The sequence below is a fragment of the Mobula hypostoma genome, chromosome 18, assembly GCF_963921235.1.
Source record: "Mobula hypostoma chromosome 18, sMobHyp1.1, whole genome shotgun sequence".
NCBI classification, from domain to species: Eukaryota; Metazoa; Chordata; class Chondrichthyes; order Myliobatiformes; family Myliobatidae; genus Mobula; species Mobula hypostoma.
In genome coordinates this window covers 49,366,217-49,510,395 of record NC_086114.1, presented here as the reverse complement: position 1 = coordinate 49,510,395, position 144,179 = coordinate 49,366,217, and the positions used below count along the sequence as shown (strand labels likewise).

The 144,179-nt window shown below is 42.3% G+C and overlaps 1 protein-coding gene and 1 pseudogene across 1 annotated transcript; both read right to left on the bottom strand.

Moving 5' to 3' along the window:
• Nucleotides 1–46,639: 46,639 nt before the first annotated feature.
• On the bottom strand, nt 46,640–135,657 carry ppcdc (phosphopantothenoylcysteine decarboxylase). Its single transcript, XM_063070224.1, has 5 exons — nt 135,554–135,657; nt 115,804–115,899; nt 110,526–110,654; nt 65,987–66,155; nt 46,640–47,283 (listed from the first exon to the last, which is right to left on the bottom strand). The coding sequence occupies exons 1-5, from the start codon at nt 135,638–135,640 to the stop codon at nt 47,222–47,224; spliced, it is 543 nt and encodes a 180-aa protein (XP_062926294.1). The 5' UTR covers nt 135,641–135,657; the 3' UTR covers nt 46,640–47,221.
• On the bottom strand, nt 88,411–93,220 carry LOC134358396 (small ribosomal subunit protein eS25-like; annotated as a pseudogene).
• Nucleotides 135,658–144,179: the final 8,522 nt, after the last annotated feature.

Genomic DNA, 144,179 nt, shown 5'->3' with positions numbered 1-144,179 from the left:
CCAGTCGCTCCAACCTTTCAACATATGACAGTCCCGCCATCATGGGAATTAACCTTGTGAACCTACGCTGCACTCCCTCAACAGCAAGACTGTCCTTCCTCAAATTTGGAGACCAAAACTGCACACAATACTCCAGGTGTGGTCTCACCAGGGCCCTGTACAACTGCAGAAGGACCTCTTTGCTCCTATACTCAATTTCCCTTGTTATGAAGGCCAGCATGCCATTAGCTTTCTTCACTGCCTGTTGTACTTGCATGCTTGCTTTCAGTGACTGATGTACTAGAACACCTAGATAACGTTGTACTTCCCCTTTTCCTAACTTGACTCCATTTAGATAATAATCTGCCTTCCTGTTCTTACCACCAAAATGCATAACCTCACATTTATCCACATTAAACTGCATCTGCCATGCATCTGCCCACTCACCCAGCCTGTCCAACTCACCCTGCATTCTCATAACATCCTCCTCACATTTCACACTGCCACCCAACTTTGTGTCATCTGCAAATTTGCTAATGTTACTTTTAATCCCTTCATCTAAATCACTAATGTGTATTGTAAACAGCTACAGTCCCAGCACTGAACCCTGCTGTACCCCACAAGTCACCGCCTGCCATTCCAAAAGGGGCCCGTTAATCACTACTCTTTGTTTCCAGTCAGCCAGACAATTTTCAATCCATGTCAGTACTCTGCTCCAATACCATGTGCCCTATTTTACCCACTAATCTCCTATGTAGGACTTTATCAAAGGCTTTCTGAAACTCCAGATACACTACATCCACTGGCTCTCCCTTGTCCATTTTCATAGTTAAATCCTCAAAAAATTTCAGAAGATTAGTCAAGCATAATTTCCTCTTCGTAAATCCATGCTGACTCAGACCTATCCTGTTACTGCTATCCAAATGTGTCGTAATTTCATCTTTTATAATTGACTCCCCCATCTTTCCCACCACGGACAGCAGGCTAACCGGTCTATAATTCCCTGTTTTCTCTCTCCGTCCTTTCTTGAAAAGTGGGACAACATTAGCCACCCTCTAATCCACAGGAACTGATCCTGAATCTATAGAACATTGGAAAATGATTACCAATGCATCCACAATTTCTAAAGTACCCTGGGATGCAGACCATCAGGTCCCGGGGACTTATCAGCCTTCAGACCCAACAGTCTACCCAACACTATTTCCTGCCGAATATAAATTTCCTTCAGTTCATCCATTACCCTAGGTCCTTTGGCCACTATTATATCTGGGAGATTGTTTGTGTCTTCCCCAGTGAAGACAGATCCAAAGTACCTGTTCAACTCGTCTGCCATTTCCTTGTTCCCCATAATAAATTCACCCGCTTCTGTCTTCAAGGGCCCAATTTTGGTCTTATCTATTTTTTCCCTTTTCACATACCTAAAGAAGCTTTTACTATCCTCCTTTATATTCTTGGCTAGTTTACCTTCATACCTCATTTTTTCTCCACGTATTGCCTTTTAAGTTATCTTTTGTTGCTCTTTAAAAGTTTCCCAATCCTCTGGCTTCCCACGCAACTTTGCTATGTTATACTTCTTCTCTTTTATTTTTATACTGTCCTTTACTTCCCTTATCAGCCACTGCCTCCCCTTACTCCCCTTAGGATATTTCTTCCTCTTTGGAATGAACTGATCCTGCACCTTCCGCATTATTCCCAGAAATACCTGCCATTGTTGTTCCACTGTCATCCCTGCTAGGGTATTGTTCCATTGAACTTTGGCCAGCTCCTCCCTCATCGCACCATAGTTCCCTTTGTTCAACTGTAATACTGACACTTCCAATTTTCCCTTCTCCTACTCAATTTGTAGATTAAAACTTATCATATTATGATCACTACCTCCTAATGGCTCCTTTACCTAGAGGTCCCTGATCAAATCCGGTTCATTGCACAACATTAAATCTAGAATTGCGTTCTCTCTGGTAGGCTCCAGTACAAGCTGTTCTAAGAATCCATCTCGGAGGGACTCCACAAACTCCCTTTCTTGGGGTCTAGTACCAACCTGATTCCTCCAGTCTACCTGCATGTTGAAATCCCCCATAACAACTGTAGCATTTCCTTTGCGCCATGCTAATTTTAATTCTTGATTCATTTTACACCCTACGTTCAGACTACATCCAGATCATTGTAAAATCCATTGCTCTTTCTGAACTTTATCTATTTCTGGGCTCTCCGATATCAACTACCATTTACTACTACTAATTGCTTTACCAAATAACTGATCATGGCTTATATTTTTGTTTTGCAAGTACATGTTAACATTCCTTTGTATATTACTCAGTGTGCTGATTATTTTAAACGATTGAAATGGGAAATGTTAAAGAAATGTCACATGTTTATTAACTAATATTGAATGTATTAAAATAGTAAGTTACAGTTAAAAAAAATTCTAGTGGCAGATCCTTGTGCAGCAAGTTCCGGGAAATGATTCTGTGACTTGATCAGAATCAGCTTTATTTATCACATGAACATCGAAACAGACAGTGAAATGTGTCCTTCGTGTTAACAGCCAACATAACCTCAGAATGCGTTGCGGAAAGCCTGCAGGTGTCGCCACACTTTCCGGCGCCAACATAGAAAGCCCACAGTGTTTAGCAGAACAACGCAGAGCACGACAGAATGCAACAAACAAGCCCCTTTCCTCTCTGCCACCCAGACACAGACAGTCCTCCAATTCCAGGACAGGCCTTGGAGCCTCCAATCCACAGTCTTCGGCCCTTGGGCCACAGCTTCCAGAATTCCATTCGGCTGATCCTGCACCTGCCCCACACCCCCACTCCCCAGGCCTTGATCCTAGACACTGATCCCTGGACTAGCTGATGGTAGCAATCCAAATTCTAGGATCAAACTCCAACCATGCCAACCGACTAACCAGCCCTTATATCTGCTCAGGCCTTCTACTCACAGAGACAACCACCGACCTGGGACAACCCAACACAGTTGTATCATCCACATATGTCTCATCAAAGCAACATTGGGATACGCTATTTCAGGGAAGTACATCCATGGATCCCTGGATTGTGAGTTGTGTTGGACAGTGTGCGTGTACATGAGCATATACGGTGAAAGGCTTGTGACTGGAAGAATAACTGCAGCAATAAACTAATATCTCTGCCAAACTACAAACTTGCAGTATAACGAACGATTCCTTTGTTTCCTAACCTACTTAACGCGACATCAGCTGTCCTGAACTAGGCTTCACAAAATTTCCTTGAGAGAGCTGACATATTTCTTATTCTTTGCATTTATATATAAGATGTTTCACGTCTATTGCTACTGGCTGTGTACAGAAGTGTATATTACAGTGTGGAAATAAACCAGTGACAATGCATGCTCTGCTCATGTTTAAGACTGCAGCCCCTCCTAATGGCCCAGTATGTGAATTCAATGATAACCAATGCCAGTCAATAGAGACCTGAAAGGTTTGAATATTGAATCCTATTCAACTCTAATATCTGATTGCATAGGTAACTTAGAGGTACTCTGCAGTTTAATTCCTGTTATCTTTCCATAAGCTTCTTCAAGTCAAGATGAAGAGATCCAGTTCCAGAACCCTTTGGTCCACAATGGTGTGCCAACTTTGAATCTACTCCACAATCAATCTACATAGTCTTGTACATAATATACAAGTCTTAGATCCCACGCCACCAGATTCAGGAACAGTTATTACCCTGCAACCATCAGGTTCTGGAACAGGCATGGATAACTTCATTCACCACTATTCTGAACTAATACTATGACTTACTGACTTACTTTCAAAGACCCTTTGCAATTCATGTTCTCAATATTATTTTTATTATATATTTTGACAGACTTCTTTTGCACGTTGGTTGTTTGTCAGTTTTTTTTATGTATAGATTTTTAGAAATTCTATTTCTCTTTTATCCCCCCTGTAAATGCCTTCAACAAAAGAAATCTCAAGATAGTATACGGTAACATATACATACTTTGATAAAGTTCAAAGTAAATTTTATTATAGAAGTACATAAATGTCACCACATGCAACCCTGAGATTCATTTTCCTGTGGGCATACTCAGCAAATCTATAGAATAGTAACTATAACAGGATCAATGAAAGATCAACCAGAGGGCAGAAAACAACAAACTATGCAAATGCAAATAGCATTAAATAATGAGAACATGAAATATCAAGATAAAGAGTCCCTAGAGAGAGATAATTTGTTGTGGGAACATCTCAGTAGATGAGCAAGTGAGTGTAGTTATCCCCTTTTGTTCAAGAACCTGATAGTGGAGGGGTAGTAACTGTTCCTGAACCTGGTGGTGCAAGCCCAGAGGCTCTTGTACCTTCTACCTGATGGCAGCAATGAGAAAGAGCATGGCCTGGATGGTGAGGATCTCTGATGATGGATGCTGTTTTCCTGCAACACCATTTCATATTTCAATGTTTGGGAAGGGTTTACTCATGATGTACTGGGCCTTTTTGTAGGATTTTCCCATTCAAAGGCATTGGTGTTTCCATACCAGGCCATGATACAGCCAGACAATACACTCTCAATGTTCAAAGTAATAAATTTACTTTGAGCTTTGAACTTCTACATAGCCCCATAACCATCCATTTTTCTTTCACTTATGCACCTATCCAAGAGTCATTTAATTGTCCCTATTGTACCACCAGTCCTGGCAGTGTATCCCAGGCACTTACCTTTCTCTGTGTGAAAAATCTTTCTCTGACATCTCCCCTAAACACTCCTCCATGCACCTTAAAATGATGCCTTCTGGTATTAGCCATTTCTACCTTGGAAAAAAAGTGCTGGCTATCTACTCTTTTAATGCCTCTTATAAACTTAAACCTCTATCAAACTGTCTCTCATCCTCCTTCGAAGATGAAGGGTATCATTCCAAAATATCCACCGTCTATTTCCTTCCATGGGTGCTGCCTGACCTGCTGAGTTCCTCCAGTGTCTCGTGTGGCACCACTAGAGTCCAGTATCTGCATTCTCTAGAAACCATAGAAAACCATAGAAAAACTACAGCACAGAAACAGGCCTTTTGGCCCTTCTTGGCTGTGCCGAACCATTTTCTGCCTAGTCCCACTGACCTGCACACGGACCATATCCCTCCATACATCTCCCATCCATGTATCTGTCCAATTTATTCTTAAATGTTAAAAAAGAACCCGCATTTACCACCTCGTCTAGCAGCTCATTCCACACTCCCACCACTCTCTGTGTGAAGAAACCCCCCCCTAAATGTTCCCTTTAAACTTTTCCCCCCTCACCCTTAACCCATGCCCTCTGGTTTTTTTCTCCCCTTGCCTCAGTGGAAAAAGCCTGCTTGCATTCACTCTATCTATACCCATCATAATTTTATATACCTCTATCGAATCTCCCTTCATTCTTCTATGCTCCAGGGAATACAGTCCTAACTTATTTAACCTTTCTCTGTAACTGAGTTTCTCAAGTCCCGGCAACATCCTTGTAAACCTTCTTTGCACTCTTTCAACCTTATTTATATCCTTCCTGTAATTTGGTGACCAAAACTGAACACAATACTCCAGATTCGGCCTCACCAATGCCTTATACAACCTCATCATAACATTCCAGCTCTTATACTCAATACTTTGATTAATAAAGGCCAATGTACCAAAAGCTCTCTTTACGACCCTATCTACCTGTGACGCCACTTTTAGGGAATTTTGTATCTGTATTCCCAGATCCCTCCATTCTACTGCACTCCTCAGTGCCTTACCATTAACCCTGTATGCTCTACGTTGGTTTGTCCTTCCAACGTGCAATACCTCACACTTGTCTGTATCTAGTGAGAGAAAATCCACATGGTCACAAGTTTGGACTGGGAGGTGTGGGGCAGCAGTTCTACCTGCTGTAATGAAACTTTGTCCTTCACTTCCTCTGCGTTCCTCCCACATCAGCTCCTTGTTGTCTACCACACTTCCCTACCCTTCAAATCATCGAGAAATGGCTGAGGCTGCTCGGTGTTTCTCAGACACTGGCCTCTTTATGTTGCAACCACCACAGAGATCCATCATCCTGGGGTACAAGCAGGAGAAAACCCGACTGGTTGTTGAGCTGATGGAGTCCACCGACTCATTGGTGAGCAGTGCCAATGCCCCAATCCATATCGCCATAAATGGTGAGCTCAAGCTGAGGTGGACCAGGCCATCAGCAGGCTGTGGCACCAAGAGGTTGTCAGCAGAGTCCAGCATGGACCTGCAGGACTTGGCTGGGGGAAGCAAGCACATTTCTGGTCCAGGGCTTCAAAAAGGTGAGGAAAGCTGTGTAGTGGAGGAGGTGAGAAGGACATAGTAGGAGCGCTACAGGGTGAAGGTAGTGGCACAGGGCCACCACAGAAGGTGGACAACATGGAAGAGCACTATCAACAGGTCATTCAGCTGGTCTGACCTGTGGGAGGTCCCACAAGCCAGACTCAACTTCCTCAGGGCAACTTACGATACCTTTCCCTGCCTCGAAATCTTCACCAGTGGTTCAGCAGTGAGGGTAGCTGTGTGATGCCACCAATGCCAACCTTCAACACATCCTGGCAGGATGCAAGACCTCTCGCAAGGGCACTACAAATGGCAGCACGACCAGCTCCAAATGAAGCTGGCGGAGATCCTAGAGACCTACAGGCGGGATGCGAGAAGCAGCCTTTCCCCAGCAGGACGACAACTCATCCCATTTGTTAAGGCTGGTAAGAGCACTGAATGCACCTGCCCAAGAGCTCCTTCAGGGCTCCCATCGACAGACAAAGAGCAGAAAATGAGGGCTGATCTCAGCAGAAAGCTACATTTCCCCAAAGAAATCACCACCACACCTCTCCACCCAGACAAGGTACTGTGGCCCATGGCCACCAAGACAGTCCTCCTCATTGAGTTAGTCATCCTGTGGGAGGAAGAAGTGAAGCTGCACACGAGCAGAAGAGGCTGAAGTACTCAGACCTGGCAGCTGATTGTAAAGAAGCTAGTTGGAGGACCATCATCTACCCTGTGGAGATAGGATGCTGGGGCTTCATCGGCACATCAACGACAAGGTTACTCCGTGATATGGCAGTGAGTGGAATGAAGCTCAGGAGGGCCACCAGAGAGTCGGCTGAAGAGGCAGAGAAGGGCATCTTTTGGCTGTGGCCGAGGAGGAAGGACAGAAATTGAGGGATGGACTAATCCCATTGAAAGCTGCAGGGAATGGCAGGGAGACATCTCTGTCACTGCTCCTCCACCAGGAAATGCACCAGCTCTAAGGGAGCAAAACACCAATGAATTGTGGTCCCTGGTGGCTGACTTAAAAACACTGTTGGAGATGCAGCAGGGAGCAATGCCAAGCAGGAAAACACCTTCCTGTAAGTCTCATTGCCACTAAGCAGGTGACCACATCCCCTACCTTGGTTGTGTCCGAGGCTCAGCAGAACTGACCATAAGGTTGATATTCCTGATCTAAGCTTCCAAGCCCAATAGGCACCATCACCCATAAGATGCAAGACCAGAATTAGGTCATTTGGCACATTGAGTCTGCTCTGCCGTTTAATGATGGTTGATTAGAGCTTGAACATTAGCCAATCAGAGTTCAGAGGGGAAAATTAAAGGTGCCTTCACCCAGGTCAAGGAGGGAGCTTTAAAAATCAGTGCTTTTAAGCCATTTTTAGGAGCTTAAACAGCAGGCAATCAAAGTTTGGGATTCATTAGCAAGGTCAAATAAAAAATAAGTCAGGTGCAAGCGGAACAGCCACTGTTGGAGTGGGGCAGTGTTAAAGTGGGGAGACTTTTGGCTTTGACTCAACAGGCTTGGGTGCTAACAGGGGTGGGGATGCAATTATCTGGTAAGCTTTTTCTTGTTCGTTCTTCATCTGCAGTGTATACTTAGAGACGTAAGAATGGCTCCAGGGACTGTGTTTTGTTCTCTGTGCAGGATATGGGAATTCTCAGAGTCCTCCAGCCTCCCGGATAGCCACATCTGCATCAGGTGTACTGACCTGCAGCTCCTCAGAGAACGTGCTAAAGAACTGGAGTTGCAACTCGACTCATATAAGGAAACTGAGGAAATGATAGATACGAGCTACAGGGCGGTAGTCACCCCTAGGTTGCAAGAAGCAGGTAAAGGGGTGACTGTCAGGAGAAGGAAGGAAAATAAGCAGTCAGTACAGAGTGGCCATTTCCCTCAAAAATAACTATACCGGTTTGGATACAGTTCATGTGGACAACCTACCAGGGAAAGCTGTAGGGAGTCTGGTGCTACAGCTCTGAAGGGAAGGGGACCAGAGGAGGAATGCAGTGCTGATCGTAGATTCCATAGTTAGAGGAGTAAATAGAAGAGTCTGCGGATGCAGTAGAGAGACCCAGATGGTATGTTGCCTCCCAGGTGTCAGGGTCAGGGACATCTTGCATTGTGTCAACAACATTCTAAGGAGGTGGGGGAGGGTGGGCAGACAGATGTTTTAGGATATATTAATACTAATGACAGGGGAAGAAAATTAGAGCAGGTCCGAAAGAGAGGATTTAGAGAGCTAGGTAGAAAGCTGAGAAACAGGACCGTCAGGTTAACAATCTCTGATTGCTGCCTGTGCCATGCCCGAGTGAGGGCAAGTAGAGGATGATTTGGCAAATGAATACTTGGCTGAGAATCTGATGCAGCGGGCAGGGTTTCAGATTTATTGATCAAGGGGATCCTTTCTGGGGAATTTATGACCTCTACACCTTAACCTGAAGAGGCCTAATATTTATGTGGGCAGGTTTGCTAGAGTTGTCGGAGAGGGTTTAAACTGGACTGATAGGCCTGAGGATAGGGATGTTGGTTTACAAGCAGAGGTAGTGTATAGTGAGACTGTTAGGAAGGATGGGCAAAATTGCTGTCAGTGGAATGGATTGCAGCGTAAAAGGGGGACAAAATTGAAAAGGGTGATAAGTACAGGACTGAAGATGTTATATTTGAATACATGTAATTTATGAAATAAGGTAGTTGATCTTGTAGCGCAGTTAGAAATCGGCAGGTATGACATCGTGGGTATCATGGAGTCATGACTGAAGTACAATTGTAGTTGGGAGCTTAATATCCAAGGATACAAAATCTATCGAAAAGACAGGCAGGTAGAGAGAGGAGGAAGAGTGGCTCTGCTTGTAAAAAATGAAATCAAATTTTTAGTAAGAAGTGACACAGGATTGGAAGAGGTAGAATCCTTGTGGGTAGAGTTAGGAAACTGTGAGGGTAAGGAAACCCAGATGGGGGTTATTTACAGGACTCTGAACAGAAGCCAGGATGTGGTCAACAAATTGGAAGAACAAAAGCATGGAGGATAGGCTGAGTAAGCGAGGGCTTTTCTCTTTGGAGCGAAGGAGGATGAGAGTTGACTTGATAGAGGTGCTAAGAAGCATAGATAGAGTGGATAGCCAAAGACTTTTTCCCCAGGATAGAAATAGCTAATGGAAGGGGTTATAGTTTTGATGTGATTGGAGGAAAGAATAGAGAGGATGTCAGAGGTAGGGTTTTTTACACCGAGAGTGAGTGGTAGCCCTATGCCCTGTTATGGGTGGTGGTAGAGGCAGTTACAATATGGACTTCTAAGAATCTCTTAGGTAAGTACATGGGTGATTGTAAAATGCAGGGCTACGTAGGAGGGAAGGGTTAGATTGATCTTAAAACATTGGCACAACATTGTGGACCAAAGGGCCTGTACTGTGCTGTAGTTTTCTATATTCTACAAAAGATAATTTTATTGAAGAACTGCTGAAAGCTACAATGCAAGGAGATTTAAATACAAGAGATTCTGCGGGTGCTGTAAATTCTGAGCAACATGTACTGTAGATTTCAGCATCTCCAGTCTCTTGTTGTCTGTAATGGTCTCCTCCATGCATTTGCATTTTAACCGTGCTGCCCTGAAGGAAGGGGAATTATCTTTACTCAGCACATAGCCAATCCTATGCACTGTGTCGTGGAGCACAGAGACTTATACCAGTGGGTGAAATGAGTCAGACCTTTCAATAAGCATTCGCTCAGTTCCCTAGGGTTACTCACCATTAATGGAGTGTCATTAATTTATTTGGCTGTCATTAATCTTGCTCCTCTGCATTTCTTCAAGACTATGACTCAGTCATACACACAAAATGCAGGCCAGGCAGCATCTATGGAAAGGCGTAAACAGTTGACGCTTCAGGCCAAGACCCTTCATCAGGACTGGAAAAAAGAGATTAGAAGTCATGTCTATTTCTCTGACTTGCTGAGTTCCTCCAACATTTGGTGTTTATTACTTTGATTTCCAGCATCTGCAGATTTTCTCTTGTTTGTGAAGGATATGACTCACTTGGCCACTCTCATCCAGCTCCCTTGTGCATGATGTTCTCTGTCTGGGGTTGTTTGGGCCACATGCTTGCACTCCACATCAACTCCCCTGGAGTTCCATCATACTGACTAAGTATATCCTCAATATTTATGCCTGCTGCACTGTAAACTGGCTACACAAAGCCACAGCGTCATACAGCACAGAAATAGGTCCAATCAAGTCCAAGTATCTAATTACATCAGTTGTACACTAACCTCATATCATTCTCCCCACATTCACATCGGCACTCCCTAGGTTCTCACCTTCAGGGCTATTTATACAGGCCAATTAAATATAGAACATAAAACATAGAGATCTTCAGCCCACAATGTTGTGCCAACCACGTAACCCATTCTAGAAACTGCCTAGAATTACCGTACCACATAGCTCTCTATTTTTCTAAACTCCATGTACCTATCTAAGAGTCTTTTAAAAGACTCTATTGTATCTGATACCACCATTTCTACCACCATTGCTGGCAGTGTATTCCATGCATCCACTACTCTCTGTGTGAAAAACTTACCCCTGACATGCCCTCTGTACCTACTTCCAAGCACCTTAAACTATGCCCCCTCGTGTTAGCCATTTCAGCCCTGGGAAAAATCCTCTGGCTATCCACATGATCAATGCCTCTCATCACCTTATACACTTCTATCAGGTCACCTCTATCACTCCAAGGAGAAAAGGCCAAATTCACTCAACCTATTCTCATAGGCACACTCTCCAATCCAGGTAATATCTTTGTAAATCTCCTCTGCACTCTTTCTATAGTACCCACATCCTTCCTGTAGTGAGGTGACCAGAAATGAACACAGTACTCCAAGTGGGGTCTGACCATGGTTTTATACAGCTGTAGCATTACCTCAATGCTCTTGAACTCAATCCCATGGTTGCTGAATGCCAACACACCATTCGCCTTCTTAACAACACTGTCAACCTGCACAGCAGCTTTGAGTGTTCTATGGACACGGACCCCAAGATCTCTCTGATCCTCCACACCGCCAAGAGTCTTACCATTAATACTATATTCTGTCTTCAAATTTGACCCACCAAAATGAACCACTTCACACTTATCTGGCTTAAACTCCATCTGCCACTTTTCAGCCCAGTTCTGCATCCTAATGATGTTCTGCTGTAACCTCTGACAACCCTCCAGACTATCCACAACACCCCCAACTTTTGTGTCATCAGTAAACATACTAACCCACCCTTCTACTCCTTCATCAAGGTCATTTATAAAAATCACAAAGAGGAGGAGCCCCAGAACAAATCCCTGTGGAACACCACTGGTCATCCACCTCCATGCAGAATATGAACCATCTACAACCACCCTTTGCCTTCTGTGGGCAAGCCAGTACTGGATCCACAAAGCAAGGTCTCCTTGGATCCCATGCCTCCAATGAATGAACTTCGCATGAGGAACCATATCAAATGCCTTACTGAAATCCATGTACACTACATCCACTGCTCTACCTTCTTCTATGTGTCTTGTTATATCCTCAAATAATTCAATCAGGCTCATAAAGCACAACCTGCCCTTGGCAAAGGCATGCTGATTATCTCTAATCAGATTATGCCTCTCCAAATGCTCATAAATCCTGCCTCTCAGGATCTTCTCCAACAACTTGCCCACCGCTGAAGTTAGACTCGCTGGTCTATAATTTCCTGAGTTATCTCTACTCCCTTTCCTCAACAAGGGAACAACACTTCCAACTCTCCAATCCTCTGGTACTTCCCCCATCCCTATTGATGATGCAAAAATCATTGCCAGAGGCTCAGCAATCTCTTCCCTCATTTCCCACAGTAGCCTGGGGTTTATTTTGTCCGGTCCCAGTGACTTCTTAACTTAATAACTTTCAGCAGTTCTAGCACATCCTCTTCCTTAATTAATGTCTACATGCTCAAGTGTTTCAGTCCACTGTAAGTCATCCCCACAATTGCCAAGGTCCTTTTTGCTGGTGAATACTGAAGCAAAGTATTCATTAAATACCTCCGCTATCTCCTCCGACTCCATGTACACGTTTCCACTATCACACCTGATTGGTCATATTCTCACATAGCTCGTCCTCTTGTTCTTCACATACTTGTAGAATGCCTTGGGGTTTCCCTTAATCCTGCTCACCAAGACCTTCTCAAGTCCCCTTCTAGCTCACCTAATTTCATTCTTAAGCTCCTTGCTGGCAACCTTGTAATTTTCTTGAACTTTATCAGGACTTAGTTTCTTGAACCTTTCGTAAGCTTTTCTTTTCTTCTTAACTAGATTTTCCACATCCTTTGTCCAGAATGGTTCTTTAACCCTACCATCCTTTCCCTGCCTCAATGGAACACACCTATGCAGACTGCCATGCAAATGTTCCCTGAACATTTACTGCATTTCTGCCATGTATTTCCCTGAAAACATCTGCTCCCAAGTTCCTGCCTAATAGCATCTTTGAGGCATGACTGCGTAAGCGCATGGACATCAGCAAGTTAGACTGGCAGGAAGGATTCTTAAAAAAAACAGTTTTATAGAGCAGGTGACTAAGTAGAGGGAGTCAGAATAGAAGGGCTTTGGCACAACGGGGCTTTGGTGATAACAGATTGCGGTGAGGTAAATTACTTGTGAAGGATAGGAACCGGAAGTATGTCTGTGAGGCCGGTGTTCTGTACTGGGTGTCAGATGTGGGAAGTCCAGGAGACTCTTAGCCTCCTGGACGGCCACATCTGCTCCAGGTGCATCGAGCTGCAGCTCCTTAGGGACCGGGTTAGGGAACTGGAAATGCAGCTCGATGATCTTCATCTGGTCAAGGAAAGTGAGGAGGTGATAGAGAGGAGCTATAGGCAGGTAGTCACACCAGGGCCTCGGGAGACAGATAAGCGGGTAACAGTCAGGAGAGGGAAGAGCAGGAGTCAGATATTAGAGAGTAACCCTGCAGCCATCCCCCTTAACAACCTTAACAATAAGTACTCCTGTTCGAGTACTGTTGGGGGGAGGACCTACCTGGGGGAAGCACAGTGGCCGCACCTCTGGCACAGAGACTAGCCCTGTGGCTCAGAAGAGAAAGGAAGATGATGGCAGCAGTGCTAGGGGACTCTATAGTTAGTGGGGGTCAAACAGGCGATTCAGTGGACACAGGAAAGAAACATGGATGGTAGTTAGCCTCCCAGATGCCAAGGTCCAGGATGTTTCTGATCCCATCCACAATATCCTGAAATGGGAAGATGAACAGCCAGAGGTCGTGGTACATATTGGTACCAACGACAGAGGTAGGAAAAGGGAAAAGGTCCTGAAAACAGATTACAGGGAGTTAGGAAAGAAGCTGAGAAACAGGACCTTAAAGATAGTAATCTTGGGATTACTGCCTATGCCATGTGACAGTGGGTGTAGGAATAGAGTGAGCTGGAGGATAAATGTGAGGCTGAGGGATTGTAGCAGAGGTCAGGGATTCAGATTTCTGGATCAGTGGGACCTCTTCTGGGGCAGGTGTGACCTGTATAAAAAGGATGGGATGCACTTGAATCCGAAGGGGACCAATATCCTGGCAGGGAAGTTTGCTAAGGCCACTGGGATAGTGTAAACTAGAATTGCTAGGGGATGGCAATCAAACTGAAGAGACAGAGGAAGGGGCGGTTAGCTCACAAATAGAGAAAGCTTGTAGGCAGTGTGAGAGGGAGGAGAGGCAGGTGATAGAGAAGGGATGTACTCAGACTGATGGTTTGAGATGTATCTATTTTAAAGCAAGAAGCATCATGAATAAAGCAGATGAGCTTAGAGCATGGATCTGTACTTGGAGCTATGATGTTGTGGCTATTACAGAGACTTAGATGGCTCAGGTGCAGGAATGGCTACTTAGTGAACCAGGCTTTAGATGTTTCAGAACATCTAAACATCAGGTGGGGGAGTGGCATTGCTGATCAGTGATAGTGACACGGCTGCAGAAAAGGTGGACGTCATGGAGGTGTTGTCTACTGAGGCGTTGTGAGTGGAAGTTAGAAACAGGAAGGGGTCAATAACTCTACTGGGTATTTTTTATAGACCACTCAATAGTAACAGGTACATCGAGTGTCATGGTCCGGTTCGTTAACTACTCATTTCAGTTAATTTCCTTTTCTCCATGTTCCACTGGGCTCCTTGATTAGGGCACCTGATCTTCATCTGAACCAGCAGGATAAAAACCCCAGCTTACAGTTACTCAGGGCGGGTCCATCACCATAGCCAGGGTGGCAATGAATGTTCCAAGCCGCCAAGAATATGGGACCGTCTTCCAAGCCACCAAGGATAAGGGACCGTCTTCATGAGCTTCTCTGTGTCAAGATTTGTATTGTCTGTTGTTGTTTGTTTTTGTCATCTCTGTTAAAGTGAGTTCCTAAAAATGTTTGATTACCAGGTGCTTCTGACGCTGTAGTTTGACCAGATGTTGTAGTTTCAAAGACAGTATTATCTATACTTTATAATTATTAATTGTCTTCTATGTGACCACGTAAAATGCCAGATAAATGTATTGTGGGTTTAACTTGCATTCCTAAAGGCTGTGGGTACCAACCCAGACATGTTGGCGTCGGAAGGAAAGGATGAAATCAGAAGGTGTGATGTTTGTAGGTCGTTTCAAAAGGAAGCATTGTCTATAACTTTTTAAGTAGCGATTGCCTTTGTGTTTAGCATATAAATATCGAGCCCACATTGGGCTAGCAGGCTTTTCTACCGAAAGCGTCTCCGTCTGTATGATGCCTGCTGTACCTTGTTGTGTCAAATAAAGAAGCTGCTTTGTATCTACCAGTGACTGTCTCTCCAGTGATTTCAACCATGCTACAACAGTCTTGTGTCCAGCTGAGTGTTGCCAGCCATTTTGCTGCTGCTCTGAGCCGTGATGCGAGTGGTCTGTCCTTGTTTTGTTTTGAAGGCTCTAAGTCCCAGTCCAAGTCAAGGCTCTGGGTCCCAGTCCAAGTCAAGGTTCCGGGTCCCAGTCCAAGTCAAGGCTCCAGGTTCAGTCCAAGTCAAGGCTCCGAGTCCCAGTCCAAGTCAAGGCTCCGGGTCCCAGTCCAAGTCAAGGCTCCAATTCCCAGTCCAAGTCAAGGCTCCGAGTCCCAGTCCAAGTCAAGGCTCCAGGTCCCAGTCCAAGTCAAGGCTCCGAGTCCCAGTCCAAGTCAAGGCTTCGTGTCCAGTCAAGGCTTCATGTCCAGTCAAGTGATTGCCGGTCGTTTGCCGCTTCATGAGCTTCTCTGTGTCAAGATACGTATTGTCTGTTATTGTTTGGTTTAGTCATCTTGTTTCCAGCTGAGTAGGTCCGGCCATTTGCTGCTACTCCAAGTTGGGAATTCTGTCTCTCCGTGTCCCAGTCCAAGTCCAGGCTCTGTGTTCCAGTCAAGTCCAAGTCCTGGTCCTAGTCAAGTCCAAATCCTGGCTCCGAGTCCAAGTCAAGTCCAAGTCCATCTCCGTGTTAAGTCTCTGTGTCTGTATCCTACACTTGGGTCCGCTTCCTCCAGCCGCCCATTGCAATATTGAGGAGCAGATAAGGAGACAGATTCTGGAACGGTACAGTAATAACAGGGTTGTCGTGATGGGGGATTTTAATTTCCCCAATATTGATTGGCATCTCCCTAGAGTGAGGGGTTTAGATGGGGTGGAGTTTGTTAGGTGTGTTCAAGAAAGGCAGTTGAAAATCTAGTCAAGAAGAAAAGCTTACAAATGGTTCAAAGAACTAGGTAATGATAGAGATCTAGAAAATTATAAGTCTAGAGGAAGTTTTTTATGGCAACATATTCACCCCACTCTGGCTGACAAAATGCCTCCTCATCTCAGTTCTAATTCATCCATCATACAATGGTGATTCCGACCATTCACCTAGATGGAATCTGCTGCCCCCTGAAGGATTCTGTTATAATGCATGTTATATCCTGCATGTGGGTAATCTCAAATGTATTGGGTGAAAAATAATAAGTGGGGTCTCATGCCTTATGTAACTGCACTTTTTCATCTTGTAATACCAATCCAGACTCTGGACCAACAAAATAATAACAAAACAAGTCCACAATGACAATATGTCAACATACACAAAGTACTGGAGTAACTCAGCAAGCCAGGCAGCATCTATGGAGCAGAATAAACAGTCAACATTCTGGGCTTGGTTCCTTCATCAGGACTGAAAAGGAAGAGGGCAGCAGCTAAAATTTGTCTTTCCCTATTTTGTCTATCCACTCCCCCCTGTTCTTCTCCTCACCTGGCCATCACCTCCCTCTGGTTCCCCTCTTCTTTCTCTTTCTCCATTGATCCACAGTTCTCTTCAATTAGATTCCTTCTTCTTCAGCCCTTTACAGTTTGCACCTGGCCTCTCCCAGCTTCTTACTTCATCAGCTTTCAGCCTTCCAGCCCACTAACCTTCCCCCTCACTTGGTTTCACCTATCACCCGCCAGCTATGACTCCCTTGCCTCCCCCGCACTGCCACCTTATTATTCTGGCTTCTGCTCCTTTACTCTTCCATTCTGATGGAGAATCTCGGCCTGAAACAACAACTGTATATCCCCCTCTTTAGATGCTGCATAACTCGCTGAGTTCCTCCAGCATTTTGTGTGTGTTGCTTAATATTTCCATCAATCAAAAAAGGGTGAGGCTGTTTATGACAATATGTCACCCATTAACACTAATACCATGTTAATTTCATTTTATCTTTCCCATGTTCCCAGTAAATTCATAATTCTATCACTCATCTACACCCTGGAGCAATTTACATTGGTCAATCAATGGAATGTGGGACGAAACCCACAGAATTAATGTGCAGCTCCAAAAAGGCAGCAACAGATGTAAGGACTGAATCCAGGTCTGCGGTGCCGAGCAACTGCGTCCTAACACTGGATCACCTAGTAGTCAGTAGTGAATGGCATTCTCAAGTATACTTGAATTGTAATTTGAAAGCAATGCCTCATTTCGACACGTTGACATGTTTAATGCATCACATTTAGGTTATGACCAGCAAAAGCTGTACCAGAAACACTCAGCAGGTCAGGCAGCATCCGTGGAGACAGAAGAAAAGTTTACACCTTGAACACTAGATCTCTGAACCAGGAAGGAAATAAAATGTTACCTTTAGGTTGCAGGGATGGTGGTGGTGCGGTGGGTGGGGTGGGGAGAGGAATGGATAAATTAAAGGGAATATTTCTCAGTGGTTAGGCTGGGGTTGCCACAGAGATAAATTGTAGATGGTGTCTTCATAGAGTCATAGAGTCATAGAAAACTACAATGCAGAAACAGACCCTTTGGCCCAAATAGTCCATGCCGAAACCATTCAAACTGCCTACTCCCATCAATCTGCACTGGGACCATAGCCCTTCTTACCACTACCATTCATGTACCTTTCACACTTCACTTAAACTTTGACATTGAGCTTGCATGCACCACTTATGCTGGTAGCTCATTCCACACACTCACAACACTCTGACTGAAGAAGCTTCTCCTCATATTCCCCTTAAACTTTTCACCTTTCACTCTTAACCCATGACCTCTGGTTGAAGTCTCACCCAATCTCAGTGGAAAAAGCCTACTTGCATTTACTCCATCTATACACCTCATAATTTTGTATACCTCTATCAAATATCCCCTCAATTTCTACATCCTTGGGAATGAAATCCTAACCTATTCAGCCTTTTCCTATAACTCTGGTCCTCAAGATCCAGCAACATCCATGTATTTTTTTCTGCACTCTTTAAACTGTATGTACATTTTTCCTGACCAAAACGGCAGACAATACTCCATATTAGGCCTTACTGATGTGTTATACAACTTCAACATACTATCCCATCTCCTTTACTCAATGCTTTGATTTATAAATGCCAATGTAACAAAAGCTTTGTTTATGACCCTATCTACCTGTGACACCAATTTCAATGAATTATGGACCTGTATTCCTAGATCCCTTGGTTCTACCACAACTCATCAGTGCCCTACCATTCACTGTGTTAGACCTACCCTGGTTAGTCTTACCAAAGTGCAACATCTCGCACTTAAATTCCATCTGCCATTTTTCAGCCCATTTTTCCAACCAATCTAGATTTCTCTGCTAGCCAGGATAGCCTTCTTCACTGTCCATCAAACCTTCAATCTTAGTGTCATTCCCAATTTTGATCCAGTTTACCACCTTATCATCTAGATCATTAATATAGATGACAAACAACAACAGGCCCAGCACTGATCCCTGCGGCACTCCACTAGTCACAGCCCTCCAATCAGAGAGGCAACCATCTACTACCACTCTGTGGCTTCTCGCACAAAGTCAATGTCTAATCCAATTTACTGCCTCATCTTGAATGCCAAGCAGCTGACGTTCTTAACCAACCTCCCATACAGGATCTTGTCAAATGCCTTGCTAAGTTCCATGTAGACAACATCCACTGCCTTGTCTTCAACCACTTTCTTGCTAATTTCCTTGCAAAAATCTTTAAGATTGGTTAGTCATGACTCACCACACAAGAAGCCATACTGACTATCCTTAATCAGCCCACGTCTCTCCAAATACTTATGTATCCAGTCCCTTAGAATACTTTCCAGTAAATTTCCCACAGTTGATGTCAGACTCACCAGCCTATAATGTCCTGGTTCATGGTTAAAACCTTTCTTAAACAACAGAACAACATTGCAAACATGAGGAAACAACATTGGCTATCCTCAAATCCTCTGGTACCTCTCCAAGTTGCTAAGGATGATTTAAATATCTCTGCTAGCGCCCCAGCAATTTCTGCACTTTCCTCCCGTTGGGTCTGAGTGATCACCTTGTCAGGCCCTGGGGAGTTATCTATCCTGATTTGCCTCAGGACAGCAAACACCTTCTTCTCTGTAATCCGTACAGGCCCCATGAATTTGATGCCATTTTGCCTCACTTCTATAAACTCTGTGAAGGGTGTGAATGTCTCCTGAGTAAATACAAATGCAAAAAAAAATTATTTAAGATCTCTCCATCTCTTTTCGCTCCACACATAGATTACCGTTCTGAGTTTCCAGAGGACCAATTTTGTCCCTTGTAATCCTTTTGCTCTTAACATAGCTGTGGAATTGTTTTTTTTTATCTTTTTGCCACCGCGGTTGAATTTCTGCTCAAAGTTGACAAGAGCTTGGGAAACAAGATTGAACTTTGAAGTGGAGATGTGGCATAGAAGCCGATCTGTATGACAAAATTAACATTCTAATATGAAACTGCAGGGTGAGAATTTCAATTTAATCCATGCAAAAAGTGCAGATGAGGGTCCTGTTGAAGGGTCTCGGCCCAAAACAGCGTCTGTAGTCTTTTCCATAGATGCTAAGTCACAACCACGGATTCAGCAGTGTAGCAGATATGGCAATTGCACTTGTGAATATGCACGAGTCAGCTAATCATTATTTTGTTGTGACGGTGTTTAACTCCATTCTTTTCGTCGTACTGCTTGTCGAGACTTGAGCAAAGCACAGCAATGTTTCGCTGCCTGCTTGCATTCAGCCTTGCTTGTGAAATTGGACCATCGAGTCAACTGACTCTGAAGACGAGCGGTATACATTTTACATTTAGTTATTCCTTTCATCCGCAGTGTTGGCTTCATTTTCCATTTGAGAATTTTAGTTAACAGCCCTGTTTGGCCTAACATTTATTGTTTTCTTTTTCCCTTTAACTCCGTTTGCATTGAAGTCTGTGAACTATTGACCCACTTCAGTGCCTATCACTCCTCACTTGGGCCATATCTGAACGTAGTGACATACTGCCTGGCCTGCTGAGTTCCTCTATTTTGTGTGTGTTGCTTGGATTTCCAGAATCTGCATATTTTCTCTTGTTTGTAAAAAGTGCAGTGTTCACTTTTATCAGAAAATTGGAAATATATAAGCAAAACATTGGGAGAAGAATGTTCTCACAGTTTCCCAGCATTGCACTCTCTTTCACAGATAATGATTTGCAAGAGGACTGCTTACACCTGGAGTCACTGAAGATGGACTTTCAGAATCAATTCAAGGATTTGAACGATCTGGAAATTCCAGAATGTGTAATTAACCCACTTATTTGCAATGTGGAAGAACAGAAAGAGAGCCTGCAAGAAGAAATTATCAAAACTCAGAATGATAAAGAAGCAAAACTGCTTTTCAAAAATTTTAGCTTTTGTGGATTGTGGCTACACTGTCATATGATGTTTCCTGGTCTTTGAAGAAGAGCCAAACTGCTCTTCATTGCATTTCCATCCTCCTACGTTATTGAAAGAGGTTTCAGTGCAGTGAACCACATACGTGCAAAAAGCAGAAACCGCTTGGACATTGTTATCCATGGGGATTTAAGGCTTTTGCTCTTACAACTTAACCAGATATTTCAATTCCTGTTAAAAACCATCCAGCTCAAGGATCACATTGATATTGAAGCTGCTGTATTGCACCCAGCTACTGTGTAAGCTAGGTTTAAAGACAAATAAAAATTTAAAGCAGAGTAATCTTTCTCATGTTAGCACATGGTAGACTCGTTTTTACACTATGGGGGTGCTGGAACGTATATTGTGCCTAAGAGGTCCATTGGCAAGTAGGGGGGCATTGGGCTAAAAAAGGTTGGAAAACACTGTTTTAAAGTCTGTGAGTCCCAGTCAAAATGTGGAAAGTTAAAATCACCTACTATAACAACCTTATGTTTCTTGCAACAGTCTGTGATCTCTACAAATTTGTTCCTCTAAATCCCTCGGACTTTTGGAGGGTCTGTAGTATAGCCCCATTAACGTGGCCATACCTTTCTTATGTCTCAGTTCCACCCATAACACCTCACTAGAATGTGTTTTCCAGTCAGTCCTGACTGAGCACTGCCATGATATTATACCTGAGAAGTAATACCACCCCTCCCCTTTTAATCCTTCCCATTCTGTTGTGTATAAAACAATGGAAACCTAGTATGTTGAGATTCCAGTCCTCCTCCTCCTGCAACCAAGTCTCACTCATGGCTACAACATCAGAATTCCAGGTGTGTTGATCCATGCCTTGAGCTCATCTGCCTTTCCTACCATACTTCTTTCATTGAAATATACACAGCTCAGAACACTGGTTGCACCATGTTCAGCCTTTTGACTTCTGACTACATCTGAGGTCTTACCAACATCTGTCTCCACTACTTCTCCACTAACTTATAACACTCTGTTTCCCATCCCCCCCCTTCCAACTCTAGTTTAATGAGGATGGTTAATGAGAGAGAATATGAGAATCAGTCAAGGATTCTACAAGTCACTTTCGCAATATTATTTAATTTTTTGTACTATATGCCTTCTTTTGCAGATTGGTTGTTTTATAGTCGTAGATTATGAGTATTTTTTCATAAATTCTATTGTATTTCTTTATTTTTGCTGTAAATGCCTGCAAGAAAGTGAATGTCAAGGTAGTATATCATAACATATACGTACTTTGATAATAAATTTACTTCGAACCGCAGAGGGGAAGAGTAGACATGGAGTGTCATGAGCATTGCGTGTATCTGCGGCAAGTCGTAGAGATTTAGGCTTCCAGGTTTCTCAAGATCTGCATTTACTAATTGTTGCCTCAGCTACAGTTGTTAGGCCCTGTGTTTTTCTGTTTAATCATGTCAAATTAATTGTGACTGGCACGGGTTTTCCTCATTTTAAGATTCTATGGTTATTTAATGCAGAGTCCCTATGGTTACTTAATGCTCATTATGGGAGCTTGTATTGAGAATGATTTGTGTCACAGAGTCACTTAGTTGTGCCACCGATGTTCTGTTGGAATTCCAATGTATAACCTCTTGCTTCAATCTCTACATGGAGTCCATCATTCCTCCACACCTGGCTTCAGTTGTTGTCAGTGTTAACTGTGATACATGGGCTCTTAGGTGATAAGGGGGACCAGATAAGAGAGGAGTGATGGATAAATGAAATAGACAGAACCAATGTAATGTATTGAGTGATGAGGACCTGCCAGATGAGATGCACCCATTCCCACTTGATGATTCCAACCACTGTGGCTGGGAAGCTATGTATTGAGACCCACTAACAGAGCACTGGGAAACTGAGATCTGTCGACATTCTTGGAGAAGTTTAAAGGGAGTGGAATAGGTTGCAGGTTTTGGGCAGTGCTGGAACAGTTGGGTCATGGTGAAGAGGATGGGGGTGGTAGGAGTAGGAAGCTGATCAGAAATTAGTCTAGTGGCTCTGAAGATGGTGATGGGCAGTTGCCTACCAAGCCCTTTATGCAATGATGCATTTTAACTAATTCCACATTAATCCCATTTTATTATCCTCATCAAGTGCCTACAGATTCAACCACCCACCTATACTCTGGAGACATACTAGGTTAGTTCCAAATGGTCTCCAAAGTGTACACGACCAACTAACCTAGTAACCTGCATGTTTTGTGGTGTAGGAAGAAACGTACATGGCCACAGAGATAACGTACAAACTCCTCACAGACAGAATAGGAGTCAGGATTGAACCCAGTCTCTGGTGCTGAGGGGTTGTGTCTCTGTCCCCTGTCCCCTGTGCCAAGGTAACAACCAGTAGTGAACATGGTCTGACGCATACTTGCAGGTACTTAACTACGCTGCAAGAGAGCAATGCCTCGTCTCCACATGTTGGCATCCCCAAAACATTACAGTCAGATTCGGAATCAGGGCTATTGTCGCCGGCAATAATTTATTGCTTTGTGGTGGCAGGAGAGTGCAGACATAACAAGTTACAATATAAATGAATATTAAGTAAATTTCATAAACAAATAGTGCAAAACAAGAATAGCGAGGTAGTGTCCATGGGTTCATGGACTATTGGAAATCTGATTTTGGAGGGAAAGAAGCAGTTCTTAAAACTTTGAGTGTGTTTCTTCAGGCTCCTACCTCATGCCTGATGGCACTATTGGAAGGGGGTTTGTCCCAAATGGTAAGGGTCTTTAATGATAGACGCTGCCTTATTGAGGTGCCGCCTTTTGAAGACGTCCATCATGGAGGGGCATCTTGTGCCCTAATGGAGCTGACTGATTCTACACCCACCAGAAGCCTCTTACCAGCCCTCTTACAAAATTGATGGAGAAACAGTGAACACTTTAAACTGATGACCTGACCCATTAATTGTACTCTCTCCATAGAAGATTCTATGTCTGAAGACACAACGGAATGCCGATGCTGGAATCTGGACTAACGATCTGTTGGAAGAATTCACTGGGTTGAGCAGCAGCGCACAACAAAAGTAATTGCTAGTGTTTCAATGCTAGGGTGCAGACCGAGGTTGTGGCTTTTGTCCCAGTGATTAAAGGGAGAAAAAGAACAAATGAGCATCACACTCAATGTTTCAGGAGCAGATTTTTTTTTTAATTACTTATTGAGATATAGCACAGAATAGGCCCTTCCGGACTTTCAAGCCACGCATCCCAGAAACCCCTGATATAATCCTAGCCTAATCATGGGACAATTTACAATGACCTATTAACCTGCCAACCGGTACGTCTCTGGACTGTGGGAGGAAACCGGAGCACCTGGAGGAAACCCACGTGGTCACGGGGAGAACGCACAAACTCCTTACAGACAGAGGCAGGAGTTGAACCCGGGTCACTGGCGGTGTACAGCATTGAGCTAACCACTACACTACTGCACTGTCCCAAATTGTAATCTACATTTCAGGCAATTGAGCCCCAGTCTCCTGCATGACAGTTGGGGAGCCCCTCTGTCCTTAGATTTCATGAACCCATGTACACTGCTTAATTATTATATTTCTCACGCTACTTTTTTTTGTAATTTTTAAATGATGTTTATGCTTTTGCATTGTACTGCTGCTGCAAAGCGGTAAATTTCATGTCATATAATACACCTGAATCAGATTCTGATTCTGACCAAGGATCCCCACCCTCTGAGTCATGTCTTCATTCCACTCCAGAAGCTTGAATTCTCTCACCGCCAGATTCAGGAACGTCTACTTTCCTATAACCATCAAATGTCACGTACTTGAACCAACCTGCACAATCCTAATGCTACCTCAGCAACACAACATAACAAACCAACTCATGCACAACCAATGGACTTGTCTTTGATTATGTCTTTAATTCCACTAAGGTCTTGCATTTGCAGAGTCTTTTTTCACTGGTTGGTATACTTTTACGTATAATTTTTGTATAATCTATATTGTGTGTTGTCTGAACATACTTACCAGTGATACCTACATACCTGTGTATAATCTATATCGTGTATTGTCTGAACCTCTGATACTCCGCAGGCAAGTTCTTCATTTTACCTATATCTCACTGTACTTGTGCACGTGACAATAATTATCTCCACTTGCCTTGACACTTCACTTTAATTCTCCATCCCACTCCTACTCCAAACTCTTTTCCTTTGATCTCCTCTATTATTCCAACAGTATAAGCTCAAAGAACTAACTCATCAATTACCTTGACACAATACAGCCCTTGGGGCATGAATTCACTTCCTTCAGATAGATGTTTGTGTCAGATCTCAGCAGTTCCAACATGTTCTTTCTTCTTTACCTGCAGGCACTGAAAGGAATTGTCATCTGGTCAACCTTGATGTCGGGGTAAGTTTTTTACGCAGAGAGTGGTGAGTGCGTGGAATGGGCTGCTGGTGGCGGTGGTGGAGGGAGATACGATAGGGTCTTTTAAGAGACTCCTGGATAGGTACATGGAGCTTAGGAAAATAGAGGGCTATGGGTAAGCCTAGGTAATTCTAAGGTAAGGACATGTTTGCCACAGCTTTGTGGGCCAAATTGTGCTGCAGGTTTCCTATGTTTCACCATGTCACAGACATTCTTTCCGCTCTCTTCATTTTATCTCCAACTTTTCTTCTCACTTTTCACAATGCTGTCTACAGTACAAGTGTAGAAATTTGCAAGAGCCTTTGCTGATAAATTTCTACAGATGTACAATGGAGAGCATTCTAACCGGTTGCAACACACCTATGCACAGGATCAGAAAAGGCTGCAGAGGGTTGTAAACTCAGCCAGCCCTACCAGAGGCAGTAGGCTCCTGACCACTGGGAACATCTTCAATGGGCAATTTTATGTTTTATAACTTTAAAATATTAAACTAATTCAAAGGAAGGCATGGGAGTCCAATGTGAGTTTAACTTCATGTTTACTTTAAGTGAGGTGCACAGGTGTCAATGGTAGTGTGATGACATATACAATTCACTTGTTTATACATATAACCCATAATGAATTACTTAAATGAACAAGAATACTTAATCAACTAATATATATACATTATCACTCAAATATTACTGAAATATTCAATACACAACACTCCTCTCTGCTTAGCTATAAACTCCAGCTCAGTATAGAATGCATCTAAACTATATACACAATATACTATATAATACAACTACTATATACAGACATCCACAGCATAGCAAATTTTAAATTGTCCTATTCAGGCCTGAAGATTTCATCACTGTGGAGGCTTTCTTTCTTTTGTAGGATAACAGTGAGACTTGTGACTGTGGCCTCCTCTGTGCTAGTTGTAGGAGTTGACTCCAAGACTGTAGGAAGTGATTGTGACATCTCTGATATCTTTTTCCTTTTCTAGTTTATGCATCTTGATCATGGGAAGGTCTATTTATTTCATTGGAGTATTCTCTTACTAATCCTTCTATTGCTCCCTTTACAGTCTTGGTTTCTGCATCCACAATATCTTCTGGTGAATTCTGTTTTCATATCTCCATTGACTGTTTTCTTTTTGGCCCTCCATTCATCCAGCTGGGTTTGGTTTTTGCATCTGCTTTTACAAGCTGCTTTTTGTCTCCCACTTGGGATTCATGCAATAAAGTTGATATATGCAGAGTAGATTGTGGTTCTGTATTCTCACAAAATACAAATGCTTGCAACTTTCCTGAAGCTTCTCGAACTCTTTTACAGCTAAATCCAATCCACCTTTCACAAGTTTAACTTAACAGACTCTTTCTCAGATTTGTTGTCTACAAAATGAGTTGTAGTTGGACCACTGCTTTTGTCACCTCCCTGATTCCTCTGAGCAGCATGGGCCTTCCATGGTCTTTATGTTTTCCAACCAGAAGTGCGGAGGTTGACACCAACACCTGTTTGAGCTCTGTTGTGCAACAGTTTGTGGTGTGCAGCATGGAGACGGTTGCGGCACCATACAGTATCTTTCATAATTTTCTTTCTGTTGGCTTCATTGCAGGATTTGGCATGCAAATCTGATCTCCAATCAGATTGTAGTTGTCTCAGTCGATCACGCTCCCACTTTGCTGGTCATCCTGATTTTACCACATACAAGCTCAATGTGGCTTGTTGTTTGTTGTATTTTATTGTCACGGGAGTTATCTTTTCTCCAGAGTAAGTTCTTAGTTGCATATCTGCAGGCTTCAGTTTAGTATCTTTGAAATGCTGTTCAAACTCATTTTGTGGAATGACTGAAACAGCTGAGCCAGAGTCCAATTCTATTTAAATTAATTTGCCATTCACTTTTGCTGTAAGCCATATTGCTTGTCTATTGTTAGTTTTCACATAGTAAACCTTAAGGCTGCACAGTCCTGTGTCACTCTCATCATTATCAGATTTTTCATCAACAGCATGCAGATTAGTGCTCTTCTTGAAACTGCAACTTAACTGCTTAGCTTTTTCTCTTCCCTGCACAGTCCAATTGTTTTTGTCTGCCAGATATGCTCTTTGTATATGACCCACTGTGCTGCATTTTCTGCCAGTTTTGCCTTTAAATCTGCATTCGTCTGGTGTATGGGAACCTTTGCCTCAATGGTAACACATTTTGTTTGGCCAGGCTCGTTTCTGTTTAGGATTTTCTATTTTATTCATGCTCACTTTAATTCCTCACTACAACACAATTGTATCTCTGCCTGCTGTTTCCAATGATGCAGCAATTTAAATGGTTCTTTTAAATATGAGTTGTGCTTTAGTTTGGAGCCATTTTTGAATGTTTTCTTGTAAGATTCCACAAACTAAATAATCTCTCAATGCACAATTAAGTCAATCACCAAATGACAAATACGCAGACAATCTCTTCAATTCAGGCACATTGAAGTAGACTCTACTTCCTTTTGATTCTGCTTATGAAACCTAAAGCATTCTGCAATCAACAATGGCTTCTGTTCTAAGTGCTCCTGCATTACTTTCACAATATCAGCAAAACTCATTTCTGCTGGTTTAGTTGGAGCATTTAGGCTTCAAAGCAAAATAAATGCTTTTAAACCCCATGCACTCAACAAAATTGGTACGTGTTTCTCATTGGCTTTTCATTTGCTTCAAAATACTGTTCAGTTTGCTCAGTATATAAATTTCAGTTGTCTATTGTTTAATCAAATGTGTCTATCTTTCCGATATAGCCAGCTATTTCTGCCTTTTTGGTGATTATTATCACCTGCTACTCATTCTTTATGAACGCATAACTTCTTCCGTTTTCTACCTTTTTTTACTTGACTGCTTTGACATGTGTAGCACTGTTGCTTTTTTTTTACTCCCTGTTCCTCATTGCATTTCAACATGTCAGCAGCCGTCTCCGGTTCACATTGGAAATAACTTGACACCACTCTTACATTTTGTAACTTCAAACCTTTAAACTAATTCAAAGGAAGACACAGGAGTCTGGAATGTGAGCCTAACTTTATGTTTACTTTAATCGAGGCATTCACATATCGCATGGTAGTGTGATGACGTATGCAATTCATATATCTATGCTTTTAATCCATAGTGAAGTATTTAAATGAACAAGAATGCTTAGTCAACCTATATATATAATAATCAAATATGACTTAAATACTAAATACCCAGCAGGTGATGCCTCAGGAAGGGGGCATCAATCATTAATGACCCTCACCATCCAGGACATCACCTCTTCTGATTGCTACCATTAGAGAGGACATATACAAGTGTGCCTGTAGACACACACTCAATGCTTTAAGTCAACTTCCTCCCCCCTGACATCAGATTACTGAATTAACCATGAACCCATGAAGCAACACACACAAAATACTGGAGGAATCCCCCTCCCTCCCCCCACCTTTCAAATCTACTCCTCAGCATTTTTTCTTCCAGTCCTGCAAAAGGGTTTCAGCCTGAAATGTCATCTGTACTTTATTCCATCGATGCTGCCTGGCCTGCTGAGTTCCTCCAGTATTTTGTGGGTGCTGCTCGGATTTCCAGCATGTGCAGATTTTCTCTTGTTTGTGCACCCATGAAGACTGCCTACTTTTTGCTCTCATTTTCACTACTTATTTTTAATACATATTTCTTATTGTAATTTATGGTATGGTTAATGCATTGCCTTGTACTGCCCCTGCAAAACAACAAATTTCATAACATACGTCAGTGATAATAAACCTGATTCTGATTCTGGTTCTATTATGAGTCATTGGTTTGGAACATTGACTCTGTTTTTGATGCCCTGAGTGGTTCAAGTATTTTGGTTCCCTCTCAGAATCTTTTATGGTTATCTTTCATTGATCAACCTGATCAAATGTTTCTCACCAGACAGCAACTTTATCCCTGCAATTAAACACTTCTGAACTCCCTCCAGTCAAATTATTTACCTTTCCTTTAATAGACGGTCCTCTCACCAAAGCTCTGTACAGGAAGTCCCCTGGGTTTTGTTCCTGAGGAAAGTTTGTAGCCTAAGGTGTTCATTGGAGCATTTAGGCTTCAAAGCAAATGAAGTACTTTAAAACCCCATGCACTTAGCAAAATTGGTACATGCTTCTCATTGGCTATTCATTTGCTTCAAAATACTGTTCAATTTGCTCAGTATATAAAATTCAGTTGTCTGTTGTTTAATCAAACGTGTCTATCTTTATTCCATCAATGCTGCCTGGCCTGCTGAGTAAGAAATGGACAACTGCAGTGAGTGTGAGAAGGGCAGAGAAACAGCGGTGGTGGGAGTGTGAGCAGGCACAGAAAGAGCAGTTGCAAACTGGCCTCACTGACTCAGTGAATGAATGGGTGAGTCAGCTCAATGCTCCTGGTTCTGATCAGATTCACTCATTGTGGCTCTGTGGATGGGGAGCAAAAGCACCTGAAGTTCCCACCTGGTAGATGCTGTTTGCAGCCTTCTAGCAGTTGGCAAATCCAGCCCCGTCCATCCCACCAGGTACCGGCTAGCAATAGGAGGTTTGTCTGTAACCCAGGGAGGACCTGTACTTAAGCCACCACCTTGAAACTCTAGTTAAACACAGCATTCAAAACAATCACTGATGATGGTAATTTCTCACTGATAGTCACTTCACTAGTGTTAGTATCCCCACATCTAGAGTGCACAATTAAATCACATGGCTTAATACCAATGCTCGGACCAACCTGATTGCTGCAAGCTCATGGTTCTTGACAGACAATGTTACACATGCACAGAGCAAGAACTACTGGACAGCTTACGGTGAGGAAGTTACAAACTGAGCTCGCTGAGATGAAAACATATTTGCACTCGAGAGCCTATGTCTAAAAGAGAGTCTTCCACGCACAGGGAGCCCAATCGATTCACCACGTGATAGATATGCACTTGCTATATCCTCACAATTGATCTGATACTGCCCCGTTCCGACCTGGCAAAGGTGCCCACAGCCCCACAACAGCGGGCAAATCCATCCCCATCCATCCCACCAGTCCCCTAAACACTCATTCGTACATAAGTCGCACGTTCAAAACCTGGGGATGATCTGTACTGTTCAAACTGGCATGTATTTACCAAGTAATATTGGCTCTAACTTCTGAGTTTGCATGATTTATGTGTATGTTTTACATGAATAAGGAGCATTATTATGTTTTAAAAATGCAAGCCCTTCTTCATATCTTATCAACCTACTAACATTCAGAAAATTCAGACTTGTTACTTAGTAGATCTGCAGTTCAATTTAAAGTCAAATGACATTAAACAGACTACAGACTATAAAAGCAACTTCATGACCCTCACACACACAAAAATTGACCAGGCTTCATGTTCTGCCTTGCTTCAGGAAACCAGCAAGACTTTTAAATAAAGTTTTAAGATAAACTGTAAGATGAAAGAAAACTGCGAGGAGTTTATCAATAAGGGCGTAGAGACATGATAAGATTATGAATATACGAAGAAAGGACTTAGCAGATCAGGTCATGCGCTTGCATAAATATGACTGTCTGGTCATTAAAGTTCTGGGTCAGTCTATTATAAGATTTACAAATCAACTAGCAGGTGACAGTGAGTTTGGCACAGTTACACTGCCTTTGAAATTGTTGCCTAAGTCACTGGAGTAAAACTCATCCAGCAATCTTCCAACATAGGTAAATTCAGACTTTTCCCCATCAAAATACCTTTGTGTTACAATGGTCCAACTAATTACCTTCAGTGACATACTGTATAACAGATAATTAGGATTAAGTTTCCACATTTGTCATGTGCCATGTCATGATGTGGTTCAGCACTGTCAGTCCATGACCATGATTGATCTTGGCAAACTTGTCTGCAGAAGTGCTGTGCCATTGCCCTCTTCTGAGCAGCCCAAATTTACAAGACGAATGACCCCAGCCATTATCAATACTCTTCAGAGATTGCCTGCCTGCCATCAGTGGTTCCATAACCAAGACTTGTGATAGGCGTCAGCTGCTCACACGACCATCCAGCTCCTGCTGGCATGGCTTCACATCACCCTGATCAGGAGGGAGGGCTAAGCAGGTATACGCCTTGCCCAAGGGTGACCTGCAAGCTAGGAGAGGGAAGGAGCACCTTACACCTCCTTCAGTAGAGGCATATCTCTATCCCGCCACCCAAAGGATTAAGAGAGTCCAACTAAAAGAAAGTCTGAGGTAGCAGTGTTTCAGTGGAGTAAGGGAAATTACAGTCATATGAGAGAGGAGTTGGTCAAAGTCAATTGGAAGGAGCTGCTGGCAGGGAAGTCAGCAGAGCAGTAATGGTGTGCATTTCTGGGAAAAATAAGGAAGGTGCAGGACATGTGTATTCCATAAATGAAGAAATACTCAAATGGTAAAGTAGTACAACCCTGGCTGATAAGGGAAGTCAAAGTTATTGTAAACGCAAAAGAAAGGGCATAAAACAAAGCAAAAATTAGTGAGAAGATAGAGGATTGGCAAGTTTTTAAAAACCTACAGAGAACGCCTACCTAAAAAATCATTAGAAGGGAAAAGATAAAATATGAAAGCAAGCTGGCAAATAATATCAAAGTGGACTGTAAAAGTTTTTTCAAGTATATTAAAAATAAAAGAGAAATGAGAGTGGATATAGGACCGTTAGAGAATGAGGCAGGAGAAGTAATAACGGGAGACAAGGAGATGGCTGATGAACTAAATGAATATTTTGCATCAGTCTTCACTGTGGAAGACACTAGCAGTACGCCTGATCTTGTAGTGTGTGAAGGAAGAGAAGTGGAAACAGTTACTATTACAAGAGGGAATGTGCTCAAAAAGCTGAAAGACCTAAAGTTATGTAAGTCACCCAGACAAGAGGAACTGCACCCTAGGGTTCTGAAAGATGTAGCATTAGAGATTGTGGTGGCATTAGAAATGATCTTTCAAAACTTGTTGGACTCTGGCATGGTGCCAGAGGACTAAAAAATTGCAAATACTACTCCACTCTTTAAGAAAGGACGAAGGCATCAAAAAGGAAATTATAGGCCAGTTAGCCTGACCTCAGTGGCTGGGATGATGTTAGAATCAACTGCTAAGGATGAGGTGATGGAATACTTGGTGACTCAGGACAAGATAGTACAAAGTCAACATCGTTTCCTTCAGGGAAAATCCTGCCTGATGAATCTGTTGGAATTCTTTGAGGAGATTATATGTAGGATAGATAAAGGGGATGCAGTGGATGTTGTATATTTGGACTTTCAGAAGGCCTTTGACAAGGTGCCACACATGAAGCTGCTTACCAAGTTAAGAGCCCATGGTATTACAGGAAAGTTACTAACATGGTTAGAGCATTGACTGATTGGTAGGAGGCAGTGAGTGGGAATAAAAGGATCCTTTACTGGTTGGCTGCCAGTGACTACTGGTGTTCCACAGAGGTCGGTGCTGGCACCACTTCTTTTTATGCTGTATATCAATGATTTAGATGATGGAATAGATGGTTCTGTTGCCAAGTTTTCAGATGATATGAAGATTGGTGGAGGGGCAGGTAGTGTTGAGGAAACAGGTAGAATGCAGAAGGACTAAGACAGATTAGGAGAATGGGCAAGAAAGTAGCAAATGAAATACAATGCTGGAAAATACATGGTCATGCACTTTGGTAGTAGAAATAAATGTGCGGACTATTTTGTAAACAGAGAGTAAATCCAGGAATCTGAGATACAGAGAGATTTGGGAGTCCTTATGCAGAATACTCTGAAGTTTACCTTGCAGGTTAAGTCGGTGGTGAGGAAGGCAAATGCCATGTTAGCATTCATTTCAAGAGGTCTAGAATACAAGAGCAAGGATGTGACGCTGAGGCTTTATAAGGCACTGGTGGGGCCTTACCTTGAGTACTGTGAACAGTTTTGGGCTCCTCATCTTAGAAAAGATGTGCTGGCAATGGAGCGGGTCCAGAAGAGGTTCACAGGGATGATTCCAGGAATGAAAGGGTTATCACAGGAGGAATGTTTGATTGCTCTGGGTCTGTACTTGCTGGAATTCAGAAGGATGAGGGGTGATCTCATTGAAACCTTTGGATTGTTGAAAGGGCTATACAGAATAGATGTGGAAAGGGTGCTTCCCATGATGGGAGAGTCTAGGACAAGAGGGCACAGCCTCAAGATAGAGGGGCGCCCTTTCAAAACAGTTGCAGAGAAATTTCTTTAGTGAAAGGGTGGTGAATTTGTGGAATTTGTTGCTACATGCAGCTGTGGATGCCAGGTCATTGGGTGTATTTATGGCAGAGATTGATAGGTTCTTGATTGGACATGGCATCAAAGGTTACAGGGAGACAGACAGAAACTGGGGTTAAGGAGGAGATAAGAAAAAAGGTTCAGCCATGATTGAATGGCGGAACAGGCTTGATGGGCCAGATGGCCTAATTCTGCTCCTGTCTTATGGTCTAAGAGGAAGAACTGCATCAGTCAACTACCAGGAAATTTTTCATTGAACCACAAAAAGTGTTTTTTTTAAAGCAACCTTTGGTAACTAGAAAGGGAACTGTGAGCAGACGTGTCACCCTAGGATAGTTTCCTGAGCAGACTTGTCAAAGCCATTTGGCAGAAAGACTTATTTCCAGAACTTGCTATATGCATCATGATGTCCCTTTGTTTGCAGTGAGAGTGGTCGGCCTCGTCAGATTCTTCCTGTACAGTTCAGGACTTACTCCCAGTGCATATTGCCATCAAGACATCTATGATGTGGATGAATTGATTATTTTCCTCTGCGGATTGTATGCTTGATTTCTATCATATTTATTATTCTATTCTGGACTTATTGAGTATGCCTGCAAGAAAATAAATCTTGGGATTGTCTGTGGTGTCATATTTGTACTTCGATAATAAATTTGCAAGAAAATGAATCTTGGGATTGTCTGTGGTGTCATATTTGTACTTCGATAATAAATTTACTTTGAGCTTTGCTATATTATAGAAAAAGTATGCAAGGGTCCTTGTTGAGGTTTGTCTCAAGCAGTTGCATAACCAAGGAATCTCTTATCCACTCCAATTTGTCTACTGTCACAGCAGGTTAACAGCAGAGCCCATTTTATTGGCTCCTCACTCAGCCCTGGAACATTTGGATAGTGAGGATGCATTCATTAGGATGTTCTTCACTGACTACAGCCTGGCATTCAAAACTATCATCCCCTTGAAAGTAATCAATAAGCTTCAAGACCTTGACCTCACTACCTTGTTATGCAACTGGATCCTCCAGTTCCTCACTTGCAGGCCCCCTCAGTTCAGATTGGCAACACCACATCCTCCACAATCACCATTAGCACAGGTGACCACAATGCTGTGTGCTTAGCCCTGTACTCTACTCACATTATAATGAAGGCTGTGAGGCTAAACAAATCTTTTCCAACATCTTAAATTCTATTCTGTTTCCTTGTACTTTGAATGCCTATTGGAAATTGAACCCCAGGGGTCTATATGATGACATACACAGTATGTAACTTTGATAATAAATTTACTTTGAACGTCAGAAATTTGAACTTTGACCAGTTGTGTTCCACTTTTTAAAGATAAAGATTAGCTTTATTTGTCACATGTACACTGAAACATACTATCTGTTTGTGGTCTTCTGCTGCCGTAGCCCAAACTTTGAAGTTTAATGTGTTGTGCTCTTCTAAACACTGTAACCTTCCTGTCAGTGTAAACAAGTCTGGCCATTCACCTCTGACCTTTCTCATTAGCGAGGCCTTTGTGTCCACAGAACAGACACTCACTGGAAGTTTTCTTTGTTTCTTGCTCCATTCTCTGTAAACTCTAGAGACTGTTGTATGTGAAAATCCCAGGAGATCAGCGGTATCTGAGATACTTAAACCACCCCATCTGGCACCAACAATCATTCCATGGTCAACGTCACTTAGATCACATTTCTTCCCCATTCTGATGTTTGGGCTGAACAAGAAATGAACCTTTTGAACATGACTGCTTGTTTAATGCATTGAATTGCTGCCATATGTTTGGCTGATTATATACTTGCATTAATGAGCAGGTGTATCTAATAAAGTGTCTACTGGGTGTACAATGAAATGCATTGTGTGTGTCAATGACCAACAGGGTCAGAGGATATGCTGGAGCAGCCTGCAAATGTCACCAGGCTTCTGGTACTAACATACTGTAGCATGGCCACACTTAACCCTAATTCTTACATCTTAGCAATGTGGGAGGGAACCAGAGTACCTGATGGAAACTCACGCATTCAAGGGGAAGAAAGTAGCACCTTACAGACAGCAGCAGAACTGAATCCAAGTTGCCAGTGCTGAAAAGTGTTACACAACTACTATGCTACCATGCCACCTACTAGGATGTGCCCAGGTCACGTTCAGGAATTATTACAGAGGGTGTTGATCCATCACTGCATGTTCTGTCCAAACCGCTATTGTTCTGCAATTGTGACCCTCAACATTTTTGAAATACATCTGCATTGGATTGAAGACTTTTACTTATTTGGCAAGACCTCTCCTGGGAAGCACAGTCTGCAGCAAACCTGGTTAAATCCTACTTTCTGGTGCGGTCTGTGTGGAGTTTGCAGGTTCTCTGTGTGGGTTTGCCCTGTGTACTCTCATTTCCTCCCAAATGCCAAAGGCATGCAGGTTTAGACAATAATTGTCCACAGTAAGTTGTCCCTCATTGATGAGAGGTAGAAGCTGGTAAGAACTGACGCAAAGAATTTTCAAACAAAAGGAATTATTGTGAAAATTTAGCGAGATTTTAAAAAATGGAGTGTGTAGATTGGTGCTTGATGGCTTGTATGGACTCAGTGGGGTGAAGGGCCTGTATACTTCCATGTTATGTGTTAAAGGACAGGCTATGGAAGCACTTTTAGAGTGATTTACCAGGTGCATCATTTAGTGCACAAGCAACTACCTGGCTCTTAACCTGGACCGGAATTTGAGTTAGATCTGCCGTTAAAGACTAGGAAATTCTCTTCCTGTAAGCTATAAGTTCCATTAAAGTCACTATCTTGCTCTCAAGGGAAGTTTGGCTCCAGATTAAAGGAAACCAGCATAATATTAACTTTTTTAAAGTCATATTATTGACTTTGATGTGCACCAGAATTGTAATAAACACAATTTCTATACATGCTTTATATCCCTTTCAGTTGAAAACCATATGTCCTGGAGATTTCAATGCTTCTTCTTAATTCTAATTTTAAAAAAAGGTCTTGCGTCTGGCAGTCAACTTTTCTGCACCATGTAGGAGATAACTGAATAACAACCAAGAGGCAGTTTTGGGGGAGTTTCAACATTTCCTGCTTAGATTATATGACATTGGGGAAGGGCAGTTAAAATTGGCATCTCCGTCTTCATGATTGTGGTTTACACTGTTGAAGCAAGAGTATCACCCTTGTGTTTGACGGTTTTTAAGCATTTTACTCACTTAAGCAGATGAGGTGCCAATGCAGGATTGGGTTCTGACAACACTGCAAGGCATTGCAAGTGATGCTGATTCCTTGAAAGTTCAAAGCCACTGCCAAGATTCAAAGCCACAGCCAAGAAAGTTCACCAGAGCCTCTATTTCCTCAGGATGATTAAGAAATTTGGTATGTCCACTTTGACCCTCACCTTACCTTATTGGTACACCATTTAAACCATCCTATTCCAATGCATCAGGAGACCTCTGGGTTCATGATTTGGTGAGAGCGGAGTTCAAGGCCTAATCTGTGATTCAGGATTTTGAGGCCTGGCATTCATTGACCACTATGCCCTGGGATCAATGCCGAGGATTAAGGCCCGTTGTCTGCAGCCTAGTCTGCAAATCTCTGCGAGTCCACTGGGTTGACTTCAGCCCGGTGTCTTCAGATCCGAGTCCTTGTCTCCTTGTTATGGCACACACCTGACCATGCCAGCCTCTGGGGTATAGATGCTCTAACTCTCCAGAATATGGAGAACTGGCATGACCCCTTTAAAGATTCAGACCTGCCCTGCTAATTAGCAGCCATATTTTGCTGCCAGGATTTTAATATTTAAAGAGCACCTGAACTGAGATTCAGTTCTCAATCATCAGCTCAACTTTGGATTCTTACCTAGTGTCTAGTTTAGAACCTTGTCTTCGTTTCAGTCTCGTATCGTGTCTCAATTCTACTCTCAGATACTCCAGCACTTGGGTCCAAACCATCCTTGCCTAGGTCTCTCATCACATGACGATTGAGCCTAACATGGAAACAGCGGAGTATCAGAGCCTCTTGTCAGCTGTGGCCAGTCACAATGAGAAACTTTCTAGACAGAGTCTGGAGATACACGATCTCCAGGTCACTGTGCACCAACAATTGCAAGGAGGAAGCCAGAGCCATTCAGGTGAGGCTGTTGGTCATTCTGCTTAGCTAGTCCATCTTCTGACCTTGAAGAGATTTGGTAGTGACCCAGGCTCTTGCATGGTTCCTCACTCAACATGCACTGGTGCTTGAATTCCAGCCATCCTGATTCCCTACTGAGTGCAGAAAGGTGACCTCCATGATCTCTCTCCTGACCTGGAGAGCCCTGGCCTAGGCCACTGTGCATTGGGAGCAAAGATTAGAGATTTGCTTGGATCTGAAGGAATTCATGGAAGAGCATGTTCCATCATCCTGCTGGAGCAAACTGAGCCTTGGACTGTCTGATGAAGGTGTGTAAAGGTAATCAGTCAGCAGCCGACTACGCTATTGAGTTTTGAAGTTTGGGTTGAAGAGTGTGGCTGCAATGGGGAGGGCCTTGGCCACTCTCTGCTACCACAGACTCCAAGATGAACTAAAGGATGATCTTGCCTTGGGAGAGCCCAGAGAGAACTTGGAGGTTCTGATTGACCAGCCCACCTGCTTCAATAATTGCCTGGAGGAGCGAGAGTGGGACTACTTCAAGAGGTTGAAGAGGGCTAACTCATGCCAATCTCAACACATCATAGTTCCACTCCCTGACTTCAGACAATGACCAGCTGTCTGCTGCTCAGGATTCTATCCAGCCCATACAAATTGGCTGCACAAGACTTTCTGCCAATGAGAGGTCCTGGCGCTGGAGTCGAGGTTGCTGTTATTTCTGCGGGAGAGTAGGTCATCTGTGGGTCGAAAGTCTGAAGCTGCAGCCATCGAGATAACTACTAAGACTGTCCATGTCAGCAGCCACTACTCCCAACCCTACAGATTCTGGTGTCACACTAAAGATAGAGACTTCCTGGATTAAGAACCGAAGAGAGGTGAATGCTTTTGTGTACTCTGGGACAGCCGGTAATTTCCTGAATTGGGGACTACCAGGTGACTCAACATACCTCTGCAGGAGCTGAGCCAGCCCGTGCCTGCAACAGCTCTGGACGGTCACCCTCTTGGGTCTGGGCAGATCCTGCAACAGTTACTGGTTTTATGGATGGGGATAGAGGAACGTATGGAGGACATTTGTTTCTATATCATCGATTCTTCTCACATACCCCGATCCTCGAGCACTGCTGGCTGTCCCAGCATAACCCTTCTGTGAACTGACATTTCATGGTCAAGTCGTTGCAAGAGGGAATGTTTTTGGCTTGGTGTTCCGACCCCCAGACTCTTCCGAGACCAGCAGTCAATGAGGGGGCAGACTTGGTTGGGGGTAACCTGGAGCCTTCAGGGGACCCAGTCCTACCTCCAAGGGCAGACAAGCTGGCTCCAGCCAAGCCTAAGAGATTCAGTCACCAGGTCCTGTCTAGGGGAAAGGCTCCAAAATGTAGACCCTTAAAGCCTAGTCCCAGGAGCACAAGGGCCATTTGTAGCACCTTGCTGCCAATGTCTGAGGATTTGGACTCTGATTTGGCCTCTGTGTCAACTAAAGACTCTAGTGCACCTATGGAGGAGACTCGGAGATCTGATGAATTACCTTCCCTACCCAGGGTGCCTCAGGAGTCATCCTTGGAGGAAGGTTCAGGGGTAATTGCAACACCCAAGCTGGTCTAAATCTCTTCGGAAGAGGTCTTCAGCAAGGGAAAGGCCTCAACTCTTCCACCACACTGATCCTATGACTGTGCTATAGATCTACCATCTAGTACTTGTCCACCATAGGGTCAATTATACGCTCTTTCAGGCCCAGAGAGAGGCATTATGGAGGAGTATATAAAGGAGGCTCTTGTAATGGGATTCATCTGGCCCTCCACTTCACCAGCCAGTGCAGGCTTCCTCTTTGTACTGAAAAAGGATGGGAGCCTGTGGCCATGCATTGATGATAGAGGGCCAAATTGCATAACAGCCAAAAATCATGACTCCCTTCCACTCATGAACATTGCCTTCGAGATTCTCCAAGCGGCAAGAGTATTCCCAAAGTTAGACTTGCAGATTGCCTACAATCTGGACCACATAAAGGAGGGTGACAAGTGGAAGACAGAATTGAACACAGCAACAGGGTTCTGTGAGCACCTTGTCATACTCTTCAGCCTCACAAACATGTCAGCAGTTTCCTAGGTCTTCATAAACAATGTGCTCTGGGTTGCTGTCCGTAAGTACACCTTCCTCTTCTTGGATGACATCCTAATCTTCTCAAAGTCCATGGAGGAGCACATCGCTCATAGTAGGCATGTCTTCAAGAGGTTTCTGGATCATGGACTTTATGTTAAGCTAGAAAAGTTTGAATTTCACATAACCACTGTCTCATTTTTGGATTTTGTCATCTCTAATGGTAATCTGAAGATGGACCCTACTAAGACACAAGCAGTCAGATATATATTGGCCACAAGAATCCAATATGGAAGCAAGTCCAACAATTCCTGGGATTTGCCAACTTTTACAGAAAGTTCATCAGGAATTTCAGCTCAGTGATGTCTCTGTTGACAGCACTAAGCAAGAGATCCACGGGCTCTTTTGTTTGGACTACCAAAGCAGAGGCTGCTTTTGCAGAGCTCAAACAGTGGTTCATGACAGCTCCCATTTCGGTTTCACCTAACTTGGACCTTCCCTTCATCATGGAGCTGGACGCCTCAGATGTTGGAGTGGGTGCGTTGTTGTCCCAATGGACACCTTTGGGCAATCATTGGTTTGAGGGGGCCAAGAATTCTTTTATTGTATGGACAGATCACAAGATCCTGGCTTATATGCAGGAGGCTAAAAGACTGAATTCCAGGCAGGCCAAGTGGTCTCTTTTCTTTAACTACTTCAATTTCGTCCTGTCCTATTGACCAAGTTTAAAGAGTCAGAAACCAGATGCCTTGACTCATCATTTCAACAAATCTGACAGAGAGGAGCAGTCTACCACCATTTTGCCTCAAACCAAGGTGACAGCGCCACTTCACTGAAGAATTGACGCACTCATTCGCAAGGCCGAGGAGCAAAAGGTCCTCTGAGTTGTCTGTTTGACCCAAGTTCCATCAACTCTCAGGTACTTCAATGGGGACACACATCAAGAATTGCCAGGGATTGTCAGGACCCTCGAGTTCATTAAGAGAAGATACTGGTGGGCTGGAATGGTGGGAGAGATCCAAAAATACATGCACGCATGCGAGGTGTGCATCCGGGAAAAGGAGATCCGCACCCAACCTCAAGGGCTCCTTCACCCTCTACCTGTTCCAAACAGGCTATTGGCACACAAATCCATGGACTTTGTCATGGGTCTTCCACCTTCCAGGAGGAAGACCATCATCATGGTAATTGTAGATCATTCTGTGGCCTGCAAATTCATTGCCTTAGACAGCTGAAATTGTCCTGCCACCAGGATCCATGGATTCCTGATGGATATTGTGTCAGATTGGGGTCCACAATTTGCATCACGTTTTTGGAGGGTATTCAGTATGCTGATTGGGGCAACAGTGAGCCTTTCCTCTGTGTTTCACCCACAGTCCAATGGCCAGAAGGAGTGGGTGAACCAGGATATGGAATGAACCCTAAGATGCCTGGCCTCAGAAAAACCAGTTGTGTGGTGCAACTATTTGGTGTGGGCAAAGGTCACCCATATCATTTTACAACATTCTATGCCTGTGATGCCCTGTTCAAATGCCAATTTGCATATCCACTGTCACTCTTCTCTGAGCAGGAGGCTGAGGTTTGGGTCCCTGTGGCTGAAGATCTCGTCCAACACTCCAAGGAGAAATGGACTAAGACAAGGCAGATTCTCCTGCCCTCCACCGAAAAGACGAAAATAAAGGCTAACCGCAAGAGAAGACAAGGACCAGCTTTGCAGCCTGGTCAATAGATCTGGCTGTCTACTCAGGACTTGCCTCTCCATGTGGAGTCCAGAAAGTTGGCGCCCAGGTTCATTGGACCCTTCAAGGTTCTCAAGAAAGCAAACCTAGAGACTTACACCTTGCAGCTCCCCAAGACCTTCAAGATCAATTCCACTTACCCCACATTTCCAAATTAAATCCTGTAATTACCAATCCATTAGCCCCACCACTATCAGCCCCACTGCAATCCAGGTTTGTCAGTGAGGAACAGGTCTTCACCATAAAAAGAAATTTGGATTCAGGAACTGTTCAGGGTGGACTGGGAACTGGGGTCCTTCATGGACTGGGAAGGATTTGAACCTGAGGAATGGTGCTGGGTTCCTGAAAGGGGCATCTTGGATCTGGCACTCATTCATAACTGCTATCATCACCTCTCTGAGCAGCCCAGGCAGTCAGGAATCGACCTTAGAGGAGGGTGTCCTGTTATGACATGTACCCAACTGTGCCAGCCTCCGGGGTATAGAATATGGAGAGCTGGCACACCTCATTTAAAGTTTCAGGCCCGCCCTGCTAATTGGCGACCATGTTTAGGCACCAGGATTTTAATATTTAAAGAGTACCTGAACTGATGTTCTGTGCTCAATTATCAGCTCAACTTTGGATTCTTGTCTAGCGTCTAATTTTGAACCCTGTCTTCATTTCAGTTTCCTATTATGTCTTGATTTTTGTCTCAGATACTTCAGCACTTTGATCCAAACCATCCACACCTATGTCTCCCGTCACACTCCTGGAGGATGGTGCTGGAGGTCTATTCTGGAATTAAAAGACAATGTACGTGTGTGGGTGGGAAGGAGGAACAGGACTTGCTTTTGCTGCTGTTGTTTGCTGCTTGTTGTGTTCTGTATTGCTTTGCCGAGCATTGTGGAACATGCTATGTTGGCATCGGAATGTATAGCAATACTTGCAGACCATAAGGTGTGTTGGTTGTTAATGCAAACGGTGCATTTCACTGTATGTTTCAATGCACACATGACAAAGGAATCTTGAATCTTGGTCTGTCAACTGCTCTGCCTATGACCACAAAGGGACTGCAGAGAGTTGTAAACACAGTTCAGCACATCATGGAAACTAGTCTTCCCTCTGTGGACTCTGTCCACATTTCTTGCTACCTTGATAAAGCATAATCAAAGACTTCACCCATTCTGTACATTCTCTCTTCTCCTGCCTCCCACCATGAAGAAAATATAAAAGCTTGAAAGCATGTACCAGCAGGTTCAAGGACAGCCTCTATCCCACTGTTAGAAGACTATTGAACAGTTACTTAGTACAATAAGATGGCCTCTTGATTTCCATCTATCTCCTTGTGACCTTGCACCTTATGGTCTGCCTGCACCTTCTCTGTTACTGTCACACTTTATTCTGCACTGTTATTGTTTACCTTGTACTGTCTCAATGCCCTGTTGTAATAAATTGATCTATATGACTGGTATGCAAGGCAAGTTTTTCAATGTACCTTGATAAATGAGACAATAAACCAATTTACCAAGTGTGTTCAAGACCAGGAAAGGGATACTTTGGAAAATAATTTGTTTCCTTAGGTCAGGAGCAAAAGCAACCTATGGAAAACTGGGTCTACTAACCCCTGAGACTACAAACTTCTAACAAGCAAGGAATGACTGCTTAACAAGATAAGTGCTGTGAAATCAGATACAGACTCATAGCCCAAATAATAGCTGACTCATTGATGAATACTAGATCTGCTCAAAATATTTGCATTTAGATGCTGAAATTCTTCCATAGGGCAAACAGAAACGCCTACAAAAGGCGGTGGATACAGCCCAGTCCATCAGATGAAAAAGTCCTCCCTACCACTGAGCCCATCTGCAAGAAGCAATGCCACAAGAAAGCAGTATCCATCATCAAGGATCCCCATCATCTCGGACATGCTCTCTTCTCACATCTGCTATCAGGAAGGACGTCCGTATAAGAGCCCTAAGTTCCACACCACCAGTCCTAGGAACAATTATTACCCTTTAACCATCAGGCTCCTGAACCATCATGGATAACTTCACTCACCACAACACTGAACTGATCACTGAACACACAACCTATGGACTCACTTTCAAGGACTCTACAGCTCATGCTTTCAATATTATTTATTATTAATATCTGCTTTTTGTGTATTTTTAGAGTTTGTCTTCTTTCACACATTGGTTGTTTGCCAGTCTTTCGTTGTGTATAGTTTTTAATTTAGTCTATTGTATTTCTTTGTTCTACTGTGAATGCTTGCAAAAAATCTCAGAGTAGTATATGGTGACATACATATGTTTTGATAATAAGTTTACTTTGAAATTTGAAACATCTATGTGTCACTGAGGATACAACCACCTACTTTTACAGGGTGGTCGTTACTGTTGTAAAACACAAGCTGTTTCACTGGGGCAGAATAGGGCAATAGTTGAGACTGGACTATGTTAGATGGTAGCTACAGATATCCATAAACAAACAGAGGAGTCTAGAGGTACTAATACATAATTCCTGTAAGAGTGTCAGAGGTGCACAGCGTGGTTGGTGCAAAAGGCAATTAGTCAGGGTATTGAGTTCAGTAGTTGAGATTTTATGTCGAGGTTGTATATGACATTGGTGAGGCTGCACTAGGAGTATTGCATGCAATTTCAGTTACCCTATTATAGGAAAGACATTGTTAAGCTGGAAAGAGTCCAAAGCAGGTTATTGAGAATTTTGACCTGGATTTGAGATGCTGAATTATAAAGAGAGGTTGAGTGGTTGGGCGGGCTAGAAATTTATTCCCTGGAATGTAGGAGATGGTGGAGGGGGGGGGGGTGGGGGGAAAGAGACCTTATAAAAGTATTTAAAACCATGAGGGGCATAGATAAGGTGAACACACTGTGATTTTCCCAGAGTCGGGTAATCAAACATTAGAAAGCATAGGTTTAAGATGAGAGGGAAAGGGGGAAAGGACTTAATAGGCCAGTTAGTTTAACATCTGTAGTTGGGAAAATGCTTGAAGCTGTCATCAAAGAAGAAATAGCAAGGCATCTGGAAAGAAATGGATCCATCAGGCAGACATAGTATGGATTCAGCAAACTCAGGCCCTGTTTGACAAACTTACTGGAGTTCTTTATAATGAGTGCAGTGGACAGAGGGAAACAAATGGACAGTATTTGCTTGGATTTCCAGAAGGAGTTCGATAAAGTGCCACATAAAAGACTTATCCATAAGATAAGGATGCATAGAGTTGGTGGTGATGCATTAGCATGGATAGAGGATTAGCTAACTAATAGAAAGCAGAGAGTTGGGATACATGGGTATTTCTCTGGTTGGCAATCAGTGCTAAGTTGTGTGCCATGGGGTCGGTGCTGGGCCCTCAACTGTTCATGATATACATTAAAGTTCTGGAAGAGGGGACCAAGCGTAGTGTATCTAAGTTTGCTGATGACATTAAATTGAGTGGAAAAGCAAATTGTGCAGAAGATGCGGAGAGTCTGCAGAGAGATATAGATAGGTTAAATGAGTGGGCAAGGGTCTGGCAGATGGAGCACAATGTTGGTAAATGCGAGGTCATCCACTTTGGAAGGGGAAATGGAAGATCAGATTATTATTTAAATGGTAAAAGACTGCAGTATGCTGCCATGCGGAGAGACTTGGGAGTACTTGTGCGTGAATCGCAAAAGGTTGGTTTGCAAGTGCAGCAGGCTAACAAGAAGGCAAGTGGAATGTTGGCTTTCATTTCTCAAGGAAATGAATTTAAGAGCAGGAAGGTTATGCTTTAACTGTACAAGGTACTGGTGAGGCTGCATCTGGTGTTCTGTGTGCAGTTCTGGTCTACTTACTTGAGCAAGGATATATTGGCTTTGGAGAAGGTGCAGAGGAGGATAACCAGGTTGATTCCAGAGATGAGGGGGTTAGACTATGAGGAGAGATTGAACCGCCTGGGACTGTAATCACTGAAATTCAGAGTGAGAGGAGATCTTATGGAAACACATACAATTTTGAAAGGGATAAATAAGATAGAGGCAGGAAAGCTGTTTCCACTGGTAGGTGAGACTAGAACTGGGGCTGGGGAGCATAGCCTCAAGAATCAGGGGAGTAAATTTAGGATAGAGATGAGGAGGAATAGCTTTTTCCAAAGAGTGGTGAATCTGTGGAATTCTCTGCCCAATGAAGCAGTGAAGGCTACCTCAGTAAATATACTTAAGACAAGGTTGGATAGATTTTTGCATAGTATGGGAATTAAGGGTTACAGGGAAAAGGCAGGTAGGTGGAGATGAGTCCATGATCAGATCGGGCTCGACTGGCCAGACGGCCTACTCCTGCTCCCATTTCACATGTCCTTATGGACCCTGAGGGGCAACGTTTTCCCCACAGAATATGTTGCATGTATGGAATGTGCTGCTGGGGAAGAGGTTGAGGCAGGCACAATAATAACATCTGAAAGATATTTTGGACAGATACATCAATAGAAAGGTTTAGAGCAATAAAGACCAAATGCAGGCAAATGGGAATATCTTAAATGGCCATCTTGTTTGTTACAGACTAGTTGCCCAAAGGCCTGCATCCATGCTGCATTACTGTATATAGGCAGAGCAATCTTTATAGACCATCTTAAAGGAGAGAGGTGGAGGTTGATGATGTACAGGGAGAGAATTCAGGAGCCCTGGAAAAGGGACAGCTTAAGATGTGGCCACCTCCTGTTGGGGGAGGGAAACAAGGATGTGCAAGAGGGTAAAAGTGGAGAGATGCTGGAGGGTATTGCAGAAGATGGGTAATTCTGTACTCAAGTTGTAATCAGTTTCAGCCACGTATCTTAAAACATGGCATCATACCCCTACCCACATCCTGACAGTTCTTATCTACTAACCAAACGCTGGTTTAAGTTATAGAACTTAACCACAGAAAGACTTATCTGCAGTAAACAGCAGTGACCACAAAAATCCCAGTTATTTACGTCCATGTGTCCTACTTAAAAACAGTGGTCTTGCTTTCATTCTATCACATGGCATCTGCCTGCAATGTTAATTTCTACATTAATCCAGAAAGGAGACCAGAAATGTGTTTTAAAATATTCTTTTCTGCAAGAAAAACATATCACATAATGTCTCTCTATTGTGGTTTCTAAACTCAAATATAGCATACAAAAATCTTTATTTTATTAATGCAGGGAAAATCTAGATTCACTTTTTTTCCCATCCTATCAATTGTTGCAAAGAAATTGGCACACTTATCAAGGAATAGAACAGTACAGTACGGGAATAGGTCCTTTGGACTGCTACGTCAGTGCCGAACAGGGTACCAAATTAAACTAATTCCTTCTGCCTACACATAGCTTGTCCATGCCTCCCCATTCCCTGAATATTCATGTGCCTGCCTAAAAGACACTTAAGCACTGGTATTGCATCTATTTCCAATACCATATCTGGCAGCACGTTCCAGTGTCCTAGCATTCTCTGTGTAAAAAATCTTGCCTTTGACATCTTTCTTAAACTTTTCCCCTTTCACATTAGAGCTATGCACTCTAATATTTGACATTTCTACTTGGGCAAAAAGACTGTCTAACCTGTCTATGTCTTATAGAGTTATATCAGATCACTTCAGCTTCTGACCTTCCAACGGAAAAAAAATCAGTTCCATAATATTGTGCACAAAGCAGCGTTCTGTGATGCATGTTGTGACTTTGAATGGGCCACGAGTTCAGAGCTGTGGATACAGATCTTTATTCAGCACAAGCAGAAAATTCAGGGCAAGTCCCAGTGGAACATCCTCTCAGCACAATTTCTCAGAATTCACTGTACATTAGGGTTTTATATTCTTTAAACTCAGATTAACAGCAGGTAGTTAAATACAGTTTTGATGGTTATAATTATATAGTTTGCTTCCACATCATTTTAAATAAATGAAATTCATTAAAAATATATACAAATTAACACTTTCACCTTTAAGAGTGCCTTTAGATACATCCTTTATATTTTTGCTGATTTATTCAGCCAAGTCAATACAATGCAATCTGGGATTAAGGTCAAAGGATTGTTTATAGATTAATCTTATTACTCCAAGTGGGAAGAAAACAACAAAAATATAGACAGGGACTTCAGTGTGCAGTATTGAATGAGTGGTGTACCATCAGAGGTACAGCCGTTCATTGGAAGTGAGAGCTACATATTGAACTACAATTCTTCAGTAAAAGAGTTCAAGGTAATGGATAGTCACTGTAAAGCTGATTTCTCAGAGCTATATGGCTTTCATTTTACTGTTGGTGCTCTGTCTCTCCAAGGCTGTAGCTGTGTGATTATTCCAGGTAGTCTTGCACTTTCTCTACGATTGTTGGTATCTCTGCCATTGCCCCGTAACCTATATAAAGAACAGAACGTAGCAGTCAGAATCAGACATGGTGAAAATGTAGCTACCTATTGGGATTTTACAATTCACTAATTTGTCATGCTTACCTGACCTAGCCTAAATGAAACAACAGACAGATTACAAAGTGGCCCAGCACCATACTGCACCAGTATTTAGTTGCCCATCTCAGGTTGCCCTTGAGATGGTGGTGGTGAAATGCCTCTTTGAACCACTGCAATCCTTGAGGTATAGCTATATACCAACAATGCTCTTAGGGAAGAAGGTTCAAGGATTTTGACCCAGAGATAGTGAAGGAATGGCAATATAATTCGAAGACAGTATGGTGTGACTTGGTGAGCAATTTCCAGGAGATGGTGTCGCATAGTTTGCTGACCTTGTCCTACTGGCTAGTAGAGGTGGTGGGTTTGGAAGGAGCTACCTAAGGAATTTGGTGAGCTGCTGTTGTGTATCCTGCAGATGGTACAAACCGCGGCTACTGTGCGTCAGTTGTGGAGTGAATGGCTGTGAATAGTGCATCTATCAAGTCGGCTGCTACATTGTGCATGGGCTTAGAGGCATAGAGAACTTGCCCTTTGGCCCATCTAGTGCATGCTGACTATTATTCTGCCACTGACCTGCACCCAAACCAAAGTCCTCCATACCCCTCCCATTCAGGTACTTGTCCAAATTTCTCTTAAATGCTGAAATCGAACCTGCTTTCACCATCTGCTGGCAGTTTATTTCACACTCTCATCACCCTCTGAGTGAAGTTGTTCCCCCTCATGTTCTCCGTAAACATTTCACCGAACCTCAGTGGAAGAAGTCTGCTTGCATTTACCCCTCATAATTTTGTATACCTCTATCAAATGTCCCTTCAGTCTCCTATGCTCTAGGGAATAACGGTGTTTGTTGAGTGTTGTTGAATCTGCACTCACCCAGGCAAGTAGAGGGTGTTCCATCATACTCCTGCCTTGATCCTTGCAGATAGTGGACACACTTTGGGGAGTTAGGAGATGAGTTTCTCGTTGTGGGATTCTGAGTCTGTTGTCATCACATCGTGCAAATGGCTACTTGGATTAACAGGTAATACTAACCCCCAGGGTTTTAGAGTGGATTCAGTGGTGGGAAAGCCATTTAGTGTTAGCAGAAGAGAGAGATCAATTTTCCCTTGTTGGATATTGCCATTGTCCGGAGCAAATATTGCTTGCAGTGACAGACTAAAGCACAAAATGTTGCAATTTATGGTGATAATTCTCCACTATCCTTTTTTTCCAAATGGACAATTAAAAGTTGGCCCTGCCAGTGATACTCACATTTCTGTATTAAAAATTTACAATAAACTTTACATATTGGAAATCCAAATATAACCTCTTCAGACTACCATACCCTTACACTTCTGTCCCCAAACATTCCCAGCCTCCTTGTTCCGCCAATTGCATCTTTATCTATACAGTAGCTCTGTCATTCTACGCCTCCAATGATCACTCTAGTGCTGTCTGTGTACAGTTTATATTTCTCCCCGTGGCCTTCTCCTGTGTTCATATGGTTTCCCAGGAAGCTTTAGTTTACTCTCACAACCCAAACATTTATTGCAAGTTGATCAGCTAACCCCCACACCCCACCCCCCAGTATAAGCAGGTGGTTAGAGGATGGGCATGTGCGAGAGAACAGTGGTGGGAAATGAGAGGGAGAACAGGATTGATGGAAGTGCTCTGAGAGAAGTATAGAACTGACTGACAATATCAAGGCTAGAGAGAAACTCAACCATCATATCAAAGATATGTTGCACTTAGGTGAATCCCATTCATATTAATGACGGTAAAAGATAGTTAACTGTTCTAAGACTCCAGCGTACCACTGGAGTTTAATAAATCCACTGGAAATTCCATAGCTGACTGATTGGCTTTCTACGTTGTAAGGAAATACCTAGGCAGGTCCCAACAAAATCACAGATTCACCAATGAAAGATTTCTGAAATCTAATGAAACAAAGAAAGGATTTCAATAATAGTGGAGTGACATTGTTAACAAAATGGAAAATTAATATTATGCTAAGAAAGGATATTACTTTAAAGAATCCTGCTGCAGAATCTTTACTGATGGAGCTAGGAGGAAGAAAACATTGGTTGGGGGGATATATACAGTGGATTCCAGTTAATTGGGACACACTGGGACCAGTACATTTTGGTTCAATTAAGCAATTACCCCAATTAGCTGAAGTTTCATGGAAATAGTTAAAATGGTCCTAAAAAAAGGCAAACTACCAGTTAACTGAGTAACAAATTATGTATTTAAATAAAAGGCAGAACAAATTAGAACACAGCCAATACTACTATGAAACTGTGCAGTTTATGACTGTAAATCAGTAAGATCAGTACATAAATAGTAGTGATGATGTACAAGATGCCACTTAGTAAGACAGAGATACATGGGATAAGAATACAACTACAATAACTACTGTATGTGTGATTTATATCTACATTTACACCCAGTGGTCACTTTATTAGGTACACCTGTACACATGTCCATTAGTGTAAACATTTAATACTCTGCAGATGCTGGGATCAAAGCAACACTCACAACACGCTGGAGGAACTCAGCAGGTCGGGCAGCATCAGTGGAAGCGATGCATCGACGTTTCGGGCAGGACTGAAGAAAGATGGTGGGGGAGGGTTGGAAGAAAGCTGGTAGGTTAACCTTCTTACAAACCTACCAGCCTTCTTCCAACCCTCCCCCACCTTCTTTCTTCAGTCCTGACGAAGGGTTCTGGCCCGAAACGTCGACTCATCATTTCCACTGATGCTGCCTGACCTGCTGAGTTCCTCCAGTGTGTTGTGAGTGTTGTTAACGTAAACATTTAATCAGTCAATCATGTGGCTGAAACTCAATGTATGAAAGCATACAGACAAGTTCAAAAGGTTCAGTTGTTATTTACACCAAACATCAGAAAGTAGAAGATACATGATCTAAGTGACTTTGAGTGTGGAATGATTGTTGGTGCCAGACAGGATGGTTTGAGCATCTCAGAAACTGCTGGTCTCCTGGGATTTTCATGCAAAATTCTCCATAGTTTACAGAGAATGGTGTGAAAAACAAAAACCACCATTCAGTGAGCGGCATTCTGTGAGTGAAAATGCCTTGTTAATCAGAGAGGTCAGAGGAGAATGCCAGACTAGTTCAAGCTGTCAGGAAGGCGACAGTAACTCAAATAACCATGCTGTACAACAGTGGCGTGCAGAAGAGCATCTCTGAATGCACGACACATTGAGCCTTGAACTGGATGGGCTACAGCAGCAGAAGACCACACTAGGTTCCAAGGTGTACCTAATAAAGTGACATGGAATAACTAGATACAACTACAATACTGTGCAAAAGTCTTAGACTTTTAGACTGTACTATGTATTTTGTCTTTCCAGTTATCAAATAACGCTTAATACTACAGAGCTAATATGAAGCTAAGAACTCTTATTCCTGTTTCCCAACCACCTTCCTATTTTAAGCAACATACAGTGGATGTTTCTGAATTTTTCAAACTTTCACACACTGATGAACAAATACCTTAGACTTTAGAATCACTACCCCAGCTTTGAAAATGATCTTATCTCAGCTTGTTTTTTCACAATACGTGCAGATTCTGTCAGGCACAAAAAACGCGTGTTCTTGCGTTGAAATCATATGCAATATTAATAATAAACTGGTAAAACATATTTCATATTGTGTTTGTCTCTTTTTGGTTTGCCCTCTGAAACTGGATTAGTATTTGTTTCCATGACAACCAAGTTTTATCCAAAGTAACTCTCTAAAAGAGGAATGTAATGACTCCCACCCAATAAAATTATGTTAAATTCCGAGATTTCACAAATGTAATTTAAACATGTGTATCTCATCTCCTTGTTAGTTTATATAGTTTGGACTAAGCAGTGCTTTAAAAAGAAACAGACTAAAAAAAAATCAAATGGAATTAGTTACTACAAGGGTTTCATATCATACAGTATGTGCTTCTGACAAATTTGGCACTTGTAATAGGAATTTAATTCTACAGTTAATAGGCAAAGAAATTTTGTATGACATTGAATGAGAGTTCAATAGATCTATATAATTTACTCATTGACTATGGCAGCACAATTGCCTTTGAGTCAGAAAAACCCATAAATTCAAGTCTTCCTCAAAGTACATTATCTTGGTTAATACTGATGCAAGCTTTGAATTAAGGGCAACACTTTTCAAATTACACAATTTACCACTTGCCTCAACTGGGATTACTGGATACCACACTCCATTTGGAAAACAGTTCTTCCCAGTCTGTGTGGCAAACATCAAGTCAAACTGAGTTTATTGTCAAGTGTACAAGGATGGTCAGGTACAAGTACAATGCAAAACTTGCTTGCAGTAGCATATAGGTACAGAATATAGATTATACAACAGCTGTAAGGTTTGCAGTGGTGTGGATCATGTAAAAGCTTGTTGTTGGTTAAAGCTATACCTGAATGGAATACAAGGTTATTGGCATAATTCTTGGCAGTGTGGAGGAACAGTGGGATCTTGGGGTTCACATCCATAGATCCCTCAAAGTTGCTGCACAGGTTGGAAGGGTGGTTATGAAGGTACGTGTTTAATTGGACTTCATTAGTCAGGAGATTGAGTTCAAGAGCCACAAGGTGATATTTCAGCTCTATAAAACTCCGGTTAGTCCACACTTGGAGTGTTGTAGTTGTGGTCTCCTCATTATAGGAAGTTTGTGGAAACTTTGGAGAGGGTGCAGGGATTTACTAGGATGCTGCATCTTAGAGAACATATCTCATGAGGAGAAGTTGACTGAGTTGGCTTTACTCTTAGAAGTGTAGGAAGATGAGAGGTGACTTGATAGAGGTGTGTAAGATGATAAGAATGAAAGAAAGAACCCCAGAGTGGAAACGGGTAAAATGAAGGGGAATAATTTTAAGGTGACTGAAGGAAAGTACACAGGAGATGTCAGAGTCCAGATTTTCTTTAAACAAAGAAAGTGGTAAGTGCATGGATCCATACTAACAGGGGTGGTGGTAGAGGCGGATACATTAAGGAAATTTAAGAGACTCTTAGATAGGCACATGGATGAAAGAGAAATGGAGGACTAAGTGGGAGGGAAGTGCTAAACTAATCTTAGAGTAGGCTAAAAGATCGGCATGACATCGTATACCCATGGGCCTGTACTGTGCTGTACTGTTCTATGTTCTATTTTCTATAGAAGACATGAAACAGAGAAAACAAACTGTGCAAAAACAAGATACTAGTGCAAAAAAAAAAGCATAAAACCAGGGACAAGTCCATGATAATGCAAGGTGTACCCTTCAATTAGTACCAAGGAACATAATCACATGGCAACTTGAGGGAGCTTGCATTGCACAAGGATCAAAACTGCCTCACTTTGTTTTCCAAATCCTTGTTTTGGTCAATAGCAGGACCATTATATATAACCAGACTGTGGATACCGTACGTCTCAAACTAAACAACAGTGTAGAGGGATCAGAAGTGGAAAGAGTGAACAATTTCAAGTTCCTGGGTGTCGACATCTATGAGGATCTATCCTGGGCCCAATATACTGATGCAGTTACAAAGGGGACATGAGAGTGGCTATATTTCAGTGGGAGTTTGAGGAGATTTGGTATGTCACCAAAGGCTCTTGCAGATTTCTACAGCTGTACTGTGGACAGCATTCTAGTTGGTTGCACCACTGTCTGGTAGGGGTGGGGGGTGCTATTGAACAGGATCAGAATAAGCTGTAAACTCCCAAATATCCAGGACATCTTTAAGAAGTGATGCCTCAAAAAGGCGGCATCCAACATTAAAGATGTCCATCACCCAGGACATGTCATCTTCACATTGCCACCATCAAGCAGGAGGTACAGGAGACTGAAGGCACTCCCAATGATCCAGGAAGCACTTCTTCCTCTCTGCCATCAGATATCCGAATGGATATTGAATCAATGAACACTACCTCACTATATATATGCACACGCACTTTTTTATTATTATGTGTTGCAATGTATTGTGCCACATAACAATAAATGTTATGACTTATGTCGGTAATAGTAAACCTGATTCTGATTCTTCCACAGACATTTAAATACTCCTGAATAATTCAATTTTAGACTTCCCCGAGACTTCAGTTTTAAATTTCCCTGAGACTCTGAAATTGTTTGGGTTGTCTGGGTGTCGGTTACTTTAACTTATGGAGGTTATGCTGTTATCAATATATAACCAGTGATAGAAATAATTGGTGAAGAAAGTTTTAGATTATGTCCATGAGATATCATAAATGTTATCTTCAACTGTGTGTGAAATAACTTTCGATTAACTTAGCAGATGGGCTACCAGTTGGGGAAACTCCCATGATAGCAGACCTGATTAATATTTTTGTAATGATTACTGATTATCTCTGTTCTGTTGTCTCTGGCCCTACTGGCAGCATGCTTAGATCAGAATGCTGTGGGTTCCAGTGCTGTCCTAGAGACTTCAGTGAAGAAATACACACCACCACTTTGGTTCTGTACTAAAGGGATGCTTGCATGATGATATTGACTGTAGGATCATTAAATTGAAAGCTGTTTGTCCTTTTGAGTCTCTTACAAATCTCATTCTGAATGGGGGGGGGGCGGTGAGAGTGTGTAGAAGGTACTCCTACATTCTGGCCATCCTATAAGTAACTTCCAAAATAGTTTAGAGGGGCATTCATTCTCCTGCTGCTTGTGGGATCTTGCCATGCAAACATTTACCACCACATTTACCAACGTGATAGCATAGCGGGACAACACAGTAGAGTAGAGAACAGCCATGATAATGGGGCAGGTGCGGTAGGGTACAACTACCATATTGCTTTACGGTGCCAGTGATTGGCGTTCGATTCCCATCGCTGTCTGTAAGGAGTTTGGAGGTTCTCCCTGGGACGGCCACGTCTCTTCCGGGTGTTCCAGTTTCCTCCCACATTCCAAAGGTGTCTGGGTTAGAAAGGGTTAGTAAGTTGTAGGCATATTAAGTGGATGCTGGAGGCATGGCAACACTTGCGGACTGCGCCCAGCACCTCCTTGCACTGTGTTGGTCATTGATGCAAATGACGGATTTCACTGTATGTTTTGGTGTACATGTGACAAATAAAGCTAATCTTCATAACCTTTATCTTTTACATTTTTCAGATTACAAAGCATTTTGGAAAGCCAAAAGATTCCAAGAAAAGCCAATATGGTTATAACTGCAGTCGAACTTCCTAACGAGATGCATCATGTTTGGCATGGCTACTTACTGCCCAAGACCGTGAGAAATAGCAGTAAATTGATAACACAGTCCAGTTAATCACACAAGTCAACCTCCACTCCATTTTGGTTTACACTTCCTGCTGCCTCAGGAAAGCAGCCAATGTAATCAAGAACTCCTCCCACACCAGTCATTCTCTCTTCTCCCCAGACCCATTAGGCAGAAGATACAAAAGCATATGTACGACCAGATGCAAGGACAGCTTCTATTCTGCTGTTATCAGACTTCTGAAGTGACTTCACATGCATTGGAACAATCTACCAGATCATGCTCGTTGCACTTTATTTACCTACCTGCACTGCACTTCTGTGGTAACAGTAACAGTGATATTATATTTTGCATTCTGTTTTATTTTTACTGACTCTGTGTTTGGGATGATCTGCCTAGATGGTATGCAGACTAAAGTTTTTCACTGTATTACGGTACATTTGACAATAATAAACCAATAACAAACAGCAGAAATAGTTTGCAGTCATGTTGACCTGAAGAAATTAAAAATCAGTGGAAAATATAGCTGTAACAAGCCAAGGATAGTGGATGATTAGACAAAACAAATGTCTTAGTTCTTGCCGAATAGTGGAAGAGGTTTTCTGAATTAACTCTTTCTGGATTGAAGTACTTCAACATACAATAATCTACTAATCCAAGATCATTTCCAAATAAGAAGTAACTTGTGTGATTCTCTTTGCTAAAAGCAGAAGAATCAACATGGGCTTATAAGAGGAGTGGTCTGTGCTTGAGACCTGGAATGGCCTGAGCACAGTGTCTGACTTCAACTGGGTATAATTAGTGGGAAATGGCCTGATTCAGCAAAAATGCAAAGGTGGTGCCACGTGTAGACCTTGGGTCAGGGTCAGTGAAAGGTAGATGCAGCAGGGCCCGATGGATCAGGGCTAACAGAATCCAAGTATAAAGGTGAAGAACTGACAAAGGAAAAGAATAATAATAAAGGTTTTCAGAGGTAGAGCAGCAAGATCTCAAGAGTCTAATAACAGGGAACTGCCTAACAACCAACTATTGCAAGGAAGACCCCTGTGCCTGGGGCAAGCAAAGGAAGGAACACTCAGGAGATCTCCTATTCTGAATGCAGGTGTAAAAAGCCGCTTGGATGAGCACCGGTCCAAACAGAATAACAGAATGTAGGAGTTACATGGATATTTGAATTTGATGTAATGATTTAATGGAAGGAGTTTGAATTAATAAGGATTTGTGTCGACATTCACGTAACCTAAGTTAGCTAACCAAAGTAAGGGTCAACAGTTAGAAAGCAGTCACCCAGCAACATACTTAAATAAAAACATGGCTAACCAAGGCAATGTGAGGTTAAACCAGGGCATTTAGCTCAACCGTTCAGATAATATGTGGACAACAGGAATTCAGCAGATGCTGAAAATTCAAGCAACATACATCAAAGTTGCTGGTGAACGCAGCAGGCCAAGCAGCATCTATAGGAAGAGGTGCAGTCGACGTTTCAGGCTGAGACCCTTCGTCGGGACTGGAATTCCTGATAATATGTGGACTGAGTTCCCACAGAGCAGAAGATGCCTGCAGCCCCTCAGCATATAGCAAATGCATCCCATCGCTTTCCCAACCTTGTACATCAGTAGAGGCTGAACATAGATTGAGCATTTGTAATCCAGGGAGGACCTACGTCATCTTCGACTAACTGGAGTCTGACAACCCACACTCATTCCTCAATTGCACCTTTTTTTTGAGATACAGCGCTGAATAGACCCTTCCAGACCTCGAGCGGCACCTCACAACAAACCCCGATTTAATGCTAGCCTAATCATGGGATAATTTACAATGATCAGTCAGCCTACCAACCAGTACATCTTTGGACTGTGGGAGGAAACCGGAGCACCTGGAGGAAACCCATGCAGTCACGAGGAGAACGTACAAATTCCTTACAGGCAGCAGCCAGAATTGAACCAGCATCGCCTGTACCGTAAAGCATTGTGCTAATCACTACACTACCATGCCACCCCCTTGTACTTGTGCACAAGGAGAACAGCCTAGCACCTGCAACCAAACTGCTCTGAAATTTGAACAAAGAAATGCCATTTTTGTACAGAAATTGAATAATTGGTTACAGATATCGATCCAATAGAAGCTTTATTCATTTCTGAATCCCATCGTTTGCAAATTTAAGTACCAGTCAGGTGTTAACATCCAATTAAATCTACATGCTAAGGATCAATAATACTTGAGAATTAGTAAAATAACTGTCTAATAGTTAGTGGTGCCCTGGAATCCTTCACTAGCATCTTTATCTTGTTTTGGTGTGTTCAGTAACCTTGGTTCCCAGGTTTAAACTGGAAGGCTGTACAAAGGAGAGTTGGGCTTTCAAGGTTGTGCTCAGCCTGGGTGACTGCACTACGTCTGCACACTGTCTCAGTCAGCTTATCAACTTGACTGCTGCATTACTGAGCCTCCAGATATAGAAAAAGCTGTACAAAGTGTCTGCACTCTGTTCTGTTAGCACACCATTTAACCCTTTCCTTGCTGCAACCTCCAAACCTGTATAAAGAAAGACAACAATTGGCCTCTGATTTATAGGGTGGAATGGGAAACAAACTGGAGGATTTTGTATTGCTACCCAGCGATCTGCCACTGGAAGTGCAAGAGAGGATACTAAATGTAGAGACTTGCTTGGTTCATGTTCTCTCTTTGGAAACTATTATCCTACCCTGATCCTTCACTACACATTTCCCTCTCACATTAAAGCCTTGCCTTTTAGTATTTGACATTTCCACCCAGGGAAAAAGACTGACTGGCTACCCTATCAATGCCAATTGAAATTTTTATCCATTTCTATCAGGTCTCCCCTCAGCTTCCAACACTCCAGAGGAAACAACACAAGTGTGGAGACTGAGGGAGGTTTACAAAATTATGAGAGGCATAGATTATCAAGAGTCTTTTTGTTCCTAGGGTTGAAATGTCAACTACAAGAGGACATTGCTTTAAGGTGAGAGGGGAAGTTTAAAAGAGATGTGCAGGATCGGTTTCTTTGAACGAAGGGAGTACAGGTGTCCCCCGCTTTTCGAACGTTCACTGTTATGAAAGACCTACATTAGTTCCCTGTTTTCGCTAACAGAAGGTGTTTTCACTGTTACGAAGAAAGGCAGCATGCGGGAAAAAAAAGCACGCGATAAAAAAGCAGTGCCTGATAAAAGGCAGCGCGCGCCCCGAGCAGCTGCTCTCCCCCGGATTCGGAACGGCATTCTCGGCGGCATTGCTTAAACACGTGCCTGTGAGCAGCCGTTAGCAAGATGAGTTCTAAGGTATCGGAAAAGCCTGAAAGAGCTCGTAAGGGTGTTACACTTAGTGTAAAACTAGACATAATTAAGCGTTTTGATCGTGGTGAACGAAGTAAGGACAAAGTGAGTTTGGCTTGTGGAAGTTGACGAAGATGATGTTGAAGAGGTTTTGGCATCCCATGATCAAGAACTGATAGATGAAGAGCTGATGCAATTGGAAGAGGAAAAGCTAACAATCGAAACTGAATTCAGTAACGAAAGTGAAGTCGTCCAGGAACTGAACGTGAAGCAACTGCGTGAAATTTTCGCTGCAATGATAAAGAATGACTTTAATTTTGAAAGGGTACGTCGGTTTAGGGCATATTTGCAGGATGGTTTGAGCACTTACAAAGAACTGTATGATAGAAAAATGCGCGAGGCTCAGCAGTCAATCAAGCCTTCCACATCAGCTACAGCAGACGATGAACCTCGACTTTCGACATTGAGGCAGGCAGACAAAGAAGAAGATGAGCTGCCTACCCTCATGGAAACAGACGACGATGAGATGACACCTCAATGTCCCACCACCCCAACCCCCAGGCTGCAGACAGATACCGATTCGCGGAGAATGCAGCGGTAGCCGGGAGGCACGCAGCACATCTTTAAGAAAAAAGCTGAAATAAACAAACTAATTAACTAGGTGCCACCCGGCACGTAATTGTTGGCCCAGATCAGAGGCGATTGCCGATTGCGTCGCCACTGGTCTGGGCTGACATTTATGTGCCGGGCGGCACCTAATTAATTAGCATGTTTATTTCGGCTTTTTTCTTACAGATGTGCTGTGTGCCTCCCGGCTACCGCTGTACCCCTGCATTCTTCACAGATCGGTATCGGTCGGCGGCCCGGAGGGTGGGGGCCACTGCACCACACAAACTCCGACGACTCAGCCTAACACACCATCATCAGTGTGCTCGGCAAGCTGTCTTCCCGATTCCCGTAAGTGATACTACACTGTACATACATTATTTCTACTTTATATAGGCTGTGTATTTTTACGTGTTATTTGGTATGATTTGGCAGCTTCATAGCTTAAAGGTTACTGAACAGAGTGTTTTTGCTAACAGTGCTTGCGTGAGATTTTCGCTACAGAGAACAGTACCGGCAATGATTGTGGAAAAGTATTTCTACTTTATATAGGCTGTGTATTTATCATATCATTTCTACTTTTACTATATATTACTGTTATTTTAGGTTTTATGTGTTATTTGGCATGATTTGGTAGGTTATTTTTGGGTCTGTGAACGCTCACAAAATTTTCCCATATAAATAGTAATTGCTTCTTCGCTTTACGACAATCCGGCTTACGAACCGTTTCATAGGAACGCTCTACCTTCGGATGGCGGGGGAAACCTGTATTAGGTGTCTGGAACAAGATGCCAGGGATGGTGGTGGAAGCAGATAGTAGCATTTTTAGAGGCAATTCAACAGGCACGTGAACATTTAGATACAGACCACGTGCAGGCAGATAGGTTTGGTTTAATTTGGGACTAAAATTAATGGTCAGCGCAGACAACTTGGGCTGAAGGGTCTGGTGCTGTGCTGTTCAATCTTCTATTGTGAGACGAATACCATCTGGGCTACGAATGATGAATCTATGCTTCAGAGCATTTGCTGTCTTCTGATCAAGAAGATGACTTAATTTTCTCAACAAATGACAACAATTTTTTTTTACAAGTTCAGCTTTTGTGTTTACTTTGTTCCTTATTTTATATAAGGCAGCCAAGTAAAGACACAAAGTAAAGTTGCTTGAATGACCTTATGTGGGATGGCATTACAATGCAGCTAAATAGAACTAGATCAGATGGGAATCTCGGTCAGTATGGACCAGCTGGGCAGAAGGTCTTGCTTACATGCTGTGAGCCTACGAGAAGCTCACTAGTCATTATGTTTTTAGAGGCATACTACTGCCTTCTGCAGATGACACTTTTGTTTAACCGTGGACTAGTGGTACTTTATTTGTATTGGAGCACTTGCTGATAAAAGTTTACACACACTTTCTGTCAGTCTTTACTAGCTTTAAAAGTTCTTATCAAAGGAGCATAAACATCCATTTTCACACCAGTCCAGATAGCAGGCGCCTTCAGATGATCAACAATCAATTAAACCCTTTAGAAGGGCAAGTTCTATTACAATGTTTTTCAAGATTGGGACGGCATTGCAGCATAGTGGTTAGCACAACACTTCACAGTACCAGTGACCCAGGTTCAGTTCCTAGCACTGCCTGAAAGGAGCCTGTACATTCTTCCGTTGACCACATGGGTTTCCTCAGGTGCTCTTGTTTCCGCCCACAGTCGAAAGACGTACTGGTTAGTGGGCTAATTGGTCATTATCAATTGTCCCAAAGGGGTCCAATACCCTAGCAGGCAGGTTTAATAGAGCTGGTAGGGAGGGTTTAACTAATTTGGCAGGGGATGGGAACCGGAGTGATAGGGCTGAGGAAGGGGGAAACGGAAATGAATCAAAAACAGCGTGCAACAGAGATGATAGAAAGGATAGGCAGGAGATGAGGCATAATCACAGCCAGTGGGATGATTTACAGGACAACAGAGGTATGGTGCAGTTAAAACAGAAAGCAACAAATACTGGACTGGAAATGTTATATTTGAATGCATGCAAAATATAATGGACGATCTTGAAATTCAGCTACAGATTGGCAAGTATGACGTTGTGGCCATCTCTGAAATTTGGCTAAAGGATGGCTGCCATTGGGAGCTGAATGCTCAAGGATAGACGGTGTATCAGAAAGAAAAGTTAGTAGGCAGAGGGGTTGGTATGGCTCTGTGTATAAGAAATAATATTAAATCATTAGAAAGGGATGCCATAGGATCGAAAGGTATAGAGTCTCTATGGGTTAAGTTAAGAAACAGCAAGGGTAAAAGGACTCTAATGGCAGTTGTATACAGGCCTCCAAACAACAGCCAGGATGTGGATTACAAATTACAGCAGCAGATAGAAAAGGCATGTCAGAAGGGCAATGTCATTATAATCGTTGGGGATTTTAACATGAAAGTGGATTGGGAAAACTAGACCAGTACTGGACCTCAAGAGAGAGAATTTGTAGAATGTCTAAGGGATAGCTTTTTAGAACAGCTTGTTGTTGAGCCCACTAGGGGATTGGATGTGCTGGATTGGGTGTTGCGCAATGATCCGGAGGTAATAAGGGAACTTAAGGTTAAGGAACCCTTAGGGAACAGTGATCACAATATGATTAAGTTCACTTTGAAATTTGAGAAGGAGAAACTAAATTCTAATGTGACGGTATTTCAGTGGAGTAAAGGAAATTACAATGACATGAGAGGGAAACTGGCCAAAGTTGACTGGAAAGGGACACTAGCAGGAAGGACAGCAGAGCAGCAATAGCTGCAGTTTCTGTGAAAAACGAGTGAAGCGCAAAAAGATATATTCCAAATAAAAATAAATTTTCAAATGGAAGTAGGATACTACCATGTTTGACAAGTGAAGTCAGAGACAAGGTAAAAGCAAAGGAGAGGGCATACAAGGAAGCCAAAGCTAATCTCCTAATGATTCTTTTAGTTGCTCTCTGTAGGTTTTTAAAAGTTTCCCAGTCCTCTGACTTCCCACTATTTTTTGCTTTGTTGTATGCCCTCTCTTTTGCTTTTACATTAGTTTTGACTTCACTTGTCAGCCACGGTTGTACTATTTTGCCATTTGAGTATTTCTTCATGTTTGGAATTCATCTATACTGCGCCTTTCTCATATTTCCCAGAAACTCATGCCATTGCTGCTCAGCTGTCATCCCTGCCAGCATCTCCTTCCAATTTACTTAGGCCAACTTAGTAAAAGCAAAAGAGAGAACATATAAGGAAGTCAAACCAGTGGGACGATAGAGGATTAGGTAGCTTTTAAAAACTTGCAGAAGGAAACTAAGAAGGTCATTAGGAAGGAAAAGATGAATTATGAAAGGAAGCTGGCGACTAATATCAAAGAAGATACTAAAAGGTTTTTTAAGTATATAAAGGGTTGAGAGGTGACGGTAGATATAGGACCAATACAAAATGACGCTGGAGATATTGTAATGAGAGATGCAGAGATGGCAGAGGAACTGAATGCATATTTTGCATCAGTCTTCACATTGGAAGACATCTGCAGTACACCAGACATTCAAGAGTGTCAGGGAAGTGAAGTATGTGCAGTGAAAATTACAACTGAGAAGGTGCTCAGGAAGCTTAATGGTCTGAGGGTGGATAAAACTCCTGGACCTGATGAAATGCAACCTCAGATTCTGAAGGAAGTAGCTGGAGAGATTGTGGAGGCATTAACAATGATCTTGCAAGAATCAATTGATTCTGGCATTGTACTGGATGACTGGAGAATTGCAAATGTTACTCTGCTATTTAAAAAGGGTGGGAGGCAGCAGAAAGGAAACTATGGACCTGTTAGCCTGACATCGGTGGTTGAGAAGTTGTTGGAATTGATTGATAAGGATGAAATTACAGAGTACTTGGAGGCACATGTCAAGATAGGCCAAAGCCAGCATGGTTTACTGAAAGGAAAATCCTGCCTGACTAAACTACTGCAATTTTTTGAGGAAATTACAAGCAGGGTAGGCAAGGAGATGCAGTAGATGTGGTGTACTTGGATTTTCAGAAGGCCTTTGACAAGGTGCCGCAAATGAGGCTGCTTTGCAAGATAAGAGCCCACGGAATTACAGGGAAGTTACTGGCATGGGTGGACCATTGGCTCATCAGCAGAAAACAGAGAGTGGGAATAAAGGGATCCTATTCTGGCTGGCTGCCAGTTACCAGTGGAGTTCCACAGGGGTTGGTGTTGGGACCATTGCTTTTTACAATGTATGTCAATGATTTGGATGGTGGGATTAATGGATTTGTGGCTCAATTTGCCGATGACACAAAGATAGGTGGAGGAGCGGGTAGTGCTGAGAAAACAGAGAGTCTGCAGAGAGACTTAGATAGTTTAGGGGAATGGGCAAAGAAGTTGCAAATGAAATACAATGTTGGAAAGTGTATGGTCATGCATTTTGGTGGAAGAAATAAACAGGCAGACTATTACTTAGTTGGGGAGAGAACTCAAAATGCAGAGAGACAAAGGGACTTGGGAGTCCTTGTGCAGGATACCTTAAAGGTTAACCTGCAGGTTGAATCGGTGGTACAGAATGTGAACTTAATGTTGGCATTCATTTCTAGAAGTATAGAATATAACAGCAGGGATATGATGTTGAGACTCTATAAAACACTCATGAGACCACTTGAACTATTGTGTGCAGTTTTGGGCTCCTTATTTTAGAAAGGATATACTGATTGGAGAGGGTTCGGAGAGGATTCATGAGAATGATTCCAGGAATGAAAGGGTTACCATATGAGGACCATCTGGCAGCTCTTGGGCTGTATTCCCTAGAGTTCAGAAGAATGAGGGAGGATCTCATAGAAACATTCCAAATGTTAAAAGGCCTGAACAGATTAGATATGGCAAAGTTATTTCCCACGGTAGGGGATTCTAGGGTAAGGGGGCACAACTTCAGGACTGAAGGACGTCCATTTAGAACAGAGATGCAGAGAAATTACTTTAGTCAGAGGGTGGTAAATCTGTGGAATTTGTTGCCACGAACGGCTGTGGAAGACAAGTCATTGGGTGTATTTAAAGCAGAGATAGATAGGTTCTTGATCAGCCAGGGCATCAAAGGGTATGGGGTGAAAGCAGGGGAGTGGGGATGACCGGAAGAATTGGATCAGCCCATGATTGAATGATGGAGCAGACTCAATGGGCCGAATGGCCTACTTCTGCTCCTATATCTTGTGGTCTTATGAGGCTAGGGTTAAATTGGGGGTTGCTGGATGGTGCGCTCAAAGGGACAGAAGAGCAGATTCCACACTGTACCTTGATAAATAAAAAAATAAACAAAAAGATTGGTTAATGTTTTTCCTGTACGCAAGTGTAAGGGGAATGAAATAATTGTTACTCCAGATCAGATGCAGCACAAAAACTACAGGAGATAAAGAATGCAATAATGATTGTTTCAATCACACAATAAATATAACTACATAAGATCATTTATATACAGATTAATTGTGCTTCCATAAAGTGAAATAAGTTGTACATAAGGTACCTAATGGGAAATAGGAAAATAGTGGTGGAATTAGTGGGTGGAGGTGTTGATCAGTCTTGTTACTTGTCGATGACGTGACAGTCAATTAGTGCACAAGTCCCACAATCGCAATGGAGCAAATGGCCATCCACTAATTCAAAGATAGATACCAACTAGGTCACTAGAGAAAGTTCCCATGCTCACTCTTAAAGAAGTGCCTCTGACAGAGCAACCAATATCTCCAATTAATGTCTCATTATATAGTAATGTTAACAGAATATTTATTTTTAGCAATTCTTATTTGTTTTCTAAAATAAAATCAACAGACAGAGCATGTAGGTAGAGGTAGTTGGTGACTTAAATTCTTGACCCAATACAAATTCCTGCCCAGATTTGTTGCTGTTAAAGCATAGCAGCTAGTGGAAAGTGCACTCAGATTATTTGACACAAATGAATGGATGTTCAGTGAGTGCCTTAAATGAACAATGACTCCAACTTCATCTCAAAAGTATCAGCAGATTTTTAAAAAATAATTTCAGTCCTGTTAACCTGGCAATTCAAATTTCAATTCGTACCATTCTACGTGGTTGTATCACTGTCTGCTTTGAAGGCTCCAATGCACAGGATCAGAAAAAAAAAGATGCAGAGGGTTGCAAACTCAGCAAGCTCCATCACGGCCACTGGCCTCCCCACCAACGAGGACATCTTCACAACACAATGCCTCAAAAAGCAGCATCCATCGTTAAGGACCCTCACCACCCAGGATGTGCCCTCTTCTCATTACTACCATCAAGGAGGAGGTAGAAGAACCTGAAGATGCACATACAATGATTTAGGAACATTTTCTTGCCCTCTGCCATCAGATTTCTGAGGGTTCATGAACTTATAAACACCATCTTGCTATTTTGCTCTTTTTGCACTAATTAATTATTTTTAAATATGTATTTCTTCTTGTAGCTTATCTTTTTATGTATTGCACTGAACTGCTGCCGCGAAAGAACAAATTTCACAACATATGTCAGTGATAATAAAGTTAATTTTGATTCTGAAAACAAAATTCCAAAACCAAATAAATTTGCAAAAAGGATCTATAAAAGAAAAGCAGAGCATGAATTAAACTAGTGACTTAAATTTTAATCCATCCTCAGATTAATACATTTGACATAACCTGTTGCATTCCCTTCTAATCTTTGTAAAATTCTCAATAACTTAAAAATATTCAATTAAACTATTGGGCCTGGCTCCTTTCTTCTTATTTACCTGCCAAATATTTATCCTTAAATCAAAATTAACAACAGCATTATAATCATGGAATGCTTTGTGAGAGTGTGCGTGTGGGCGTGCACCCGCAAGAGTTCAACTTCTAAGTTTAAAGTAAATCTATTATAAAAGTATGTATACATTCAGTGACCACTTTATTAGATACACCTGCTCATTAATGCAAATTCCTAATCAGTCAATCATGTGACTGCAACTCAATGTATAAATGCATGCAGACATAGTCAAGAAGTTCAGTTGTTCAGATAGAATATCAGAAGGGGGAAGAAATGTGATCTAAGTGACTTTGACTATGAGATGATTACTTGTGCCAGACAGGGTGGTTTGAGTATCTCAGAAACTGTTGATCTTTTGGGATTTTCACACACAACAGTTTCCAGAGTTTATGGAGCATGCTGCGACAAACAAAAAAAAATTCAGTGAGTGGCATTTCTGTGGGTGGAATGCTTTGTTAATGAGAGAGATCAGAAGAGAATGGTAAGATTGGTCCAACCTGACAGGAAGGTGACAGTAACTCAAATAACCATCTCCCACAACAGTAGAGTGCAGAAGAGCATCTCTGAAAGCACAACACACCAAATCTTGAAATGGATTAGCTACCACAGCAGAAGATGTTGGTGAACCTAATAGGTGTGCCTAATAAAGAGGCCATTTTATGTCACCATATACTATCCTGAGATTAATTTTGCTGATTAGCTGTTAAAATTCCAACTTTTCTACTCTTCGGGTTATCAACAATGCCAGATAAATGCCACTACATTGGAAGAAAGAATGAAGAATTCACACACCTTCATCTCCACAAAGCAGTTTCTTTACAATGCATGGAACTTCAATGTAACCGAAGCCTTTCAGTGTTTGGATCTGTGTGGCTGTGATGGGATGCTCCCACATTGCAGTGTTCATGGCTGGGCAGAACAGCAATGGCCTTTTCAGATCCCAGGCTCGAACAACACAGGTCTGAAACAGAACAAATAAATGCACAGAATGATTAATCCTATAGTCAATTATTGTACTTACTAAGATGATAACAAAAGTCCAAAAAAAGTGGCTTCACCTTCACAGCAAATATTCAATGAAGAGTGTTATATTGTCTGCCCTCAATAAAGTACATAGCTCATGTTACTATTAATTTTCCAGTGCAGTTTATCATGTATTTTATTCCTGGGGGAGAAAAACTGCTTCGCAAACCTTTCAGTAAGGCTGAAGAGATTCATGCGTTATACAACATGACATATGGATAAGGAGGTCCCCTCATTTTACGGTAAAACAGCCAGAGTAACTGGACTGGAAGAAAGGTGTGCCCATTTCTAGTCTAGTGTTCCCAGATCAGGAACTCAGTTTGATTATTTTTGCTGACCATCCATCTCATGACTTAGAACACTTAACAGGCTATTAAAATTGTATTTCTAAATTCAACTAATATAACAAGTGCAAAGAATGTTTGTTCAAATGGTTTGCCTGCTGATCATGTACACCTACACAAATTAGAGTTATTCTTCAAAAGGAAGTGAAAAACATCAAGAGTTTTATTAATGTAACCACCACAGCAGATTATAAAGTTTATGTTTATAATCTACAGTAGCAGCTGATCAGAAACACAAACAATTCTGCAGATGCTGGAAATCCAGAGTAATACTTAGAAAATGCTGGAGGAACTCAGAAAATCAGGCTGAATGAATGGAAAGGAATAAACAGATGATGAACAGAAGCCAGAATGGCTTCTTTCCCTTTTCTTTCCAGTCCTGATTAAGTGTCTTGGCCTGAAACATCATCTGCCTATTCCTTTCCATTGATACTGCCTGACTTGCTGAATTCCTCCAGCATTTTGTAAGTGTTACTCTGCTGTAGCAACTGTTAATATTTGACATTAACTTGCATAGAAACACAGTAAATAAAACCAGTAAAAAAAATCACTTGAAAACTTTGATGGACGACATGGTAGTGCTAGTACATCGCTTACAAATTGGGGCTCAATTCCTGTCACTGCCTGTAGGAATTTGTCCATTGTTCTCCCTGACCATGTGGATTTCCTCCAAGTGCCCTGGTTTCCACCCAAATTTCAAATTCATTCGGGTTAGGAATAGTGATTGTGGACATGCAATGCATGCATGGCAATACATGCAGGTTACTTTCACTAATTAAATTTAACACGAACAACACATTTCACTGTACGCTTCAATGTTTCAACGTACATGGGACAATAAAGCTAAATTTAATCTTTAATCCATCATGAGACAATGAACCATGAAACTATCTTCAGTACAAAGTGACAAAGTGACATCCTCTCTCTTGTGACTATACCTCACCCCCAAAGAGCATGTTACCATAGTGACACACACATAATGCTGGAGGAACTCAGCATGCCAGACAGCATTGATGAAAAAAAGTAAATCAATGTTTTGGGCCAAAACCCTTTGGCAGGATATCATAGGCTCCTTTAGTCTGGGAGTCGAGTTCACAGTGGAAGCACCATTTCTATAAGCAAATATGCAGATTCTGAAGCAAAACAAGTTTTGATATCTATTGCATGGAATCATTCAGTTCTCCTTGCTCCCTTGGTATTCAGAAGCTTACGCAAAACAACAATGCTGCTGCTCTGTTTTCTGATGATGAGATCCCACAGCAGATAGTACACCTTCATCTCTTACTACACCTATTCTTCTTCATTTCACCTCTATCTCATTTTCATTTTATCTAGCAAATGGGTCATCCCATTTTATGTGGCCCATCAGATAGCTCAAAGCTCGAATTTGTTACTAAGGTATGTATATCATATACACGTTTGAGATTCATCTTCTTGCAGACACCCACAAAACAAAGAAGCCACAAAAAACACACACACACAACAAAGAATGCCACACATGATTTGCACTCTTATCCACATTGCATTCAATATACAAAAGCGGACAACTCACGCAAATAGTAAAAAAAAGTAAACAAATCATACATAGAACATGAACTGCAGAGCCACGGAAAGTGAGTCCACAGGAGCAGAGTCAGTTCAGTACTGAGACAAGTGAAGCCGGTCCAGCAACCCGATGGCCACAGTGTAACATCTGCCTCTGAACCTGGTAGCATGGGACCCAAGACTCCTGCGTCTCGTGCCTGATAGAAGTGACAAGAGAGGGAGCCCGGTCAAATACAGACAGACCTCGCTGAACACCTGCTTGTTTTCCACTCGCGGCCTCAACGATTTTAATCTTGCTCGATGTTTTAATTGGCGGGAAGTAATGGAGCCGGCATAGGTTCATCTTCCAATGACAGTCTTCAGTACAGATTTGCCTCCAGTGATGGCCGCCCGTCTGTACCTGCATTCTAGTTCACAGAATTCCTCTGGAGATCGTACAATCACCGGTTCATTCAGATGATTCAAAAGTACATCCCTTAAGGGAAAATTACAGGCTGCAGACTGCAGCGAACAGTTTAGACCGTAAGACATAGGAGCAGAATTAGGCTACTTGGCCCATCGATTCAGCTCCGCCATTTCATGATGGCTAATCGATTTATCTTCTCAGGCCCAATCACCTGCCTTCTCCCCATATCCCTTCATGCCCTGAATAATCAAGAATCTGTCAACCTCTGCCTTAAATATACATAAAGACTTGGTCTCCACATTGCATTTGCCTTCCTCACCACAGACTCAACCTGCAAATTAACCTTAAGGGAATCCTGCACAAGCACTCCCAAGTCCCTTTGTGCCTCAGTTTTTTGTATTCTTTCTGCATTTAGAAAATAGTCATCCCTTTCATTTCTTCTACCAAAGTGCATGACCATACACTTCTCGACACTGTATTCCAATGCCATTTCTTTGCCCATGCTTCTAATCTGTCTAAGTCCTTCTGCAGGCTCTATACTTCATCAAAACCACCTACCCCTCTACCTATCTTCCTATCATCTCCAAACTTTGCAACAAAGCCATCAATTCCATCATCAAAATCCTTAACATATAACATAAAAAGAATTGATCTCAACACAGACCCCTGTGGAAAACCACTAGCCACCAGCAGCCAACAAGAAAATGCTCTCTCTATTCCCACTCTTTGCCTCCTGCCAGTCAGCCACTGCTTTATCCATGCTAGACTCTTTTGTGTTATACCATGGGCTCGTAACTTGTGAAGCAGCTTCATGTGTGGACCTTGTCAAAAGCCTTCTGAAAATTCAAATACACATCAACCAAATCTCCTTTGTCTATCCTGCTTGTTATTTCTTCAAAGAATTCCAACAGATTTGTCAGGCAAGATTTTTCCTTGAGGAAACCATGCTGACTATGCCCTATTTTATCATGTGCCTCCAAGTACCCTGAAACCACATCCTTAACAATCGACTCCAACATCTTCCCAGCCATAGCGGTCAAACTAACTGGCCTATAATTTGCTTTCTTCAGCCTCTCTCATTTTCTGATGAGTGGAGAGTGACATTTGCAATTTTCTAGTCTTCTGGAACCACTCCATAATCAAGTGATTCTTGAAAGATCATTACAAATGCCTCCATAATCTCTTCAGTCATCTCTTTCAGAACCCTGGGGTGTACACCATCTGCTCCAGGTGACTTATCTACCTTCACATTTTTCCGTTTCCCAAGAACCTACTCCCTAGTAATGGTAAATTCACACACTTCATAACTCCGACACCTGGAGCTTCCACCATACCGCTCGTGTCTTCCACAGTGAAAACTGATGCAAAATACTTATTCAGTTCTTCCACCGCTTCCTTGTTCCCCATTACTACTTCTCCAGCAACATTTTCCAGCAGTCCAATATCCACTCTCCCCTCTCTTTTACACTTTATGTATCTGAAAAAACTTGGTATCCTCTTTAATATTACTGGCTAACTTACTTTCGTATTTCACCTTTATCTTTTCAATGACTTTTTAAATTGCCTCCTGTTGGTACTTTAAAGCTTCCCAATCCTCTAACTTCCCACTATTTTTGCTCTATTATATGCCCTGCCTTTGGCTTTTATTGTTGGTTTTGACTTTTCTTGTTCGCGATGGTTGAGTCATCCTGCCTTCAGAATACTTCTTCCTCTTTGGGATGTATATAGCCTGTGCCTTCCAAATTGCTTCCAGATCATTGCACAACACCCAACCCTAATCCCTAGTGGGCTCAACCTCAAGCTCAATCTCAACTCTAAGAAGCCATTTCATGGGCATTCTAGAAACTCTTCCTCCTGGAATCCAGCATCAATCTCATTTTCCTAATCTACCTGCGTATTGAAATCTCCCATGACAATTGTAACAATGCCCTTTTGGCATGCATTTTCCATCTCCTGTTGTAATTTGTAGATCAAATGCTTACCACTATTTGGGAGTCCATATACAACTCTCATTAGGGTCTTTTTACCCTTGCAGTTCCTTAGCTCTATTCACAATGATTCAACACGTTCTGACCCAATGTCACCTCTTTCTAATGAAATAATCAGTTTAGAAAAGTAAATCTTGTGAAGTATCTCGTAATTTTGCAAGGTGCCAGTAAAATGACGCTATAGGTCAGCAGCACCATTTTTGGTGTTAGGACACGACTTGTGGGGAAATGTGTTGATTGCCTTTCACATACACATATGAGCCAATTCCCATCTGAGCCTTGCCACAACTAAAGGTCTCACTTTACAACTCATGTTATATTGTGAAAACACATTGGATGTTTGTCAGTCTTTGTTGTGTGTGTTTTTTCGTGGATTCTATTGTGTTGCTTTGTTTTGTGGGTGTCTGAAAGAAGATGAGTCTCAAAATTGTATATGGTATACACAGTTGATAATAAATTTGAATTTTGAACTTTGAATTTCCGGGTGGTATATGGTGACATATATGCACTTTGATAATAAATTTACTTAGAACTTTGATCTCCATCTCCTCTTTTTCATAATTTTTTCACCAGTAACACCACTCGTAGCATCTTTACAGCCAAGAAAGAGTCCAATTTAGGCTTAATCACTATAATCATGAGGCTAGCAGTTAACTCTCCACAAGGTATGATGGCAAAGAAGCCAGCAGTAAGTGAGCATTACTTTGTTCCGACAGATAAGTGCAACCATATGCCCAGTGTCAAGGGTAATTGTGTAACCAGACATAGACCACGGTCCCCACACAGGACGCCTGCAAACTCTGGTAATAATCACTTGGTATGTTGCAGTTTAAAACAAAGGAGAGCAGTCAGGGAGAAATACTGACTCTAAAAGCTGTGCTGAAGTAATAAGAAGAAAGCCCTTAACTCCAAGTGGAGACATCGGGATGCCGTCATGACGACGTTTTTTTTAGCAGGCTTTCTTATTTGTACTAGGCCAAGTTGCTTGCTCGACGCTCAACCCAGCACAGATGGAAAGCGTGCAAGGGAGCCTGCCTTCGCTCCAAAGTCCGGCGCTAATGCCACTACACCACCAGCCGGCCGCTGAAATAAGAGATGTTGTGTATTTAACATTTCGGTAGTGTTTGAGTAATATTGTAAATATATTGCTTGATTGAGCATTGTTTCTTTAAATAATTAATTACGAATTATATGCAAAAGTAACTGATTTGCACACATCATGACACTACCACATGATACGTGCATGCCTCACTTAAAGTAAACGCGAAGTTAGAATCATATTTCGGACCTTTGCCTTTTCCTTTCAGTTACTTTTATGTTTTGGAGTTACAAAACGTAACAGTGGTGACGAAGTATTTTTAAAAAACGAACTCAGGACGACTATCTAGCTGTTGAAGCACAGCAAGATGTTCGAGTTAACAAAACAAATGCAGCAAAATGGGTTTGAGTTTAAAAAAATCAATGCAGCACGTGTTCTTCAGAAGGAAAGACATGATCAACTTTAAAAAAGGCAGAAAGAAGAATTCACAGATTCATAAACAGTACTCTTTTGATAATAATAATTTTTTATGAAGCAGAAATTGTTGGCTACATTAGAAAGATAGAAATGTTTCATCACACAACAGATAACTGGATTTTGTATACTGAATGGATTGAGCAGTATTTTAAAGCAAACAGAACAGCCGATAACAAGCAGGTGCCGATTTTGCTGAGTGCATTGGATTTAAAGGCATACAGTTTGGTTTGAAGTTTAATTGCTCCAACCAAACCAGTCAAATTGAGCTTTGCTGATATCTTCAAGTTAATGCAGGAACATTTAGAACTGAAACCATTGTTGATTGCAGAATGCTTTAGGTTTCATAAGTGAAATCAAAAGGAAGGGGAGCTCATTTCAGCGTACATGACGGAATTGAAGAAATTGTCTGAGTACTATCAGTTCAATAATGGGCTTAATGTTGCACTGAGGGATTGTTTAGCTTGTTGAATCTTAGTACAAATTACATTTAAAAGAACAGTTGAAATTGCTGTATGAATGGAAACAGCAGACTGAGTTGCAGTCAGGAATGAAAGTGAGCGTGAACAAAATTGCAACATGTAACAGAAACTGGCCTGGTCAAATGAATTGTTTTACCGTTGCGCCAGGGGCTCACATATACCAGATCAATTCAGATTTAAGAGCAAAACTTATGGAAAATACAACAAAGAAAGTTATAAACAAAGAATATGTCAGTTAGACAAAAACAAATGGATTGCACAGGGAAGAGGAAAAGTTAAAAAGTTAGGTTGCAGTTTTAAAAAAGAGCATTAATCTACATGCTGTTGATGAAAAATCTGATAATGAATCAGAATCAGATTTATTATCACCAGCATGTGACGTGAAATTTGTTAACTTAGCAGCAGCAGTTCAATGCATAACATAGAAGAAAAAAACAAAATAAAATAATAATAATAAATAAGTAAATCAGTTGCAGTATACGTATATTGAATAGATTAAAAATCATGCAAAAACAGAAATAATATATATTTAAAAAGTGAGGTAGAGTCCAAGAGTCCAATGTCCATTTCGAAATAGGATGGCAGGGGGGAAGAAGCTGTTCCTGAATCGCTGAGTGTGTGCCTCCAGGCTTCTGTATCTCCTACCTGATGGTAACAGTGAGAAAAGGGCATGCCCTGGGTGCTGGAGGTCCTTAATAATGGACGCTGTCTTTCTGAGACACCGCTCCTTGAAGATATCCTGGGTACTTTGTAGGCTAGTATCTAAGATGGAGCCGACTAAATTTACAACCCTCTGCAGCTGCTTTCGGTCCTGTGCAGTAGCCCACCCACACCAGACAGTAATGCAGCCTGGCAGAATATTCTCCACGGTACATCTGTAGAAGCTTTTGAGTGTATATGTTGACATACCAAATCTCTCCAAACACCTAGCTGCTGTCTTGTCTTCTTTATAACTGCATCAATATGTTGGGACTCGGTTAGATCTGAGAGCTCTTGACACCCAGGAACTTGAAACTGCTCACTCTCTCCACTTCTGATCCCTCTATGAGGATTGGAATGTGGTCCTTCGTCTTACCCTTCTGGAAGTCCACAATCAGCTCTTTCATCTTACTGATGTTGAGTGCCAGGTTTTGCTGTGACACCACTCCACTAGTTGGCATCTCTCTGTCTTGTACGCCCTCTGAGAGTGATACAGGACTAGGTAGCCTTGAGATTTACAATGTGAAAACTAACAATAGACATGCAATATGGCTTACACCAGAAGTGAACAGCAAGTTAATTAACATGGAATTGGACACTGGTGTGACTGTTTCAGTCATTCCTCAAAATGAGTTTGACCAGCACTTAAAAGGTATTGAACTGAGGGCTACAGATATCCAACTAAGAAATATACTGGAAAAAAGATAACTCCTACTGTAATCATATTCATCATAGTGAAATACAACAACAAACCACATTGGGCTTGTATGTGGTAGAAATAGGAGGGCCAGCATTGTGCGGGCATGATTGGTTGAGACAACTACAACTTGATTGGAGATCCATCCACCATTTATATGCCACATCCCCTGTAACAGGATCAACTAAAAGTGATTTAAGAAAGGTACTGGATGATGCCACAGCAATGTTCAAAGATGGCATTGGGAAACTCAGACATATCAAGGGTAAAAAAATGTTGAATGAAAATGCCACCCCTAAGTTTTACAAAGTTTGTACGGTTCCACATACCATCCATGACAGTAGTCAGTGAGTTCAATCGCATGGAGGTTGAAGGAATTTTTCTGTTGCTGGGTGGAGCCCATGGGTAACACCTGTGGTCCCAGTAGCCAAGAAGAATGGAGCTGTCAGGATCTGTGGTGATCTTAAGGTTACTATCAATCCAGTACTGAAAGTAGATGCATATCCTCTGCTCAGAATAGAGGATATCTTTGCAAACCTTTCTAGAGGGAAACATTTCAGCAAAGTGGACAAAGCTGAGGCCTACCTACAGAAAGAGATGGAAGAAGAGTCCAAAATGTATCTCACCATAAGTACTTCATGCTTAAAGGCTTTATTATTACAATAGGCTTATTTTTGGGATAGTATCTGCAGCTGCACACTGGCAAAAAGAAATGGACCAGGTGCTGCAAGACTGCCCAGGCAGACAGTGTTAACTGAATTACATCATTGTTACTGGTAAGGATGACACGGAACATCTCCACATGGCCTACTAGGGTCACATCATTATCACACAAGGATTACACAAGTGTGTTAGGAAGATTCTAGTGTTGCTGGATGCCCAAAGACCAAATGACGTGTCACAGTTGCAGTCCTCTTTAGGATTTGTCAATTTCGGTAATAGGTTCCTGCCAAAACTGGCTACTGTGCTCTATTCTTTGAATTTATTATTACAGATTCAGAAGAAATGCCAATGGACGAAACAGTGTGAGGTGGTTTTCTATAAGGTAAAGGAAATGGTGACATCAGACACTATACTCACACATTATGATCCACATCATCCAGTGAAGCTTGCCTGTAATGCCTCACCTTATAGTATAGGTGCAGTCATGCCACGTGTTATGAGTCATGCAAGTTAATGCCCCATAGCTTTTGGATCATGTTCCCTTATTGCTGCTGAAAAAAGTTACATGCAGATTGACAGAGGCCTCGAGTCTGGTTTGGGGTGTAAAATATTTTAACCAGTACTTGTATGGGAGAGTTTTTACCCTTAGTACTGATTATTAACTATCGGTGTCCATTTTCAATCCACAGAAGGGTGCCCTGATCCTCCGGCTCTGTTTCACCCTTTTCCACTTCCACATCCCCTGCCTGCTGTCTGAGGTATTCTTTCAGAAGTTCATCCTTAGGTGTCTTCTTCCTAACATACTCATGGACGTTTCGCATTTCTTCTTGGATTGTGGCCTTGACATTTCCAAGTCCCCGTCCTCTTATATTTTGGTGGGTGTACAATCACTCGACGTTGGACCTTTGGTGGAATCCTCCATGTATTCTTAGTAGTTTCCGAGTCTTGATGTCAGCGGCTTCCAATTTGTTCCTTGGCCAGCATACTACTCCGACTGGGTATCTGATGACTGGTAGCGTGAATGTATTGATGGCTCTGATCTTGTTCTTCACATTTGGCTGGCTCTTTAGAACCTATCTCGCTCTTTGGAGGTACCTTGATGCTGCAGCCTTCGTTGTGTCCTCATCGTGGCTTCCATGCACCTCCAGGAACGCCAGGTATTTGTAGCTGTTCTGTACACCTGCTATGTGGCCTTCAGGTCCCTCAACTCCTTCAGTTTTGATGAGTTTGCCTCTTTTCACTACCATCTGGCTGCACTTTTCCAGTCAAAATGGCATCTGATAAAGAAGAAGTGGGAGTTGTATGACGTGTATAGGAAGCAGGGAGTAAATAAGGTGCTTAAGGAGTATAAGAAGTGCAAGAAAATACTTAAGAAAGAAATCAGGAGGGCTAAAAGAAGACATGGGGTTGCCTTGGCAGTCAAAGTGAAGGATAATCCAAAGAGCTTTTACAGGTATATTAAGAGCAAAAGGATTGTAAGGGATAAAATTGGTCCTCTTGAAGATCAGAGTGGTCGGCTATGTGCGGAATCAAAGGAAAGGGGGAGATCTTAAATAGGTTTTTTGCGTCTGTGTTTACTAAGGAAACTGGCATGAAGTCTATGGAATTAAGTAGACAGATCATGGAAACTGTACAGATTGAAAAGGAGGAGGTCCTTGCTGGCTTGAGGAAAATTAAAGTGGATAAATCCCCGGGACCTGACAGGGTGTTCCCTCAGACCTTGAAGGAGACTAGTGTTGAAATTGCAGGGGCCCTGGCTGAAATATTTAAAATGTCGCTGTCTACAGGTGAGGTGCCGGAGGATTGGAGAGTGGCTCATGTTGTTCAGTTGTTTAAAAAAGGATCGAAAAGTAATCCGGGAAATTATAGGCCAGTAAATTTAACATCGGCAGTAGGTAAGTTATTGGAGGGAGTACCAAGAGACAGAATCTACAAGCATTTGGATAGACTGGGACTTATTAGGGAGAGTCAACATGGCTTTGTGCGTGGTAGGTCATGTTTGACCAATCTATTGGGAGTTTTTCGAGGAGGTTACCAGGAAAGTGGATGAAGGGAAGGCAGTGGATATTGTCTACATGGACTTCAGTAAGGCCTTTGACAAGGTCCCGCATGGGAGGTGAGTTAGGAAAATTCAGTCGCTAGGTATACATGGAGAGGTGGTAAATTGGATTAGACATTGGCTCGATGGAAGAAGCCAGAGAGTGGTGGTAGAGAATTGCTTCTCTGAGTGGAGGCCTGTGACTAGTGGTGTGCCACAGGGATCAGTGCTGGGTCCATTGTTATTTGTCATCTATATCAATGATCTGGATGATAATGTGGTAAATTGGATCAGCAAGTTTGCTGATGATACAAAGATTGGAGGTATAGTAGACAGTGAGGAAGGTTTTCAGAGCCTGCAGAGGGACTTGGACCAGCTGGAAAAATGGGCTAAAAAATGGCAGCTGGAGTTTAGTACTGACAAGTGTGAGGTATTGCACGTTGGAAGGACAAACCAACGTAGAACATACAGGGTTAATGATAAGGCACTGAGGAGTGCAGTGGAACAGAGGGATCTGGGAATACAGATACAAAATTCCCTAAAAGTGGCGTCACAGGTAGATAGGGTCGTAAAGAGAGCTTTTGGTACATTGGCCTTTATTAATCAAAGTATTGAGTATAAGAGCTGGAATGTTATGATGAGGTTGTATAAGGCATTGGTGAGGCCGAATCTGGAGTATTGTGTTCAGTTTTGGTCACCTAATTACAGGAAGGATATAAATAAGGTTGAAAGAGTGCAAAGAAGGTTTACAAGGATGTTGCCAGGACTTGAGAAACTCAGTTACAGAGAAAGGTTGAATAGGTTGGGACTTTATTCCCTGGAGCGTAGAAGAATGAGGGGAGATTTGATAGAGGTATATAAAATTATGATGGGTATAGATAGAGTGAATGCAAGCAGGCTTTTTCCACTGACGCAAGGGGAGAAAAAAACCAGAGGACATGGGTTTAGGGTGAGGGGGGAAAAGTTTAAAGGGAACATTAGGGGGGGCTTTTTCACACAGAGAGTGGTGGGAGTATGGAATGAGCTGCCAGACGAGGTGGTAAATGCGGGTTCTTTTTGAACATTTAAGAATAAATTGGACAGATACATGGATGGGAGGTGTATGGAGGGATATGGTCTGTGTGCAGGTCAGTGGGACTAGGCAGAAAATGGTTCGACACAGCCAAGAAGGGACAAAAGGCCTGTTTCTGTGCTGTAGTTTCTATGGTTTCTATGTCTCTGCTGTACACTCTTGTCAGGTGGATTAGTGAGTCAATGTTTCTTTCATTTCTGGCATACAGATTGATGCCATCCATGTACATGAGGTGGCTGATGGTCACTCCACTCTTGAACCTGTACCCATATCCACTCTTTGAGATGATCTGGCTGAGGGAATTCAAGTCTATGCAGAACAGCAATGGGGATAGTGGGTCACCCTGGTATATTCCACATCTGATACTCACTTGTGCTACTGGCTTCGAGTTAACTTCTACCATTACCTTCCAAGGGCCGTTGAGTTCTTGATTAAGGTCCTTAGTGTCTTGTTGACCTTGTAGAGACAGGCACTCCAAGATCCATGTGTGGGGCACTGAGTCGTATGCTTTTTGGTCGTCGATCCAGGCCGTGCCTGGTCTTGGAGCCTTGCCTAACTGCTTTGTCTACCAGTAGTTAGTGCTTGGAGCCTCTAGTACCATTACCAATTCCCCTCTGAGCAAGGCTAAGGAATTTACACACATGTTCCTTCAGCTTGGTGGCTATGATGTCTGATAGGAGCTTCCATGTTGTCGACAGGCAGGTTATAGGCTGGTAGTTTGATGGTAGTTTGCTCCTTTGTGAGGATCCTTCATTGTGAGTACTGTCCTTCCTTGAGTTAACCATTCGGGGTGGAAGACTGCTTCCAGCAGCTGGTTCATTTAAGCTGTCAGCCTTGTACGTACTGCTGTTTGTTTCTTCAGGCATAAAGCATGAATCATGTCAGGCCCTGGTGATGTCCAGTTCTTCATACTTGCTAACCTATTGCTGGACAGCGATTGCTCTGATAGTGACTAGTTTTTCCTCTGGGAGGTTGCCGAGACCTGCTTGTAGGTCTTTCAGGCATTGGACACTGGTGTGCTGTGATGCTTCTTTCTCCCATATACTCCTCCAGTTCTCCTCAGTTGCTGTTTTGGTTGGTTCAGGTACTGGCAGGTTGTTACTTTGGAACTGTGTGAATACTTCTCCTGATACTTTGGAAAAGAGTGCATTTATTCGCATGTCCACCACGTTCTTCGTGTACCTCTGTAGGCTGGTAGCCAGAGCTGTTAACTGTTGCTTGGCAGTTTCCAGTACTCCTACCAGATGTGCTCAATGGTAGGAAGAACTTCCCCTGTAATGTACGGGCTGTATACACCACTTTTTGCAGGCTTTTCTATTCCTAGGCGTTCCATACCAGACTGTGATCCAACCAGTCAGAATACTCTCCACTGTGAATCTATAGAAATTTGTCAAAGTTTTAAATGACATGCCAGATCTGCGCAAACATCTAAGAAAGTAGAGGTGCTTATGTGCCTTTGTCGGTAATGGCACTTACAGTGGTGCTAAACCCCATAGAATTTTCTCTATTTCTGCATAAATATGGCCTAAAATGTGATCTGATAAAGAGAACCCAATTTAAAAAAAACACAAAAAACAATATAATTGTTCATTTATTTATTGAGAAAAATTATCCAATATTACATGTATTTGTTGGAAAAAGTATGTGAATCTCTAGGGTAACGCATTCTACAAAAGCCATTTGGAGTCAGGTATTCCAATCAATGAGATAAGATTGGATGTGTGGGTTGTAGAGGTGCCCTGCCCTATAAAAAAGATACACAAAGTCAGGTTACAGACAAAGCCTGCTCTTCTCAAGAAAGATCTGTTTATGTGCACCATGCCTTGATCCAAACAACTTTCAGAGGACCTTAGAAGAAGAATTATAGAGATGTATGAAGCTGGAAAAGGCTACAAGAGCATTTTTACAAACCTGAGTATTCATCAGTCTACAGTAAGAGAATTTTGTCTACAAATGGAGGAAACTTGGTACTGTTGCTATTCTCCCCCAGAGTGCGTATCCGGCAAAGATCACACCAAGTGCACAATGTGCAATGCTGAAGGAAGTGAAAAAGAACCCAAGGGTAATAGCAAAAGACCTGCAGGAATCTCTACAACTTGCTGAAGTTCATGTGTCCACTATAAGAAAAACACTGAACAAGAATGGTGTTCATGGAAGAACACCACAGAGGAAACAACAGCTCTCCAACAAAAATATTGCTGCATGTCTCAAGTTTGCAAAAGACCACCTGGATGTTCTACCATGCTTCTAGGAAAATGTTTTGTGGACAGATGAGATAATGGTTGAACTTTTTGGCAGAAATGCACATTGCTATGTTTGGAGGAAAAAGAGCACTGCACACCAACACAAAAAATCTCATCCCAACTATGAAGCACAGTGGAAGGAGCATCTTGGTTTGGGGCTGCTTTGTTGCTTCAGGGCCTGGACAGCTCGCAATCATTGCAGGAACAATGAATTCAAAATTGTATGAAGACATTTTACAGGAGAATGTCAGGTTAGCAGTCTATCACCTGAAGCTTAATACAAGTTGGATGATGCAACAAGACAACGATTAGAAAGACAAGAGCAAATCAACAATAGAATGGTTTAAAAAGAAGAAAATCTGTGTTTTGGAATTGCCGAGTCAAAGACCTGACCTTAATCCTATACGAGTTTTGTGGAAGGACCTGAAACAAGCAGTTCATGCAAGGAAGCCCACCAACATCCCAGAGTTGAAGCAGTTTTGTAAGAAGGAATGGCCAAAAACTCCTCCAAGCTGACCAACAGTCACCCGAAACGTTTGGTTGAAGCTATTGCTGTACAAGGGGGTCACACCAGTTACTGAAAACAAAGGTTAAACATACGCTTTCCACAAATACGTGTAATATTGGATCATTTTTCTCAATAAATAAATGAGCAAGTATAATGTTTTTTGTGTTATTTATTTAACTGGTTTCTGTTTATCTAGTGTTAGGACTTACATGAAGATCTGATCACATTTTAGATCATATTTATGCAGAAACAGAGAAAAATCTACAGGGTTCACAAACATTCTAGCACTACTATACATGCTGGTCCCAGGACAGATCCTCTGGTAACACCAAGAAATTTAAAGTTACTGACCCTTTCAATCTTCAATCCCCTAATGCAGACTGGTTCATGGACCTCTGTTTTCTTCATTGAGCATTTAAGTCCAACCATGAATTTTATAACTTTTGGGAAATAAACCAGAACAGTGTAAATTCATTTAGAACTAAAAGTAGTTGAATGCTTATAGTATATACTCTGAGTGTTAACAAAGACTGAGTTGTACCAAACTACACTTTAAACATATCTTTGCCCTGTCATTTTGGGTGCTATGGTAACATAGCAGTTAGTATAATGTTATTACAGTTCAGGACGTTCCGGAGTTTGGAGTTGAATTCTGCAAGGAATCTCTGTACGTCCTCCCCGTGGAATGTATGAGTTTTCTCCGAGTCCTCCTGTTTCCTCCCACAGTCCAAAAACATACCAGGTAGGTTAACCGGTCATTGAAAATTGTCCCGTGATTAGGTTAAGATTAATCAGGTTTGTCAGGGCTTGCTGGAGTAGTGTGGCTCAAAGGGCCAACTCTGTGCAGTATCGTTAAGATTACGTATCGCTAAAATAATGTATCGCTAAAATAGAAGCAAGAGGATCAAAACACTGTTAGCTGTTAGTCAGCCCATCTGCTGTATATGTCGCCAGCTTTTATCGTTACAATAACCATTGATGAAACATCTAATCAAAATGCTTTCTGGAAATCTAAGAGCAGAACATCCACTGGCAATGTTTCATGCACAGGACACATTACTTCTTCCAAGAACTCCAATAGCTGGTGGACTGTAACTTCCTTTACTCAAAACCACATTGACTTTGTCTGTAGCCTCGAGCTGTTTTTGTGTATTCCCCGCTGTAGTAAAAGATTATCACATTTTCCTTGTGTCAGGCCTGCAGTTCCTCTCCCCCTTTTTTGTTTTGAATAAATAAATTATATTAATTAATTATCAATCTAATGGAAGCCTTTCTGAATCAAAGTAATTTTGGTAAATTAAAATGAATGCATTAACTACTTCACTGGATACTTTCTTTAATACCATAGGTTCAAGCTCATCAGGACCTGGAGATCTGATGGTCTGTGGTTCCAAGGTTGCTAACAATTACCCCTTATTTTCCTGAGTTCTTCCATCCTACACAATTCCAATTTACATCAATTTTTCGGGTTTTATTCTAAAATGAAGACATGCAAATGATCTGGTTAGTTCCTTTGTAATCTCACTGTTCTACATTATTAATGAGAAGGAGGCTTCCTTACCAAAATTATACCTGATGGCATCAGCTTTTAAGCGGCCTTCGTACATGTTCTGTACTGTCAAAACAAACCTTTTTACGCCCACATATTACGGGATAATAAGAAGAACATTAACATTCACATTCGTAAGAAGTGTTTGATGCTTAATCAGCATCACTCCCCTCCTCAATAAACTTTATTATGCTTAAGTGTTTTTTACTTCTTTCTTTGGTTTCTAAGGATTGCACAGAGAATTCATTGAAGCCTTAGAATTAGATTCCAGGAATTCATTTGAGGACAAATGTTGCTGTAAAGCACAACTCCCCCTCAAAGAGAGAACTAATTAATGCATCTATAGAATGAAACATCTGCTTCCAGTACTAAGGCTGGGTAAGAAATGAATCAGAATTATTATTATTGACATATGTCCAGATATTCGATATTTTGCAGCAGTCGTACAGAAGGGAGGGGGGAGAACAGAGGGAAGGGTGAGAGGAGAGAGAATGGAGAGAAAGAGGGAGAGGGGGGGAGGGAGAGAGGGGGAAGAGAGAGGGGAGGGCGGAGAGAGGGGAGAGAGGGAGAGAGAGGGATGAGAGGAGGGAGAGAGAGGGGGAGAGAGAGGGGGAGAGAGGGGGAGAGGGGGGAGAGAGAGGGGGAGAGGGGAGGGGGAGATGGGAGAGGGGGAGGGGGAGAGGGGGGGGAGAGAGGGGGAGAGAGGGGGAGAGGGAGGAGGGGGAGAGAGGGGGAGAGGGAGGAGGGGGAGGGGAGGGGGGAGGGGGGAGAGGGGAGAGGGGGAGAGAGAGGGGGTGAGAGAGAGAGGGGTGAGAGAGAGGGGTGAGAGGGGGCTGAGAGAGAGGTGTGGGGAGAAGAGAGAAGAGGAGAGGCGAAGAGAGGAGAGATTTTAAGTGTCTGAAATTGGAAGATGAAGTTGGTGCAGTGGGAGGTGAGCGAAGGTTAAAACTGATGCAACAGAAATGAGAAAATTCTCCATACCCATAACGTTGTGTTATAACCAAATGGAAAACTGGCAGGGAATTTTTAAAAATACAGTAGGTGATAATGAGTTATGAATCAAGTGTGAAGGGAGACACCAAGTTCCAGTCAACGGATAAGAGTTCTGGTTAGGACCTCAGTAAAGTTTCAATGGAGATGTGAGAGTTGGGTTACTTTCGAGGGTATGAGCATCTTTCATCAATAAGATGCAAAGAAGAGAAAATTAAGTATTAAAGGTTTAAATAAATAAAACAAAAGTAAATTTATTAAACTACGTACATGTCATCAGTTTGTCTTCTTGCAAGCATTCACAGTAGATATAAAGAAACACTATCAAATTAGTGAAGAACTATGACAAAGATGGACAGTGTGCAAAAAACAAACTGTAAAAATACAAAAAAAAATTGAAAACAATATTATTGTAGAGTCTTTAACAGCTCATTTTGGATAGGTTTGAGAATCTGATCAAGATGGCAAATAACAAAACCAAATCATTCATCTCATTGTCTCACAACACTAAGGATTCATCCTGTGGCTCTTGACCAATTAGATGTCTGTAAATGATAACATAGTTAATATGACTAACGGTTCTCTGGAAATGGTGAAAGGTAGATAGATAGATAAATAGATACTTTATTGATCGCAAAAGAAACTACATTGTCACAGTAGCATTACAAGTGTACAGATATACAAATATTAGAAGAGAAGTAAGAACGAATAAAAAAGCAGTTACCTCAAACAGTCTAACAGGAAGGAGTCATCACTTCCCTGGTTACAGGTTGACTCATTATAGAGCTTAACGGCTGAGGGTAAGAATGACCTCATATATCGTATATATTTGTCTTAAAAGTGCTCCTTTATTCAGCCAAGGTAGCATGCAGAGGATGAGAAACATTGTCCAGAATTGTCAGGATTTTCTGTAGGGTCCTTTGTTCTACCACAGCCTCCAGTGTGTCCATTTTGACTCCTATAAGAGAGCCAGCCTTTCTAATCAGTTTATTGAGCATGTTGGCATCACTCATTTGCCCCTGCATACTACCGCAAAGAAGATTGCACTGACTACAACAGATAGGTAGAACTTGTGAAGGAGAGACCTGCCAAAGAACCTCAGTCTCCTCAGGAAGTAGAGGCGACTCTAGCCCTTCTTGTACACTGCCTCTGTGTTGGTTCTCCACTCAAGTCTGTCATCCAGGTGCACCCCCAGGTACTTGTAGGTCCTCACCTCATCCACATCCTCAACATCAATAATAACAAAAAGTCCATCACAATTTCCATTGTCTTACTGATGCTGAGCTGCAGATAACTCAGCTTGCACCATCTGACAAAGTCCTCCACCAGGGCCCTGTATTCATCCTCCCTTTATGCACTCAGCTTCTGGTCAGGTCACTGGTCTGAGTGCTACTGGTACCATGTAACCCAGTACTACCTGTCGCATAGTTGGGTGGTCGGCGACTAAACCGGCTCCCTCACCAGGCTTGCCTGGTGAGCAGGGTGGCTAGACACCCTGCAGGTGGATAAACAAGACCTGTCAAAGGGCGGATGAACCCTCTCGTAGGGTCAACGGCCATCTAGCAAACACGTACCGTGAAGCGCGGAAAGGGCATCCCTTGCATCGAAGCTTGGTCTGGCCATTCACTGCAACAGAACTTCCTCCAGCCATCTTGGACCCCACCATGCCGCTGAATCCAGGAGGGGATGTCAAGAGGGTGGGTCTGGACCTGTGCAACTCCATACTCACCTAAAATCCTCTCACACACACGCTGTTCCTTTCTGAGGAGTGGGGTATCTTCAAACCCCACTAACTGACTGAAAGGAACCATCATAATTTTATGGGATGGATAGCCAGAGGGAAAGAGATACACCCAACTATTGCTGACTCATCAGAGAATTTCTGCAGTTAACATGTCTCAGTGTTGTATCTGAAGTCCAAATTATACAGCGTAAACAGGAAGGGATCCAATACAGTCCCTCTGTAGAGCCCCATGCGATGCTCGTAGCCATGTCTCACACACAGCTCTGAAGCCACACAAACTGTGGTCTGCAAGTCAGGTAGTCCATTATCTAGGATACAATGAAAGTACCAACCTGCATTGAATGGAGGTTTCTCCCCAGCAATGAGGGCTGTATGGCACTGAAGGCACTCGAGGAATCAAAAACATGACCCTAATAGTAAACACAAAATAATCTGCAGATGCTGGGATCAAAGCAACACTCACAGTACGCTGGAGGAACTCAGCAGGTTGGGCAGCATCAGTGGAAACGATGAGTTGACGTTTCGGGCTGGAACCCTTTGTCATGACCCTAATAGTGCAGTCCTTCTTATCCAAATGGGAGTTGGCTCTGTTTAGCAGGTGGATGACAGCATCATTGACTCTAATATACTGCTGGTAGGCAAACTGCAAGGGATCAAGGGATGATCTGACCAGGGGTCGGAGGTGAGCCAAAACCAGCCTCTCTAGGGGCTTCATGATGTGCGAGGTTAGGGCCACTGGACGGTACCCATTCAAGACTTCCCTTTGGCCTTCTGGGTACTGAGACCACACATATTGTTTTCCACACAGTCAAGGCCCTTTCCCGGCTGAGACTCAGGTTGAAAATGTGCTGGAGAACTCCACATAGCTGCTCAGCACATTCCTTCAGGACCTTGATGTTCACAATATCCAGTCCAATGTTTTACCATGTCTGAGTTTCCACAGAGTCCTTCTCACCTGTTCAGTAGGTGAAGTCCATGATGACTGGTCAGCATCCAAACATTAAACGTTGGTATGATGTACATAACACAAGCAATCTCAAGGTAGGAAATGATGACATATACTTACTTTGATAATGTATTTATTTTGAACTTCCTGCTTTCAATAGCAAAGAAAAATAGACAATAGAAAAATATTGCTGAATAAGATTTTCACAGGCCTTCATGGGAAAGGCAGCATCCATTTCTGGCTGAACAGTTTTCTGTCACAATCATTTGGACTTTATTCCACTATCATAAATCTAGTGTCGAAATTTTCACAAGTTTTAATTCTAATCAGTTAATGTCAAATAGATAATAAATTTAGTTAGGTTACATAACTTTCAACTGTAATGCTGTTGGTGACTATCTCGAAACCAGATTTTAATCTCATTTTCATATCAATGAGTACAACAGCTATAAGTAACACAAGGGGTTGCAAACATAGGCAGTTATATCTTCAGTTTTTCCATTAAATGCCCCCCAACTTGGTTGGAAGGTCTGTTGATATATAATACAAATCAAGTTCATTCAAGTATCCATTGGAGGAAAAATACAACACACACCCAATATGAAAACCTATAAGAAGAAACATCATTCAGATTTGTGTGTGTTTTCAATTTGTACAGATCTATTTTGTGTAGATTGCAATTGAGAATTTTATTTAAACTGCTAACATTACCCTGACAGGAAGTGTTCCATTACTTATTCAAACCTTTGTCGATTTGTCTGAATATTAGACAATATAAGCAAGTGCATCTTTTAAGTGCCATTACTTTCTACAATCCACTGGAAACACAATCATACAGCACCCAGTTGTACTTGCAGTGCTTCTATAGCCAATGATTTTCTGAAGTGATATAATCAGCAGACAGAGCAGCCCACTTGTAAAAGCTTTCACACTCAGACCCCGCACAATGCTAAGGATGCATTCCTCGGAGGTGGAGCGCTATGTAAATCAGCATTATGGGGGATCATTATAACGCTATGCAAATGGACATATATGGATGATCTTAAAAAAATTCAAACCCAAAATATAATATTTTATGTATACATGGTAATTCATGTAGTAACAAACATGCAAAGAGGTCGAACCTGTACATTAATGGAGCAGCAACACCTCGCGTCAGCAGTGGAGAGAAGCAGGTAGTAGTTCACCTTAGAGGAGGGTCCAGGCTGTGGGTACTCCTCTAACTTTGGCTTCTCCTTCAAGTAGGCATTGAGATTTGACTGCTTTTTCTTGTTTCCTCCCAAGAAGCTCTTCTCAGTAGCAGAAAATCATGTTGAGATCACCTCCCTTTGCTTGCTTTGCTCCCAGTCAGGGCCATTATCGATGATCTGGTCCATGATCTGTGTGGATTGCGGTGATGCCACTGCTGAGAAATTTTGTGGTGAGGTTTCTTGCTGGTGTTTCCTCTTCATCCGTGTCCTCAGATTCACCCATGATGCGTTGTTCCGCCAATTCTCGAAGCTCTTCGTTATAAAGGCTCTCACCATGCAGTTGCTCAACATTGCCATCATTAACATTTCCTAATCCCGCTTCATAGGCCAGTTTAATGATGTTTGGATGACTGGTTCCGCCTGAAATCCTAGGATGTCATTGCATGTTTCTGGCTATACCTTTTTCCACACTCCGTTCATGCAGGTCTGATATTGTCCACAGCTTTCATGACATTGAGTTTTTCCAAAATTGCCTGATGAATGGTTTGTCTTGACCTTTTGTTTCCTCTACAAGTTCCTTGAATATGCAACAAAGGTAGTAGGCTTTAAAATTTGATATTAATCTTTGATGCATTGGTTGGAGTAATGAAGTGGTGTTGGGTGGAAAATAAACCATTTCTACAGCAATGCAGGTCCAAAGCATTTCAAGATTCTCAGGGTGGCCTGAAGCAGTATGAAGCACAAACTATGCTTTAGGTACAAGGTCATGCCCCTCACTATACCACTTCACAGCTGGACAAAATGTGAAACAAACCAATTTTGGAAAACATCAATCATCACCCAGGCTTTCTTGTTTGATTTCCAGATCACTGGTAGACTTGAGCTTAAAATGCCTTTCATTGCTCATAGTGTTTCAGTAATACACAATCATAGGCTTTAACTTAAAGTCACGTTTAGCATGGCTTCCTTGCAAAAGAGTTAACCAGTGCTTTGCAGCCTTGAATCCAGATGTACCTTCCTCTTCTCAGGAGATTAAAGTACGAAAAAGTATTCTTTTCCAAAATAGGCCCATTACATACACACTGAGCCAAGCTCAGGAGGATAATCTACTTTTAATTATGATATTCCGCGTTGCAGGAAAATCCTGGACTACTTTGCTGCCTGCATGAACCGCTTCACCAGAGACACGTATGCTATGAAGGTTACTGCACTGTTTAAATATATCAAACCAACCTATGCTGCCTATTAATGTTACTGACATATCTTCTTCTTGAATATGATTGAAAATGCTTCTTGCCTTTTCCAAGATTATCACTTACATTAGGGGCATGCTTTGTTGTGTTTGGCCATCCACCCATATATTTAGACTATTTTCCATTTTTTTCAAGCAAATATCTCCTTGAAGAAGTCACCTTCATTGAAGATAACTTTGAGGTCGTCATTGCAGAAGATTTTATCTTGTCTGCATTTTTTATAATTGTTCTGATAATCAATGTAGCCAATTTCCTTTTTTTTGTATTCTACATTTTATTTCTTTGTATACATATCTTCAATCGTAATCCATCTCAGAAACTGCTTATATATCGTCTACAGAAGCTGGCCCATCACCTCCCTTGGTGTTCCGTGTGTAGATTACTTGAGCTCTGTGTTTGCATACCAGCTTAATCATACCCTTTGAAAGGAGTTCTTGAAGTGCAGCCCTGGCCAGAGACAACTGCAGGTGTGTTCAGTTTGTAGTTGGGAATCTCTTTCAAAAGCTTATCGTAAGTGGCTTTGTCAAAGGGGATCAGGTTGTTGAGCTTGTCCTGTACTTTTCCCTTTGACCACTTCTTCTTTTTGGCTTTCCCACCAGTCTTGTTCACTGGGTCCTTGTCCTTTTTCCCTCCTTTAGGCCCGTCTTTCTTCTTCTTATCATCTTTAGTTGGCTCACCCTACTTCTCTGTTGGGGCCTTCGTCCATATTCGTCGAGCTACCCTTCTATGTTCCAAATGGTCTACGTCCCGGGCACACGCTCCCTCACCATGCTGTCGCTTCCCGATGTCGGAGTGAAAAGTAGCCAATTTCAAAGAGGTGCCAACTTCAACCTGATGCTCACCAGCTTCTAAACGCCTTATCACTTGCAGTTTCACATCCATATTAATGTTTTTCCTGGACATTTTAGATGTACTACCCTCACTGGAAGTTGCAGGCCATTTTCCAGACATTATGGGTGAAAAAATGGAATAAATTGGCTAGGGAGCAAGAAAGTTTACACATGCAGGGGAGGCAGAGTGTGAACTAATACATGATTGGCTGTGAGTAGCTCAGAGCATATGGAAAGCACTCTCATTGGCTGATTGAATGTTTACTGTAATGGCGGGTGCTCTTGAGAAGTTTTAAGTGTTGTTTTGAATGTATTTTGTTATTTAAAATATTTCAATAAAGAACTGAATAACCGCGATGTAAAGAATCAGTGCAATGTGGGATAGCGTTATGCGGGGTCTGAGTGTGTAGTGCAAAAGTAATCATCTTGGTTCCAGGTTTCCCTTGATCTTTTTTCCATTATTATAAGCAGCAAATATAAACAAATGCTCTTTGCAATGCTACTGGAGATGAAAGACAGAAATACTTCCTGTTTCATTTCCTTTGCAAACTGCTTGTATATATTTATATAAAAACCCAATGAGTCAGAAAATCTAAATCTAGATAAGGAAGCTTGGTTCCTGATTTCAATCCAGTTCATAGTTCTTTAAATAATAACTATTGCACATCATTGTGTACTTAGGATTCATACATTAAGTATAAAATGGCCCACGCACCCAGCACATGCCCTCTTTTCATTACCCTGGGGGAAGGAGGTACAGAAGCCTGAAGACCCACACTCAATGTTTTAGGAACAGCTTCTTTCTTTCTCTCCACCATCAGATTTCTAAACAGTCCATGAATTCATAAACACTACCTCACTATTTTGCTCTTTTTACACGACTTATTTATTTAAAAAAATATTTCTTGTTGTAACTTCATGTATCGCACTGTACTGCTGCCACAAAACAACAAACTACATGAAACATCAGTGATAATATGATTTTGTTTCTGAAAACTGGAAAAAAATAGAGTTAAGAAAACAGAAGGAAAGTGGATTGGACACATTTAAATTTATCAAAGAGTATTAATGAGATTCAGTGAGTAATGCTTCCCCTGAAGGAAGAATTACAGAATTCAGCTGGTTCTCAATGAAGTGGGGGCAATCACTTAGTGAACAATATAACTGCCCCGTTTAGACTCTGTAGACCATAAGGCATAGGAGCAGAATTAGGCCATTCATCCCCTCGAGTGTGCTCTGCTATTCCATCATGGCTGATTTATCATCCCTCTCAAACTCACTCTCCTGACTTCTCCTTGTAATCTTTGGTGCTGTAACTAATCAAGACCCTATCAACTTCCGCTATAAATATAACAGACTTGGCCTCCACAGCTGTCTTATAGCAATGGATTCTACAGATTCATCCACTCTCTGGCTAAAGATGCTCCTTCTCATCTCTGTTCTAAAGGAATGACCTTGTATTCTTGGGCTCTGGCCTCTGGTCCTACTGTAAAATATGCTCGGAGATCAAAACTACATATTCATCTACATGCATTATATTAGGAATAGCAATATTCAAGTATATTGACATGTAAACTTATCCAAAGGAAGTATATTCCATAAACCCAAATGTGGGCAAAGAACATGCTCTAATTTTGCTGTTCTTAGAAACTAGCCTGATAATTGAGTTTTATCAATCTGTGTCCAAAATATTTCTGGGCAATAATCTTAGACTGAAGGAATTGGTCCTAAAGAGTAGCAGAACAAGACAGAGTCTCTCAAGAACTCTAGTGATCAATACGTTTGTTAGAATTAATCTAACATGCTAACTTACAAGTGACCAAATTTCAGATCAGAAATTGGAACAATTAAATGAACAAGACAAGGCGTAAAGAAAGGGGGGAAAAGTCTAAACCAGCAGCAAGTACTAAATTAACAAGCCCAAAAAGGAAAGGTACACATAGTTAAGGGTTTTCTCACTTTCCTGGTTCGGATGAAGGATATTGGACCTAGAGTCAATCATTATTCAATATGAGAACAGGCCCTTTGACCCAGCTAGTCTGCATCAACCAAACTGCCACCTGAATTAGTCCTATTTTGCTGCATTTTTCTATCTATGAACGTATCCAAATGAATTGGAAGTATTGTAACTGTGCTCATCCATCTTGCTTCCACAGGCAGCTCATTCCATTTACTCAAGTCCCCCCTCACTTTGAACCTATGCCTACTAGTTTTAGACTCCCTTCAACTGGGAAGAAATGCAGGTGCCACATGTTCATCTTCAGGAGCATTCTTCCTCTGTTCACCTCCTCTGGATCTAATAAATAATGCTTATGGTTTTCCAGAGTTTCTCCTACTGTCTGGAATAATTATCTGTGATTAAGTGTTATCCTAAAACTAATCTCAATAACCTAGTGCAAAAGTTCTCCCCATGTCTAAGCATACTGGGTTAAATGTGCTTTTATTTTCTTAGGACACAGGAAAAAAAGAGAGGTAAATGGCCCTTGCCTGCTCTTGTATGCCTCAAGCTCATTACGGGTGAACTAAGTTTGGAGCCCAATCGTGTACCCCCTTTCAATTCTGATGTATGTTCTAGGAAATATGAAGGAAACTTGCGCTTTGGAATTACAATAAAATTCAGCTGGGTAACAGTCCTTGAGGGGAATATACAATGGAAAAACCGGATACTTCTGGATGATGTCCCCTGGAGAATCCTTAGACTTACCATTACACTCCCTAGAATTCAAGAAAAAAAACCCTCAACGGATAGAAAGTAGATGTGAGATATTAGCCAGACATTGTTGAGAGTTAAAATACTTCAGGATAGTGAACTGTTTGCTGGGATTTTAAATCACATAGCACTGTTGCAGGTAGAAGCCAGTTTCTTGCAATGAATACTCAAGGTTTGGATGTTCAAGCCAAAATGTAGCGAAGAAGAACAATATCACATACTTGTTCCCTTTAATGCATTCAACTGAGAAAGAACTATAACTAGGCCCAAGAGCAGCTTCTGAAAGGTTCTGGTGTTTTGTTGTTCCCCTGAATGGTGAAAAATTATAGTACTGTAATATATAACAATAAACTGTTCCAATACCACCAGAGAATGACATTAATCATTATTCAAGACCCATCTTGAAGGTATTAGCAATAAGCTGACCACGATGAAGTGTCAAAAGTAGAACTGTTCAGTGAACATGAGCTGAGGCCACCTGAACAGAGAATAGTCAGCACAGTGGAGAAAGAGAATGTGATCTTAAATATTCTAAAGCAGGAGCTACTACCGGGGGTGGGAGAGAGACTGGGAAAGCTTCTAAAAAAAAAATGAGTTAAGCTTTGTGGAACATGTTGGTGCAATTCATGCATGGATGTGGTGGACTGAAAGACCTGTTTCTGTGCTGTACAAATCTGTGACTTTATGCAAGAGCTTCACTACGAGCCTCTGCTTTGCTTTTACCATCAATGGCCATAATGATCAATTAGGACTTTTCATTATTCAGGTCCAGCCAGGTCATCACCAGGCAATTTCACAGAGCTCATTCATCTGATGTAGCTACTTGCAGAGTACGTATATATTCATACAGTTGAATGTTTAATTACCAGATAACAAATATTTTATTGTTTGTAGCAAATTAAATCAAAAGACTATTACCTAACCAGTGATAGCATTGCAAGGAAGAAATAAAAATCATAACCTGGTTCAGCAAGAAACTAATTTAAAGTTTTTGTAAAGATTGATTATGCTTGGAAAGGGTCAAGTTCATAGGTCATAGAGAGATACAACACAGAAACAGGTGCTTTAGCACACTGAGTCTATGCCGACCATCAAACAACTACTAATCCTACAGTAGCTCCATTCTATTCTCCCCATATTCCCACCAACTCTCTCCGAATTCTACCACTCAGCTACACACTGGGGTAATTTACAGTGGCCATTTTTTCCTATGTGAATATGTCCACCTGCAGTTGGACACTGTGGCAGGATGACTGATGAATTGTCGCACGAGCAAAGTAGATAAAGAAAGCGAGGTCTCTATATCACAAGTTAAGGAGCTTAATGAAATGCTTTATAGTGGGTGAGTCTCTGCTACAGAGTGGGAATCATCCACACAGGAACATCTAACAAACAACAATGGTGATAAAGACTAACTAACACTTCACGTGTGAATCTGCTGGGATTTTCTATTGTGTCCGATGCTCCCGATGCGGTGCCATCAACATTGGTCAGACTCGTTATAAATTTGGGGACGGCTTCGTCTAGCACCTCCACTCCATCCACCAAAAGTGGAACATCCGGGTGGCCAGGTATTTTAACTCCAATTCCCATTCCCGTTCCGACATGTCAGTCCATGGCCTCCTCTTGTGCTATTATCAGGCCATCCTCAGGCTGGAAGAGCAAAACCTTATATTCCGTCTTGGTAGCCTCCAACCTGAATACTGATTTCTCCCAGTTTAAAAAAAAATTTCTTCCCCCTCCCCTCTTCTTCTATTCCCCACTCTTGACTCTTAACTCTTCTCACCTGCATATCATCTCTTCCTGGGTCCCCTACTCTTTCCTTTTCTCCTATGGTCCACTCTCCAATCCTATTAGATTCCTTCTTCTCTAGCCCTTTACCATTCCCACCCACCTGGCTTCACCCATCACCTTCTAGCTATCCTCCTTCCCTCTCCTTACCCTTTTATTCTGGCAACTTCCCTCTTCTTTTCCAGTCCTGAAGGAGGATCTTGGCCAAAGAATTGCCCAGGACATTAGAAGGATGGTGGAAGGAATGGGGTGGATTGAAGCAGTTTCATTGTTCTTCTAGACCAGCAGAAACTTCTGGGTAGGTGGACCTCAGAGTTAACATGTCGTGTCATAGTGATTTGTGAATACGAGAGTTCAAACCTCTTAAAGAAGACAAAGAACTGAAAATGTGTATACCAACTATGTGGTTAATTCTTGGATGCAAGAAGGAACTTGACCAAGATAAGAAATAACAGACACCAGATGTTGGCGGTCTGGCTCCAAGAATAATAAACAGGCTGTGGGAACTCGTCACAGCAAGTTACAAGAAGCCAGTGGTGAGGAAAACCACTGCTGTTGGACAAGAGAAGCCTGCAGTAATCAAAGCTACAGAATGCCCAGTTAATGTAGGCACCAAATTGAGCGAAAACAAGTCAATGCGGTGTGGTGTTAGTGAACGTAGGTTATGTGAATGAACTTCAAAGTTCAAAGTAAATTTATTATCATATACTTATAGTGAATGTCACCATATATTAATAAAATTCAATTTCTTGCACGCATCCACAGTAGAACAAAGAAATACTGTACAATCAATGAAAAACTACACAAAGACTGGCAAACAACTAATGTGTAAAAGAAAAAACTGCAAATAAAAACTAATAAATCTATAAATCAACAACACAAGTTGTAATTATTTTATATATAAGTGAATCCATAGGTTGAGGAATGAGTTCAGTATTGAGGTGAGTGAAGTTATCCACACTGGTTCAAGAGCCTGATGGTTGAAAGGTAATAACTGTTCCTGAACCTGGCTGTGTGGGATGTAAGATTACTAAACCTTCCTTCTGACGGCAGCAGTGAGAAAAGAGCATAAAATTAACTCTTATGAACTTGAACGGAACAGGGTAATTGGTGTGTGTGTGTGTTTGTGGGGGGAGAATATCAATTACATTAGATGAATTATTGATCAAATATTATTGAATGATTAGTAATGCATCAGGTGTTAGTGTGCAGTGAGCACAGATCTTGTCCTACAGGCTGTATTATTTGATTTAAAACAACACACAAAGGAGCCGGAGGAACTCAGTGGGCCAGGCAGCATGTAGGGAAGAAAATGCACAGTCCACATTTCAGGTTGAGAGCCTTAATCAGTTCAAAAAACATTTATTATCAAGCAACACACGTCAAAGTTGCTGGTGAACGCAGCAGGCCAGGCAGCATCTCTAGGAAGAGGTACAGTCCACGTTTCGGGCCGAGACCATTCATCAGGCCTAACTGAAAGAAGAGCTAGTAAGAGATTTGAAGGTGGAAGGTGGGAGGGGGAGGGGGAGATCCGAAATGATAGGAGACGACAGGAGGGGGAGGGATGGAACCAAGAGCTGGACAGTTGATTGGCAAAATTTATTATCAAAGTATGTATACATTATACAACCTTAAGATTAGTCTCCTAACATGCAGCCACGAAACAAAGAAACCCAAAAAAAACACACACAAGAAAAGGACCGAACACCCAATGTGCAGAGAGAAAAAGAACACATGTCCTTAAGAAACCATAAAAAAAGAAAGAATTGATTTTAAAAAGACCATTGTGCAGAGAGAAAATAAACACATCATGCAAACAATAACCGCAAGCAAATAGCATGTTGAAATGAAGTCTGCAAATGGAGTCCTATAGCTCAGAACTCAGATAGGAGCAAAACTACGTCTACCTTGAAGAGTTTTTGACATAAAGCAGCTAAGTGGAGACACAAGAGACTGCAGACGCTGGAAATCTGGAGCAACACACAAAGGAGCTGAAGGAACTCAGTGGATCATTGAAAGGAAATGGACAGTTAACATTCTCAGTCAAGACCCTTCATCATGACTTATTAAACTTAAAGCACCTGATGTTTAGTTAAGATATAGTTGCATTACTAATAAAGAAGTTGTTCATCTCGATGCAATTTGATTTAGAACAGGTACAATTTAAAATCACAATGATATTTGCAATACTCTCAGAAAAAGCAAGAGAGACAGACTATAAAGTAAATGCTTTCAGAATGAGCTGGATGCCATCAAAACTGAACAGCCTCCTTCCGTTGCATCATTCTGCACATTTGAAGGGTTAGATCTGGCTGAATGGACGAACAATTAGCTTACAGATTGAAAAGGTAGACCAAACCGGCTGCAAGTGATATGTTTGCTTGGTCAAATAACAGAAAGGTGATGGAAATTCCAGATCTTAAAATGAGGAAGCCAGATGGTATGGTCAACACTGAGATCCAGGATAACAGTAGCTGGTTAGACACAGCCCTCTTCTGGCAGAGACCTGTCATTGCAATATGACAAGGAGTAGGATAAGAAAAAACATCAGGTTGTAATCAGAATCAGGTTTATTGTTCAAGTTCACGTTTATTGTCACTGAACCATATACATGTACACGGCTAAACAAAACAATGCTCCTCTGGGGCCAAGGTGCTAAACACTATATTTTTTTTATATATCACATACATAGTAATAATAATATTAACAGGTAATAAATTCATATATTTTGTAGATGTACAAGCTGACATAAAGTGTATATATGATATTTAGTTAAATATACAACAGTATAATGCTTCTGGTGCTGTCATAAATAATGTGTATTGGGTGGTAGTAGGGTATTCATAAGTCTCACAGCCTTGTTCTTACACTGGGGTATCTCCTGCTTGACGGTAGGAAGTCAAAGAGATTGTGGAAAGGATGGGAGGGGTCTTTGACAATGTTGAGGATTCTGCTAAAGCAGCGCTTTTGGTATATGTCTTGGATGGTGGGGGGGGGGGTTGGGGGGAGGAAGAGAGAGACCCCGATGATTCTCTCAGCAATCTTTACAATCTAATCCACTGCAGGATCTTGCACTCAGATGCCTTGAAATTCCCATACCAGATGGTGTCACAGCTGGTCAGGACACTCTCGGCAGAATGTGGTTAGAAAGGGAGTGGAAAACCTTGTTCGTCTCAATCTCCTCAGGAAGTGGAGGCACTGCTGTGCTTTCTTGGCTAAAGAGGTGGTGTTGAGGAGCCAAATGAGATAATCTATGATGTGCACTCTAAGACACTTGGTGCTCCTGACTCTGCATGGAGCAGCCATTGTGCAGCAAGTAGTGGTCAGCCTGCACATTCCTGAAGGCCACAATCATCAGATCAATGTTGATATTAGTAATGAAATTTGTATAGCGGTACAGTTCAGCTATGGGATGTCCAGGGAGGGGTAGCACCTCTGGTGAAGGAACCTGTTGTGTCCATTCCGTGCATCCCAGTCACCTTTGGTCTCCACTGGACACTCAGCTCTCACCTATTGCTCCAAGTAGCTGTTTGCATGCAACAGTGGCCACATACCCTGATGAAATATGGACATGCTTGTTCTATCATGTGAAGTCAACTCCAGCAGACTGGCCAAACAAGATCTACTGAGAGATCCAAGGTCAGGAAGACAGTACAGCAATGCTCCATGGACAGCAAAGGACATGACAAGGTACAAAAGACGCTATGATCATTCACTGCAACCAAGGACGACCCCAGTTTATGATGCTTTTTTGTACCACTGATGACAGAGGAAAAGAAGTTGTTCCTAAAATATTGAGCATGAGTCTTCTGCTCCTATACTTCTTCCCTGATGGCAGTAATGAGAAGAAAGCATGTCTGCGATGGTGAGGGTCTTTAATGAAGATATTCTCGATGGTGGGCAGATGAGTGCTGTAATAGAGCTAGCTGAGTCTACAACTCTCTGAAGCCTCTTAAAATCCTGAGCACTGGCACCTTCATACTAGACAGTGATGCAGACAGTCAGAATGCTCTCTGGTCATCAGCACCATCATTTTCTGTCGAAGGAGTGTGTTCTGCTGGCAGAGGGATGCTTAGGAATGTGTGTGTCATCCAGTCAGGAGGGTAGAACTGGGAGAAGGCTCCAGAGAATGCTGAGGGAACAGCTTTTGTGACAGACACTGAGGTGGGTTGAGGTCTTTTTCGGCAGGAGATAGAGAGAGAGGTTCAGGAAAACCAGCTATAGGATTCGAACCTGCGGGAATGCACAATCCGATGGAGCCCAAGAGGGGAACCTTTACCGGAGACCAGTGAATAGGAGTTAATGCACAAAGTACATCAAAAACAATGGCTTTCGGAAGATTTGAGCATCACCTATGTACATTTGATTGTTTAATTATAATGGGCCTTTTTTTTTGTTTTTCACCTTTCTTTTCTTTTATAACTCTTTGGTTAATTTAACATTCATAAATATACTTTCTTTATAATTGTATGCAGTGTACAGTATTCATTCCTGCCAAAAGGCAATTGCAGGGGGCAATAAATCACATAGCCTTCACACAAAGTGGAGTTTGGGTGGGTGAGATATCCCAACCTCACGGGTTTGGTGGGACCAAAATCATATACACCCTAGACGTACGGAGCCTGACAAAGGTGGTTTCCTTGCCGTGGAGTGCAGTGGCGGTTAGAGAGGGGCTAACAAGCCGCACTTCCAGAGATCCCCAGTAAAAAAGGGGTTTCATTTACAAGACAGGTGATCCCAGCCATCAATATTCTTCAGAGATTGTCTGCCAGGCATCAGTGGTTGCATAACAAGGCCTTGTGATATGCACTAGGTGCTCATACAACCACCTACCACCTGATCCCATAGCTTCATGTGACCCTTATCAGGTGGTTGAGCTGATGTTATACCTTGCCCAAGGGTGACCTGCAGGCTAGAGGAAAGAAGGAGAGCCTTAAACCTCCTTTGGTAGAGACGTATCTCCAACCCTCTTTCCACAGTACATCTGCCCATTGTGATTCAAAGTTGTAAAACAATAAAACATGAAAACTTCCATGGGGGGAGGGTGTGAATAGTTTTTATAGGCACTGTATGAAACCAAATAGTACTTGAAGTTAGCAAACTAAAATGAGAAGTGGAATCAGGAAGGAAATTGTAAAAATAATAGTTTTGGAACAGAAAGAACATTTAGCCGTTTCTAAAAGTGGGTGCACTTCTTTTGTAAAGCCAATAGATTGTCCACAATAGTTGACATGGCTTTTAATCAAGGATCTACTTTACTTGCCATATACATTTACATGTATTAGGAATTTTATGTTGTGTTTTGGGAAACATACAACAAAAAATGACATTCAAAAATATTAATAAAGAATTATATAAAAATAAACTTAAATGTTAAAGTAATAATATGGAATAAAATGTGCATAAATATATAAATACCAGCATGTATTACCAATGAAAACAGCATAATAAAAATGTTTAAAATGTTTACAGTGCAGTGATGGGGCTAACAGATAGAGGGGAATGGGGTTGACTAACTAGAATGATCGATCAGATTATCCAACAATTTTCCCAGAAAGTCCAGTGCTGGATTAAAACCTTTGCAAAGTAACATACTCTGCATTGAACTATTTTACAATGGCAAATAAAGAAAGAAATTTCCATTTCAAAATAGCAGCAGCTCAGAGTTCATCATCACCGTAACCATCCTCCACTGCAACACCAACACTGAGTCTGACCACTCAGGGAAGCAGAACAGCGCACTTAAGGAACTTCTGTCACAGTTGTATTTTACTGTCCATCACATTGGTCAGTGATTTGCTGAAGATGATACTGGTATATTATATATATTATTATAATTATTAATAATAAATTAATGCATATACATGTTCTGAGAAACAATGAAAAGATTTTTTTTCGAGGCAGATCATGCCATATACAAGTACGTTGAGGAAGTGAAAAGAATACTGAATACAGAATATAGAATTGCAGTCACAAAGGAAGTACAGTGCAGGCTAGACAAATAAAGCACAAGGGCCACAACGAGATCGATTGGGAGATTAAGAACTCCTCCTTTAAACATTTGAGGGGTCCATGCAAGAGGCTGATAGGATTCAAGATCCCAAATTCAAGAACATTATCAAAGAAGGTATAAATTATACAATCTTGAGATTTGCTTGCTCAGTTAGCCACAAAGCAAGAAACCTAAAACAACCCAATTTAAAAAAATAAAAATAAGAAAACAACTCAATGCACATGAGAAAGGAATAAAAAAATACAAATTGTGCAAACAAATGAAGTGAACAACAGCATTCCAAACCAAAACTGAGTCCTCAGATCTGAACCCCAGAACAGCCCAGAGTAAGCCCAAAGCCTCGAATATCAGTTCATCATATTAGTGAGCACAGAGCACAGCAGCTGGGGCAGTCTTCATAGCCTCAGCTCCATGGAGAGTGGAGTGTCCATCAAGGAGAATGAGCAAAACCACTCTCCTCCCAGATCCCAACACCCTGTATTTTCAGTCTACCTGAGCCGGTGTTTAAATTGACCAAATAGCAGACAGTGAACAAAATGGGCTCTTGCCTCCGATTTGCGCTGGCATTTATATTGTCTAAACAGCGCATTGGACACTGCTGCAGTGAAAGGCTCTGGTCCTAGATCATGCCACCCAGTCACACACTCTGGGTCCAGATTTCACCTGCCAGCCTGTAGCCGCTCTCAAGTTCTTCAAATCAGCTCAGTGCCCAGAGTGATCCAACCTTGCACCTGGGCCAGTCATACAGGCAACATAACTCCACCTACAGCGATTCTGCAACACATAATCTCTGCTCATGACCCAAACTTGCTCGTCCCTTCAATATTTGCAGCAATAGTTTAACATAAATTACCTCAGAAAATGTATTTTTAGTAACTTTTTGTTGGATTTCTTATCTTATAAACTACCAAAGAGCTGGCCCATATGCTTGGTAGTGCCATCTTAACCGGTGCAGTTTGTATGCAGTTTTGGTCTCCAAATTTGAGGAAGGACGTTCCTGCTATGGAGGGAGTGTAGCGTAGGTACACGAGGTTAATTCTCGGGATGGCAGGACTGTTATATGTTGAAAGATTGGAGCGACTGGGGTTGTATACACTGGAATTTAGAAGGATGAGAGGGGATCTGATTGAAACATATAAGATTATTAAGGGATTGGACACGCTAGAGGCAGGAAACATGTTCTCGATGTTGGGGGAGTCCAGAACCAGAAGCCACATTTTAAGAATAAGGGGTAGGCCGTTTAGAATGGAGTTGAGGAAAAACTTTTTCACCCAGAGAGTTGTGGATCTGTGGAATGCTCTGCCTCAGAGGGCAGTGGAGGCCAATTCTCTGGATGCTTTCAAGAAAGAGTTAGATAGAGCTCTTAAAGATAGCGGAGTCAAGGGATATGGGGAGAAGGCAGAAATGGGGTACTGATTGTGGATGATCAGCCATGATCACAATGAATGCTGGCTTGAAGGGCCGAATGGCCTACTCCTGCACCTATTGTCTATTGCCTATTGGAAAGGATTATACTGGGATAGAAGCTGTCCACGAAGAGCCTTTGACCTGAAACATTAACTCTGTTTCTCACAGATGTAGCTTAACCTGCTGAGTATTTCCAGTATTTTCTGTTTTTGTGTTGGATTACCAGCAGAATTTTTCAGAAAAAGGTTTTAGAAGTTTTTTTTTAGTTTTGGAAGCCAGTTGGTTTAATACCAAATTATATAGAATGGTAGCCAATTGAAGGAGATCTTCAACTTGACATTTTTTAGTGGCTAATCTAGACCACCAAGTGGGATCTGTTTGGTAATCTTGTATTAAAAATATTCTGTGGTGTTTTAGAAAGTGAAACAAATTGAAGCCAATTATAACGGGAGTCTAAATAAACTCTGTTTCCAAGGAGTCTGCAAAGGCGAGAGAAACAGAATAGTAATCAACAAGAGGCACTGGGAGCTTAAACAGACCTTCAGTCCCTTTTACTTGCAGTATTTACTGTATGTATGGCATGATCTACCTGGATGGCCTGCAAACCAAGTTTTTGACTATATCTGATAGACGTGACAATAATACTAATACCAATCTTCTTGTTTATGTGAAATTAATGCATATCCAGTAAAGAATTCTTTAGTAGTCTCACATTCCTTTCTGGAATTATAGAAATAAGTAGCATTATAAAGTAACTAAAAATAATTGTTTGATTAGTTGTCTGTCATGTCCAACGACGACAGTAAAGAAAGCCGTGTGTGGGAGAGTTTCTGAAGTGGAAAAACTATTAAACTGGGATAGTTCTACCCTTTTGTTAGATGTCTAGGTCCAGTGGTACAATTAGTTGTCATAACTGGGGTCTTCCTTGGTTGCAGTGGATGACCATGACATCTTCTGTGCCTCATCACGCCCTTCATTCTCCACCAAGCATTGTAGAACCTTGGATATCACTTGATTTCATCTGCCAGAACAGACTTCACAGGGTAGGACAGGCACGTCCCTATCTCATTGGGGTATGAGGCCTGCTGGCTACTCTTCCCTGGTTTAGTCAGCCTGTTGAAGCAGTGTACCAGGGTGTGACTGCTGTCACACACAAACAACTACTTGGAGCCACAGCTGAGAGTTGATGGTCTGGTAGGAACCAAAAGTGAGTGAGCTGCACCAGAATAGATGCAACAAAGCCCTTCACTAAATATAACTGAAATTATAAATTGTGCAGTGCTTTAATTGTAAAGGTAATTATTATAATTGATTACCCCATACTCTAGCCAAATATTTTTATGGAAGTATGTTTAAAAGTCCTTAACCCCTGAAAGAAAGTACAATTACCCTGTTTTATCAAATCCAGTGGACAAACTAATGATCACAAATGCCATGACATGACTCTGGCCATTTGTAAAATCAGACAGAATACCTGCAACATACATCAAAGTTGCTGGTGAACGCAGCAGGCCAGGCAGCATCTATAGGAAGAAGCGCAGTCGACGTTTCAGGCCGAGACCCTTCGTCAGGACTAACTGAAGGAAGAGTGAGTAAGGGATTTGAAAGCTGGAGGGGGAGGGGGAGATGCAAAATGATAGGAGAAGACAGGAGGGGGAGGGATGGAGCCGAGAGCTGGACAGGTGATAGGCAGAAGGGGATACGAGAGGATCATGGGACAGGAGGTCCGGGAAGAAAGACGGGGGGGGGTGACCCAGAGGATGGGCAAGAGGTATATTCAGAGGGACAGAGGGAGAAAAAGGAGAGTGAGAGAAAGAATGTGTGCATTAAAAAGAGTAACAGATGGGGTACGAGGGGGAGGTGGGGCCTAGCGGAAGTTAGAGAAGTCAATGTTCATGCCATCAGGTTGGAGGCTACCCATACGGAATATAAGGTGTTGTTCCTCCAACCTGAGTGTGGCTTCATCTTTACAAGTAGAGGAGGCCGTGGATAGACATGTCAGAATGGGAATGGGATGTGGAATTAAAATGTGTGGCCACTGGAAGATCCTGCTTTCTCTGGCGGACAGAGCGTAGATGTTCAGCAAAGCGGTCTCCCAGTCTGCGTCGGGTCTCACCAATATATAAAAGGCCACATCGGGAGCACCGGACGCAGTATATCACCCCAGTCGACTCACAGGTGAAGTGATGCCTCACCTGGAAGGACTGTTTGGGGCCCTGAATGGTGGTAAGGGAGGAAGTGTAAGGGCATGTGTAGCACTTGTTCCGCTTACACGGATAAGTGCCAGGAGGGAGATCAGTGGGGAGGGATGGGGGGGACGAATGGACAAGGGAGTTGTGTAGGGAGCGATCCCTGCGGAATGCAGAGAGAGGGGGGGAGGGAAAGATATGCTTAGTGGTGGGATCCCGTTGGAGGTGGCGGAAGTTACGGAGAATAATATGTTGGACCCGGAGGCTGGTGGGGTGGTAGGTGAGGACCAGGGGAACCCTATTCCTAGTGGGGTGGTGGGAGGATGGAGTGAGAGCAGATGTACGTGAAATGGGGGAGATGCATTTAAGAGCAGAGTTCCTCCACTATCAACTCCAGAGAAAGCAGGATCTCCCAGTGGCCACACATTTTAATTCCACATCCCATTCCCATTCTGACATGTCTATCCACGGCCTCCTCTACTGTAAAGATGAAGCCACACTCAGGTTGGAGGAACAACACCTTATATTCCGTATGGGTAGCCTCCAACCTGATGGCATGAACATTGACTTCTCTAACTTCCGCTAGGCCCCACCTCCCCCTCGTACCCCATCTGTTACTCTTTTTAATGCACACATTCTTTCTCTCACTCTCCTTTTTCTCCCTCTGTCCCTCTGAATATACCTCTTGCCCATCCTCTGGGTCACCCCCCCCCCCCCGTCTTTCTTCCCGGACCTCCTGTCCCATGATCCTCTCGTATCCCCTTCTGCCTATCACCTGTCCAGCTCTCGGCTCCATCCCTCCCCCTCCTGTCTTCTCCTATCATTTTGCATCTCCCCCTCCCCCTCCAGCTTTCAAATCCCTTACTCACTCTTCCTTCAGTTAGTCCTGACGAAGGGTCTCGGCCTGAAACGTCGACTGCGCTTCTTCCTATAGATGCTGCCTGGCCTGCTGCGTTCACCAGCAACTTTGATGTATGTTGCTTGAATTTCCAGCATCTGCAGAATTCCTGTTGTTTGCAGAATACCTGCAGCTAGCTAGGTTTTGAGAGCAACAAACTCAAAGCAACCAAAGCAATGCTTATTTCCATTTGGATAGAGACAAAATACATATTGGATACTTGAACCTCTACACCTTCCCACACCAGACATTGACAGTATTTCAGGATAGGCTGCTTTCAAATTGGAAAATAAACTTTTACATTTTAAAATTATTCAACTCAAAGAGAGGGTCATCATAGAAACAGGTTCTTTGAACCACTAAGCTACACCGAGCCTTTTACACTCCATTTGTTATCTTCCACATGTTCCCACCAATTTCTCTCTCCCCCAGATTCTACCACTTACTTATAGTACAATTTACAACAGCCTATTAATCTACAGGTGTTTGGTACGTGGAAGAAACTGGAGCATCTGAAGGAAATCTACAGTTACTGAGAGAACATACAACTTCCACACAGACATCCCCTACGGTCAGGATTGAATGTGGGTGTCTGGCACTCTGAGGTAGCGAGTCTACTAGCGGTGTCAGTGTGCAATGTGGATAACAGCATTTAAGACACTTGTATTCTTTCCTTACTTTGGAAAAATTATATATTTATGGATTACATATTGCAGAATTTTCTAAAAAAATGAAAAGACTCATTTAAATGCTCATCGTCTGTTCAGGTCCCAACTTAGAAGAGGCCACTTAAAGATCAAGTGCAAGGCGGAACAGAGGATGTATGAAAGCATAAAATGTGGGACATAAATGTTAACATTTCAGGTCAATAACATTTCAACCAAACATGTGATAAAGGGTCATTGACATGAAACGCTAAAGTTCAAATTTCAAAATGAACTTACCAAAACATTTGTAATTCATTTTCTTGCAGGTGTTCACAGTAGAAGAAATACAATAGAATCAATAAAAAAACTACACACAAAGACTAATACTCAAGTGCAAAAGAAGACACACCAGCTAGACAGATAGATAATACTGAGAATAAGAGCTGCAGAGCCCATGAAAGTGAGTCCACTGGTTGTGGTATGTTACGAGAATACACATAAAATTAAGATGTTTGCTGGCCTGGGTTAGCATCAGTGACATCAGCAGTTGGTCTGCCACCTGCCCTCAGGGGAAGGAGAGATAAGGAACAATGGAGCAGCGTCTGGAGATGTGTAATGAAGGAATGGGGGAGAGAGAGCTGTCTGGAGCGGCTCCCCTCTTTGAACCTTGAACTGTTTGAAGTGACGGACAGGCGATACCCCAGCAGGGGGATAAAAAGGCACCGGTTCGCTAAGGCAAGACACACACGACACCCGAGGTAACGAGACCCTGGAAGCGGTACGCCTCTCACGAGTGGGTGAGAAGTATCAGACAACGACAAGGGTGGAAAGGTACGATCAGCGGGAACCCGGTGTGTGTCCGCCCTTGCCTGGGTGCCGGGTTCACTGCAGAGGATCGACCGCATCTGGAGGAGGGGTCACAGTCGGTGACCTCAGGTGACATCACCAAGGACCCGCCCAAAAGTTGCTTGTGAGCAATCTCGCTGGTCTGTGAGTGCAGCAGTATTCTGAATGATCAGTTGTTCCTGTTCCCTCTCTCTCTCTCCCCCCACGTTGTCCCTCGCCATGGCAACGATTACTGCGAACTGAACTGGACTGAACTTTGAGTCATTTTGAAATTTGGTCATTTACCCCCTAGACAACGATAGAGCTTGATTGATGCTGTTATCTTAATTCTGTGCACATGTGTGGTTATCATTGTTGAACTGTTGCATTTATTATCCTTTTGATTACTGTGTTGCTTGTTTCTTTAATAAAACTTTCTTAATTCTAGTACTCCAGACTCCAACTGAGTGATCCATTTCTGCTGGTTTGGCAACCCAGTTACGGGGTACGTAACATAAGTGGGGTTCTCGTCCGCGATTTTGAACGCTAAATTTGGGACGGAGTAAATTGATTGGGTTAAAATTCCCGAAAGAAAGAAAAGACAAACAGCAGAAATGGAGGTTGAGGAATTTATAAAGGCGCCGACCTTGGAGGCATTAGAGGATGCCAGGAAATCGGAATTGATAGCTGTGGCCAAACGGGTGAATCTTGCTAAGGTAAAGTCGACAATGAGGAGAGAGGAGATACACAGAGCTATTGTAGAGCACTATGTATCTAAAGGTGTGTTTCCCCAAGGTGAGCTGGGGATGGTGTCTATTGAAAAACCTGCTGGAGACGCGGTACAGGTACAGCTTGAAAAACTGAGACTCGAGCACGAGTTCCGGGTACGGCAGTTAGAACACGAAGAGAAGCAGTTAGAAAGGCAGGAGAGAGAGTTAGAAAGGCGGGAGAAAGAGAGAGAGTTAGAAAGGCAAGAGAGAGAAAGACAGTTGGAGAGAGAAGAGAGAGAGAGGAACAGACAGTTGGAGAGAGAGGAGAAACAGAGGGAAAGGGAATTTGAGCTGGAGAAGTTAAAGATAAGGGCCGAGCAGGGGCTCGTGCCGAACCAAGGTGGAGGGTTCCGGGCGACCCAGGAGGTAAGGCTGGTTCCCCCATTTGACGATACCGACGTTGATCGGTACTTTCTCCACTTCGAAAAGGTGGCTATAAGTCAGGAATGGCCGAGGGATAAGTGGGTTGTTTTACTTCAGAGTGTACTGAAAGGGAAGGCCCAAGAAGCTTACTCAGCTTTGTCCGCGGAAGATGCCCAGAGATATGAGGTGGTGAAAGAGGCCATCCTCAGGATTTATGAGTTGGTCCCGGAGGCATACCAGCAGAGGTTCCGGAATGCGAGGAAGCAGTGGGACCGCACGTATTTGGAGTTTGCCCGTGAGATGCAGACATATTGTGAGCGTTGGTGCGCCTCGAAGGGGGTAGAGGGGGATTATGACAGACTGCTACAGCTGATCCTGATTGAGCAGTTTAAAGGTTGTGTCCCTGAGGGTATGAGACCCTACCTCGATGAGAAAGAGGCAGCCACGTTAGCCGCAACTGCTAAGTTAGCGGATGAGTATGGTTGACGCATAAAATGAAGTTTGCCCCGAGTAAAGGCTACCAGAAGGGTAGTCAGGACAGCGGGGAAAGTCCGCCGGAAAAGTCAGAAAATAAGCCGGGGACTAGTGAAAAGGATAAGGTAGACCGGGAGCAGTCTGGTAGGAAGTCTCCTGGGGTCGTCTGTTATAATTGTGGGAAAGTCGGACACTTTGCGTCCAGGTGCTTTGCCCCAAGGAAGGAGACGGGGAAAGGAAAAGCGGAAATTTTGAATGGCTGTATCGAGCTGTTAAGCGAACCGCTAGGGAAGGACAGGTCTGAAAAAGTCCAGGAAGGGCGCGAGAGGTTTATCTCGGCCGGACTGGTGTCAGTGAAGGAGAGGTTAAAACCAGTTCCAGTGCGGATCTGGAGAGACACGGGAGCGTGTCAGTCACTAATACTGAAGAGTGTATTAGAGTTTAGCTCAGAGACCCAGACTGGGGAGGTAGAGGTCAAAGGTGTTGGGGAAGGGACAGAGTCAGTCCCTTTGCACCAGATACACTTACAGAGCAACCTGGTCTCTGGACTAGTCACGATCGGGGTGAGGTCCGAATTACCGATGAAAGACGTGGAAGTCTTGCTCGGTAATGACATCGCCGAAGGAATCGTGTTCCCAGTCGTGAGATTGACAGGTCAGCCTGCCAGCATTGAGGCCCCGCCCATGGACTCACAGGTTCATCACGGGCCCGCGATAGTGAATTTAGCTGTGGTGGTAAATTTAGCTGAAACATTTCTACCAACCTTGTATGAGACAGGGTGTAGTGAGATAAGAGGTAGTGAGGGAGCTGGGACAGACGTAGCAGTAGCCAGGAAAGAATTTGTGCAGACGCAGGAGCGAGACGAGGGTCTGATGGTTTTGGCAGAGACAGCTCTCTCTGACACAGCTTTAACAAGGGAACTAGTAGGCTATTGTGCGGATGAGGAAGTGCTAAGGAAGAAAGGGAAATCAAGGACAGTATCCGCAGATGAGGAGTGGGGGGTGGTGCAAAAGAGTTATGGGGATGAGGTTTTTAACATGGCCCACGAGGTACCTCCCGGTGGACATTTTGCGGTGCTGGAGGAAACAGTTGGTGGAATCATGAAAGAGAGTTACCGGCTGCCCAGGGGGAAAAATGTTATTGATCATGACCGACGCGAACTGAGACGGTCACCGGCTTTTGATATGCTAACAAACCTAGTCGGTGTTAGCGTGGAAATCAATGAAGCTAGGGGCCCCCTGATAAGAGAAAAGAACCATTTTGAAAAGATTAGGATGGGATCGGTCAGATGGGAGAAGGCTATTGTTTTGGCCAGGTCTACTGATAAGGTCTCTCCCTTAATCCCCGAACAAAGCGAATCTTTAGAAGGAGTAATTAAACGACTCGCACCTATGTGTTTGATTGTCCCGAGGAAATGCAAAGAACTGGGACGTTGGGTTATGTCTGTTACAATAGGGCAGCCCAGTAAAGAACACTCATATATATTGAGTAATTCAGTGACTAAAGGGCTGATGACCACAGAGGTGTGTATTGGCAATTTAATACGGCTGTCTGAAGCCAGCTTGATAGTGAACCTTGAAAAAAATGAATTCGGCCACACGAGGGTCACTTACCTGGAAATTGTAGTGACACAGGGGCAGCTGGCAGCGATGCAAGCTACAGTGCAGGCTATCGCTGACCTCCCAACCCCGACAGACAAGAGGGCCCTCAGAAGGCTTTTGGAGATGATGGGGTACTGCAGGAAGTTTTGCAATAACTTTGCGGTCAATACCCGTCCCCCTCCTACTAAGCCCTTGCGAGAGAAAACTGAGTCGGAATGGGACGACCCTTGTTAGTGTGGTCCGGGACAAAACCAAATGAGGGGTTACATTGGTCGCAATTCATCAGTGTTTTTGGCCACTATGAAGTTTGCTGAGTTGGAGCCTGGTCTAAGGGATTATTAATAACACGTGTAAAAGGAACAGAAAATGTGATGACTGTCTGTCAAGGTGTTGACAGCTTCAAACTCGCTGTGTTAGCCAAATGGCTGATAAAGATGTATATTGTGTATGTATCAAATAATGTAGTCATGTTTGTAATTTTTACCTCTCGGTAAAAATCCTTAAAGGGGGGAAGTGTTACGAGAATACACATAAAATTAAGATGTTTGCTGGCCTGGGTTAGCATCAGTGACATCAGCAGTTGGTCTGCCACCTGCCCTCAGGGGAAGGAGAGATAAGGAACAATGGAGCAGCGTCTGGAGATGTGTAATGAAGGAATGGGGGAGAGAGAGAGCTGTCTGGAGCGGCTCCCCTCTTTGAACCTTGAACTGTTTGAAGTGACGGACAGGCGATACCCCAGCAGGGGGATAAAAAGGCACCGGTTCGCTAAGGCAAGACACACACGACACCCGAGGTAACGAGACCCTGGAAGCGGTACGCCTCTCACGAGTGGGTGAGAAGTATCAGACAACGACAAGGGTGGAAAGGTACGATCAGCGGGAACCCGGTGTGTGTCCGCCCTTGCCTGGGTGCCGGGTTCACTGCAGAGGATCGACCGCAGCTGGAGGAGGGGTCACAGTCGGTGACCTCAGGTGACATCACCAAGGACCCGCCCAAAAGTTGCTTGTGAGCAATCTCGCTGGTCTGTGAGTGCAGCAGTATTCTGAATGATCAGTTGTTCCTGTTCCCTCTCTCTCTCCCCCCACGTTGTCCCTCGCCATGGCAACGATTACTGCGAACTGAACTGGACTGAACTTTGAGTCATTTTGAAATTTGGTCATTTACCCCCTAGACAACGATAGAGCTTGATTGATGCTGTTATCTTAATTCTGTGCACATGTGTGGTTATCATTGTTGAACTGTTGCATTTATTATCCTTTCGATTACTGTGTTGCTTGTTTCTTTAATAAAACTTTCTTAGTTCTAGTACTCCAGACTCCAACTGAGTGATCCATTTCTGCTGGTTTGGCAACCCAGTTACGGGGTACGTAACAGGTATCAGTTCAGAGATGAAGTGAGCAAAATTATCCATTCTAGTTCAGAATCCTGATGGTTGAAGGGCAATAACTGCTCCTGAACATGGTCTTGTGGGATGTAGGGCTCCTGTACCTCCTTCCGGATGGCAGTAACAAGAAGAGATCATGGCCCAGACAGTGAATGCTGCTTTCTTGTGGTAGGGCACCTCGTAGCTGTAAATTCTGCTTCTCTTGCTGAGTAACCCAGTATATCTTTGTTTTCATTAGCAAAAATTGGTAGTCTCCAAAAAGGGAAAGAAGATTTGATTCTAACATCAAAATTATTTGGCTGGTTACAAGAATTAGAGTGGGGTGGGGCAGTGGAGTAAGGAAATATAGTATGTCTACCTTCTTGCCATAAAAATCAAGTTCTTCCAGCACAACTACACTGAAAGTATGTTATTGCAAGAAAGAATGCATCATTAGTATTTTATGCATTTTCCAATCTACCTAATGTGGGAAGAAAACTCATATACAAGTTTCATGACCTGGTGCCAAATGAATGACAGAGATCTGCTTATCTTACCAACAAGTTGTCACAGATTCCATTAGCTATTTTCCCCAGAGTATTGGCATCCAAAGGGGCAATCACCAACAGGTCTGCCCACCTCCTCAGTTCAATGTGTAGAACAGGATCTGTCCTCTGTTTCCACATCTAAAGGGAAAATGGAAGAGATTGCGTGTGAAATGGCAGAAATACAATCCAGCAGGGTTTTAAAATTAACAAATATTATTTATTAAAAATTATATTAAAAGAATTCCGCAGTACAAAGATCTTTATCAAACAAGTGAAAATCTGCAGATGTTAGAAATCCAACCGACACACAAAATGCTGGAGGAACTCAGCAGGCCAGACAGCATCAATGGAAAAGAGTACAGTCGACATTTCAGGGCGAGACCCTGCATCAGGATTGGAAAAAAGATGAGGCGTCAGAGTAAGAAAGTTCTTTAAGTTCTCAGGGTTACATTCAGTGTTGCCGGTTCTATACATAGCAGACTTAGTACCTTTTATTTGTGTACACAGCACCATTGCCACTCATGCCACACCCCCAACCCCCCTTTGGGTGATACAACCTACCATTGTTTGAGAAACTTCCTCAACATTTATCCCCTCTATGTCCAGAGCAAGAGTTGCCTGGACTCTGGTCTATCCTCACAGAGTCCTTACATTGGCTGCACTGAACTTCACTGCGTCCCTCAACACTCCCTTACAGGCATTCTTGCAGGCCAGGTAACATCTATGGAAAAAAGTACAGTCGATGTGTCGGGCCAAGACCCTTCGGAGTATTCAATACTCTGATTTATGAAGGCCAATGTGCCAATAACTCTCTTTACAATGCTATCTACCTCTGAAGCGGTTTTCAAGGGATTATGGATCTGTATTCCAGTATCTCTTTGTTCTACTGCACTCCTCGGTGCCCGACCATTCACCGTGCAAGTCCTACCTTGGTTTGTCCCCCAAAAGTGCAACACCTGACACTTTTCTGCATTAAATTTCACCTGCAATTTTCCAGCCCATTTTCCCAGCCAGTCCAGATCCTGCTACAAGCTTTGATAACCTTCCTCGCTGTCCACTATGCCGCCGATCTTGGAGTCATTCAGAAAATTGCTGATCCAGTTTACCGCACTCTCCTTCACCTTGTCTGTCAGAGCAACCTCATGTGTTCTTTTAGTCCTGATTTACCTCTCAAGTGTTTTCTTGCATTTCTGATCCTCCTCAACATCTCATTTGCTCCTTGCTGCCTTTACTTGCTAAGCACCTCCTTTTCCTTCTTCTTAACCAGGGCCTCAATACAGATTTGAAAACCAAAGTTCCCTAAACCTGTTAGCCTAGCCTTCTATTTTAACATGAACATACAAACTCTGTACTCTCAATATTTCACTTTTGAAGGCCTCCCAGTTACCAAGTACACCTTTGCCAGAAAACAACACAACCTGTCTTAATCCGCACTTGCCGGATCCTTTCTGATACCATCTGGCCTTTCTCCAGTTTAGAACCCCAACATATCCTTCTCCATAATTATATTGGAACAGAATTATGATCATTGTATCCAAAGTGTTCCCCTACACACAATTCAGTCACCTGCCCTATCTTGTTCCCTAATTGGGGACCCAGTATCATGCTCTCTCTAATTGGGACCTCGACATATTGATTAAGGAAACTTTCCTGAACACATATGATGAAATATCCTATCTCTACATGGAAAGATTTTGAAATTAAGTTTTAAACCCAACTATCCCTTCACTCATTAACCACTTTCATTTTTTCCACATTATTTGTACATAATCTTTCCATGCTTTCTTCTCACTGCTACCATCAGGAAGAACGTACGGGAGCTTCGGGACCCAGACCACCAGGTTCAGGAACGTTTATTATCCTTCAACCATCAGACACAGCGTGCGCAGCCGCTCCGAAATGATATGGGTATTTGTTAAGTAGGTACCGTGCACAATCCTGATTGGATGGAGACAGACGTGAGCAGCACGGAGGAACATCTGGAGAAACTTCTGAAATGCCTGCTTCACTGCCGCTGCTACTGTGCGATCGAGAATCTCCGGAGAGGAAGGCCCCAAATCCTCAGCTTTGCCTATTGCCTATTGCCTGTTGCCGGGGCCAGGGTCAAAGCCTTCGGCAGAGATGGTGCTCGGTGTCGGAGGGCTGGTTGGAGGCTCGAAGTTTTCAGATGGACTCAGAAGTCGGCTGTGGTTGGGTGCTTCCAGGGTGCTGCATCAGCAAGTTTGCGGCGCTGGAGGTTCATGGAAGGGAGAGTTTTTTTTCTTCTTTCTACCGTCTGCGTGAGATGATGGGACTTTCGAGCGACTTTGAGACTTTTTTTTACCGTGCCCATGATCTGTTCTTTATCAAATTACGATATTGCTTTGCACTGTTGTAACTATATGTTATAATTATGTGGTTTTTGTCAGTTTTTCAGTCTTGATTTGTCTTGTGCTTCTGTGATATCATTCTGGAGGAACATTGTATCATTTCTTAATGCATGCATTACTAAATGACAATAAACGAGGACTGCGTGTCCTCATAATCTAATCTAATCAGACTCTTGAACCAAAGAGAGTAACTTCACTGGTCCAAACACTGACCTGTTCCCACAATCTATGGACTCACTTCCAAGGAGTCTTTATCTCATGTTCTGGATATTTATTCCTTATTTATTTATTATTAGTAGTTATAATTTCCATTTTTTCTTTCTTTTTGTATTTGCACATTGGTTGTTTGTCCATCCTGTTAAGTGTGGTCTTTCATTGATTCTATTGTGTTTACTGTGATTGTCCACAAGAAATTGAATCTCAGGGTTGTACATGATGACATATATGTACTTTGATAATAAATTTACTTCAAAAAGATTAAAGTGCCATTGCTTAATCACAGCTGACTAGCCCTTTCTCCTCAGAATATCATCCATAAACTTGACATGATTTTGACTGCTACTAGGTTCAAATAAGCTAAACTGGTAAAAGAAAACAGTGCAACCAACTATAAGAATTTCAAAGCATCTTTCACTGATCACATCAAGCTGTTTCATTTAAAACTAATCTACAACTGCTAGTCCTTTTCCATTAGGAATTAAGCCTTTTGAATGCTAAAGAAAGCAAAACAGTAGTCAAAGTAAGGTCAAAGTAAAATTTATTATCAGAGTACATACACGTCACCACATACAACCCTGAGATTCGGTTTGTACTGGCAAATCTATAGAACAGTAACTGTAGACAGGATCAATGGACAAACTGTGCAAATGCAGATATAAATAACAAATAATGAGCATGAAATAACAAGATAAGAGGGTCCTTAAATGAGTGGTTATCTCCTTTTATTCAAGAGCCTGATAGTTGGCAGGTAGTAACTGTTCTTGAACCTGGTGGTGCGAATCCTGAGGCACTAATACCTTCAACCTGATGGCAGCAGTGAGAAAAGATCATGGTCTGGGTGGTGAGAATCGTTGATAATGGATGCTGCTTTTCTATGGCAACGTTTCATCCAGATGTGCTCAATGGTTACCCATGATGTACTGGGCTGAATCCACCATCTTTTGTAGGATTTTCCACTCAAAGGCATTCCCATACCAGACCATAATGCAGCCAGCCAGTGCACTTTCAACCACAACCCTACAGAAGTTTGCCACCAAGGTTTTTGATGATATGCTAAATCTCCGCAGACCCCTGAGGAAGCGCTGTCATGCTTTCCTTGCAATTACGTTTATGTGATGGGTCCAGAACAGATCTTCTGAAATAGTGACACCCAGGAATTTAAAGTTACTGACCCTCTCCATCTCTGATCCTCTGATGATTACTGCTCATGAGTCTCCAGTTTCACTCTCCTCAATTCTACTATCAGTTCTTAGTCTTATTGTCATTGAGTGAGAGGTTGTTATTATTAGACCACTCAGGCAAGTTTTCAATATCCCTCCTGTATGCAGATTCATCACCACCTTTGATACAGCCCACAAGAGTGGTGTCGTCAGCAAACTTGTATATGGTGTTGGAGCTATACTTAGCCACACAGACATAGGTGTAAAGCGAGTAGAGCAGGGGGCTAGTACACATCCCTACGGTGCTCTTGTGCTGAAGGAGATTGCGGAGGAGATGTTTTTGCCAATCTAGACTGACTGAGGTCTACATGTGAGGAAATCCAGGATCCAATTGCACAAGGGGGTATTGGGGCCCACATCTCGGAGTTTACCAATTAATTGGGAGGGGATGATGGAGTTAAATGCTGAGCTGTAATCAATAAAGAGCACCTTGATATATCGATTTTTGCTGTCCACATGTTACAAGGTTATGTGAAGAGCTAACGAGTTAACATCTGCTGTAGACCTGTTGCTTCAGTAGGCAAACTGGACCAGATCCAAATCGCCACACAGACAGGAGCTGATATGCTTCAACGTCAGCCTCTCAAAACACTTGATCACTATGGACGTAAGTGCCATTGGGGTGATAGTCATTTAGACAGCTTATCACACTCTCCTTCGGCACTGATATGACTGAAGCCTGTTTGAAGCAGGTGGGTACCACGCACTGCCGGAGCAAGAGGTTGAAGATATTTGTGAATACACCAGCCAGTTACTCAGCACAGGTCTTCAGTAGTCTTCCAGGTGCTCCGTCCGGACCAGCTGCTTTCCTTGGATTCACTCTTTTGAAGGCAACTCGCATGTCATCTTCAGATACTGAGCCCAAGGAATCTTTGGGAGACATGATTCCCGATCATGTCTGGTGATCATAATGGGCATAGAAGGCATTGAACTCATTGGGAAGCGAAGTTCTGTGGAAGCAAAGTTCTGCTGTCCCCTATGTCGCAAGATTTAACTTTGTAAGAGGTCATGGCATTCAAACCCTGCCACTGCTATTAAGTATCCCTCATTGATTCCAGTCTAGTCCGGAATTTCCACTTCACCCATGAGATGGCTTTCCGGAGATCATACCTGCACCTCTTGTGGCATTCTTGATCTCCAGTCTTGAATGCCTCTGATCTGGCTCTCAGCAGCTTCTTAGTAACAATGTAATAAACACAAGGGAATCTGCAGAAGCTGGAAATCCTGAGCAACACACACAAAATGCTCGATAACCAGGCATTTGTATATTGAAAAACTCTGAAATATGGGATGCTAGTTTTACTCATATGTTGAGAAATATTGCTTTAATATGAAGTGTAATTTGAGCAGTGCATGGTATAAATAGAAGACAGTTGATAGTTTACAGACAATACTTATTTTTAAGGTTATAAAATGGAGGTGCCTCCTTTGCTCACTTTACGGTACAGCTTTCTTAAAAGATATAGAAGAACAAATTACCTCCCATTCATCCAAGTCGCTATATATTTCAGCAGGAACATCTTTGGACTCATAGAAGTGTTTTGCATGCTCTGTGGTCACCACTTTTACTTCAACCTGCAAGAGAGATACTGGTAGATAAGAATCACAAAGGAATGCCTTCCAGGAAAAGCAACAGTTTACATTTCAAGACCACCATTAGCTGTGTTGGGAATTGATCTATTAATTAGCCGAAAATAAATTTATGCAGGAATTTGAATTTGACTGTTTTTGGAGGGGCATGTCAAACACATTATACACATATATGCATGTTTGTTAGCATGACCAGTGATTAATATTGGGGACTAAAGCCTGCTTGCTCCGAGGAAAGAGGATGAACCTTTTTCTGGGTCATTGGGTGTGGGTCTTCATGCTCCCATATCTCCTCCATAATGGTAGCAATGAGAAGAAGGCATATCTAAAGGTGGCGATAGTGTTTGGCTGAGAGGTGAATAGTGTTCAGGACATCATTTGAAATTGGATGATTGGTTTCATAATGTTCTATATCCCTCTTGATGTAACGTGTGAATGAACGGAGAATAATACGGCAGTTTGTGTGCAACATCCCATAAGTTTAACAACGAGTCACCTGAACAGCAGGATAAGATAAGCCAGGCTGAGTTTGGTATGGTGAGGGACAGCACAATGAGAAACTTGTTTGTGACAGTATCACAAGCATGTAGGTACAGACAACTAACACACAAAATACAGAAATTATACAAAAAAGTATATCATACAATTCGAAAATTTCTGTAAGCAAACAAGACTTTAGTGTAAAAATAAAGACAACTCAAAAAGAGACAAGTCCATTGTAGTGGAGGAGGTAATCCATTGTGTTCCATTGTTGATATATAGTTAGAGTTTGCAGGAACAGATTCCAAGGCATGTTTTCAGTATTAAAAAAGAGAGGAAGAAATCCTGTGGGAAATCTGGGGTCCCCAAACTGTTTGGTAAGGCTCAATGGCACTTAAAAAAAGGCTGGGAGCCTCTGTCCTAGAGCAAGTGAAGGCACCCTTGCCAATAGTACAGCAATTAAACAGAGAATGCACAAGATTCCAGAACTGCAAGAAAGCAGAAAAAGTCTATGGGCTCCCAGCAGCAACACAAAAAGCAATGGAGGAACTCAGCGGGTCAGGCAGCATCTATGGATAGAAATGGGAAGTCAACATTTTGAGTTGAAATCCTTCATCTGGACCAACCATTTGCATTGTCCACTCCACTCCACAGATACTGCTGAGTTCCTCCACCGGTTTCTAGCATCTGCAGTCTCATGTCTCTGTAAGAGTTTCAATACTTTTGTTAAAAGAACACATGGTTGTTTCAAAAATGTAGAGAGAACGGGTTGTTTCAGATTCAATTTCCATTTGATCAGAGTACTTCACGATCTGAAAGAGCACAATGAACCTGCTAACTAAAGCTGTGGAGTGACCTTTTCCCCTTGTGCTAATTCATTTCCCACAGCTATTATCTTAACAATCACCAGGTGCTATAAAACGTTGAGAGTTATGTTGCAACACCACAACATTAAAAAAAACCTCATTAAATAGCATATCGCAGTTCAAGCACATTTCCGCTTTAACTGTAAATTCACTGTTAATGGCACACAGCCCATTCCTGAACTTCACTGTTTAACAAATTTATGCACCACCACTTTCACTGATGGTTCACTTATTGTGACGCACTTCTGGACCATTTAGGTCATGTTGACTTCAACCTTTCTCCCTTTGCCAGGGCAACAGTTAGGGTTGGTGGTGAAGAGGGAAGAATTGCTGTAATTAGCTACTGAACACATGGCTAACCAAAAGTGGCATACGATTCCCACTATTGACTGCTATCTATTTACAATTAGAGAGAGAGCTTTTCCATGATCCCTTTTAAGCACTATTTGGGCTTGCCAACTCTCCAGGGGTCTAGAATCTCCAGAGACATTGCTTTGGGCAACACCACTTGGATAGGAAAATAAAAACATAAATGAGGGTACCATCCAGGGTGAGGTACTTGATATAGTTGGGTTCTTTTAATAACTCATCAATACCGTAGTCTATTACTTTAGATAGTATTTTGATAGGCTTAAATTCATAACCAATGACTGATGACAGAGATTAAAATTGTCAGATTTTTCTCACCACCAAGTAAGAGATTTAATGGCTTTATCATGTTACAGGATTTAGTTTGATGTGTTTATATGCTGTGGATATCACTGGGTAGACTGGCATCTCTTGTGACTGCGATCAAAGTCACCGGAGAGACGTTGAAGCTGGTGAAGTTTTATTCAGCACAACAAGCAGGCATCATTCTGGAGACACTCTCAATAGAGGCTCACAAACCCAGAGGTACATCACGTTTATAACCTTAACACCAAATGTAACAGCAGGTGATTCAATATATTTTCAATAGTTACAATGGCATTTTTACTTCACTATGTTGGGTTGACAAAAGGTGCCTTTGACAGACATAGGGAAGTACATTGTAATTGATAAAACACCTCTGAAAAAACATTGTAATTGATAAAACGCCTTTGGGAGAAACTAATTAACACAAATATTCTAAAACCATTTGACAAGAGAGCCAGACATCCAAAATTAATGTTGTCAGGGCTATCTCTGAGTACACAAATATGATGAGTACCCAAAAACTATTGAGTGCCTATACCTGTGACCATGTTTAAAGTGCTAAGTGACAACATCCATCTGATCTGCCAGCTTGAACTCAAGTCAAAGTTCAAAGTCAATTTTTTTAAATAATTTTTTTATTGTTCATCATCAAACCACTATTTCCATAAGATGTATGTCAGATATTGTACATATATATCATATAGTCATATATGCCACAAATCACCACATAATATTTATCTGAGGTATACACTTATAGAAAAGAGAGGAAAGAAAACAAGCAAAAAGAGAAAACTATGTAAAAGTAGGGAGTGATTTTTTTTTACAACATATTCATTGATTTGTGAGAAAAAAATATGATCAAAGGACATTTGTGATACCATATACAACCCTGAGAATCATTTTCCTGCAGGCATACTCAGCAAATCTATAGAATAGCAACTACAACAGGACCAATGAAAGGATCAAGTCACAATAGTGCAAATAACTTAGCCATATCGCCTAGTTTGAGGCAAGCCAATTAACACACCCCATTATTTTAAAAATGTATAATCCTCCTTGTCTGTTGAGCAGCCTGAGCTTTTAACTTCAATTTACTGTTTCCAACTTACAAAAAAACCCTGAATACTAATCGTAAGCTTCCTAAACATGTTTGCATTTACAATAAGAACTGAAGTTTGTTTCTTGTCTGAATTAATGTCTGCTATATTCGCATAACTCCAGAATACTCCCTAACACCCATCAACCTTTCCTCAATGCCCTCTTTAACTGAGTGATGAACAGATAACTGTAAAAGAGAAGTTAAATTTCAACCACATTGTTACCATTTAAAGGCTACATCAAGGAGGGCAAATCTTCTTCTATAAGGTACATCAGTGAGTCAGATGAGATTTTTTGGCAATCCCATTACTCAATATGCACACACGTGACTCCAGATGCTGGACTCTAAAACAATAAACAAAATGCTGGATGAACTTTGTAGGTCAGGTACCATCTGCGGAGGAAAACAGGTAGTTGATGTTTTGAGTTGAGATCCTTCATCTGGACAGAAAGAATACGGGGTAAATAGAGAGTATAAAGAGGAAAGAGGAGTGTGGCAAAATCTTGACCAGAACATTTGATGCTGCCTGACCCGCTGAGTTCTTCCAGCAGTTTGAAAGGTGTCGAAAGTTCTCCTTTACTGATATTAGCTGAAAGCTGATTGAATGATAAATGGAAACTCGGATATGGATGAGGCTAAAAAGAACAAATTTAAAGACTTTTACTCTTCCAAATCTAGCAACCCAAGTATCATTCGTAAGGCCAGTGATGTTGTGGGGATGGAACTGGACTCTCTCACGGTGGTGTCTGAAAACAGGATGCTGTCCAAGTTGCATGCCATCTTGGTCAATGTCTCCCATCCACTACATAATGTACTGGGTGGGCACAGGAGTACATTCAGCCAGAGACTCATTCCACCGAGATGCAACACAGAGCATCATAGGAAGTCATTCCTGCCTGTGGCCATCAAACTTTACAACTACTCCCTTGGAGGGTCAGACACCCTGAGCTAATAGGCTGGTCCTGGACTTATTTCATGATTTACTGGCATAATTTACATATTACTATTTAAGTATTTATGGTTCTATTATTATTTATTATTTATGGTGCAACTGTAACGAAAACCAATTCCCCCCGGGATCCATAAAGTATGGCTATGACTATGACTATGACTATCCACTGCTTGGTCCATTATACATATGCTAGCTCTCTAAGGGTCACCCCATTGGTTCCACTTTCTTACCTTTACCCCATAGATCTGCAAATACATCTCAGTCAAATGTAAATTCCATTTACTGGAGAAACTTAATATTAAGCTTTTTTCCCCAGCCCTTCAGACTCTGCATTTTATATCACAACTTGTTGATCTTTGTTAACTACTTAAATCAGTGTTTTTTGGTTCATGACTCATAGGGTATTCGATTTACTTTCTTTTAATCCTAGGAACGACACTACTTTCTTCTAGATGGCGGGGTGGAGGGCTCCTTTCCTCCACTCGCCTGCAGGTCACCCTTGGGCAGGGTGTAGCACCTGCTTAGCGCCCCAATCTGGGGTCATGTGAAGCCATGGGAACGGGTGGTGAATGGTAGTATGACACAGCACATGATGATGATGACAACTACCTTTTTCAGACACTCTCATTAATTATCCTTAATTATGGCCTTGACAATCTTAATAAAGCATAGTGCCTAGAATTAGTCAAAATATTGCAACTGGAGTCAAACCATTAACTTACAAAGATTTGGTATAATTTCATGTAGGACTTTGAATCAAAATGTTGACATTTCTTCCTCACCACACTAACCTCACCCACCAATGCAGCTTGACCCGCAGAGTTCCTTCAACAGGAAGTTGCTCCAGGTTCCAGCAGCTGCAGTCTCTTATATCTCATACACAGTTCCACTTGGTCTTTGTTTGCCATTTTAAAGATGTTATGCCTTCTTTAATAAATAGTTTATTACTTTTTTGCACATGAATTCATGGCTACACTTCCTACATCCCAGAAGAAGCCACACTTCAAATTATCTCAGCTAAAAAACACTTTAGAGTAAACATGAAAAATGTCACAAAAGTGTAATTATAAATGAAAATGTGTAACATGATAGAATTAGGACAGATGCAACTAGGAATCTGGTTGCTAAGTTGTGAAATCTATAGTCAAAAATCAACCTTTACGCCCCTCTAACCACAAAATTCAAATTAGGAGCTGGCATCGTCTGACATGTTTGTGAGAAACTCCCTTCCAAAATGAGTAATTTTTTAAAATTCTCACGCGAACACACAAAACGTGATGGTGTCTCTGGTCAGGCTTTCCAATGTGGGAAGACACCTACAAGGTTAACTGAAAGTAGAGAGGAATTTATTGTTCAACAGACTGCTTACCTTGGTTGGGAAAACCAAAACCAAAAGTGAGTCATATGTGTCGAAAAATGCAGAAAATAAGTGATAACCACAAGCTACAAATACATCAGGTTAGCAGAACATCCATTCATCAGTTACTCATAGAAGTTGGAATCACTGAGAAAGATGGGCAAATAACTTTAAGCAGCTATCATTCCTCTCCAGTGAAGATTTGTTTTTATTTTGATTTCCTTGATAAAATAATTGGAGGGGGTGAAATCCCTGTTCTTTTAAAGTGTTGTTAAAGTTATGCAACCTTGGAAGTTTAATATGAGATTAAGAATAAATATTGTTTTCTTTATCCAGGCATGACTTATGTGGTGCACAAACTGGCATTTATATGGTCAATAATATGTTATTTAAACATTCTAATTGACTACATGATATGTTATCAAAGTTTGACACCAAGTCACATTAGAACAGTGGTCCTCAACCACCTGCGCCTTTTCTCATTCCCTGTCACACACTGTTGAACTTGAACACAGGGTTGCCAACTGTCTCGTATTGCCAGGACATCCCGTATATTGGGCTAAATTCGTTTGTCCCATACGGGACCGCCCTTGTCCCGTATTTCCCTCACTAAGGCAGAGCATTCTTATGAAACCTTTTGTGCCGAAATGGCGTGAAGCGAAGAAGCAATTACCATTAATTTATATGGGAAAAATTTTTGAGTGTTCCCAGACCCAAAAATTACCTACCAAATCAGAGTTACAAAATACACATAAAACCTAAAATAACACTAACATATAGATAGTAAAAGCAGGAATGATATGATAAATACACAGCCTTTATAAACTAGAAATAATGTATGTACAGCGTAGTCAGGAAGGTTAAGTCAAAACCGATTTGTGGAAAAACAATCGGCACGTACGCGCATGTCACGCATGCGCACAGGTGTCCGCTGTGCCATGAACAAGGCGTCATGGTCATGGTAGTCTTTCTCAGGGTAAACACTGTCCCGTATCTGACTGCTACTTTTGTCCCTTATTTGGGAGTGAGAAAGTTGGCAACCCTAACTGTAAAAGACATGTTGAGGTGAGTTTAACCCTACTTGAGCACCCCTCCCCACCCCCCGTCGGCCGGTCCACAAGAATATTGTCAATATTAAACCGGTCCGCGATGCAAAATAGGTTGGGGACCCCTGCATTAGATGTTAGGAAAGGCTTGGATATTAACATAGACTATTACAGCACAGTACAGGGGCTTCTGCCCATGATGTTGTGCCAACTTTAAAACTACTCTAAGGTCAATCTAACCCTTCATTTTTCTATCATCCATGTGCCTATCTTAGAGTTTCATAAATGTCCCTAATATATCTACTTTTATCACCAGCAGGGCGTTCCATCACTCTCCATGTAAAAAAAAACCTATCTCTGACATCCTGCTTATACCTTCCTCCAATCACCTTAAAATTATGCCCCTTTGTATTAGTCATTTCCACCCTGGGAAAAATTCTCTGGCTGTCAATTCGATCTACGCCCATCGTCTTATACAGCTCCATGAGGTAACCTCTCATTAAGAGTCTTAATGGGGCTGGCAAGAGAACATGAGATGGTTTGGTTGGCAAGGAATTGTGGAGCAGAAAACTTAAATAGGTAAGTGTTTAATTGTCATTGATGATTAGAATCAAGGATACAGAACAAAGAGTTAGAACCAATGTTGAGGACGAAAAAAAAACTTGCAACTTATCACTTTTCTATTACAGTGAAAGTACATATGAGCATAATTAAAGACTGTAAACAAGCAAAATACAATTTAGTGAAATTTATTTCCTTGCACATAGCACCATCTAGTGCTAAACCACACAGTTCCATGAGAGCACTTAAAGATAGACAGATGCAGGGTCACACATAATCAATCAGCTGTTCTACATTACCTGCAATGGATGTTGTGTGGTGAGTATCATGCTGAGTGGTGAGAAGAGGTTGAAGCTGGCAGGTGATAGGTGAAACCAAGTAAGAGGGGAAGGTGGGTGGATGGGGGAGGAGGGATGAAGTAAGAATCTGGGAGGGGATAGAACACAGAACATAGAAATCTACAGCACATTCAGGCCCTTCGACCCACAATGTTGTGCCAACCATGTAACCTAATCTAGAAACTGCCTAGAATTACCCCACTGCATAGTCCTTTATTTTTCTAAGCTCCATGTACCTCTCCAAGAGTCTCTTAAAAGACCCTATTGTATCCGTCTCCACCACCATCACCAGCAGCCCATTCCACGCACTCACCACTCTCTGCGTGAAAAACTTCCCCCTGACATCCCCTCTGTATCTACTTCCAAGCACCATAAAACTATGCCCCCTCATGTTAGCCATTTCAGCACTGGGAAAAATCCTCTGGCTATCCACACAATCAATGGCTCCCAACATCTTATAAACCTCTATCACGTAACATCTCAGCCTCTGTTGCTCCAGGGAGAAAAGGCCAAGTTCACTCAACCCATTCTCATAAGGCACACTCTCTGATCCAGGCAACATCCTTGTAAATCTCCTCTGCACTCTTTCTATTGTATCCATATTTCCTGTAGCAAGGTGACCAGAACTAAACACAGTACTCCAAGTGGGGTCTGACCAAGGTCTTATATAGCTGTAACATTACTTCATGGCTCTTGAACTCAATCCCATGGTTGATGAATACCAACTCACCATACGCCTTCTTAGCAACACTGTCAATCTGCACAGCAGCTTTGAGAGTCCTGTGGACACGGACCCCAAGATCTCTCTGATTCTCCACGTGCCAAGAGTCTTACCATTAATATTATGTTCTGACTTCAAATTTGACCAATCGAAATGAACCACTTCAGAACAGATCCCTGCGGACCATCGGTCACCGACCTTCATGCAGAATACAAATCATCTACAACCACCCTTTGCCTTCTGTGGGCAAGCCAATTCTGGATTCACAAAGCAAAGTCCGCTTGGATAACTTGCCTCCTTACTTCCTGAATGAGCCTTGCATGGGGAACCTTATCAAATGCCTACTGAAATCCATATACAGTTCATTCACTGCTCTACCTTCAATGTATTTTGTTACATCCTCAAAGAATTCAATCAGGCTTGTAGCCATGCTGACTATCCATAATCAGATTGTCTCTCCAAATGCTCATAAATCCTGCCTCCCAGGATCTTCAACAACTTGCCCACCACTGAAGTAAGACACACTGGTCTATAATTTCCTGGGTTATCTCTACACCCTTTCTTGAACAAGGGAACAACATATGTAACCCTCTGATACTTCTCTCATCCTTACTAATGATACAGAGTTTTATTTCATAAAAATCATTTCCTTAGTTTTCACCCTATACCGTTACAGCTTCTCATATTCCATCCATTTTTATTCATTTAACCTAATCTTTCCCCACTTCCCTATCTTCTTCTTCATGTGCCTAGCGCGTAACACACATGGGTGATCATGGCTTTCCACATCGAACGATCCCATGCAGCATCAATGATATCTCACACACTTAGATCTGTTAGTTCTTTCACAGTGTCCATATACTTCCTTCTTTGCCTTCCTCTTCCGCGTTTCCCAGGCATACGGCCTTGTAATGTAAGGCATTCTATTTCTCCCTTTCTGATGACATGGCCCTGGAATTTAAGTTTCCTCTCATTTAATGTTCTCATTAAAGATCTTTTTATATGAGCACGTTGGAGTACTGTCTCATTAGTTACCGTATCTCTATTTCAGCATTCTTCTAAGAAAGCACATTTCTGTTGCTTCTAAGTTTCTTTGGAGTTCTGGTGTTATAGTCCATGTTTCGGAAGCATACAGCAAGATTGACCAGATGTAACATTTTAGTAGCCTAGGCCTTGTTGTTATAGAAATGTGTCTGTTGGTAAAAATGGGTTTCATTTTTTGCAAGTTGGTTTTGGCAATGGCAATTCTTCTTTTTATTTCTACATTACCTCTAGCATCTTCACTCCCCTATACAAAAGTGAAATTCATATATGAATTTATTACATCGTATAATAGTGTCCCATACAATCAAATTTATATTAACACAATTATTGAAATGAATAGGAAACAATAGGAATAGAAACATAACAGGAAAGAGATAAGGCTACAGAATGAAAAATTGCAGAAAAATGACTTATGCACTTAAGTGAAGTTATGCATTTAAGCACAAATCCAATTATTATTTGAAAGGGAAGAGGTCCTGAAAGCAGACTACAAGGAGTTAGGAAGGAAGTTGAGAAGCACGACCACAAAGGTAGTCATCTCAGGATTACTGCCTGTGCCACGCGACAGTGAGTATAGGAATGGAGTGAGGTAGAGGATAAACATGTGGCTGAGGGATTGGAGCAGGGGCAGGGATTCAGATATCTGGATCACTGTGACCTCCTTTGGGCAGGAGTGACCTGTACAAAAAGGACAGGTTGTATTGAACCCCAGAGCGACCGATATCCTGGCGGGGAGGTTTGCTAAGGCTACTGGGGAGAGTTTAAACTAGAATTGCTGGGGGGTGGGAACCAAACTGAAGAGATAGAGGAAGAGGCAGTTGGCTCACCGATAGAGAAAGCTTGGAGACAGTGTGAGGAGGAGGATAGGCAGGTGATAGAGAAAGGAGTGCTCAGACCATGTTGTGGCCATTACAGAGACATGGATGGCTCAGAGGCACGAAAGGACAGTGAGGGAGTCAAAAGAGGTGGGGCATGGCACTGTTGATCAGAGATAGTGTCATGGCTGTAGAAAAGGAGAAAGACATGGAGGGATGTCTACTGAGTCTCTGTGGGTAGAAGTTAGGAACAGGAAGGAGTCAACAACTCTACTGGGTATTTTTTATACACCACCCAATAGTAACAGGGACATTAAGGAGCAAATAGGGAGACAGGTTCTGAAAAGGTGTAATAATAACAGGGTTGTCATGGTGGGAGATTTTAATTTCCCAAACATTGATTGGCATGTCCCTAGAGCGAGGGGTTTAGATAGGGTGGAGTTTGTTAGGTGTGTTCAAGAAGGTTTCTTGATGCAATATGTAGATAAGCCTACAAGAGAAGAGGCTGCACTTGATCTGGTATTGGGAAATGAACCTGGTCAGGTGTCAGCTCTCTCAGTGGGAGAGCATTTTGGAGATAGTGATCATAACTTTATCTCCTTTACCATAGCATTGGAGAGGGATAGGAACAAACAAGTTAAAAAAGTATTTAATTGGAGTAAGGGGAAATATGAGGCTATCAGGCAGGAACTTGGAAGCATAAATTGGAAACAGATGTTCTCAGGGAAATGTACGGAAGAAATGTGGCAAATGTTCAGAGGATATCTGCGTGGAGTTCTGCATAGGTACGTTCCAATGAGACACGGAAAGCATGGCAGGGTACAGGAACCGTGATGTACAAAGGCTGTTGTAAATCTAGTCAAGAAGAAAAGAAAAGCTTACAAAAGGTTTAAAAAGCTAGGTAATGATAGAGAGCTAGAAGATTATAAGGCTAATAGGAAAGAGCTCAAGAAAGAGATTAGGAGAGCCAGAAGGAGCCATCAGAAGGCCTCGGCGGTCAGGATTAAGGAAAACTCCAAGGCATTTTCCAAGTATGTTAAGAACAAGAGGTTAAGACGTGAGAGAATAGTAGCAATCAATTGTGACAGTAGAAAGTGTATATAGAACCAGAGGAGATAGCAGAGGTACTTAAAGAGTACTTTGCTTCAGTATTCACTGCGGAAATGGATCTTGGCGATTGTATTGTAGGGATGACTTACAGCAGACTGAAGAGCTTGAGCATATAGATATTAAGAAAGAGGACGTGCTGGAGCTTTTGGAAAGCATCAAGTTGGATAAGTCACCGGGACCGGACGAGATATACCCCAGGCTACTGTGGGAGGAGAGGGAGGAGATTTCCTGAGCCTCTGGCAATGATCTTTGCATCATCAATGGGGATGGGAGAGGTTCTGGAGGATTGGAGGGTTGTGGATGTTGTTCCATTATTCAAGAAAGGGAATAGAGTTAGCCCAGGAAATTATAGACCAGTGAGTCTTACTGCAGTAGTTGGTAAGTTGATGGAGAAGATCCTGACAGGGAGGATTCGTGAACATTTGGAGAGGTGTAATATGATTAGGAATAGTCAGCATGGCTTTGTCAAAGGCAGATCATGCCTTACGAGCCTGATTGAATTTTTTGAGGATGTGACTAAACACATTGATGAAGGTAGAGCAGTAGATGTAGTGTATATGGATTTCAGTCGGACATTTGACAAGGTACCCCATGCAAGGCTTATTGAGAAAGAAAGGAGGCACTGTATCCAAGGGGAAATTGCTTTGTGGATCCAGAACTGGCTTGCCAACAAAGAGCAAAGAGTGGTTGTAGATAGGTCATATTCTGCATGGAGGTTGGTCACCAGTGGTGTGCCTCAGGGATCTGTTCTGGGACACCTACTCTTCATGATTTTTATAAATGACCTGGATGAAGAAGTGGAGGGATAGGTTAGTAAATTTGCTGATGACACTAAGGTTGGAGGTCTTGTGGATAGTGTAGAGGGCTGTCAGAGGTTACAGCAGGACATTGATAGGATGTAAAAATGGGCTGAGAAATGGCAGATGGAGTTCAACCCAGATATATGTGAGGTGCTTCATTTTGGTAGGTCAAATATGATGACAGAATATAGTATTAATGGTCAGACTCTTGGCAGTGTGGAGGATCAGAGGGATCTTGGGGTCCGAGTCCATAGGACACTCAAAACTGCTGCACAGGTTGACTCTGTGGTTAAGAAAGCATACAGTGTACTGGCCTTCATCAATCGTGGGATTGAGTTTAGGAGTCGAGAGGTAATGTTGCAGCTATATAGGACCCTGGTCAGACCCCACTTGGGAGTACTATGCTCAGTTCTGGTCATCTCACTATAGGAAGGACATGGAAACCATAGAAAGGGCGCAGAGGAGATTTACAAGGATGTTGCCTGGATTGGGGAGCATGCCTTAGGAGAATAGGTTGAGTGAACTCGGCCTTTTTTCCTCGGAGTGACGGAGGATGAGAGGTGACCTGTTAGAGGTGTATAAGATGATGAGAGGCATTGATCATGTGGATAGTCTGAGGTTTTTTCCCCAGGGCTGAAATGGCTAGCACGAAAGTGCACAGTTTTAAGGTGCTTGGAAGTAGGTACAGAGGAGCTATCAGGAACAAGTTGTTGTTGTCGTTTTTACACAGAGTGGTGAGTGTGTGGAATGGGCTGCAGGCGACGGTGGTGGAAGCAGATACAATAGGGTCTTTTAAGAGACTCCTGGACAGGTATATGGAGCTCAGAAAAATAGAGGGCTATGGGTAACCCTAAGTAATTTCTCAGGTAAGGACATGTTCAGGTCGGCTTTGTGGGCCGAAGGGCCTGTACTGTGCTGTAGGTTTTCTATGTTTCTATAATAGAAAGAACCCAAAAAGGTTTAGGGGTTCGCTAACACAGAACAAATGGCAAATAAAAGCCAAAAGCAACATCAGTGGGCTAGTCATTAATTATGACTAGAAAAAATAAAGTCTTCGCACAAGTACAGAAAGCACATCTTACATGTTGTTAATGATATTAAACATATGATATAAAGTCACGTAATAAGATATTAGGGCAGAAAGTACAAATCTCAAAAAGTAGTGTATAGAGGTGTAGGGAAGGTATTGTATTGTTTAACCGATTCCTGTGTTGGCAGGTGACGATCTGACTGTCAAATCTACTAGGAGAGGACTGAAAGTCATGGAAGAGAAAAGAGGAAGGAGCACCAAAGGGAGGTGATAAGGTGAGAGGGGAAATGGGAATGGTGAGGTGGGGAGGGAGAATCTCCTATCAGATTCCTTCTCCATTCCTGTTTCTTTCACCAATCAACTTCCCAGCTCTTTACTTCACCCTCCTTCCAGTTTCACCTTTCATCCTGTTGTTCTTTCTCCCCTCCTGACACTTTCTTACTCTGACCCCTCATTTTTTTTTCCCAGTCCCAATGAAGGGTCTTGGCTGGACATGTCAAATAAACTTTCTTCCATAGATGCTACCTGGCCTCCTGAGTTCCTCCAGCATTTTGTGTGTGTTGCTTGGATTTCCAGCATCTGCAGATTCTCTCTTGTTTGTGATTAGAAAAACAATTCTACTTTCATCTTTCAATTTTTGAACAGCCTTTGAGCAAACCAACCTCCAAGAGCTAGCCACTTGTCCACTATCAAATGACTGTACTTGGTAGAAATGGGTTCACACACACAAACTAGTTATTCTGATGCCCCAAGAATCCATTGTATTGCTACTTTTCTGTGAATGCCTTGCTAAAGCATTGAGTTTCTTTTGGCTAAATAATAAAATGAAAAATACATTTAGTTTGCTCCTGTGTTTCCTTTTGTTAAAAAACTGCCCTCAAACTATAATTCTACCATTTATACTAACAATGGAAAATAGTGGAATATAATTTAACAGAACGTGTGAAATTTGTTTGACAACTGATCCCGTAATGTACCCTGGGATTATCCCCCCAGTGACAGGAACAACATAAATATAAACTGGCATTCCATTCTTCTCCATCTGTTTATTTGCATTCCCATACCATCTCCTCTCTACACATACATACTGCACCCACTTTGTTCTGTTTTCACATGAAAATATTTTCAGTCTACATTAACAACACCCATCCTCTTGGTTTACGCTGTTCTTCATACTTCCCCCCAGATACCTAGATCTCTTGAGCCATAGGGGTGACTGTTTTCTATGAGGTTGCCTGTGGATTTTTCCCTTTTGTTTGTTCATCTCAAAATGGCGCCGTGAAAATATTAAGAACCTTGGGAGTTAAGACAGCTCACTGATGCCACATTCATAAGGGCCTACTTAGGAAGTAAATCCCGGTTCTGAACTAACCCCAGTGAGTAGTCCAGATCGTCGAGTTGGCCCACTCCCCTCAGTTTATTTTCCACTGTATTTTGCCATTCTCCAGCCACCTTATTAACTCCAACAGTGAGTTCCCCCCACTATTATCAGATTCTTGAATGAACCTCTTGTACGATAAGATGGATTCTTGACCTCATAATCTACTTTGTTATCATCTTGTATTTTATCTTTTAATTACACTACACTTTTTCAGTAACTTTTACACTTTATTCTCCATTGCATTGTTGTCAGCTCAAGTGGACTGGGCGGATGAGATCCAACGACCAGGAAGGCAGTACTGCAACGCTCCGTGGAGAGTGAAGGGCATAACAAGTCACAGAGTCATCATGATAGTCCACTGCAACCAAGGAGGACCCCAGTTTGTGACACTTGTTCGTACCACTGGACTTGGACTTCTGAGGTCAAGAGAGTGGAACTGTCCCAGTGCAAGGACTTATCCACTTTAAAAGCTCTCCCACACAGGTTTCCTGTTATAGTCAGACACAATGGACAACCACCACCACCGCCTCATTGTACTGCGATATGTATAAACAGTATGCAAGGTAAGCTTTTCATTGCATCTTGGTACATGTGACAATAATAAACCAAACTCAATTAAATAAAAAATATAATAAAATTAAATTTTAACTCTACTGAATCAATGTACATCAAAATGTATATCAATGTGAATCAAAACCTGACGCAGACTGGGAGACTGTTTCGCTGAACACCTACACTCTGTCTGCCACAGAAAGCAGGATCTCCCAGTGGCCATACAATTTAATTCCATGTCCCATTCCCTTTCTGATATGTCTATACATGGCCTCCTCTACTGTCAAGATGAAGCCACACTCAGGTTGGAGGAACAACACCTTATATTCCATCTAGGTAGCCTCCAACCTGATGGCATGAACATTGACTTCTCTAACTTCCGTTAATGCCCCACCTCCCCCTCGTACCCCATCCATTATATATATATATTCTTTCTCTCTCTCTCTCTCTCTCTCCTTTTTCTCCCTCTGTCACCTCTCACTATACTCCTTGCCCATCCTTTGGGCTTCCCCCCTCCCCCTTTCTTTCTCTCTAGGCCTCCTGTCCCATGATCCTTTCATATCCCTTTTGCCAATCAACTGTGGCTCCATCCCTCCTCTCCTGTCTTCTCCTATCATTTTGGATCTTTTCCTCCCCCTCCCACTTTCAAATCTCTTATTAGCTCTTCTTTCAGTTAGTCCTGATGAAGGGTCTCGGCCCGAAACGTCAACTGTACCTCTTCCTAGAGATGCTGCCTGGCCTGCTGTGTTCACCAGCAACTTTTATGTGTGTTGCTTGAATTTCCAGCATCTGCGATTTCCTCGTGTTTGTGTAAGCAAATTCACAAGTCTTTGAGTCAAGACACTTCTCCTTATGTCAACCCTGTACAGCCAACCCCACACCCTTTCACTGTGCTTCTTTGTTCTAAGATTTTCCAGCTGGTTAAACATTGTTTCAGCTTCTACTCTCTCAATCCATATTTAAGATTACATTGGCGTAGTGGGCAGGGCTGCTGACTCACCACACCAGAGACCTTGGTTCAACTCTGACCTTTAGTGCTGTCTACGTGGAGTTTCTTTGTTCTCCTATGACTCTGTGGGTCTCTTCTTGATGCTCCAGTTTCATCCCACATTCCTAGGATATGCTGGTTGGTAAGTTAATTGGCTTCTGTACATGTTAGGTCTAGACCTAACATGAAAGTGAGTGGTAGAATCTGGGAGAAGCTGATAAGAATGTGGAGAGAATTAAAATGGGATGAATACACTTGGTTGATGATCAGTGCAAATTCAGTAGGCCAAAGGGCCTGCTTTTGTGACATACTGTTCTTTATCTCTAAGACTGAGTTTGTCTCAATAAGTTCACTTCTCAAAGATCCTCACCATCTAGGCTCTGTCTCCTTCTCTCTGCTACCATCAGGCAGGAGGTACAGAAGCCTGAAGCCCCACATCACCAGGTTCAAGAAAGCCAATTCCCTCTGACCTGCACAACCCTCATCACTCCCTCAGTATAGCAACATTGTGACCACTTTGCACTTCAATGGACTTTATTTTGTTTTAATGGCACATTCTTGCTTATGTTTCAAGGTTTTCATAGCACCTGTTCTTACACGTACTTGTGCATTTGATAGCAAACTCAATCTTGGGAGAATTTGCAACTTTGGGAGGTCACCTGGAATTCATCTAAACTGCTGCCTGTACTTCCATCCGACTTGATCTCCAAATTGTGTATAGTTACCTGTTCATATCTGTAATTCCCTGGATAGATTAAACAAAGTGCAGATGATTCAGTCAGAATACAAGTACAGGATGGATATGCCTAAGGTCAGCGATCAGACGCCTCATCTGGATCCACCTATAATTTGCCAGCTTTTGTCCAACTCTGCCTCCTCATCTCTTTGTAAAAGCCAACTCCCTCTATCTTTCAGTCCAGACTGAAATACTGTATTGACCTTCCATTTGCCTCCACAGATGCTGCCTGACCTGATGAATTCCTCCAATAGTTCAGTAATCAGATTGGCATTCTTACTAAAAGCATCTGCTGTATTGCTTCAACCTTGTAAAACCTCACTGCTGACACAAATCTTGAGTGGTTTATTGCTGTCTGTAAATGAAGTCAACACTGATATTCTAACTATGGCTAATTTACAGTAATATCATGTGGGCCTGTGCAGAAATCATGGGTCCAAGGCCGTCTGGAGGATGAGAACTGAAATTTAACAGGCAAAAGTAGGCAGAATTTGCAACTGGAATTCAAACTTCAGTATTGTTTGGGTGTAACAGTCCCAATTTTTCAATGCAGAAGGAGAAGGAGGAGCTGGTACAGGTAGGACCCTCACTATCCAAGATATACACTCTTCTGATTGAAGCCAGAGAGGAGGGACAGGAGCATGAAGACACACACTCAATAATTCAGGAAGGGTTTCATAACCTCCATCAGATTTCTGAACGGACCATGAAAACAACATCTCTTTTTGTACTACTTATTTATTTAGTTTCTATTTCTTATTGTAAATTGTAGTATTTATGTACTGCACTGTACTACTGCTACAAACCAAATTTCATGACGTATGTCAGTGATAATAAACCCGATTTTGATTGTCAGTCATAGTGATGATTGGTTCATAGAAATTCCTGAGAGATTTAAGCCAGAGATTATTTATACCAAATCAGCTTCAAAGTTATTGCTCACTTACTCACTAGGGATAATCTACAGTGCCCATTGAGCTACCAACCTGCACGTCTTCACGGCATGGGAGGAAACTGAAACAAAAAAATTGTGGTTGAAGGAAGACATACAAACTCACACAGACAGCGCCAGAGGTCAGCACAGAACCTGGGTTGAAGCTGCACCCATTTATTGCCCAGAAAGGTTTTTGACATTTTACTGAGCTGAAGAGATTCCAGGTGAATCAAAATACTGGCAACACACACAAAATGCTGGTGGAATGCAGCAGGCCGGGCAGCATCTATAGGAAGAGGTACAGTCCGCGTTTCGGGCCGAGTCCTGACAAAGGGTTTCGGTCCGAAACGTCAACTGTACCTCTTCCTATAGATGCTGCTTGGCCTGCTGCGTTCACCAGCTCTTTGTGTGCGTTGCTTGAATTTCCAGCATCTGCAGATTTCCTCGTGTTTGTGAATCAAAGTACTTATGTTTTTCAAGGCTTGAAAATACATACCCTTCAAACTATTGCAAGATACTTGAGGCGACTTTTATGATTGCATTACTAAAGCTAACCATCATACAAGATCAAAAACTTTGCAGGCATTCCTCAATTCAAATGGAGGATTTATGTACATACTTTGCTCAAACGAAGTTGATTCACTGACGTATGCAACTTCATTTTACAAATTGATTTTCTGCCTTAACAACCAGCATGCCACACACATTGTTTTTGTAAATCAAACGTTAGTTGTCCTTCTTTTCATGACAGCACTAAAGTACTTAACACAGCAATGTTTAATGGAGAAACACCAAAAACTCACAAATAGCAACATGATGAAAAACCACATTGTGTGTGTAAGGGATATTAACTTAATGATAAATTATGACCAGCACATCAGTGAGAACTTTTCTGATCTTTGATACACTTGTCTCTTATCTTTGTCTGAGAAGCAGACAGAGACTCTCTTCTGCTCTAATTTCTTATCTGACAGTTGAGACCACTCCACCAGGTCAGATCAGCTCTGCTGACATATTTCGTAAATTGACTTGTCCCCTTAAGATAACTGGGGACAGACCAGGCTGGTGAATAATGCAATGGAAATCCAAGTCCTTTCTTTAAATAAGCGATTTTGATTTGTTTGGCAATTTCAAATAGCCACCAAATAATACTAACTCAGTTGAATTAACAGACCACCAGAGAGATGAAGTCTTTCACTACCACCCAGCCGCTCCCACTTTAATCTCCCCTCAAACCCTTTCCCATTAACCCTTAATCCATTAATATCCCCTGTCCATTCAGTGCTTCCCAATACCTCTTAACACCTTCCTTTAAAACCATCTCACACTACATCCCCTCTTTTAATTCCCCCTCACTCCAGCCCCTGTAACCGTGACCCCTTTAGCCCCAACCACACCACTAGCTGATTAACTCTGCCCCTCCCTCCCCTTTAGCCCCACCCCCTCAGCTTCATCCCATTAACCAAACCCTCACAACCCCTCCTTTTTAACCACATCCACTCAACCCCCTCCATTAACCCTGGACCCGCAACTCCTCCCTATTAACCCCACCCCTCACCCACTCTCATCACCATCCATTAACCCTGCCCCTTACCCCATTCCCTCAATATTATCCCCATTAACCCCGCCCCCTCACACCCTCCCCCTCATCCCCTTCCCTATTAAACCCGGCCCCTCACCCCCTTTCCATTACCCCTTCCCCTCATCACCGTCCATTAACCCCTCCTCCTCAGCTCCCTCTCCATTAACTCTGTCCCCTCAACACCCCACATTAACCCCGCCCCCTCATCTCCTTCCCTATTAAACCCGGCCCCTCACCCCCTTTCCATTACCCCTTCCCCTCATCACCGTCCATTAACCCCTCCTCCTCAGCTCCCTCTCCATTAACTCCGGCCCCTCAACACCCCCCATTAACCCCGCCCGCTCACACCCCCTCATCCCCTTCCCTATTAAACCCGGCCCCTCACCCCCTTTCCATTACCCCTTCCCCTCCTCACCGTCCATTAACCCCTCCTCCTCAGCTCCCTCTCCATTAACTCCGGCCCCTCAACACCCCCCATTAACCCCGCCCGCTCACACCCTCCCCCTCATCCCCTTCCCTATTAAACCCGGCCCCTCAGCCCCTCCCCATTAAACTACCCTTCAACCCCTCACCTGCCGCAACTCCAACAACCGGTTCACCAGTTCCGGTAATTTGAGAGCGGCCGCGCTCCCGCTGGCGGCCACTAGCACCCGCGGCATGTCGCTTCTGCTGAGAGCGACTGGGTTTGCGGCGGGGGGGGGGAATTGAATGATCACAGCTACCCTCATTCCCCTCAAGCCTCCATCTCAACTCCCACTATTAATCTCTTACCCCCGACTTACTTCATAATAATTTGTAGAATTTTAACTTTTAATTGTGCGTATGATTCATAACACTGTAAAACCTGACAAATATTGCTTGTCCACCACCACACGCATTCAAAGAGTTGGTACAGCTCAGCCGGCGGTGGCGCGGTCGCTTCTGGGAAATGTAGTCTTCTCTCAAAAGCTAACTTTACGCGTGTTTGAGCAACATACTTCAAAGTTGCTGGTGAACGCAGCAGGCCAAGCAGCATCTATAGGGTCTCGGCCTGAAACGTCGACTGCGCCTCTTCCTATAGATGCTGCTTGGCCTGCTGCTTTCACCAGCAACTTTGATGTATGTTGCTTGAATTTCCAGCATCTGCAGAATTCCTGTTGTTTACGCGTGTTTGGCTGTGTATTTCCAGTATCTGCTGCAATTGGTGGCTTCTGTTACAGCTCCGTCCCCAAAGAAGAACAAAACATAGCACCAACGGCGGCGACCAGACGTCAAAATGAAATATGGCAGCAAATTGTCTATATCATTTACCCTAAAATTGCAAACAAAATAATGCCGACAATGGGGTTCAGGGTGACACGAGACTGCGGATACTGGGATTCTGGATCAACTCAGCAGGTCAGGCAATATCTGTGGTGGGAAATGTGCAATCCACGTTTCAGGCCAAGACACTTCATCGGGATAGCTCAACGTTGACTGTTTACTTCCCTCCACAGATACTGTCCTGAGTTCCTCCAGGCTGTTTTCTTGTGAGTTGTGCTTAAGAATGTCTTAAGTTTGGTGAATGGCGTTCAGATAATCCCAAAATCCACTGCGACTGAAAGGCCCTAATTAAAGTTATTGACACTCCAAATTCCTTTGCCCCACACTGTTCGCTTCTACCTCCTACCCAAGACCCACAAATCTGACTGTCCTGGTAAAGCCCATTGTCTCTGCTTGTTCCAGCCGCAATGAAATCTAGTCCTTATACCTCAACTACATTCTATCCCCCTGGCTCTGTCGCTTCCCACCTACATCCTCAACACTTCTCGTGCTTTCAAACTCCTCTCTAACTTACATTTCCCTGGTCCTGACAGCCTCATTTTCACCATGGATGACCATGGTATCCTCAATCTAAAACGTCTTTTTCAATATATAAAAAAACAGATCCCTCCACCACCACCGCTCTCCTCCGTCTGGTAGAACGGTTCCTCACCCTCAACAATTTCTCCTTCGGCTCGTCCCATTTACTTGAGGGGCAGCCAGGCCCCCAGCTATGCCCACCTTTTCTTTGGCTATATTGAACAGTCTTTCACGATAATGCTCCCAAAATTTTCCTCCGCTAGGTTGACGGCTGCATTGATGCAGCTTCATGCACCCTTGCTGAGCTCGTCCATTTTTTCGCATCCAACTTCCACCTTGCTCTTAAATCGGCTTGGTGCATTTCTGACACCACCCCTCCCTTTCTAGATCTCTCTGTCTCCAAGACAAACTGTTGTCCGCCATCTTTTACAACCCAACTAATTCCCACGTCTATCTTGACTATACCTCTTCCCACCCAGTTTCCTGTAAAAGTATTATTCTCTTTTCTCAGTTCCCTCATGTTCCCAGGATGTGGCTTTCTTTTCCAGTACATTAGAGATAGAGATACAATTATTGCACATTCCAACCTGCTCCTGACATGTAGTAGTGAGTCACCACCTTGAGCAGGTTAAATTCATTGGAATCATCGAAAACCACCGGGGCAACGAGCAGTCTGTTGAGGGAGGGGGTGTTCAGCTGGTCAAGCAGCATATATGGGAAGAAATGACTCGTCGATGTTGTCCTTGACTCTAGCATCTGCAACGTCTACAAGAATTCATTGGCATACTTGGACTCGTATTTTTTTTAAATTGACACTGGAAAACAGAAATAAAAACATGATGGTTGTCTATAGTGAACAACACTGACAGGAAACGTGTGCAAAAGAGTTTTTACAGTGGAAAAGCCCTTGCACTGGGGTAGTTCCGTTCTCTCGACCTCGGAGGTTCGGGTTACAAACTGGGGTCTTTCTTGGTTGCAGTGGATGACCAGGACTTTTGGGCTTCGACATGCTCTTCACTCTCCGTGCAGTGTTGAAGAGCCGCCTACCTGGCGGTTGGATCTTACTGTAGATCTCATCCGCACTGTCCGCCAGAGCAGACTTCACATGCTAGGACAGGCATGTCCCTATCTCACCGGGGTATAAGGCCGCCAGCTACCTTCACTTGGTTTAGCCCGCTTGTCGAAGGTGCACCAGGGTGCGGCCTCTGTCATATGCAAACAGCTACTTGGAGCCACAGGTGAGAGCCGAGTGTTCGGTGGGGACCAAAGATGAGTGAGCTGCCCCGGATTGGACACAAGCCCCTTCACCAGAGGCGCTTTCCTCCCTGAATATCCCATTTGAAAACATATTTTTTAAAAATATTCAACAGGTTAGATGGAAAAAAAAATAGATTAAGTATTTCAGGTCAAGAATCTACAGAATTAGGAAAGGACAAAACACGTTAGATTTAAATCTCAGACTTCCACAGATCAAGCTCTCCATGTGCTCAGTGGGCAGGCTGGTGGATCTTGACACACAAATTCCTAACTGACAGAAATAACTAATTCACCTTGTGCAGGCATCTCAGTCAGCTGATCTTTATTGCACAATTGGAGGAGGGATGCACAGGACAAAGGGAATATCTCTAATAGGGTGAGATCAGGGTTACGGAGGGTTATGCTGTTGAAGTTATGCGACTGATAGGTTAATGAGGGAGTACAAGGGATAATGCAAGGAATGAGCAATTAAACGAATCTGGATGTTTCCGCCTGAGCACTCAGACTGCGTGAGCCACGACAGCAGCTGCAGATCCAGTTCTCCGCCATATTGACTTCTTCCACATGGATACTGACAGCATTGACTCTCCAGACTGTGTCTGATCTCTTCCTGGGTAATGTGGACTACTATAACCCAGAAATCTTGCTTCAAGCCACTGAAAAAGGGTCCAGGCTATTTGAGCTGGGAGCGTGTGCCTATAGCGAAAACACTGGCGCCTATGTTTCAGTCAACATGGAATTCCTCTACCGTTGTCCTGGAGCTAAACCATAGCTTCTTTAGTAGGCAACTGAAGGATTTTTTTCATTTGTAATCTCTAAATGCCCTCATTTTACAGCTTTCTGTTGCATCCTCCATATTCTCGCCCTTTTATTAACCTATCAACCAAATAACTTTTTCAACAGCACATCCTCATGACATGGGCCTCAGCCTGTAAGAAACATTCCCTTGTTCACTGCTGAGGTGAAGCTGAAGGGGTAGTAATTGCCTTGTTCCAGACTAAGCCCCATGACTTTGCACCTGATCTGGTCTGGACCTCACGTGAGTTGTAGTGAAGGGTGGGTGAGAGTCTGCATGGTTGAAACTGGCAGTCTACTGAATAAAGATATTTGCAGTTATCACTTCCTGGGACTTGATTCTCCTTTCAAATCTGCAGTCATCAAACCCTCTGCCCAGAAATGGAACCATGAGCCAAGTGAATGTAATCCCATCTCCAACCATCCTTTAAAAAAAAATCCTTGAACATGTCATCATCTTGTGTTTGACTTCCTTCAACATTGTTTCCAGCTGCACCAGAAATGAAACGGGGAATTAAATCATACATCTTACATTTTCTGAGGTAAACTATCCAGAAAATCATAGAAATACTGGACATAAGTAGCCATTCAGCTTACTGTGCTGATGCTAGTGGTAAAAGAACCATCTGACCCAACTCCACTTCACTGTGTTAATCCAGATCATGGCTCTTCAAGCACCTGCTCAACTACAGCTTAGAAGTGATGAAGGTTTCTACTTGTACACCCTTCCGGGCACTTATTCTTCCTAGCCAATCTGCTGTTATAACACAGCTCTAACCCCTATTCTCTGTCATAGTCAATGTGGAACATGCTGTTCTAGTTTGCATCTATTTTTATTTTTTTCTTACACCATATTCCCTTCACACTCCAGCTGAGTTCTCCAAACATCTATTTTTACTCCCTCCAATTTCTAATCCACTCATCATCGGCATCTGAATGGAGCCACTTAGAAAGCATCAGATGTCTCAAAATGACTTGCAGAAGTACATTCAAATGAAAAGTTGGATACAATTACTTAAAGAGGTAACCAGACAGATAGCCCAGAGGATGGAAAAGCAAGACAGAACGTTGGGACATTTTAGGAAGTGGGAATTCCAAAGCTTTGACAAGTGCAGACTACTAAATATGAAGTAAAGAGTTTTTTTTAAATGAAGAATTTACAGAGATACAGGATTGAAAGAAGTCACAAAGTCAGTAATGAGCAAAGACGTTGTAACCTGAGCACAAGGATAACAATATTAAATGTAAAGAATTCTTGAACTATAAGCCATTGCAGGTTAGTTAAACTAAAAATGGTGAAGAAAAGATTCAAAAGTATGTTACCAGTGCAGGAGAACTTAGTTATAATGAGAGACTGGATAGGCTGTGGCTGTTTTCTCTGGATCAGTGGGTGAACTTAGAGGTTTAAAAATTTCAAGGAGTAAAAATAAGTGAAAGGCTACAGACTGTTTCGCTGAGTAGGAGAGTCTAAAACTAGAGGGTAGAGATTTAAGATGAGAGAGGAGAAATTTAAAGGAGATGTGGGGGGCAACTTCTTCACTGAGGGTGATGGACATGTCGAGCAAGCTGTCAGAAGTGGTAGATGTCGGTAAAATTATGTTTTAAGATATTTAGTCCTGATGAAGGGTCTCGGCCCAAAACGTAAACTTTTTTCCTTTCCATGGATGCTACCTGACTTGTTGAGTTCCTCCAGCATTTTGTGTGTGTTACTCTTCAAATGTCCTTCATTGGCTGTGAAGCATCTTTTAACATCCTGAGGTCAGGAAAGCTACTTGAAAATTCAGTCTTTCAAAAAGGATGTGGTGACTTTAGAGTAAATTATAGGTTGGTGTCACAAATAATAGTGTTTAAAACCTATGTTCTAACTACAATACCTGCAATGATATTTGTGTGTAGCTGAATCTGGAGGTAATTAAATGCATAAATGGAAAGCCTGTCCTTGGAGGTACTGCAAAAACCTGCTGGTTAAGAGAGCAGAGAATTCCACAGTATTTAAGTCATGACTCAATGCATTGATAGAGATTAATGTAGCACATACAATAAATAAAATCACAAGAACACCAGTGTCTTCATTTTCAAAGGAAGTTTGGCTTGTCACTGAACACAAAGAAACTTTTACAGATGTACTGTTGAAAGTATCCTGATTGGTTGCATCACAATCTAATATGGCAATTCAAATAAGCAGGAAAAACACAAAAAGCTTCAGAGTAGCAGACTCTGTCCAATACATCAAGGACACATTCTCCGTCCACCATCAGTATTATCTACAGGAGGTTCCGTTTCAGAGCAACATTCATCATTAAAAATCCCCATAACCTGGCTATGCAATCGTCTCACAGCTATTATTGGGCAGGAGGAACAGAAGCTTATGGATCCAAATGCACAGGTTCTTGAACCAACCAGCACAACCCTAATCCCCACATTCCATAAACACTGTAACCAATTTCCATTAGACTTTCTGTTCTAGCTGTGTTCTTTCTTGTAAAAAAATGGACTATGATCTTGTATAACGCCATGTGTCTGTGATGCTATTGCATTGAAAATTTTCTATTACAGCTGTGCATATAATACTCAAGTTTGACTTTGAAATTGGGTCATAGGAATGAGACAACAGTAAACCCATTTGACCAATTTCTGGTAGTAAGAAGAATGAGGTTGAATTTTGAATTCAATGGGTTGAGAAACAGGAGTCCATTGGCAAGGATAGATAAAAGTCTTTGCAAATAGAGTAATTCCTATTTATAATAAAATGCCCCGTGAAAATATCCAAACACCACCATTGGGCTCAAGGACAGCTTTTACCCTGCTGTTATAAGACTACTAAATGGACCTCTTGTACAATAAGATGGACTCTTGCCTTCACAGTCTAACTCATCATGGCCTTGCACCTTATCGTCTGCCAGCAATGCACTTTCTCTGTAACTTAACACATTCTACATTCTGTTACTGCTCTTCCCTTGTACTACCTCAATATATTGATGTGATTAAATCTGTATGACTGACATGCAAAACAATGATTTTCACTGTACCTCAGTACATGTTACAATAATTAACCAATTACAAGTAGTCATTTTTCATGCCATTTTTATGGAAAACTAATCTTTCATTTGCCTGTGGTATAGATTCAGATGTAGGGTGTTTAGATTTTAGGCTGCAGCCCCACCCAAGATTATGCTGATACCTACCTGATTTAAAATTCAATTACCTAACATGATCACAACTGGCCACACAAGGCAAGCAGTAACTTAATTGGTAACATTCCTGTCCCACTGCTGAGACAAGTTAAACAATCCAGGCTGACATTTCAGTGCATGGTGGATGTCAGTGATTCCAAAGGATCCTTTCAAGTGCTAGGGAGTTATTCCAGTGTTTTAGAAAGTATTCAAAGTTAGCTGTATTCAACACTTAACTGTTTGTGCAACTTCGCTGTGTACAAATAAATATCTGTAAATTCTACACTGCAGCAGTGATCAAGGATACATCAGTGGCTATAAAGCTCTTTGGTGTTGTAAAGGTGCTATGTACATGAAATTGTTTCTGTCTTTCAACCCACTGGATCAGGTAGGTAATCTGATGTGGCTGGCAACTTCCTCCTGGTTGGAATGAAGTTTTAGTTTGTATATGTGTATCACATCTCTTCCACAACTTACTGCTGGCAAAGTAGAAACGTGACTTCTCACCTGCATAGGGAACGCCATAAATTTCCACAGTGCCACATACAGTAATGTGCAAAAGTCTTAAGCACATGTAAAAATATTCTGTAAATTGGTTTCAAAAATAATGAAAAGTTTCTAAATAGTAAAAAACTATAAAGAGTAAGCAGTAGACTAAAAAACAAAATCAAATCAATGTGTGTATCAACCTTTGCCTTTAAAACTGCATCAATTCTCTTGTCTGTTGGACAGTTTTATAAGAAAATCAGCTGGTAGGTTGTTCCAAACACCTTGAAGAACTTGCCACAGTTCTTCTGCAGACTTTGGCTGTTTTGCTTGCTTCTGTCTCTCCTGGTAACCACAGACAGCCTCAGTGATGCTGAGATCATGGTTCTCGGAGGCAGAACTCCTCCTCCTTTTCACTGAAGATACTGTAATTCTTTATGACTTTGCTTGGCCATGTGTTTGGGGGCCATTGTCCTCCTGCAGAATAAAGTTGGGACCAATCAGATGCCTCCCTAATGTATTGCATGATGGATGAGAATCTGCTTGTACTTCTCAGCATTGAGGATTCCACCAATTCCATTTGCAGAAATGCAGCCCCACACCTGCAGGGAACTTCTGGAATGCTTCACTGTTGGCTGCAGACACTCATCCATGTAGCATTCTTCAGCTCTTCTACAAAATGCCTCCTGTTTGAGCCAAAAATTACAAATTTTGACTAGTCAGTCCAGAGCACTTGCTGCCATTGTTCAGCACCCAAGTCCTTGTGTGTTTGTCCATAGGTGAGTCTCTTGACTTTTTCCCACTATAGAATGACTATTAGGAAGCAACTCTTCCATGAGACCCACTCCAGACTGTAGAGGGGTATACTAGGGTTCCAGTGGTTTCTGAGAGTTCAAAGCTGATAACAGTGCTGGACTTCTTCCGATTCAAAAGAAACATCAGTTTGATGTATCTCTCTCCTGCTGCATTCAATTTCTGTGGCTGACCACTGCATTTCTGATCCTCAACCTTGCCTGTTTCTTTGTGCTTCTTCAGAAAGTTTGGTCAGCACATCTTGAACCTCCTGTATGCCGTGAAATTTCTGCTTGGGAGAGACCTTGCTAATGCAAGGTGACCACCTTGTGTCTTGGTGCTATGCTCACACTGGCCATGGTGTAAGAATTGATGATTTGAAGGTTACACCGTCACATCTTCTACACCCTCACCTTTTAGTTTTGTTGTCCTTCACCCAATTTGATTCCTTCTACACATGTTTGTTTCAGTTAATCAGTTTAGTTCATTCAACTCATCTCGTTGTTCATTAGCACTTGTTTGGTTGGTTTGTTTAATCATGCACTGAGCTATATACCTACAAAGTAATCAAGTTTTTATTTGAAAAGTGGTCCATTACTTAATTTTACTTTTTTAAAAATGAAAAAATAAAATGTCACTTAATTTTTTGGAAAATGAATATTTGGAAATCTAAAATTTGCACTTTTCTACTGATACACTAATGAGGCCATCTGTTGGCTGGGGTTGACCATGGATGTTGCATCCCAGCTGCGTCATAATACACAAGCCAAGTTGGTGCGATATGGAGAGCAAGCTGTTGAGACACACTAATGCGGAAGACAAGGGTAGGCCTCACAATCCGCGGCTTTGCCTGCTGTTGGCAACCGAGATGGAG

Coding starts and splice junctions, on each gene's coding strand:
- ppcdc (XM_063070224.1), bottom strand. CDS start 135,640: ATGCCGCGGGTGCTAGTGGCCGCCAGCGGGAGCGCGGCCGCTCTCAAA. Junction 66,156..110,525: donor GAATCTGTGACAACTTGTTG/GTAAGATAAGCA, acceptor GTTCTGTTTCAG/ACCTGTGTTGTTCGAGCCTG. Junction 47,284..65,986: donor ACTGCTTTGTGGAGATGAAG/GTGTGTGAATTC, acceptor TTCTTTATATAG/GTTACGGGGCAATGGCAGAG.